Below are 144,179 nucleotides of genomic sequence, written 5' to 3'. Positions count from 1 at the left end.
AAGCAAAATTACCTTGCATACTCAATGTACTTAAGGTATCAAGAGTAAAAGTAAAGGTATGTATTCTGCAGGAAAAAAACCTTGTCAGGGTTTTTATGATGGTTTTACATTTATATTACTACTGCGTATGTTGCATTTTACTTCTGAATATTTTTAAGGTTGATACATTTAACTATATACTTTTGTGTAGTTTAATGTAAAACAATGCATCATATTGTAAAATAACATAATTTTGTAGTGTTGTTGTCCTGTGAGGGGAAAAGTAGGCTACTTCACATTTGTACGTGAATACTTAACGAAGTATGTAGTTCTACATTCCACCACTGGTTATTTTGAAAATTAAAGTAACCAAATGGGTAACGCTTCCTTTTACAGTACAGTACTTACAGTGTACTTACCTAGAAAGTACTGGCTAATATAAGGTAAGTACATGGGTTAGGGGTAGGTTCAGGGTTAGTACAGTTATTACCCAGTAATTATAATTACTATAATAAGTACATGGGTAACAGGACTGTAAAAGGAAGCGTTACCACAAAATGTAGGTCTATTGTCACAATATTAACAAATTGTTGCTAACTACAGCTGCGTCCCATATCAAAGTGCGCATCTGAAGCGCTCGGACTGGTCTAGCAATATGGAGGATTGTTCTGGTCGCCTAGCAACTGTGACTGACAGCTGCCGATGACGAGCGGGAGTAACATTTGCACTGAACTTTTTTATATTCAACTGGGTTTTATATTCAAACAGGGTTGATAACCTGTGTAAATATATTCACCATGGTCCATTTCTGTACATAATAAAAAAAATACACTAGCCTACAAAATCGCATCAAGGTAACCCAGACAGCACATAGTGTCGGCCCAAATCCAGCCCACATCTGGTAGGCTACGCGTTGAATCCACATGTATCAGATGTGGCCCGGATCTGGGCCGACACTATGTTGCTGTCTGGGAAGATATAAGTGCACATTTAACCTTATAGGCCTATATATTGTCTTTATAATATGCCTATATGTTTTCTTTTCTTTTCACATTTCATTACATTATTTACGTAAGTTAACACCCAGTACTTGAACAGTTTAAAGTGTAATCTGGCAATTTAGGACGCAGCAAACCAGCTCTGGCCATGGTCTTCTTGGCTAAGACGAAAGTACATAACCCAGCGGCGCTCGGGGTAAAACATCCTCACCATGTCCTCTCCAGTAAAATATAAAACAAAAAAATGGCAATAGCCAATTCTGGCTCCATAGCTGTTTAGGCTACTCAATTATAACATATGAATTATCAGGATGGCAGCTGTAGCCTACTCTCGCACCGTTGCTTGGCGCCACGAGCGGTAATCGGGAGCACCTGGTTGCACAATTAGGAAATCCTACGAAGGCTGTGGCCTTCGAAGGATGCAGCCTTCACATTGGGACACAGCTTGAGACTGCAGAAAATACAGGAAAAACACAAAGCAAAGCAACAATAATCTGGCAATGAAACAGAGAGAATGTTAACAAGAAGTAGCAGACAAAATCAGGATGAAGAGAAAACAGGTGTGGCTCGCGCTGATTGCGATGAGGATCAGCTGAGAGAGAGAGAGAGAGAGAGAGAGAGAGAGAGAGAGAGAGAGAGAGAGAGAGAGAGAGAGAGAGAGAGAGAGAGAGAGAGAGAGAGAGAGAGAGAGAGAGAGAGAGAGAGAGAGAGAGAGAGAGAGATCAATCAACCCTGCTTCATGACAGATTGCCCTGTTGTTTTTCTTTTTTGTCTTGGTCTCTCTTAATAGACAACTGTGCCTCAAAGAGGTTTAAGATTATCGTATTTAATATTATCATATTATTATTACCACTGGAGAGGATTTAAGGGCAGTAAAGCGACACAACTGACGCTGGTAGGTCACGTAACAGTAACAACATGGCGGATATAGTAGCCCAGACAACAACATGGTGTCGGCCCATATCCGGTCTGATCTGGGCCGATACTTTGTTGCTATCTGGGAGGCTATGTCCGAATTTCAACGGTCGCAAAGTAAGTTTAAATTCAGATGTAGTAGCTAATCAGACAGTATTCGTTCATCTACACGTAACATGTATGTGCATTTATTAAAAAATACATATTTCTATTTAGCTTTCTTTTTTTCCATTTCAGTTTGTTTTAGTAATTTTAATACTTATTTTTTTCTTTTCTATTTTTTTCTAGTTCTTTCTATTTTTTAATTTAAGTTTTTCATATAATATTTATGTTTTATTTCAGCTTTATTTCAATTAACAAAAAAACTTTTTGAAAATACTTTGTTTTTGTTAACAATAAAAACATGGGTTGATGTCATTTTCTTTTTTATTAAATCCTTCCTAATTTTTTTTTTTTGTCTTTTGGGCACTTGTGCTACAATTTAAAAAAGTGAAAAAGATCATTGATGTTCCAGTTTTATGTCACTTCCGTTGTTTGTCCTATAGGCTGGTGTAACAAAAGACATCAAGACAATACAGTATGTACAGTACTAATTGGCAAAAATGTTCTATATACACCCATTCAGTACCATATTGTGTTTTCTTCTTCTACATGACTGGTATATGTAAGCAATAAGGTACGAGAGGCTGTGCTGTATCGTGAATAAGTAACGGCAGGAGGGCGTTGTTAGGCACGACGCGAAGCGGAGTGCCTGCAACCCCTTCAGCCGTTACTTATTCACGATACAGCACTTGCCTCGAGTACCTTATTGCTTTTATAAAACGGTTGCCACACAATAAAAATATTAAAGCCGAAAAATATGTATCTATGCAACTTTCATGAAGTAAAATCACTAAAAGCCTGCCTTCCGCTGGAAAAAATAGTCCCGGAACGTGAACAGCAACAGAAGTTACATATATTATTTCGCCAATAGATGGCGGCAAAGACTGTCTTTATGAGTGAGTGAGTGAGTGAGTCTGTAGAGAAGGCTTTTGAAAGGACTCGATGTGATCACGGAGAAGACAGACGCAACTGACAGATGACTAACGTTATGCACGGAAAACCCCATGACTGTTAAAAGGACAAAATATGCAGCGGACATTCAAACGCATTTTTTTATTATGAATATAGGACTGACCTGAAGGAAAATGCTACGTCTACTGTAAATGCAGGTACACTCGCTTACTCGATCTCTCACAATGCTCTGCTCTAGCTTTAAATGAACAATATCAATGAGATGAAACATCTGTTTAAGTTGCTAAGAGTGGTTGCTAGGGGTGTTGTGTAGTGATACATAGAACCGTTGGGTGAAGCGGTCATAGCCGTGTTTTATCGTGAATAAAGCACAGCTATTGACCAATCAGAATCAAGGATTGGAACTAACCGTTTTATAATCTTTATTATAGAACCCTCCTTTCATTTTGTTTTGCCAGCTTTGTTTGCACTAGCAATCGCAATGATCTTTTGTTTGATTACCTGTTCAGAACAGCACAGCTCTAAATTGCCAACATTGAGTCGTGAGTGGTTGCTTTAGGTCAGGACCACAATATAATGAGAACACTTTGATTACGATTCAAGTTATCGGTCACTCCTCTATCTTGCCTCAAAAAAGCACCATCCCATTCAATTAAACAATACTCTGACCTTATCTTTCTCAAATCAATAACCATGATAAACAGTAGTGTCCAGTTTGACCAATCATAAAGGTCTCTGGGTGAACCAGATAGCAAAAGCACACAACTTGTTGAGACATATGAGGTCAGGAGTTGCTTTACTCACAATGGCTTCCATACATCAATGTCTGTGGGAATCGTGTAGTATTTTAGAGGTGGAGAAACAGCAACACATAACATAATAAAGAACAATTGACGTCTTGATGTCTAAATGATTGTGTGAGCAGGAATCAATATACAGTATTTATTCAGTGTTGTGTCAGGAAGACCTGATTGTATCCTAGATTAAAATAAAACATTTAAAAGTGGCAATTTTATGTTTAAATGTTTAATTTCTGTGTCACAAAATCAGAATTGCAAAAATAATGAGATTATAATATGTATATATGACAGTATTTCCTGTACAGAATACAGACAATTTCGGTAAATTCATTTTTGCTAGAATAATTTCAAGGGTCTGGCAAAAGTAAACAGCAGTTGATTCGTTTCATTCTGTTCTGGTAAGCTGCTTAATCACAAATTATTTCCTGCCTGCTTGTGATCATAATTATGTATTCAATTACCGTAAATTGACTTTATCCCAATGGTTTTTTGTGTAGCATCAGACAAGGCCGTTTAAATGTATTATTTCTGTCCCCGGGAATCTCTATTCACTGTTGAGGTGATTTGAATTAAAGGTAAAATAACATCCTTTGATGATAAAAATCATCTATTCATTCTCACATAGACTTGACTAAACATGGACAAGCTATTGCTTTTTTCATTGTATGTATTATAGATAAGATTTTTAAAAGATTTCAAAACCACAAAGCATTTCATTTTTCAAGTCAAAACAGTTATTTTTTTCTCCAATTGCTCTTCCTTGTGTCCCCTTTCTCTCCCATTATTTTTGTTTTGATATTTTCTAACAGTGATCATTTCTGAGAGATCGTTACCCAAACATTTGGAGGATCTGATGAAACTTCCATCCAGCTGCTCCGCTATGTTATTTACCAGCCTATATTTGTGTCAGTTTTGATGAAACAAAGCAGGGAGGAAGATGAGAATGTGAGTGTGTGGAGAAGGAAGAAAAAGCAAACACACAGAGGGGATTTGCTTTATGTGACATTTGGTGACTAAATCATCACAGACCAATGCTATCACACAAATGCCTCACTAAATTCCTTTTGGAACCTGCTTTGACTTATTTATAAAGATACAGAAGATTAATGAGAAAGGTGAAGCATATAAAATCTTTGCCACACCTTTTTGACATATTTATGGTGGACTAACTGGTCCAAGTAAATATTGTCATTAACAGTGTTGAGGGTAACGCATTACAAGTAACGTGAGATAAGTAATCAGATTACTTTTTTCAAGTAACTAGTAAAGTAATGCATTACTTTTTAAATTTACAACAAAATATCTGCGTTAACTTTCCAAACAAGTAACTCAACTTAATTTGTTTTCCCATTTATTGACTGACAGCTCTCCTGTCTGTCCCCAAGTGCAGAGCTGTTATGTGCGCAATACTGGTTATTGTACTTCTAGACTAAGTGCACATGCATTTACTCATCTCAACTGCACCAAAAACAGATTCACTATTCCTCAACATGATTAAAAACAGTGAACTGCAAACTCAAAATATTACGCAAACCTGCAATCATTAAATGTTAAATAATACAAATATACGTTATATATTTAATGTCTCTTTATTAAAGCTGCAGTCCGTAGCTTTTTTGGGGTTAAAAATGATCCAAAATACATATTTGAGAAAATACATAACCAGCCAGTGTTCAAAACTATCTGCTTGCCTTAGCTCGATTCAAAGCGGTAAGCTTGTAATTATGTTTTTAATTCCAGTGGTACTGGTGGATTTCAGCGGGAAATTCGAGCATGTCTTTGCGTCATTACGTCACATCTTTACACATAAAGAAGAAGTCTCGGCTAGTAGGCTATATTGAGTCATTACGTCACATCTGTACACAGAAAGAAGGAGTCTCGGCTAGTAGGCTATATTGTGTGTGAGGATGTTGGAGGTGGAGATTTATAGCCTTTTCTCACAGCGCTTGATATAATTAAACTGATCAATTTGATGGCGGATCCAGAAAGGTTCAAACGACAATCACCAGTGACAACAGATTCACCCGTTGTAAAATACAAAAGACTTCGTTCGGACTTCGGAGTCGCCACAGAAAAAAAGAGACTGCAACCGGACCCATGCGAAAACAAGGATAATATCGGAAGGGCATTACATCTAGTCACGCAATGCTGACGTTGTTAACATTAACAATTTGAGAACAAAGTATAATTTGCACGGTTTCGCGTGATTATGATAAGCGATTTTTAGATTTAAAGGAGCTGTATGTAAGATTGTGGCCAAAACTAGTACTGCAATCACTGTCAAATTACTGTAGAGTGGTGTATCCCCTCCCCCTCCTCCCTGACTCGAGGTTACCAGATAGGCTATAGGATCCAGCAGGAACGCGACGAGCTGCAGCTGTGGTAACTAGAGCAGAGCTGGCAACCTGGATGCCGCAACACTACTGACTTCGTGATTGGTAGATAGGTGGAGGGTGGAGCATCAGACCAAAACACAACATGGCAACATCAACATCAGTTGAGGGCTGCAACTGCACTTTTTAAATGACAATATCCTGGCCAGACTACTGCTGTCAGTGATATAAGTATTTGAAATGTACATGATTTCTTAATGTCTAGTGACATTTCAGGGTCATTTTATGATTAATTGAAATAAATTTCTTACATACAGCTCCTTTAATCAGCACAATTTACTGCAATGTCAGAACCAGAACAAAAGTGGATGTTACTTACTTGTTCAGATGACATTTTCCGGTGAAAATTCTTATGTTGGTCATACTTCCAAAAAGAATAATCTGTGATTCTGAATGCCAGTATCCACACCGGCGCGGTGACAGACAGCTGCACACTCTCCTCAAACATTGTGTTCATCCGCGCGGTGCCGAGTCGAACTACAACTCGTGTAAAGTTGATAATTCCGCGAATAACTGCAATTGCATATTTCAAACAGAGATGGCGACAAAGAGGAAAAACTGCGGACTGCAGCTTTAACCAGTGTCTTTACTGCTTACTTTCAATGGTCCAATTCAACCATAATAATAAGCAAAACTTTAGATTAACATCACATTTCTGTTTAATTTATTTGTTTTTATTGCTAAAGTAACAGGCTGCGTCCAAAATCGTATACTCTCTTAAGTAGGTACTAATTTTGAATAAGTAATTTCAGGATAATAAAGTATGTTCTATATAGTATGAGTGTGTATAGAATGAATGTAATCAGGACGTACTTCATTCGCCATGTTGTCATTATCATGTGACCTACAGCGTCAGTTACGTCGCGTCACTGCCACTCACAAATCCTCTTCCGTGGCCTCATGGGATAGTGTAAGACTGGAAAAACTGGAAGAGAGGACAACTCTCTGAGAAAACAAAGGAAATTAACATTTGAACTCTCTCTTGTGAAATTAGCATCACCATTTGAGACGCAAGTCTCACCTCAGTATCATCCTAATCTACATCTCTTTCCCTTGACCGCCCATACTCCCGTTCCTTCTCTCCCTTATGCTGAGGTCACCAAAATTCACCCACTAATCTATATGGTTTAAAGTGAACAATTATGATACAACACTATGGGCCCTATTTTAACGATCTGAAACGCAAGTGTCAAAGCGTAAAGCACAAGTAACTTTGTGGGCGGATCCCGGCGCTGTTGCTATTTTCCCGGCGGTATAAATGCCTCTTGCGCCTGGCGCAAATCTAAAAGGGGTTGGTCTGAAGTAGCTTCATTATTCATAGGTGTGGTTTGGGCGTAACGTGAAATAAACCAATCAGAGCGTCATCTCACATTCCCTTTAAGAGCAGGCGCGCTTGTTCTAAAGCGGATTCCTATTATAACGGCGGATTTGCCAGGCGCGCGCCAGGAGCGGTTCACAGCCGAGGAGAGCAACGTTTTCGTCAGGGCCGTAAAACACAGAGAAGTGACGTTGGGGATGGAGAAACCCACCCAAATTAACTTCTGTTAAACAGGCGTATGATAATTTGGGTAAATGTAAGCTACATGCTTTTATAATAAATTGTCTATCTATCTATCTATCTATCTATCTATCTATCTATCTATCTATCTATCTATCTATCTATCTATCTATCTATCTATCTATCTATCTATCTATCTATCTATCTATCTATCTATCGTAATAATGTATGATTTGCAAAAATGAAAACTGCTGCTTAGATGAGAGAATCAACGTGTATGCGCGTTGTGCACACGCTACATTGATTATGGCCAAGCATGCGCCCTTAAAATAGCATAATGAACAACGCGCAACGCGCCACTGACTTTAGACTAGTTTTTTTCTGGTCAGTGGCGCAATTGTTTTATAGAACAGCAAAATAGCATGAGGGAAAGTTTGCGCCGGAACACGCCTCCTCTTTGCGCTGAACCGCACCGGGGAGCGCAAGTGTATTTCTTAGTTAACCGACGTGCGTCTGTGGAGGGAAAAGTCCGCTTTGCGCGGGTGCAAAATAGGAATGATACATGCGTCAGTGTACAAAGTCATTTGCGCCGAGTGCAAGATAGGGCCCCTTATGTTTGGTATCATTTGAAATGTCTCAGTGCGACTGGTACAAAGGTCTCATCCCCACAGAAGTAAATCAAAAGGTAATAAGGTTTTTAAGAGTTTAAAGATAACTTGCTTACAGAGGAGGGTGTGTCTTCCAGGCTAATGGCATCCTGCTCTCAAAAGGTGTAAACTCTGAATGCAAATTCCCATTGATAGCAAATGTTCCCATGTGAAAGAAGTTTCTGTCTCGGTCTGAGTACTTAAAGAAATGCAACGAGAGGCTCAGAGCGATTTGTAGCTCAAATTATGTGATGCCGAGTGTGACACCAGTAAGACACCATGACATGACCAAACCAAAGCTACAGTCAGATAAGTATTGGTCGGTAGCAGTGGTCATGACCTCTGTCTGAAGAAAACATTACTTTAATTCAAGTGTATACGAACCCAGGGGGCATACAAAAATATATTTGATTGTGTAAGCGTGAATGCGACCTAAGGTATTAGCCAATTACCTCTGTTTAGTGACTCGAAATTGTCGAGTTTGTGATCGTGAGACCCGCGTTATAAACAGCCGGCGTGAGGACCTCAAAGCGTATGGAATTATTTTTGTGCCGATAAAAATGAACGTAACTTTTCAAGAAATCAATGAAAATATAAATTGAAACTGAATAAAATATGTTTGAAACTGAAAAAGAATGAATCGCAGGCAATTTTTTGACTTTGTTTTTAATACACTGCATGTTTTGCTAACTATTCCTCATATTTCTTTTACTGATCTAAACTTACAAATGCGCTTCAAGAGTTTTCATTTACACTTCTGAAGTTTTCATTTACGCTTCTGAAGTTTTCGTTTACCCTCCCTGAGTTTTCGTTCGCTGTTCTGACACAATTCTCTCGTGGGGGCGGGGCTATTTGCAGTGTGTTCTCATTGGCTACTGAGTTTTTGATTGACAGCTTCTTGACCTGGAAGTGAAGACGTCAGTGTTGCGTTTACTTGTGTGGATGTGAGCGTCTGTAAGCGCAGCTTTCTATTTCATTTAGGTGATATTAAGTTATGTTTGTTTTTGAATTTTATCTGTATTTACCTGCTGCTGCTACTACTTTGTCAACAGAAACTTTTAGGAGCGCAAGAGATCTCTTCAGTCTATTCAGGTGTAATTGTACATCAAAGTAGGCCTACTGTATATGCCTACTTAAAATATTGTGTCCAATGTTTTAGGAGAATATTTGTTTATTCCTGATGATTCTCTTGCATGTTAGGCTCTGATTAGGTTGTGCTATTACAATTTATAGAGAATAGCCTACTAGTATACGTGTGATATATTCAGCCATCAAGAAAGTTTCACTTCAACCAGGTAATCAAGGTTGGCAACCATGGCCATCAAATTTCTCATTGTTACCATATCCATTTACACTATCAAAATGTATGATCACTTAAATAAGAGGAATTTAAACTATGAAAATTACAATCGTGGCTTGCTGTCAGATGATACAGACCTCAAAGGGCATTTCATTACATATTTCACACAAAGAATATTTTTGTTGCCATTTTTTTAATCATGCTGATAATTTTATTTATTTCATTTAGTTAATATTATCTTCTAACATTTAAAATTGTGAATATATTTGAACAATCATCAACAGGTTCAATTATGACTTACAAAATCAGTTAAATGAATTTAAATAAAAAATCAAATAAATGTACATTCTTTATTGTCACTACAGCATACACAAGTATCAAAGTGAAAGTCTTGGATGCGATTATGTTGTGACAGGAAAGACCAGAAGCCACAAAACATTAACTGCATACTATACATGTAATGCACAGTATTCTCATAATATACATACAAAATGCATAATTACAAAGATTTTTAAGGAAATAATCCATCTCTGTGAGTCCATATAAGACAAGTGGATTGAAACCCATGTATGACAGTTGGTCGGAAGTGATTTTTAATAGTTAAAACAGTTTACATTATTAGTATTTTTCTTATCCTATTGTTTCACTTCAGAAGGCATTGATTCATCCACTGAGGTCGCATGGACATCACGGTCACTGTGTGTGGTTTTTAAAGCATCTTTAGGACTCGCAGAGATGGATTACTTTCCTTAAAATCTTAATCTGTAGAAAGAAAGTAAAATGCATCTGGGACAGCATGAGGGTGAGTAAAATAAGTGAGAATTTTATTTTTGGGTGAACTATCCCATTCATATGCTGTTGGTATGCTAATCCATGATCAGCATAGACTAATAAGAATAAACTGCAACCTCTTGTGTACTTGTAAACTGTGTTTGTTTTAATCTAGAGCTCCAAAGAAATTAAAATATTTGCTATTTTATAATATTAAAATAAAATACATCAGGTGTCTGAAGATCAGGATCCCAGTCATTCAAAGGTGATATGTCTGAACAAAGTAACATTATTGTCTGATGGAGACAGTTGATCTCTGGTATTATCACTCCATCCTCTATGTCAGCATCAGAATTTTGTTTATGGAAAAGTTGCTCAACTCCCTGGAAAATGAGAAAGGAAATGTATTATGATCTAACAATACAAACTGCTTTGAACTCCCACATGCAGTAACAAGTTGCAGACTTAAAATAATTATTTCAAACAAATTATATAAATGTTCTAAGGGATTTTACAGTACTAAATATTTACCTCCGAGTCATGCACCATTTATCATCTGTAATACTGTCGTGTAACCAGTAGATGGCTGTATAGCCCTATAAACATTTATCCATGGCTGTGTATTCCCTAGTTGCTGGATGTTTTCAGTCATTATTACTTGCATGTATTAGGTTTTGCATTTGGACACATATTAATTATTAAAGACTATTAAAAATTCAACATTTTTCTCCGAATTTTTTTTTGTTGTTGTTGCATTATTATTGCTCAAATATGGACACAGAAAAAGCATTTTGTTGCATTTTGCAGAATAAATATTGCGCAGGGTGATACTTCAAAATAATTGAGTGTTTACATATTATGAATAGAGACGTGAAATGTGGTCAAGTCCTGTCTCTCCTCTTTTAAAAACTCTGCATCGCAAATTAATCAGCAATTGGCTTTACATTGCCAAAGTTGAATCGGGCAGTGATTGACAGCGCTCTTGTACAGATACTGTACAGTACTCTAGCCCAATGTTGTTTGGGGTGGCAGGGGGGAAATATGATCTAATCGAAGACTGTAATGAAACCGTAACGTTAGATAAACAAGTAATTTAATGATTGGGCTAACTTACCAATTAAATCAAGACGACACTGCTGTATAATGTTATGGGCTCTCACTGAGCTCTAATATGCCTCTCCAAAAGCAAGTACTGTATTATAAATAGTATTAGTTTAGTATTAATTCATAAAAAAAAATAAAAAAAAATCGGACTTACCACGAGTAACTGTTAGGCTATCCAGTATTCTGATATCGACGATGACAAATTATATCATTCGTCTGTACTATTCCTTCTATAAGAAATCACCTCAACAATATAGTGTAGCAGTAAATAAATACAGATATAAACTTAATATCACCTAAATGAAATAGAAAGCTGCGCTTACAGACGCTCACATCCACACAAGTAAACGCAACACTGACGTCTTCACTTCCAGGTCAAGAAGCTGTCAATCAAAAACTCAGTAGCCAATGAGAACACACTGCTACTAGCCCCGCCCCCACGAGAGAATTGTGTCAGAACAGCGAACGAAAACTCAGGGAGCGTCAACGAAAACTTCAGAAGCGTAAATGAAAACTTCAGAAGCAAAGGAAAACTTCAGAAGTGTAAATGAAAACTCTTGAAGTGCATTTGTAAGTTAAGATCAGTAAAAGAAATATGAGGAATAGTTAGCAAAACATGCAGTGTATTAAAAACAAAGTAAAAAAATTGCCTGCGATTCATTCTTTTTCAGTTTCAAAGATATTTTATTCAGTTTCAATTTACATTTTCATTAATTTCTTGAAAAGTTACGTTCATTTTTATCGGCACAAAAATAATTCCATAAAAGCGACATAGTTTCCTAATCTGAACGGGTAAAATATAAAGTAAAGTGTTAAATAGAATAATCAAATGTATTACTAAAATATTATATAAATGACCAATAACCAATTGGCAATCTAACCTAAATTTGAGGTCGTGATAAAATGGAGTCAGATAAAAGTTTAATTGAAATTAAATTACTTTGCCACGCTGAAAAGACAGTAACACGCAGTAACCTTCACCTGCTTATCGGATACTGTCGTTGGACCGATTGGGCAGGCCTTATAATAGTAAAGTGTCCATCGTATGCACACTTCAGAATCCCGCCGGAAGTAGTAGGTTATCTGGGTACTGTTTGCATATACACTTTTATGAGTACTTTGAATTTGGACATACTTTATTTGTCACATACTGTTTTTCACCTATTTAGGGAAGTATGTGATTTCGGATGCAGCCAGAGTGATACCCTGCGTCTCAATGTCCATAGTATCCATCCTAAATATGCAAGATTGAAATGAGTGTGTCCCGAAGCATAGTGAAAAGAGTATGCCAGAAGTCCCCGGATGACCTACTATTTCTGGTGGATTTTCAAAGTGTGGATCTGTGCTCACTATAACAGCTAATATTGCCCACAACCCATTGCGCTTTTGAGGAGGATCCAGTTCCCGAATTTCAAACACGGGTAAAAAGTGTTAAGAAAACTACAAAACATGGCAGATGTCCGCGACCGACGGTTAAGATAAAGGGGTTTGAGTGACTAATAATCAACATTTAAGCTGATAAAAAAAATATTTATGTAATGTTATCCATATTATATTTCATCTGCAACAACAACGTGAACTTTTATAAAGATCCGTTTGGCCATTATCTTTTAAATGCATCATTATTCATTAATATGAGGAGAGTCTCCGCATGAAAGACCCGTGACTGGCAGATCAACATGCTACTGCATTTCTCTCCGATACAATTGGAAATTAAATTAAGGATTTTATCTTTGACAAGATGATTGACAGGTCAGTTTACGTGACAGGATGCGTGTAACTAAGTGACAGAGAACAAACGTTAAAAAAGCTATTTTATGACGTGATAGTATGTCCAATAGCTTCTTGTGCTGCATTTCCTTCATTCCTTTGCTTATTCATTTCACTTTTGGTGTGAAAGGGCCTTTACATTGGCCAAAAATATAACTTTTTTTTTGTTATTAAAAAACAAAAAAGCAAGCAAGCCCAGGTGAGAAAAAGTAACGCAAAAGTAAACACAAAAATAAACTACCTTAATTAGTTAATTTTAGTAAAGCACTATTGTAATGCATCTGGTCATTAATAACATTATATCTTTACTATGAGATGAGAGTTTGATTTTTACACTGCTGGTAGGGAATAGAAATATATTCTGAGAACTAATTTTCTAATATGCCTGAATGAGTCCTGATGAATTAAGAAAGACTGGTTTAAAATCCACACACCATCTGAGTTAATGTTTCAATTAGCTTATATTAATCTGATTGTCACATAACCATTCAGATAAAGTTATTACCAGAGCTGAGAAGAAGATAATCATAACTTGTCAGCTCTACTTCGTTAGCACCTCTCGCAATATATAAAACGGTCCTGCTGAACTGTCATCACTTTACTGCATTGTTAGTAACAGAAGACTTCTGGCGAATCCCCTACCAAGACCAACCTGTCATGTTGAAATAAAAGAGCGAGGCCACTCATGAGCTGTCAGAGGTGAGAAAATTGATATATATGTGGAATCTGAAAGCTTGTCTATCTGTGTGCATGTTAGCACACATGTGTCTGTATGTGTTTCGCGAGCATGAAGTCGTGCTGCAGGGGAGGTGAATTTAGTTACCCATAAATAATCTGAAGGGCAACATTTGTCCCGTAAGTGCTAATACAAAGGGACAGACAGATAGATCTTAACCAGGGGGCTTCAACCTCTTGGTTGATAGCAGGGGCGGACTGGCCATCTGTGTGATCTGGAGAATCACAGAACGGCCGGTACTCCAGGACGGCCGGCGGGCCGGCCCACCACCCGCCACACACGCAGTCACAGACATACCAAGTCTCCCGGAAGTTCCGGGAGTCTACCGCATATTAATAGCGGCTCCCTGATGCCCGCAAATTAGTTAAAATCTCCCGGAATCTAGAGCGAGCAAGAGCGCGCATGCATAGCGCGCGCACGGCAGAGAGAGGGAGCGAGCTAGAGACCTTGCGTGTGTGTGCTAGTGTGTGTGTGTGCCTCACGAAGCACATACAAGGACCCAACCAGTGCGGGCTGGCTTTTATCTTTACTACTCCCGAACCGAATTAATCAGAAATTAATTTGCAAGTTACTTGCTAGGGATGATGTTAGGAAGTGATATTCAGCTTGCTACATTTTTAATGATTACAGTAGTTAAAACAGCTAAACTTCAACATTTTAGCTGTAAAATGCAACATGCAGTAGCTAATATTAAGAAATATGTTGTGCTTTTACTTTTAAAAATGTTGGTAACGTTACAGTTAATGCTTACAAACTTTGAATATTTTTAATACAGAAGTTACATTTGTAATGGTGTAGGGCCTAGCCTATTTTCATTTAGATGTGGTATTATTATTTGTGCAGTAGCTAAGATTAATTACTGCATAAATTAATTAAGATTATTAAGTAAATTCATTTTAAGACAGCATGGAATAGATTGTATAATATGCTGTTAGCTATAATTTGGATGGTAGTATCATGAGCCACAATTGAAGTCATGTGACACTCATGCCAGGCGGCAGGCGTTATTGTTGTCGAGTTTCCGCGCGCCGATTTCTTTGGGCCGGGCGTAGTCAAAGTCCAGGGCCGTTTTTTAGTCCCAGTCCGTCCCTGGTTGATAGTACATTATTCAGTGACATATGGCAAGGCTTTGCCATTTAAGTAAGCCTGGCCTATGTGTTTAGTACCATATTAATGTGCTTGATATATATTTCAATGTAGTGTGTTATGATGCTGATCATTAAAATAATAGTTGTACACAGTGTTGTTTAATTTTTAGTAATATATATATTTTTTTCTCTCTCTTCAAACATTTAGCAGAAGTTTCAGCTAACTTTAAGGTTTTGTTTTATTTCTAAATGCGTTTTTTTTATTTATTTAACTTTTTAAATAATCACACTTTTAATTTCACACTTTTTTTTCTTTTCAGAAAAATAATTTTGAGTTCCAAAAAATAATTGGTGGACCCCAACAGTACCATCACGAACCCCCTGTTAAAGAACCCTGATCTAAACAGAAAGGTTATGATAAAAGAGAGTTTAATCAGTTTATGTTTAAAGGTTTGTGTGTTCTTTTGGAGACTATTTCAGTATTGTTGTTATTGTCATTTACAAATATGTATGTATTTGTGATAAATATATAATTTTTTTGGCAAAATGTATGAATGCATTGCAGATTTTAAAGGAATTGCTCATCCAATAATGCATGATATTCCCATTAAATGCCCCCAAAAGAAGCACAATATAGAGAGAACTTTCATTTTGGGGTGCACTGTTCCTTTAAGATGAGATTAATTGATGCCACTGTATCTTCTAGGCCAGCTCTTGGTTAATAAAATCATTCTATTAATCAGGGCTTGTGCCCTGTCTAAAACTGATCAGCGTCATCAGCATTCGGCCACTTTTCAGATGTGAGCTAATAAATGTGTGAAAAGTAACAGCATGGGTGCAAACAAAAGACATGGCAGTGTCAAATGGAATTATCACACACAATGATGGATTGACTGCCAATTATTTTCCTTGATTGAGCATTGGCCTTATCAGAACGACGGCAGAAGAACGGCCTCCATATTCATTAACAGACAAAGTTCAGCAGAACATGGGGGAGTTACAAAAATACATTGAACAAGGGTTGTTTTCTTGAGGGTGTATACCCAAATGATATTTTAACATGCTAATTTGCACACGTTTTTGCAAAAAGTTGATAATATTTCAAATCACTTTTAAAGACGAAATTCAGGCGCATTGCTAGATGTAAAGTGACATTTGAGGCTTTGACATTTAATGGTATATGATAATGCAAAGGTATAGAAGAGAAAAAGTTACTCTTGGGTCACAATTCATCAACAATGGCAGATGATTGCTAGATAATTAAATGTGCGCCCATTTCAGTTATCACAATACTGATGAAAACGTGAATTTGGGGTGTCCCTTTTTTATTTTTCTAAAGTCTCTATGAAATCAAAATTCTTATTTTTTTATGTAATATTGCAGTATATATTATAAATGATTTATCTGTGCACATCATTCATTTTTAAAACTCACGTGCCCTCATAATCTTTAATCAAAATAACTTCCCCTGTCACTCACATAATATTACAACGGCAAACCACAACCATCCAATCAATTCCCGACAAAATAAAGTCCCGTCCTACACTTTTTCTTGTTCGAAAAAACTGTTTTACTCGTATATGTTCCACAATAGGGAAGAAAAGACCCTCACAACTTCCATTTCATGTCGACTTTAAAGCCATTTTTTAAACTCACCGATAAATGGATTTATTTAGGCTCACTAGAAGACTTTTCCTAGAATCTCAGTTCATAGAGGGAATAATAGCAAACAGTTTACATGCTGTTTCCAATCAGGACCAAGCCAGCATGACAATTGGAATTTGGCTCTGCAACATTCAAAAGAAAAGTGTAATTAACCGTCTATGGTGTTCAGCCTTTCACTGAGGGTTGTTGTGCATTAGTGCTTTTTGCTAAATACATACATTTTAAATACATGGCTTTTTGCTAGCACAATGCCAAGACTCACAAAGCCTTTCTCACTGCTCCTCAGCGACTGATCTGACACTCTGTGAAAAAGCTCCCTTCACAAAAAAAGAAGAGGAAAAGCATCTTGGGAAGTGAAAAACACACAACAGGTGATCTTATTTCCATGGATGAACCTTGTTTTTAAACTGTATACATATAGAATGAGGCTGTTCATACACTTTCATTACTTTTTCATAAAGGACATTTTCTATTATGTATGAGCAAGACCTAAAATATTAGTCCAGTCAGACAGTACTTTATGAGGAGTATGCTCACAAATATGTGGCAGAAAATCCTTGTCAATACTCTGTTAATCTGATCATTTATTTGTGTTATTAATGATCATTTCTGTTAAAATGTAGCACCTTGTTTTCTCAGTTTCTCCAACGCTATCTCACGACCAAGACCGAGTTATTAAAAGGTGGCTAATTCGTACTAATTCATACGACCTCACTCGTACGAATTAGTACGATTTGTCTAAACCCACGTGATGGGTAGGTTTAGGGGCGGGGTCAGGGGTAGGTAATTCGTACGAATTTGGTAACTCGTAAAATATGTACGAATTAGCAAAAATCGTACGAATTTGTACGAGTGAGATCGTATGAATTAGTACGAATTAGCCACCTCGTAAAATTTGTACGAATTCACAATTCTATGGAAAACCTCCACTTCTTTCAGCCTTATGTGTCAGGTGTGGTGGAGGTGAAAGGAGCGAGGACTCAGGTGCAGAGATAATGGGTTCTTTAATGATAATAACAAAACAAAAATACAAACAAAACTACCCCGTAGGGGAAAACAAATGACTTGACTGACTTGAAACAAGGGGTAACACACCAGGTACATGCAACAACGAAACAGCACAGGACTGCAAACACAGGGAGAATAAATAGGGAGACCAAACAAAGGAGGTAAAGAGGGAGGACAGGTGGGGCAAACAAATCGATAATCAGGTAACAAGATGGGAGGGGCTAGACAATCAACAGGAGAGCACATGGCACAAGGAAACATACATGACAAGCCATGTGCTCACACCAAACGTGACTTGAACACAAGCACATGGCCAGTAAAACCAATCACCAGCCATGTGTTCACACAAAACATGACAACATGAAAGCACACAGCTAGTGTAAAACACAAGCTGTGTGCTACACAGCACAAGACACGAAAGCACATGAAACAAGGCACAGACAAGATAAGACAGGTGTGTCAGGGCTCTGTCACAAAACCAAGAAATAGACTAGACCGAAGTGACAGAACCCTGACACTACCCCTCCTCTAAAGGACGCCACCTGGCGTCCCTAAGGAGGAACACCAAAAAAAAAAAAAGACAGGAACATGACAACTCACCAACAGACAACAAGACGGGTAAATCAAAACACAGAGACAAAGTGGGGAGGAAGGGAGGGGAGCCAAGACAGAGCCAGCATGACAGTCCAGGAAGTCTCTATAAGTGACCAGGGAGGGACGGGAGGGTTGAGCCAGGGAGGCTCAGGCGGGTCTGAAGTCCCAGCAGAGGGCCATGGCGGGACAGACCAGGCAGGCTCCAGCGGATCAGGAGTCCCAGCAGAGGGCCATGGCGGGACAGACCAGGCAGGCTCCAGCGGATCAGGAATCCCAGCAGAGGGCCATGGCGGGACAGACCAGGCAGGCTCCAGCGGATCAGGAGTCCCATCAGAGGGCCATGGCGGGACAGACCAGGCAGGCTCCAGCGGATCAGGAGTCCCAGCAGAGAGCCAAGGCGTTGCCGGAGGGGCGCTCCAGGGGGACTCCGGCGGGTCTGGAGTCCTGGCAGAGGGCCAGGGCGGTGCCAGGGGGGCGGACCAGGCAGGCTCCGGCGGTTCAGGACTCCAGAATGAGGGCCAAGGTGGACCTGAATACTTGGCAGAAGGCCAGGGTGGGTCAGGCAGCAAAGACTGGGTTGGCAGGACAAGACATTTGGGTGACTCTGGGACGGCCTCCGGGCTAGAAACGGGCTCTGGGACAGCCTCCTGGAGCTTGGGCGGAACCAGCCTGACTGGCAGCATGGACGGAGCCGGCAAGGCAAGGCGCGGCGCCGGAAGGGCAAGGCGCATGGGCGGCGCCGGAAGGGCAAGGCGCTGGGGCGGCGCCGGAAGGGCAAGGCGCTGGGGCGGCGCCGGAAGGGCAAGGCGCTGGGGCGGCGCCGGAAGGGCAAGGCGCATGGGCGGCGCCGGAAGGGCAAGGCGCTGGGGCGGCGCCGGAAGGGCAAGGCGCTGGGGCGGCGCCGGAAGGGCAAGGCGCTGGGGCGGCGCCGGAAGGGCAAGGCGCATGGGCGGCGCCGGAAGGGCAAGGCGCATGGGGACGACCTCTGGGCTGACAGCAGGCTTTGGAACGACCTCCGGGCCCTGTGGTAAACAGGAAGCCTTCTTCCTTCTCTGTTTCCTTGAGCGAGGCGGCGATGCAGCCTCTTCGGCCAACACTGGGGGCGCTGCAGCCTCTTCGGCCAACACTGGGGGCTCGACAGTGAAAGTGGACGGCTCTGGGAGCACCAGACTTGTTAAGACAGAGGAAGCCTTCCTTCTCTTCCTCCGCTTACGTCTGCAAGGCAATGGTGTGGAGATTGCTGCCTCTGGGGGAAATGCAGCATTCACGGCCATCTCTGGGGGAAATGCAGCATTCACGGCCACCTCTGGGGGAAATGCAGCATTCACGGCCACCTCTGGGGGAAATGCAGCATTCACGGCCACCTCTGGGGGAAATGCAGCATTCACGGCCACCTCTGGGGGAAATGCAGCATTCACGGCCACCTCTGGGGGAAATGCAGCATTCACGGCCACCTCTGGGGGAAATGCAGCATTCACGGCCACCTCTGGGGGAAATGCAGCATTCACGGCCACCTCTGGGGGAAATGCAGCATTCACGGCCACCTCTGGGGGAAATGCAGCATCCACGGCCACCTCTGGGGGAAATGCAGCATCCACGGCCACCTCTGGGGGAAATGCAGCATTCACGGCCACCTCTGGGGGAAATGCAGCATTCACGGCCACCTCTGGGGGAAATGCAGCATTCACGGCCACCTCTGGGGGAAATGCAGCATTCACGGCCACCTCTGGGGGAAATGCAGCATTCACGGGCGCCTCAGGATAGGTGGCAGAAGAGGTGGACCCGTTCCTCCTCCTCCCTCTCTCCGAAGGGGTCATCGGAGGACTGGGGACCTGGCAGTTTGTGAGGTAAATGGGAGGTGGGCCAAGAGGCGGAAGACCACCATCTTCCCCACGGTTGTATACAAACCCCACAAACTGCCAGAAAGACAGTATCCCCAACATTTCCATCTCCCAGGCGCTGACAGGCTCCTTCAGGCTGCTGTTAAAAATGTCTTTAAGCGCAGTGTTGTTAAGGTCGAGCCCCTCCGCAGTGATGATGAACTGGTGGGCAAACTCTTTTACTGTGGAGCCCCCTTGGCGAAGAGAAAAGAGCTTGCCATAGCGTTCCATCGTCTGACGAGTGGAGGGGCAAGGGCTGGGAGATGGAAACAAGAAGATGCCCATTCTCTGCTGAGTCCTCTGATGGCTGTTTCGTTCTGTCAGGTGTGGTGGAGGTGAAAGGAGCGAGGACTCAGGTGCAGAGATAATGGGTTCTTTAATGATAATAACAAAACAAAAATACAAACAAAACTACCCCTTGGGGAAAACAAATGACTTGACTGACTTGACTTGACTGACTTGAAACAAGGGGTAACACACCAGGTACATGCAACAACGAAACAGCACAGGACTGCAAACACAGGGAGAATAAATAGGGAGACCAAACAAAGGAGGTAACGAGGGAGGACAGGTGGGGCAAATGAATCAATCAGGTAATGAGGGAGGACAGGTGGGGCAAACAAATCGATAATCAGGTAACAAGATGGGAGGGGCTAGACAATCAACAGGAGAGCACATGGCACAAGGAAACATACATGACAAGCCATGTGCTCACACCAAACGTGACTTGAACACAAGCACATGGCCAGTAAAACCAATCACCAGCCATGTGCTCACACAAAACGAGACATGAACACGCAGCTAATGAAAACACTCATAAGCCACGTGTTCACACAAAACATGACAACATGAAAGCACACAGCTAGTGTAAAACACAAGCTGTGTGCTACACAGCACAAGACACGAAAGCACATGAAACAAGGCACAGACAAGATAAGACAGGTGTGTCAGGGCTCTGTCACAAAACCAAGAAATAGACTAGACCGAAGTGACAGAACCCTGACATTATGAGGGTTTTTCAACACCAGTCCAATCCCCTTTTATGTTTTTTTTTTTTTTTTTTTTTTTTTTTACTGATTTATATTTAATATATAATTATTGACAGTTATTTTCTTTCCATTGTATTGTGACAAATAAATAAAAATGCATTAGCATTCTGGGAGACAGAGATAAAATGTCAAAAAAAATTCTTTGGCGACATCTGACTTTCAAATGTTTTACACTGTGACTCATCCAGCAATGTTATGATGATAATAAGGTAAACTTTATCTGAATAAACAGATTATGGTCTTTAAAAATAGACCGAATTTGCACTGCAGTTACTTAGGGAAATTAATAGAGCCTATAAATAAATACTAGCCTACTTGTTTTGCATCTTCCAGTTCTGAGTTCATAAAACATTTGTAGACTTAATTCCAAAAATCTGTTTAATTTTAATTCTTTAATAACTTAGCAGTATTTTTAACACATAATGACTGACATTATTGAACAATTATTTCTCACAAATAATACAGTAAGAAAATCTCACAAATACATTGAAATAATCTCAAGAAAACACTAAAATACATATTTGCAATGAACGCATTCAAGTTACTTAAAACTGACTAGTAATATTTCAACACATAGAACCGTGAATTCATTCATATTCAAGTATGGTCCCATGATGAAAATTGCGGAATAAATATTGTGGAATATTTTGTAATGTGGAAATGGAACATGCACATTGTAAGCACAACTGAGATTTTGTCATATGCGGGAGATGAACATCCCTGATTAAAATATAAACTCTTGATTCAAAAATGAACTGCTTAATCAAATTAACAATTTAAAGTATACTGAAGTAAATATACATTCTTGCTAATTCAATAAGGGTGTGATCAATCCCAGCTTGATTGAGTTGAGTTTTAGCTATTGATGTTTTTAATTAAAAGTTCTTGATTAAGAATCCATAACCTTGTTGTGGTCAACATGTATGTCTGAATTGTCATAATAGCATTATATAGATCAGCTAGGCTGGTAGAAGACATATCTGTGCATTAATCTATATATAATAACATGAAACTCTTTTCAATTCAAAAGCAGAGGAGGCCCTGTGGCTACATGTTGAGTCATTCATACAGACAGTGTTACAATAGTTTCCTGTTTTGAGTTGATGACTGTGATACATATATAAATTACTGCAAATAGTACTGTTTATAAGTTTACAGTCAATAAGTTTCGTACTAATTGCTTTTTTTAATGTTGAATTCCAAATTAATAAGAATCACATTACGGTAATCTCTGTAAGCAGAAAACGGCAAAGTAATGAATGTACAGTAAGTAGCAGACTACTGTAGCGCAGTAGTGTTATAGAATTACTGATTTTGTGGATTATTCTCATTCTTTACTGTTTTCTACATGTGTCCTTAAAGATATAATTAACCAATTTGGTCAAACTTTTCTTGATCCAATGTAAGAGCACTGTTTAATTTAATCTATGTGTTTAATTTACTCTCAGAGTGAAATCCCAATAAAGTAGATGGGAAAGGGTAGTGTGCCTGTTTAATCAATCTTTCTGTATTACATTTAGATCCTGCTTCTGTGGAACAGTCGCAATCGATTCCTGAGGAGGTAAGTTTGACGTGTCTTTTCACTCCACTTCATGATGCTGTAAATATGCTATTTACTGTTTTTTTTGTGCTGCTGTTTTATTATATTTATACTAGTGCTGGGCAAGTTAACGCGTTATTATCGCGTTAACGCATTTATTAATTAATGCCGACAATTTTTTTATCGCGCGTTAACGCAGTTTTTTTTTAATTATTATTTTGAAAGTCCGTTGCTCACTGGCTCTGAATACAAATAGGCCTACAGTCAAACCATGATCACAGGAGGGGTGGGATGTTGGTCAGCCAGCAAATAACCCACCCAAACAAGCAGTGGAGAGGCTTTGGCAGGTTCTCTCAGGTGAACAGAAAGGGAGACAGCGCTCCGCGAGTGAATGACAGGCGCTCTATGGATAGTAACCATGGCAACGGCTTCTGTGCGCAGCTGTAGCCTTTTTAACTTAAATTAAAATTATACATAACTTTACCTGATAGGCCTGCGTTTAGTTTAGCGGGGATGCTCTGAATTCCCTCCTGTTGATGTCCTGATAACTATTTAGATTCTGGAAACTCACAAACAGCGAGCCGAGGATCAGTCTCTCTTCCAATGATTTGTGCTGCGCGTCGTGTACAAAAAGTTAGACAATTCAACTTCGGCAACGCGCGGGCGCGTGCGTGAGGCGAGCATGACCGCAATAGTTTCACAGGAACGCAACCGCTTGTCGCTGCACCTGTGCTCGACCACTTCACCTCACTCTAGGCTGATTTATACTTCTGCGTCGGACCTACACCGGAGCCTCTCTACGCTATAGACTACGCGTTGGTTTTCATTTATATATCTGCGTCGTTGTCCGCGTTGACGCGCAATTACACATGCAGAGGGAGAGTGTGAAACCCGGGGAGCGGTTCTAGTAATCACTGCGCTTGCGGTACGCGTAGAATTGACGTTACATTTTTGGAGAGATGCACGTCAGGGTACGCGCGCTACACAGCTACGGCGTGAGTTCGACGCAGAAGTATAAATTGGGCTTTACCTCTGTTTAATGTAATCTTACGTGGGAAACCATGGCATGCCATGACCAAACCTAAGCTGCTATCAGAGAAGTAACGTTGGTCGACTTATATCTGTAGTGATCATGACCCTTTGACTACATAGACTGTTTCTGCTGCTCCCTGATACAAGATACCTGTTCAGAAAAAAAAAGAAAAAAGAAAACTGGACTCGTTTTAACTAGCTAGATAAAAGGTAATGCCCTGGCAGTGGCAAATAGCTTTGTTTAAATATTTGATTTGATTACGTTAATGTTTAAGTTGAGATTTACAAGAAATATTTTATTGCTACAGTGTAAAGGGAATACTGCTGGTATAAAGCACCTTATTTGTTTAAAGTTTTTGCAAACCACATGTTATTGCACTTTTGTAGCAGTACATTTAAATCAAAAGTGCGCAATAACTTAGAATTCATTATTCAATTTTACGCGTAACAATGCGATTAATCGCGATTAATCGCAAGAAAATCATGCGATTAATCGCGATTAAATTTTTTAATCGTTGCCCAGCACTAATTTATACACTGTAAAAAAAATATTTGTATGATTTGCTATCACAACTTTTTTCTTTTGTCAAATCAACTTAGATAATTAATGTGGTTCAGATAGCATAATATTTCAATGCTATCTCACGACCAATTCGTACGAATTCGTACGAGTGATTAAAAGTTGGCTAATTCCTACGAATTAGTACGACCTCACTCGTACGAATTCGTACGATTTGTCTTGTGATGGGTAGGTTTAGGGGCGGGGTCAGGGGTAGGTCATTCATACGAATTCATACGAATTTGGTAACTCATGAAATATGTACAAATTAGCAAAAATCTTATGAATTTGTACGAGTGAGGTCATATGAATTCGTACGAATTAGCCACCTCGTAAAATTCGTACGAATTGCCGTGAGATCAGGTTGAATATTTAGAGTTTCTGTAAACAAATTTTTAATTTTAATGAATAGGTAACTTACTTTTTTAAGTTAAACCAACAATAATTTTTACAGTGATGCTTAAAAGTCAAAGTTTCTAGCCTGAGTGAAAATTTTCCACATTTAATTGTACTCTATGGGCCCTATTTTAACTATCTTAGCGCATGGTCTAAAGTGCACGGCACAAGTGCACTTAGAGTGAAAAGTTATTAGCGCATGCTGTGTGGTTGATGTCCAGTGTTGCTAACTGAGCAGAAATACATAATCATGCTTCGATTGGTCCCCTAAAAGTTGTGTTGGGTTTTCTCCGAATCCACTTTTGCTAGTTTAACGACGGGAAAAATGGTCGGCGCGCCCAGCGCATGGTGGGTTGTCCCTATTCTCTTAATGAGTAATGGGTGTGTGTTGGGCGTAACGTGCAAAAAAACAATCAGAGTCTCATCTCCTATTCCCTTTAAAAGCCAGTTGCGCTCGCTCCATGGCAGATTCGCTATTTACATGGCGGAATTTGCAAGTGGAAAGACTGAGCGCTTTTTCCAAAAAGGAAACGGATCTGCTCGTGCGCGAGGTTAAAGCGCTCAAGCAGACCATCTACCGGGACAAGCCGGATTCCACCATATCTTTATGTAGACAATAATAATCTTTTACATTGTAATCCTTTTCATTTTAATATTTGGCATGTTTGTGTGCTGCTGCACGTCCCTGTGTGTGTAATAAGCAGACTGTACGTGCGTTGTGGACCCGCCTATAAGCTCATATTACTAATGCGCTCTTTAAAAAAAAAAAAATAATACTGCGCCTTTGACTTTAAACCAGGTTTCAGTTGCCTCAAAATAGCAACGCGCCAATAATGAGCCTGAACACACCTCGTTTTCAGACCAGCACGCCCATGGGAGCACAAATGGGCGCAAATGCATTTGCTATTTAAACAACGTGGCGCAGTACGTGAAAATGATAACTGCATCGGGCTGAAACTAGCAAAAAACACTTGTGTCATGCCTGGAGCTGCATTGCGCCGGGTGTATAAGGGGCTTTCGCACCAGGTAGTTCTATGAACTTAGTTCTAGGAATTTTAGCCACCAGGGTGGTTTCCCGAGAACTAATGGTCCCCTTAGGAACGCTTTCCTGGTTGCATTTAGCCTGACGTCGTCATACTCAGATTCTAGTCAGAATGTGAGTCTTATACTGCTCCATTGGGCTGTGATTATGGGGCGTGTTTCAACCGAACCAGGAAAGAAATGCCTCTGCACTCAATTGGATAGACCGAATCCCGTAGGAAGGACGGCAAAAACATAAATGACAAATGCCTTGATCGCCGTTCTCTGTTCCTCTTTTAAAATGAATGTGCTGTATCTTCTATAACAGACGCGATGGCTGAATCTACACATCTAAATTCTCCAGCGGCAGCCATTCTTTGTTGTAAACGTGACGTGGATGATTATGTTACTGTTGATCATCTGTCCATCATCGTATAAAGCCCACCCTGACAATTTGATTGGTCCGAACAGCTTTGGTTTGGACTTACTTGCTTCACAACGGATCAAGTCCAGACCAAACTTCCCATCCTCAAATGTTGTGGGCGGGGCTAAGTTCGGCTGGGATCCAGGCTAGGTTGCATTTGCACTGTAGGATATCTAAAGTGACTTAAGCCGCGTGTTGTTGTGACTTTTATTTTGACGGCGCGGCGATTCTGAGAAAGCCAGCCAGAGCCTGAGCAAACAAACAGTGCTCGCATTCTCTGTGTTCATTAGTTTACGTTTACGTAGTTTATGTTATTAGATAGAACTGTTATACATTGAAGTAGACAGCCGTGTGGTTGATGTCCAGTGTTGCTAGCTGAGCAGAAATACATAATCATGCTTCGCTTGGTCCCCTCAAAGTTGCGTTGGGTTTTCTCCTTAGCGTAAAGGTTAAGAGGTCCATCTATCACTGTTTTCCATGTTCGTAGAGTTAGTTTGTGAGGTAAATATATAGGCTGCAATCAGAGATGGGCAGTATTTTTACTACATGTATTTGAAATACGTATTTAATTACTTTTGAGTATTTTGTCATTTGTATTTTCCTTAACAAAAATAAATAAAAAATTATTTGTAATTAATTGAGGGACTATAATTTGTATTTAAATTACTTATAGGCTACTTATTTAAATATATCATTTTATTTAGCATAATATTAACTTTCATCACCAGGCTCAATCCATATAAAATACGAATAGGACTACCAAATTGCCTATCACAGTTTTTGGCTATGCAAGAAAATCACATGAGTGACACATCTTATTGACCCTGTTCACATTTCCGGGTTTCTCAGAAGTGGAAGGAATAGTTTGGTAAACTTCTATAGCAGTGAATGAGAGACTATATTAAATATATTTTGTGTGTTTACATTTGCTCAAATAGCAAAAGAAAAAGGCCACAACAGTGTTTTCAGAACTTTCAAAAAGAGTGAAAAAATAGAGAGAGATTAATAACAGCAGTCAGAAGAGAGAAAGAAGTCAACTTCACTGTTTTTGTAGCCTAATATACTGTAATAAAAATATAGTGTTATATGTACATAGCCTACTTTTTTTTTTTTAAATGTATATAAAAAACTTTGCAGGATTTACGATGCTGATTTTCGACCAATTAGATGACCGTTAAAACGCGTCATTATTCTGTGAAAAAGGCTTGCTCATTGTGAACAAGGTCAGACGCAATTAAGTAAAGAAGCTGCTTTTGTGCTCAGTCAAACTGCTTTAGGTAAAATATCTAGTACAATATACCATCAGATATTGTTCACTGAATGTCATTATAGGAAAGAAGATTGATGCAAATAGCTAGAACTTGTAAATTGACTTGCTAGCTAAAGAGTGACATGCTCTGTCTAGTGAAGCGTTGATCGTAGTTAAATTTGTAGGCGGGTGGGGCAGGTCAAGTAAAAAAAAAAACTTTCTGATTAATTGCGGGTGGGTTGCAGGCAGATGATATAAATCTTTAATGATGGTAAAATTAAAACAACTTGTAGGCCTACATATGAATGTGAGTGTGTTGCTGAAATCTGAGTGGTTGATGAACTGCCAGATAGCCTACAAACAAAATTGTCAAAATGCCCACCTTGGAGAATATTTAAGTAAACACAGTCGGTTGTTTCTTAAATCAATGTAAACGTTCCACTGTGTACGATATTCGGACTCTCGGAATTCGCAACCTAGTGGCTGGCGAAATTATCTTTTATTATGGCAGTATGCGGCAACATAGCCTACGTTAAAATCGCATCTTCTACACTAAACAACGATATTCTGATATTCTATACTCTTAAGCCTGGAACACTCCAAGCCGACGGTTGGCCGTCGGGCAGTTTTTGTGCGTCGGCCAACTAAGTCTCCTGTGTTTTTTAGTTTCCAACTAAGTTCCGCACGGTTACGTGCCGTCGGCTGAAATTGGTCCTCGTCGGCTTTGTTTCGGCCGATTCGACATGTTGAATCGGCGTTGGGCCGTCGGTGAAAGAGGGAACTCTGATTGGCTGTTCAGCTTAGTGAAAGAGTCAATGAACGAGAATAATAGCAAAACAGCGAGCAAGGAAGTCAAAACTCTACAGATAGAAGGCTGTTCTTATGTTACGTCATCTTACCTTAGTGTTCCTTGGCGAATATTTCAATATTTAGTCGAGCGGAGTGGAATAAAGAAAGTGTTTAGCAGGATTGATATGCACACACTGCTTTGTTTACGGTATGTGTATCTGCAGCGTCGGTTTCCCCTTTTTGAATGACGAATATAGAGAATATATCTGCAGAAATAGACAGTTGTCTCATTACACACAGGCGCAGAACGCGCATGCTAGCTGACAGTCGGCAGTAGTTCTCTCGGTGTGTTCAAGTGCAGCTTTTTACCCCGACGAGAGGCGACAACACAGTCGGCTTTCATCAGCGGTAGTTCATCGGCGTCGGCTTGGTGTGTTCCATTCTTTACTTGTATTAAACTCCACAGTTACTCTCGCACTTTAAATTATTGTAAATTTTGTTTGTATTTTCAAATTACAAATTACTTGTAATTACTTTTTATTAAAGACTTTTTTCACAGCAGTATTTTGTATTGTATTTAAATACATTTGATGAGTAAGTATTTTTTTGATAATTTTTGATGTATTTGTGCCCATCTCTGGCTGTAATCTGTTTGTTTACCATAGACACAGCGACCCCATAGACTTCAACGGAGAAAAGTGAAGTCAATTAGAAGCACTCACTTCCTGATGGCTGAGAGTACTGCGCAGCCTCAAACTGAGCTTGACGACGTAGATGTGATGTGAGCAACCTGTCTGACAGTTGTAAGTCTTCTAGTAGCTGTGCCAAGAGGAATCTGAATCATTCCCTTCCGAATCTTGCAGAGATGGAGAGCGTGAGTAGGAGCTGTCCATGAGCTAGCAGCAGGAGCAACTTTATGACTCTCTATGGGCTTCTCCCTTGACTTTATGCCTCCACGTCCCCCCGATTGCCCGCGAGCTTCTCCTCCTGTCTATATGGTAATTTCTTTACTGTGCGACAGAGAGTGGCGCGGTTATGACGCAATCGTTAGCCTATTTTTTACAAAAACTGCTTCTACGGGGCCATAGCGTAAGATACAAAGGTAATGGAGCCTTTTATACATTGTCGTGTTTCTTTATAAATAAACAATGGACAAATGGAGTCTTTAAACGCCTCAGATGTAAAGTTAGTCGCTTTCAAAGTGACGCTAAAATGAATGGGAGTCAATGGAATGCTAACAGCAGGTGATGGCTTGCTAATCAATGGCGGCCCCCAAGGAAGCTTCGGTTGCCGGCTGATGGATTACCCCCTTGGTGTTTACAGAGCTTTTTTAAAAATGGCGGGTGCCGGTGTTTCACATGCGTTCGCCCAATCAGTGTATATTAATGTCACTGGTTGTTCGTATTGTGCTGGTTTAAACCCTAGGCCTACTCTGAAGTAGGAGCTAAATTAGTTCCTCCAAATGGAGTTCCTATAGAACTAAAATCGTTCCTAGTTCCAGCGGTGCGAACCGGAGATCCGGGTACTTCCGCCAATAGTTTTGGAACTATGAAAAGGTTCCTCCGGTGTGAAAGCCCCTTATGATAGGGCCCTAAATGTAAAAGTAAAAAAAAAAGAGAAAAAAATAACTTTTGAAACAGACCTGTGGAGCCAGTGAACATTTTCTCATTAAAGTAACTTTGATGCCCAGTCTGAGCAAATCAAACTTTTTCATCTTTCTTTTATGTATTTACTTTGAAGGGATATAGGACACCGGATATATTACTTGAAATTGTTGAATGTTAAATTCAAATGTCACGATAATTTTCAGCAATATTAAAACGCATTGCTTTTGGTCAAAGATTCTGTGTTGAGGGGTCTCTTCACAAGGACAAATTATTGTAATTAGTCACTAATTTCATTTTCCATTAAAATGGATTTCATTGTTTTGAACAAAAATTAATTACAATTATTTATTATATATTTATATTATGATGACCTATGATAGATTTAAAGGTCTAAATGAAATTGTGAGCAGTAAAATGTGTGTGTGTAAGTGTCTATGTTTTGAGTAAAAATGCAAGTATTCAGTTTTAACAGGACTTTAGTAAAGTACACATTTTCCAAAATAATGCCTCAAGGACCACAAGATCACAAAAAGCACATTGAACTTTGTTTAGGGCACAAAATCATGTCACGACATTGATGCTTCATTTTTGCAGGTTTGGGACCTCATGAAAGGCTCGAAACATGACTGCCTGTTTCAGTTCAGTTTTCCGATGACAGTCGCTAAAGTTTATAGGTAATATTTCCACCTCACAACTTTATGATTATTCCACACCATTAGATGTGGAAACAAAGCACTCCAAACAGAAAAAAAATGATTTAAAGATAATATATTGCAATGCAGTGATTTAGAGGATAACATTTGCTGATGAATATAAGAATGATACACTGCATGCGTTATTCATATTAGTCTGCCATGATGATCTTGGCGTTCCTTTCCTTTGACTCATATATCGGAAGCTATAGGGAACGTGTCTCAGAAATTTATATTCATGTTGAATCCTAATCTGTTTATGCATATATTAATCTAATCACCACAGTTTACCCTTGAGCGTGTGACCTGTCTGATCTATCATAGACATTAACATTCACTGGAAAGAGCCATGTCATTGCTCCTAAATTGAATATATTGTGGATATTGTTGATTATTATTGTTATTGTGAATTACTGAGAAATAGAATGCGACCGTAGGCAATGTAAATGATTTAAGTGATATCTCTGTAATACGCTTTTCCGCCTGGTGAAATCAAAACTGCTTTTCCAAACATTCATTTACTGTATTAAGTGCACTTTCCATCGATGAAAGTTGAATTTTCATCATTTGACTGGATGAAAAAGGAAAAATGATTGAGCTGAAAAGCATTATACAATAATGGAAATTCTAGTCCAATCTTTTGTACAGAGCTGATATTTTATACAGGCAGAAATTGTGTTTAGCTTGAGGAGAAATAGAATTAGCCTTCAGTTATCAGCGGGATATCCATTCCTTTCTGTTTGCAATAAGAATAATGTTTCAAAAAATAAAGCAAATTTCATTCTGGGCCTCAAGCGACGTTGCAACCTTTGGGAAAAACATACATGCAATATTTACAACAGTAATCCTTCTGTATTTCCTGCTTCAACAAACGCCCATTTACCCAGCTGGGTCACCAAACTCTTCAGTTGAACCTATATGTGAGTCCCCAAGCCTTAAGAGAACAGCTGCTAAATGCAGACTCCTGGTTTTTGGCCATGCCCGTTGGCCACGGCACTTGCGTTCTTCCTGATGGAGGTCATGCGGATAGCAGAAGTGCTCTGAAGGTAGCTGGTGTTGCGCTCTTGGTATTTGCGCTGTCTGCACAGCAGCTGGTTGTTGAAATGCCTTCTGAAGCTCTCGCTCAGCAGGTACAGGGCAAATGGGTTCATGCAGGAGCTGGAGAAGCTCAACACTCGCGCCACAAGCGTGATGATGAGGTGTGACAGCGAGGAGTCGATCTGCCGATAGTTGAAGGAGCGGTACATGTAGAGAACGTGGTTGGGGAACCAGCACAGTGCGAAGAGGCCCACAAACACCAGAACGATCTTGGCTAGACGCTTCCTTGTTTCCGTCTCAAAAGAGGGAAGGAGAAAAGTTGACAGATAAGACCACTCAAATAAAGTATGAGGTGCATTTTAGATGAGGATAAGGTCAATAAAAATGCATGCAAGTTCAGTACTGCTTCCTCTAGCCTGATTCTGAACCCGGTAATTGTCGTTTTAGTTCTTGCAGACGGGTGTTTATGTTTCAGTTACACTATCGGTCAAAAGGTTGGAATAATTACGATTTTTTTATTGGTTTTGAAAGATGTCTCTTGTGCTCTGCATTTATTTGATAACAGTAAAAACAGTGATATTGTAAATATTATTACAATTTAAAAAGCTGAATTTTCAGCATCATTACTCCAGTCTTCAGTGTCACATGATCCTTCAGAAATCATTCTAAAATAAGCTGATTTGCTGCTCAAGAAACATTTATTATTACCAATATTGAGAAAAGTTGTCCTGCGCAATATGTCTGTGGAAACTGTGATGCATATCTTTGATGAATGGAAAGTTCAAAAGATTTTATTTTAAATATAAATCTTTTGTAATATTATAAATGTTTTTACTGTCACTTTTGATCAATTTAATGTGTCTTTTGCTACGTTAAAGTATTAATTAGTTTTCTTTTCTTAAAACAAATATTATTTCCCACACTTTTGAATGTAAGTGTTTCCGCAAAAATCTTGGCAATGTTTTTCAGAAACACTTTTTGTTATACTCTCTTCACATCTTGATTGCAATCAATAATAAAAGTGGTCTAGATATAAAAACAGGTACCTTCTTTGAAAATCTCAGAACAAAAAAAACGTTTGCCAAACGTGACAACGACAAAAAAATCATTGCATTCGATCCGAATTCACGGCACGTTGTAATTTCCGCAATTAAGAGTTGACTACCCGTGATGTTCTACTTGGAGCTGTTTACGTCCTTGAACTGCTGTTCTATGTCAACACTATCAATGGCTAAATGAATCTGCAGCAATCAGGTGGTACAAATAAGACATGTACTGTATGTTTGTTTACATTCATTATTATTGTAATGTTATGTGCTTTGAGACATGATGTAATTTAACGAAGACTCTGCTCTGGCTGTGTGCGTTCATGTGTTTTGGAGGAGGCGTGGCTTTGGAGACGCTGAAGGGAGGATGTGATCTCATGCTTTCAAAGCTAGCTTGCTATTGCCTCTCCAAAATTGCCCACTCTACCTTTTAGCAGCAAAACTGTTTTCAACATTGATAATAATAACAAATGTTTCTTGAGCAGCAAATCAGCATATTAGACTGATTTCTGAAGGATTATGTGACACTGAAGTAATGATGCTGAAAATTCAGCTTTGCCATCACAGGAATAAATGACATTTTTAAATATATTAAAATAGAAAACAGTTATTTTAAACTGTAATAATATTTTTACAATATTAATGTTATACTGTATTTTTTTTAATCAAATATAGAGACTTCTCTCTCGATAAAAAAAAAATATATATATATATATATCGTAATTATTCCAAAGGTTTGACTGGTAGTGTATGTTGGTTTTTGCTTTAAATTCATCTTATTCATTTAAAAGAATATATCTTCTTTTGTTTTCCACAGAATACGGAAAGTAAATACAGGTTTGTAACAATGTGAGTGTGAGTAAATAATGTCAGAACTATCCCTTTAAGTATGTTTTTTTTTTTTTTTATCGGTTGGCTCCTGAGATTCTGCAGTACTGATAATGCATAATTTACACGGTTCAATGAAGTACATACAGTGCAATACAAGAGATTATATCCCAATAAGCTATTCATGCCGTTCAGAGAAATGAATGATAAATGGATGAACAAGACTGGTGTTTTGTCTCATGAAATGCATGATTACTCATAACCAAAAGAGATAAAACCAACGGTAAACTTCATAGGATGATACACTGTACTATCAAGGGCAAGAGGGAGCAAAGAATGTTAGCTGCCTTGAAACAGCTGCTAAAAGAGAATATTAACGAGAATATCTGTCATCCTTAAGGACCCTTGGAACAATGCTCAACTGATGATTCATAGCCCATGCAGCGAAAGATAAAGTGCCCTGTCTCAAGAAACTGTCAAGGGAGCATTCTGTGAAGGGTGTCCCTCAGTTCAGCAGAGGCTCATTTTATATACGTTCTCTTAAAATGTTTATGGTTTGGCTCTTGGGGAAGAAATATTCTCTTAGATCATCATAAAACGGCCAATTCCATTTTGTTACTGCAAATCGACATTTAATTGCAAATAATGAGTAAGGGTTGTATTCATTCCGATTCAATTCCTGAATTTGAATTGAATTTGTATTAAGGCAGCATGCAGGGTTCAAATCTATTGAAAGTCATATAACTGTGATTTTTAACTACAGTATACTGTAAAAACATTTTTTTTTTAAGTTGTACATAAAACAAGAGAATACTTTCATTTTACTTCAAATTTTACCTGTCATTCAATGTGTTACTTGTCATTTCTTTGGAATTATTTATAGATGGATGGATGGATGGATGGATGGATGGATGGATGGATGGATGGATGGATGGATAGAGAATGGCATTTTGAATTTATTTTTCTTAATATTTAATAAATTAACTTTTGGCAAACCAGAAGGGTATAGAATAGATCATTTTGGATTATGTATCCAAAATACATTATCCATCTCCATACAAAATACTTTATCCACAAAATACGTCTCTAATAACTTATCTGACCATCTGTAAAGCACTTTGGTTCAACAAATGTTGTGTTTATGTTGTGCTCTATAAATAAATTGACTTGACTTGACTTGACTGTTACCTGTGCATTGTGCGCAACATTTCTTCTGTAGTTCAGTAAAAATTCGAATACTACTTCCTGTGGCGTGGCGAATTGATTTGAAATTCGCACTCATTCTTGAATTTTGACATTTGCACAGCCCAACCAATTAGCACATAAAGCACATTTTAGGTTAACCTTTTTCCAGTGTGCTTCCAATGACAAATCCGAAATATCTGTGCTCTTATCTCAACTGTGATATCTAAAACATGATTGATGGATTGAAGCAACAATCCGCAATGCCTGAAGAAGAACTTATTTTGACAAACACAGAAGACTGGCATTCAACCATGCATGTGAGCTTTACGCTCTTCCCCTGGAACCTCTTACCTGTCTTTTGGAGTGCTCACTAATCTCACCTGGCATATCGTGAGCACTCTTGACAAGTGTCTTCGCGATGTGGTAGTAGTAAACAGAGATAATGCTCAGAGGGATGAGGAAGTAGACGAGGAATATCATAATCGAATGAATCTTGGGATGCATCTCGTTGGAGAGTGGATACGGCACACAAGCGGTGAACGTCATGTTCTTGTCAGGCATGTGAACCACCTGTGAAAAGACTGCCTCGGGGATAGCCAGCAGCACTGAGACAACCCATATAGTGATGGCCTTCAAGCAGGTCCAGAACACTGCGCTGGAGGTCTGGATATCCATGGGATTCACAATAGCTTTGTGTCTAAAAGAAACATATGTGAAGAATTGTCAGCACACAGATTGCTGTGACTTTCATCCAGGTTGAGAATTGATTGAATTGAGAAATTGCCTTGTTTATCATCAATTTAACATAGCTTGAGGGAAAACACTGTGTTCTTATCTGTAGTCAGATTTGATTCTGTGCTAAGGTTTATGGTTATTCCTCTGCAGGATGTGTGCCTGTTTATACTAGATCTGCTGTTATTATTGAAACACGTTTTGAGAATAGGCATTTAACTGATACATCTCAATTTTCTATTCAGTTTCATTCCATGACTGTTCCATGTTATTGAAATTATTGATGTACAGTACAGAGATACATTTATCTTATTGGATAAGCTTATTATATGACAGTTTGATTCATGACATCAACACTTTACACACACTGAATTTACACACACACACACACACACACACACACACACACACACACACACACACACACACACACACACACACACACACACATATACTGTATATAATATGTATATAACAAAATATTAAAACATGGCAGTACTTTCAAAGGTTGCGACAAATGATCATTTTCAAGCCATAAAAAGATAGTTATATAAGAAGAAAATATCTGATATATACAGTATATATATCAGATATTTTATTCCCTACTTGAACCTAAAAAACCTTTACACTGGCATTTGGCAATACTAAGTCTAAAACTACATGATCAAACTTATAAATGATTCATCTAAGGTTTTTCTCCCAAAAGAAAAGCTGTCCTATACGAAATACGATATTTCCTGTGCACTTCTTTCCGATATTCTGCACCGGCTGCAAAGCCTACAGAACTGAATAAAGTAAACAAAAAACAATAGAGAAAATTCATGGAGGAAAATTGGTTGCTTTTGTTCCAAGGAAATTGTCAATTTTCTCCTATTGACAAACCAGTCGGGTTTGATATTCGACAGTGTCCTTTAGACATTCTGCTGCCATCATCTCTAAGGTAAATGGAAATCTCATATGACAGCATCCTCCCCCTAACTTCTCTCCTCCACCAGGTTCTATTGCCACGGGCATGCTTTTTCCTCTCTCAATGAACACAGACTGCCCTGCCTGAGGCATGGGTTAGCTGGGGAGCGCCACGATCACAGCTTGGTTTCTCCCTGAGTAAACAAGTCTGAGTTGAGCATATATGAACCGAATAACATGCAAATTAACTTATTTGAACAAATGATTTCATTTCACGCATGACTGTGAATCTTGACTAAGTGCTAATCAGATTGAGTCTTCAAAACAATCATTTTGTATGACGATGCAAATAGTCTCTTTTCTGTTGCTTTTCTGCTTCAGGCAGAAGCTTGTCATATATATAATTTTAGACATGATTCCTTTGGCCTGGAGATTGATTATCCCAAGTAACTGTACACTGACTACATTTTGCATCACGATTGTCATTTTGGGGAACGGAACTTTTAATGCAGCCTTCAAATCAATAGCAATAAATGAGCACTGCTTGGACCCCAGGGTTGTGGCATAATCACTGTGGCACAAATGAACTTTCAGGTGCTCTTAACAACAAACAGACTGAGCAACAAATCAGGCTAGGAAAGGTCATCACCTTTAGCTGAGGCCCCCAAGCACTGAGACAGAAGTGAAGGATATGGGCAGAGTGAAACAGAGCGGACATTTGTCATCTTCACCACAGATACTCGTCCACATTTGTAATGCTCTTTCACAGACTAATGCTCTAATGCAGCCAGAGCTTGTCAATTAATAAAACAGTAATATTATGTTGACAATCATCATTTAGGATTTGTAATCTACTAATGAGAACATCGAATTCTGAAGATACTCTTTTCAGTTGAAGTTTATAAAGGAATATTTGTTAATTCTGGTCACAATGTATGCAGGTTTTCTTGAATGGACAATCATTTTTTCTAAGCTTTATCCCAAATCTGCTCTTTTGGCTATAATGATGTCTCTTCACTGCGGTGTGAGTAAATCAGAATAATAATGTCATGGGTTATAGGCTGTACAGATGACTTCCAGCCTTCAAAACAATATTTATGTGTACAGAAAGTATGAAAACAAACTGCCTAATCAATCTTTCATTATCTGTCCAAATCTGTGCTCCGAGCACACCTAACCCCATCACGTGTCAGAGAAATGAACTGCATCTTTGTTGTTGAGAAATATATCTCTGTTGAGTCATGAATCAAATTTAATACAGAACCCCTTCAGGCAGTTTGCCAAATGGGACATGATATCTACAGCATCAAGATTAACTCCTCTGTAAATCAATGTATATTTGTATTCATTTTGCTCTCAGCTACAGGTGCTTAATGAGGAATTCTATACAACTTAATAAGCTAAGAGTATATATATATATATATATATACACAGTAGCCTATATAATGCATGTCAATATATACATTTGTTTACAAACACGAGGAATGAGCTATAAACAACGAAACACACACACACACGTTGTTTATTGCTAATTTCTCTTGTTTGTTTTAGTGGTTGTTTCAGACATTGTCCTCATTTTCACAGTGGCAGTGATTGCTGTTTATTCATGATTTTTTCCCCCCTTACCTGTCTGCGCTCAGTGCCGTGAGAGTGAACACGGAGACTCCGACCGAGGTGAGCTGGATCACCGGGATCATCTTACAAGCCACAATTCCAAAAATCCACTCTTCATAGAAATACCTAAACGCGTCCACTGGTACACAAGTGACCAAAAGCAAAAGATCTCCCACAGCCAAGCTGGAGATGAAAATGTTTGGTACACTTCGCATCGCGCTGGTAGTGATGAATATTTTCACAAGAGTGATGTTGCCCAGTAAACCAACTGTTATGATAAGTATATAGACCGATGGGATAACGCAGCGAATGATGAAATGCACCGTTTCCCCTCCATCGGATGTCCAGTCATCTGTGAAGTTCTCATAGGCTGAGGTATCCTCAGAGAAAGTGTGATCCATATTTCGGTTTAGTGGTTAGAAAGCAAACGAGTTAAAAATAATAAATGGATGTAAAAAGTTGCCCTGTTTTGGAAAAGAGAGAGAGAGAGAGAGAGAGAGAGGTGCTGTCCGCAAAACTTAGTGCTGAAATGAGCGATGTCTTCAGCCACGTCCCTAAAAGTTGACTGGCTTCTTTGAAAGGCAGGGACAAGTAAAGGGGGAGCCTATGGCAAACCATCTTAACATTTAATCCTTTAAACTAACTATTATGTATTGAGGCTATTAATACCTATTTTAGACTACTAATAAATCCAATAGTGACTGGTATTGTTCTCAATTTCTCATTTAGGCTACTTAATCTATAAGCTAATTCATTATTTGCCACTAATCATCACTATACAGTTCCTGTGTATATTCGAGTTGATTCTGGTAACTATTCCGGTTTTACTATTAATTATTGGATTCATTAGAAAACTACTGGAACGAAAATATAGCCTATTAATGGAAAACATGTTAAATCGGCTTGCCATAAGAACAGCATTGCAGAGAGCAGCACCAAACAGTTTTGTGCTATCTATCTATCTATCTATCTATCTATCTATCTATCTATCTATCTATCTATCTATCTATCTATCTATCTATCTATCTATCTATCTATCTGTCTGTCTGTCTGTCTATCTGTCTATCTGTCTATCTGTCTATTTGTCTATCTGTCTATCTGTCTATCTATCTATCTATCTATCTATCTATCTATCTATCTATCTATCTATCTATCTATCTATCTATCTATCTATCTATCTATCTGTCTATCTGTCTATCTGTCTATCTGTCTGTCTGTCTGTCTGTCTGTCTGTCTGCCATCTAAATGTGTTAATTCCCCATCTTCCACACTAAAATAAACCAAATAAATAAACTAAAACCCCCGAATCCCCATATATGAAAGAACGGTGTTGGACAGTCGCTCGTCAGTAGCGCAAACTGGAATTGTGCTTTCTGGACTCGTCAGGTGTAGCTTTTGTCCGCGCGCCCCCTTATCGGAGTTAGACTGGAGCTCTTTCATGCTCTTTCTATGACTCGCAGGGGGGATTTACCGAGGGAAGAATGGCAATAAATACGTAATAAGAAAACCAACTGGGTCTGGACAACTAGAGTAGAAAAACAGGTATTTGAAAGAGAGAGAGAGAGAGAGAGAGAAAGAGAGACAGAGATGGAAAAGTTCTCCACTCCTTTACAAAAATCTAAGACTTTATTTGCTTGTGTCCCCTGTCACTGGAGATTGAAACCAAGAATTACATAGCCTAAAAGAGATTTTTTTTAATTCTAACCTTCATGTTAGGTTTGCTTTCTCATCCTTATAGGGATAAAATAAACAGGCACAGCAAACATTTATGCATTAAGTTCTGATGACAAAGGTTCTTTGTCCAGACTCCAGACAGATCTTGAAATTAGATTTTCATTTGGCCTTGGCCTCAGAACCAATCTATCATGGTCTTGTATTCACTAGAGTCATGGAAGAACCCCAAAGAACCTTCCAGTGAACAGTTCTTAAAAGAACCATTTTTTTCTTAGCGAGAAGAACATTTCAATAATCTAAAGACCCTTTTTCCGATATAAAGAACCTTTTGTAGAATGTAAGGTTCCATAGATGTTAAAGGTTCTTCATGGAACTATTGATGCCAATAAAAACCTTTTTATTTTTAAGAGTGTTGTGGTCTGCGCAAACCTGTTCTTTTGCCGTAATGCTGGATAGAGAGGAAGCCTCATTTTACAGTTTTTCTCAGTCTCAGCTTACATTTCTCGAATCATCCTCGACATTTCTAAAAGTGCATTATAGCAAAACACCATGGATTTCCTGCAAAAGCCAGTCTCTTGCTCAAAATATTTAGTTCATCTCTCAAACGTAAATATCTGTGTAAATGAACATGTCAGTGCCATCAGAATGACAAGTCATTGTGTCATTGTGTACGGATAACACAGTCAAATTGCTTAGTCATGTTGTCAATATAACAGTGTCCTCGGAGGGATGTTCTGATGTAAACTATGGCTAAAGTTTTGATGACAATTATTGTAAATTGTAGGTTACACCTTAGTGTATGTGGGAGTTTGATTGCAAAAGACTGGACAAGATTCACATTTATGCTTTTACTGTTTGTACTGTTATTTGTTGACAGACCATGTCATTGCGATACAGAAAGGAAAAGACAGCACTGCATAGCACAACGAAAGACAAAAAACAAAAGTAGAAATGTGAACAGGACAGATTTAGAAAAAACGTCTAATGGAAATGTATAGAAATATGCTAGATTATGACAACTTGTTCAACCATTTTGCATGCAAAGACTTATGCTGAACTAATGCCTAAAAGTTGTGGGGGGTGAGACTGTTCAACAGAGACCCATTATAATACATTTTGATCAACATGACATAAGCAATTGATCATGTGAAACAGCAGAGAATTGTACATAATCATTTGCATGGATGTACCAAAGCATTTGCAACTTGTTCAAAGAAATGAGAAACTGCTTTTTTGATGTGCACAAGTGACACAATGATGTGAAGATTGAACAGGTAGTTTTGAAAATTTCAATTTTGATCTGAGAAATGTACCAGCGACTGAGAAAAACTGTAAAAGGCTTTTACAGGAGTGTTTTGACAACTCTTACTGGTTCTGCTCTGCTTAAAGATCAGCCAAGGGATAACTGAATAAGTTTCAGACTATGAATGAAAAAGCATTACAAGTCACTGCCCCACTGTCTCAAGTTCATCTTCTTGACTTGGTTCTCACCTTGACTCACACCCTGAGAACAAAATTTCTTACATCTAAAATGTGTGTTGTTTCAGCCTGATCTCATGAGTTGGTTATTTTAAATATGTGTGTGTGTGTGTGTGTGTGTGTGTGTGTGTGTGTGTGGCTTGATAATCCACACATCATGGGGACAAAATGTCCCCACAAAGATGGCAATATCGGGACATTTTTGGTCCCCATGAGGAAAACAGCTTATAAATCATATATAAATCAAGTGATGTATTTTGAAAATGTACAAATGCAGAAGGTTTTCTGTAGTTTAGGGGAACGGTTAGTGTAAGGGGATAGAATACACTGTTTGAACAGTATAAAAATCATTATGTCTATGGAAAGTGCCCATAAAACCTGTGTGTGTGTTTGTGTGTGTGTGTGTGTGTGTGTGTGTGTGTGTGTGTGTGTGTGTGTGTGTGTGTGTGTGTGTGTGTGTGTGTGTGTGTGTGTGTGTGTGTGTGTGTGTGTGTGTGTGTGTGTGTGTGTGTGTGTGTGTGTGTGTGTGTGTGTGTTTGCCACAACACAGATGTTTCCTGATGTAAATGTGGCCTCTGGTAATAGGGTAAATTAATATAATTCGCCACTCACTTGGGTTGCATGTGGTGATGTCATGTTGAGTTAGTGACATCTGCTGGCTTTAATGACGCTCTTGATGCAACAATGGTAATATAGAGACTAAATTAATTACAGAAGAATGTATTGAGCTATTTTCTGCAGTAAATTAACAGGTGGCCTTATACGGCTTTCCTTCACCATTATCTAAAATCAGCACTGAAACATATCTGTCATTTTTAATGAAAAACATCTTTATGCTAACTTTTTCAAGGATTAAAGATTCCTTTTAATGAGACTTTTTTTCAGAGATGGAAAATGACTTAATTCAGAAATTGCAAACTTTTTAGATTAGATATGTATTCAAGGTTTTTCTTAAATGAAATTTTATTTATTTATTTATTGAATGGGTTTGATGTGGAGAGAAAATAATAATATATGTAAAAAAAAAAAAAAAAAAAAAAAAAAAGACTTTTTATTCTCAGATATAATGCATAAAACGATGTAAATAGCAACATACCAATAATATAAACTTATTTAATGGAGTCCTCCTCCATCATGCCATTGAGCTAAATGAGCAAACAAACAATCAAACGGTCATATATGAAGCATCACTTTGATTGACAGCTTTGCTTGCGTGTGCACCACGTGCGCAATGACCGTATGACCACCAGACCCCACTCTTATTTCGGTAATTAGCATCTCTGTGGCCTTATTGATCTATTCTTTGCTGGCTTGCCTGTCTGTTTGCTCTTTGGTTTATGACTCGAAAAAGCTTGCCGTCAGAAAGGCGCCCCCAACATGCTGCTTTGCCAGCAGGTCCTTTTTTCCCTCGGGACGCAGTGACATGAGAGCAGGACCTCGGTTCTGATTAAGAAGGGGGATGAACAACACTCCGCCTGGATTACGGTTGGTGTGTGGACTTTTAATAGACGATTTAACACGTTTCTTACCGTGTGAACGTTTATCGTGCTATTTTATTGAAGAAACACTACTGGAAATTCTAGAGAAACTTTCAGTAGGCCTGTTAACTGTTATCAGAGATAGATAATGTAGTATAGATGTACGTTATAAAGGAAAACAGGTCTAATTTAAACAGCTATTTACATAAATATAAGTTAGAGTTGTCTGGAAACCCTTATAAGGATATCAAAATCCCAGGATATCACTACATAATCAGTTTTCAAATTGTTTTACAAAAGGCTCTATGGCAGTCATTGTTGGCTTGAATTCAATTGCCTGTTTAAATACTTCTCTGGAATTATGAACATATTTGTTAACCTGTTAATTGTTGTTTCCCATTGTTTTCCATTATGTGATTTGCCCAGTGATACAATTGCATTTTGTTGCAATTGTCATGTTTGCTATGCTCTATTGTGAGATGCAAGAGTTTTTGTTTTTCCGCTGACATGGTTGAATAGGGATTAGCCTATGAGCTGACCACATGTCCTGTGGCCTTTGTTATTTTCCTTGTTTTGTTTCTTTGGGTTTTTTTTTTTTTTGCACTGAGTGAGTAAATTGATGAAGGCATTGCAGATAAAAGAGTCTGCATTGACAAAGAGGTTTCTAAAGCGAAAGGTCATTTTGAGGTTCAGAATTGCTATCTGCCTCTGCCCGAGGCCAGAAGACTGGCAATGATGGTGACAAGCAACCATAGAATGATGCAGAGCTGTGAAGCCAAATTATGTCATTAATCTACATCAAAAACTTTTATGAAGGATGTGTAAGTATGCAGTCTAAAGTTTGACCTTGTATGCAAAATTAGAGATATTTTGTGTTTGAAAATGGTTTTAGTGAATGCATGTTAAGATCTCTGCATTGCATGTTTCAGCTCAGGCCTCCGACGGTGATAGGCCAGTTCCACACGCTGTTTTTCGGCTCAGTGCGTACGTTCTTCCTTGGAGTCCTTGGATTCGCAGTCTATGGCAATGAGGCCCTCCACTTCAGCTGTGATCCAGACAAAAGGGAATTAAACCTTTACTGTTACAACCAGTTCAGGCCTATAACACCACAGGTAAAAGTGCATGAAAGTATATGAATTTAATAATCTGGGATTGTAATTTAATTAAAATACATGAAATGACAGCCAAAAGTGAACATGGATGTATGGAAGTAATAAGAAAGAGAAATTCTAACAACTTTTGCTAATCAAGCCATGTACCTGTAAGATTTGGATCCGGGACGGTTCACACCGAGGACGATAACTATAATAACTATAAATTTCACTATATCGTTGGAATCACTTTAAGAACGAGCCTTTAAAGTGACAGACAAGCATGCGCTTTGAAAAAAACAGAACGTTATCACCTGCTGGTGTGGACGCTAATATAGTTATCTTTATAGTTATCGTTTTTGGTGTGAACTGGCCCTTAATCTGACATTTTCACTGCATGGAATAAATTAAGTTTACTACTCTATTCTACTATATCTTAAAAATGATTTTAAAAAGCAGATAATCAAAACCTGGATGTAAAACTGTATTTCAGTGAATAATATGAGAAGCTGATTGTGAAGATGTATTATTATGGCCTATAATCACGTTGAATTTTTTGGTGGAAACTTGAATAAAAAACATATTTGAGGGCAAATTGACAAGTTGAAAAACAAAAACAAGCTTAAAGTCATAATGAAATATATTTGTTAATGGAATATATTACATTATTTATTATAAATGATTTTTTCTGTGCACATAATGTTTTTTTTTTTTTATTCACGTGCCCTCGTAATCTTTGATCAAAATATCTTCCCCTCCTCTTGCAGCGACATCTTCTCTCTTCTCTGATGATGTGTTTACTGGCGTTAGGGCGGGACAACCTGTCACTCACATCACATCACAGCAATAGCAAACCATAACGATCCAACAATCCAATCAATTCTTGATGGAAAAAATTCCAGACCCCTTCCCCTCACCCGAACCCCCCCCCCCCCCCCCCCCCCTACATTTTTCTTGTCCGAGAAGCAGCTTCACTCAGATATACGTCACAATAGAAAAGACTTGTACTAAAAGACAGCAAAGTAACATAAAATGTTTTTTTCTTTCATCTTGTAGGTATTCTGGGCGTTGCAGCTAGTCTCTGTCTTGGTACCTGGAGCTGTGTTCCATCTTTATGCTGCCTGTAAAAATATAGATCAGGAGGAGATCCTTCAGCGACCGATGTCCACAGTCTTCTACATCATCTCTGTCCTGCTGAGAATAATTCTGGAAGTGTTAGCATTTTGGCTTCAGAGCCACCTCTTTGGGTTCCTGGTTGCTCCTATCTATATGTGTGATGCTAGTGCTCTTGCGAAGATCTTTAACATCTCAAAGTGTATGGTCCCTGAACACTTTGAGAAGACTATCTTCCTCAGTGCAATGTACACCTTTACAATCATCACCATACTCCTCTGTATTGCTGAGATTTTTGAGATTCGGTTCCGAAGAATTGGCTTTTTAAACCAGCCAGTGTCTTGAGAATTTAGAAAGTTTGCTTCAACAGTGTTAGTTTTATGTCTTCTATGGGTCTCTGAATGACAAACAAGACATAAACTCACATACCTCTAGACTTTCTGGTGGTAGACACAGAAAGACATGTGTGTTTTTTTTAACTAGACAATTTATTAATAATTAATGACAAGGGACTCATTGATATTTTTAGTTATAAAGCCAACTTATTTAAGCCTAAATAAGTCACCTCTCTTGCAGGAGAAACTTAAATATATATATTTTTTCAATTATTGACTTATATAAGCTAATCTAAACCCAAAGTATTTCGAGTATTTAAAGACAAGTATTTAGTAATTCTCTGCAATATTATTTAGATTTCTACATTATATTGAATTACTATTGCGAGTACTATTTTGACAAATATTCTTTGATTTAAATTTCAACAATGATTCATTCTTCTTAAAAGGGAATAAGGAAGAATAAGTACATGCAACATAGCATACATATTGAAAAACATTATTGATTGGTCAGTGGTACTGCGTACTTAGTCACGATTATGCACATGGATAGTATATCAATGATCCTATCTATATGGTGATAGGATCATTGATATAGCCTATATATCCTATCATGGTGTTGATTTCCATATAGTCCATTTCAGAATTATCTTGTGTGTTTGTAGTGTTGGTATCTACATTTTCATCAGGCATCCATCCAACTTTTTGTTATTATTCTCAGCTAAGTGTTTCATCTCAGGTACAACATGGCATACTGTGAACTCTTATTTTGTGTCAGCAGGTAATAGTTTATTATAAGAATATGATTTATTCATTACAGAAACATCTTACCGCAGGTTTGGCCTTCACATATTCTCGCAGTTGCCTTCCCACTGTTTCAACTTCATAGTTGTTGGAGTAATAGCTTTTGTATTATGTTTAGAGAATTGATCATACAGTTTTTTTTTTTGATTACCAGTGTCTATGGGATTTATGATATGATTATGCATGAAAATCTTCATATACAGTAGGTAACATAATTGGTGCATATATTATGACTGCCATAATGTATTATCAGTCTAGGGAAATATTTACTGTTAAGTAACTCGTAGTCAGATTAAACAGAACTGCTTGTGAATCCAAGGTACTCTTTCTGATACAATGCTTTCGTAATGTTTGTGAATATTCAATCAAGTAAAAATGTTTAAAATAGTTGTGTCACTCTTTTTGTGTACACCATACCATATCGGTGATATTTACACATACTAGAAGGGGAATACAATAAAAGCTGAATCTATTGAATAACAGGAACCAAAACTTTACGAGGGGCTCTTAAAGTATTTTATTTTACAGTAGCATTAAACTCTGCAGTAAACCTAGCCTATAGGTTCACCATACAACATTTGAACAAAATAACACTGTTGATTATTATAACTCGTTATTAATGTAAATATATAGCCCAAATATAAAACAAAGAACAAAAACAGTAAAGCAAACCATTTTGGACTTTTCTTTTGTGCAATAGCCTAATTAATTAAAACAAATAATACAATGTGACAAATAAATTACAAATGACACCTTCAAATATAGTATATGATTACTAAATAAAACTTTTACAGATTTCTCTGTATAGAAGTCAATATGTATTTACTCTTTTTTTTTTATGCCGAATGAAAATAATCGCAGATTCGTGTCGGTCAATTGCTCCTCCTCGCCTATGGAGGTCAGTAAAGGCGTGGTTGCGCGTTCACGTGAAGACGCGGAAGCAGCTCCTTCGCGAGCGCTTGTCATCTTTGTTTTTAGCCATTTTTCGGCTCTTGTAGAAGTTTGTAACAACGACTTCTCTTCAGGATGGCTCTCCCAACGCAGCTGAAAGCGATCCAGCACCATTTAAGAACAGCACAGGAACACGAGAAAAGAGAACCGGTGGTCGCTTACTACTGTAAGTGTAACGTTAAGCCTGTAAAAATATCGCTTTGTTTTGTTAGCCCTCCCTCCCGTCTCATTGGTTTATTAAACTTGTCATTTTTCAGATTATCCTAGGAAATTCGTATATATTGAGTATATATATACTCAATATAAATATATATATATATATATATATATATATATATATATTTACATGCAGTAGTTCGACATGTATTTAAATATGTCTGTTGTGGAAGTTAGCTTCAGTTTCTTTGCTAAGTTAACATCTGCTGATGTTTATTTTAAATTGCCCAATATGTTAGTGTAGAATATTTATAAGTTTGAAATGTCTTGCGTTTATGCAAAGATCGTTTCCCAGCTGGATAGTTGTAGTTATCCACAAACGCAGCAAGTTTAGCTACAAAGGTAGCAGCCAGGATCGGCTAACTGGTTTGTTTTGAAAGGTTTGAAAGGTTTGGCTGAAACTTCACTGCATCACTAGCTGCTAGTAAGTTACATCACAGAGACTTTCATGTTCTAGATTTAATTTAAAGCTGTTCTGAGATGTGTAACGTTAGTTGAGAGGTAATCATTCATTAAGCAGTTTGTTTCTTTATGGCAAGTCAAAGTAAGTGGTCAGATATGTGCTGAATCATGTAAGGGATACTGACAGTTGCTGCCATTCTCGCCACGCAATGCTGGAAAAACAAGTTCCTTGTGCGTCCATATTGAGGTGTGTTGGGATGAAATGTGATCTGGCTAGGAAAAAATGTCCACAACCCCGTATACAGTATATTTCTGAATGTATTTTGCTCAGAAGTTATAAATGTTGTCATTATCTTGACACAGTCTTTTCAGTCTGCGTTGGGAGGGTATCAGTGTTATAAAGACTTATTTTCCCCAGGGCTTTTGAAGGACTTTGGCACAGCAGAGATGAATCATCATCTAGGTGTAGGTGTGTCAGACTTTGCATGCACATCTATTTTTAGCAATACTGTAATTGTTTTGTACAGACTTTAGTGTGACAGACTGAGATGAATTATGACTCTTTTACGTCACAGGAAGGTGACCAGCCCGGATGATCAGGGTCCACCAGGGACCATCTGCAGGCCTTGAGCCTCTAGATCAGGGGTGTCAAACTCAGTTCCTGGAGGGCCACAGCCCTGCAGAGTTTAGTCCAACCAGCTCCAACACACATACCTGTAGTTTTTAAATAAGCCTGAAGGGCTTGATTAGCTGGATCAGGTGTGTTTAATTAGAGTTGAAGCTAAACTCTGCAGCGCTGTGGCCCTCCAGGAACTGAGTTTGACACCCCTGCTCTAGATGGTCCCCATTTTCCCATTATCCCGTAAGTCTGGGCTCACGTCATGTGATTCATGAGTCAGGACACATGCATATTTTGTAGCCATATGCTTCTAGTGATGTCATAAAACTCTGCAGTGTTTTTTTTTTTGTTTTTTTTTTCTGAATATTTTTTTTATATCAAATTATTATTATTATCTATTAAATCCCTCAAATCTTTTAGAAACACCTTTTCCCGTCTGTATTACGCTTCTTGGTCAATGAATGAATATGTATATATATATATATATATATATATATATGAGTTAGAATTTCGGCGTCGGATTGCATGTATTGGGCATAATTTTAAACATTTGCGCAGATTTTGTGCTCACACCCAAACTGCGCGCACATAAAGTCGCCTCTCAGCACTAAATTTAGTATTTATTTGTTTGCTGCTGCTTATTGCTCTTAAACACAAACTGTCAAATACACACAAAATAAGTGTAAAAAAAAATACTTTATTCAACAATTTCTTCTCTTCTGTGTCAGATCTCCTACAACGCTATTCGCGCAGTAAACGCAGTACAGTGCTTCTGGGATCTACGTCAGAATGCCGGCTCACCATTGGCCAGCTCCTGCATCAGTATCGCACGCATGTGTCGTGGTGCTCACGTGAACCGCGTCGGCCAATAATTAGCCAGCATTCTGGGGTAGAACCTGGAAGCGCTGTACTGTTTACTAAGCGAATAGCATAGGATATCTGACACAGAAGAGAACAAATTGTTGAATAAAGTCATTATTTTTGTTTGTTTTTTACCTGTAAAGACTGTATGTGTAAAAGGGGCTAGTGCATCCCTTGCCTCCCCTGAGGAAACACCCCTGAATATATTTATTCAAAACACTAATTAAAATCATTCATGTGGTTTCACAAAGTGTACAACAAAAAGGCAATGGAATGTAAAATCTTTAAATGCCAAGAATGAGTTCAATAAACTATTGTGTACTAGGGGTGTAAATCGGATGTTTCTTCATGATACAATCTGACATCAATTCTCTTAGCCAGCGATACGATATTTGCCGATATCCCAACATGCCGCGATACAATTATGATTTGATTTAGGTGCCTTCGATGTCAAGATATTATGTGCCTATTTTACACTACCAGTTACATTTTTAAATTGAAATCGAAATATAACACTCTTTGAAAATTGAAAATCCTGTATCATCCACACCAAAAATACACTCAAGTTTTAAGTAATGCAGAAAAATAAATAACAAAAATACATTCAAGTCACAAATGAGATTATCAATCATCTGATGACAGCTCTTCATTTGGCTTGTGCAATGAAATTAACTAATCAAAGTGCATTGGAAAGATGAACTGAAGTAGTTCTGTTGGATGTTTAGCAAATCATTGTGATATGATGGTAGCTGATATTATTGAAAGACATTGCCGTTGCAGTTGAAAGGAACCAGATTGTATTTCAACAGAATGTGAAGTTCTGGGGAATACTGAAGAACTTCAATAATACTTTTATAATTGAACAGCTATTAGTTAGTGTGCATGTTTTGTATGCTTCCTAAAAAATGAATAAACTAAAAATAATTAGTGCTCAAGGGACATTGTAACATTTTTGAAGGTTTGATAATACCTGCTTGTTATGGCTGCTTAACATCATTCAAGCCGTTTAGTCTGCATGCTCACAGAATCAGGGGCCGGTTGCACCAGCTGTGCGTAAGTTACAACTTAGCCAAGTTTTGACGTAAATAGGCACTAAGTTACAACTTATGCACTACTAAATATTTTTACGTTGCACCATTAAACTTAGTTTAAACGTAACTCTACGTTCCAACTAAATATTTATGGCAGCCTCCGTTTAGGAGTAACGGTTGGAATAAAATATCAGATAGATGAACTGCATCAATAAGCTCTTCTTTTACCTGACAGACTTACATTTTTTAGACATATATGATAATGCTTACATTTTAAGAGAGAGAACATTATGTGAAAAAATTACTTTGTTAGCGGCTCTTTAACACGAACCCGTCCTAAACAATGCCGCTGTGTGCATCGGTCCATGTTGTGCATGTCAAATATCAGTCATAATCAATAAATGGAATCGTAAAAAATATTTATTTATTGATCTTTATTAATTTCATTTCAAATACAGTTTCTGAATGTTATTTATATATAAAAACACTTATATTATTCATGATCAAGTATCGTATTAAATGGAAACTTATTTTTACCGTTAGTAACGTGAGGCAAAAGAAGTTAGAATGAAGGATAAACTGAAATTCACGGCATTTCAAACTTCTGCTCACGTATTTGAAGGCTGCTATTGGTTCATCGAGGCTAAACGTCATATTATGCGACTACGCATTACTTTACGGAGAGTTTACGACCTACTAGCTACGTTCTACCTTACGAACAAATGGTGCAACGGAATAAAGTACAGAGTTAGTTACAAACTAGCTAGTAGTTATAAGCCTCTACTGTGGACTTTACGTTACAATTTAAGAAATAACTTACGAACGGCTGGTGCAACCCTACCCAGATGTCTTAGAAGCCTGATGGTTTGTGGAGTGTGGTGTGAGGTAGATTTAGCATTACATTAATTTCAACTTCTGTTTGCAAAGCCTGCGCCAAAATTGCGACTGATTTACCAAAGAATCCACAGTGAAATGTACCGCATACTAGTGCTGGGCGGTATGACCAAAAATCCATATCACGGTATTTTTCAAAATTATACCGTTTCACAGTATATTACGGTATTTTATTTTTTTCATTCATGAATGAGTGTTAACCACATTTTCTACTGATTGAGAGAGGAAATACTGCAGTAGATTGACTTAGAATGCCCTATTTTAGTGTCATGAGTGAATATTGTAAAAAAATCCACACTAGTATTAAAGGTGCAATGTGTAATAATTTTGATTATCTATTAACAGAAATGCAATATGACATCCATAACTATGTTTTCAGTGGTGTATAAAGAACTTACTTAATAAACCGTAATGTTTTTATTACCTTCGAGTGAGACATTTATATCTACACAGCCACGGGCACCGCCTTCTATGAAGGTCGGCATATTGTGACGTCATGTTTCTACCGTAGCCGACAGCGAACAAACAGCGCTACAGAGCGCGTTTCATCAGAGAAGCAGCAGAAAGCTAGAAGCCATAGACACCGTGAGTAGTGAGTTTTCCCTTGTCAGTGGTGTAAAATATGTAGTTGGATTGTTTCATGTAACTTAGTTCTTCTCCCTCGCTGTGTTATGGCTTTGCTATGTGGGGGATAAATGTGCTGGTTACGATTGTGAGACAGCTGATTAGTGCTCTTGTCATTGACCGTAAAACAGTAATGTTACAGGAATCACCAACCCGTCGATCGCGGTCGACAAGTCGATCTTGGAAGCATTTTAAGTCGATCGCGAAGAGTTTTCAAAATCAGAGAAAAAAAGCCTATTGTGTGTAGTAAATGGTGTCATGGGGATGCGGAGGCGCGTGCGCTGTTACAATCATGTCATTTTTGCCGCGCTCACCTTTGGGCTCAAACTTTTACTACCCTGTTAGAAAAAATATATATTTGCATAGTTTCATGTGGTTCTTCCCCCTCGCTGTATTATGGGTTTGCTATGTGGGGAGAAATGTGCTGGTTACGTTTGTGAGACAATCAGCTGATTACTATTATATTATATATTAAGAGCCTTGATCCTCACCTGACTATGGCTTTGTATACTTTATCCATGATGTGGTTTATAATGGACTGTGGTACAGAAACAGTGACAATGTTACACACTCTTGGCTTACTCTGGCTATTCTCTGCTGTCTCAGATGACGATATGTTTGTCCCGTTTTAGCCACCGTAGTTTCTTCGAAAGGGAGGGGTGAGCAGTGGGCTGAGCCCTTAGTGCAAACTCGCAACCGAACCGCTAGATGCCGCTAAAAATCACACACTGCACCTTTAACACAGGTTTGCACAAAATGATGAGCAAAGAGGTGCCATCAGGAGGCGATGGAGGCGCGTCAGAAACAGTGGTTTCCCCAGTAACGGCTGTACACAAAGCAGCGCAGCGCTCATAAACAATGCTTTATCAGGAAAGATAAAATGAAAATAACAAAAATACATTGATAATCGGTTTAATAATCCTCCTGGCGCCGGTGTTGTGCCGAATTTCGGCTCCCTGCCAAATTATTACCCCCCTCGTTGAAATCAGTACCTGATTGCCTAATCCTAACCCCACCCCTAATCCTAACCCCTCGCCCACAACTAATCCTAAACCTACCATACTAGGGGGGTATTAATTTGGCGGGGGTCAGAATTCGGCACCACACCGGGTCTGAGTGAGTCATTTACTCTCTTATCGTTCTTTGATTAACATAATGACACTTCAAGACCAGCCGCTGCTGACAGAGACGCAATCTGACACTCGTCCCATTTTCTCACAAATCTCTACGTTCATTTAAGACTTTATTTAAATCATTTAAGATTGATCTTATGAGGACACTCGACAAATCCGACATTTTGGCATAATTTGTGTGTTACGGTTTGTTCAAGCCCAAAAGAGAACTCGATACTACTGACGCGTCTTTTCTATTTGTGTGTGTGTGTGTAATAGGCTAGTCTCAGCCTCAGACGTCACGCCCACGGAACGTTGGCTAAACGTCTGATGCATATGGTACACTTAACTGGAAACACTTCAGGAATGTCGAAGTCGTCATCTGATTGGTTGAATTTTATCGGATTTCCGGGGGGCGCGAGTGTCGCGTTTATTTTCGGTCCGCCGGGAAACAAAGCGCAGACGTGTGATTGCGGAAGAAAAACTGTTGTGTTTACATTAGTGACAATGAGCATTTATCAAGATCAGTTAAACGTAGGATTCTCAAAAGTATGCGAGGTTCACGGCATAGACTCTTGGAGTTTTCTTCTCCTTCTTTGATTTTCTATGCTGACTGACTTGTTGCACGCTGTTGTTGTGGGGAGATTTCCACGCCCCGAAACGTGATGCTGAACGAAACGAACTGTAATTGGTTGTTTGACATGTCGGTCAAACGGCCTTATGGGCGGGCCTTGGCCAAAGAAAGCTGCTATGAATTCCAGACCTTCAGCCGTCAGTCTGAAGGTCTGGCTACGCGAGACTAGTAATAGGCAGGACTTACAGCGTGGTCTCTTTAGTCTTAAAAGCATTCACATTAAAAAGAGCGTGATCATACAACGGTAGTCAACGGGTAACAGAAAAAAACGGATACTGCATAATTGCGTTAAATACATTTTTTTTTTTCTTGCGGTGCCGCGGTAGGCAAGTGATGAAACCGGTGTTGCGACTGAACACCTTGTAACACCGGTAACACCGACTACCGTAGCAAGCCTACTATCTATTACGTCATAAATAGGCACATGCCAGGACAGGGTATCCGCGGGGTCTTGAAAAGTATTAAAAGGTGATAAATCAATTTTGGGAAAATTAAGACCCTTAAAAAGTATTAAAAAGTCTTATCACGGCTTTATAAAGTCTTAAATTTTGAAAGTATTTTTTCTAGGGATGACTTTTATCACCGAAACAATATCACCAGACTTTTATCACCAAAAAAGACTTTTATCGCCGAAATGTTGTGATGACGCAAACAGAAAGCGCGACCTGCACGTGCTTGTCTGAAGCAACATGTCTGCGGTGTGGACGTATTTCAGTATATCTGAACCCGCGAGGAGACGGAAGCCTTGTTTATACTTTCGCCTGCCTCCGCAGCAGTGTTGCCAGATTGGGCGGGTTCCCGCCAAATTGGGCGGTTTTGAATTTGATTGCGCGGGTAAAAAAGGGTTTGGGCGGGTGGTCAAAATTTGGGCTGGTTTGGGATCATTTCGGCGGTTTTCAAACATCTACATTTTAAAGTCTAATTGGTTAAAAAAACGAAACTAAAGTGCATGAAGTCCATAAAATCAGTCATCATGACATTACTGTACACACACGCTCATGCAGGGTCAGCTGGCGTTAGTGTTGACATCACCGACGAGCACGCACTTTTAGCCAATCAGCGATCCGCAGGCAGACGCGATTGAGCGCGAGAAGTTGTAGCTGTATATTCAAGTGATCGCTAAGGCAAAGTGACATAGCCTACTATACAAAAGAGTGTACAGTAGTGAGCAACTCTAAAAAACGCACACGTGGAAGGAGATCACTCTATGGTGAATATAACTCTTGAGAGGAGAGCACAGTTGAATGACTTGAATTGAAATCAAATATGGGACGATTCCTGTCCATGTCATATGTGCACACTAGCCTAACCAAACATCTGCAACTTTACACCATCCAGACTGCACTCTACTTGTCCCTGACAGCTGCTGAAAAAGGTTTGAATCAACGATGAATCCGTTTTGACTGCTAAATTCTGCGTTATGTTCTGCAATGTGTACTTCCGAGGGTTAAAGTCATCGGTTCATTTCTTGATTGCCGTTTTGACAGTGTCCACCTGGACATTTTAGTCATATTGGCTAATTCTCCTTAATTATTGCCCTGTTTTGATCTGTTTTGCTGGAAAATTTATTTATTTTTTATTTAATTTTATCATCGTTATTTTGTTTTAAGGAGATACAAATTGTGCTTATCAACCTTAAATGACATGGTAATGAAATTATATCACATTATTTTGGCAGTAAAATTTTGGGCGGTTTTTTCTTGTAGTGGGCGGGTTTTGGTGAGCTTTTGGGCTGGAAATCACCGTCCCAATCTGGCAACACTGCTCCGCAGCGCGAGTCTCCACAGACAGCGCGCGCACCTCTCCAAACGGTCGAGGCGTTTATACCTGACGCGCTCGCCGTTGTACTATTCTTTGAAACGACAGGGGACGACTAAAGTAACTGTCCTCTAACCATCAGGAATCGGTGAGAAGAAGAAAGATAAACACGTGACAATGTTTATTTTTCAGTACCACCACCAATACAAAAATAATCATGTAAAACCCAGTAAACCCTGAGATTATTACTTGTGACATTACAAAAAAATATGTATAGGAATATGTTCTAAATTAACGCTCTCTTAAATATTTTCTAATTTCACTAAACATATTTCATTAAGTTTCGTGTACATTTGTATTAAACATGGACCTTTGTTCATTAAAATGGCTTTTTATGCTAGTGTATGCTCATTTTTTAAATTTAATTAACTAATTTAGACGTGCAAACTGGGTGCTGGTGTGATGAGAAGTTCGTGCTCGGCTTTGTTTTTATGAGAGAACATTTCATTTTAAAACCTTTCTGCAGGCCAGCAGATTATTATTTAATGTACACATGAGTGGGGTCAAGTTAAACATTTTAGTTTGAATTTTATTTTATACAGTGCATTGTGCTAAATAAATATTTGCATAATTTGTAATTGATTTATTCTTTGAAAATGTTAATTTATGCAATTGCAATGCCTTAATTTTAGTAAAGTTTGTACACAGTCATAACCATAAATGCAACGGTACTTATAATTGGCATAATTTCTTTCGGTGTTTCGGTTTTCGTTTTTTCGGCCTTGGGTTCCTCTTTTTCGGTTTTCGGTTTCGGCCAAGAATTTTCATTTCGGTGCATCCCTAATTTTTTCTGAATTAGCTGTCCAACAGTTTGAGTCCCTAAAACATCGTAAAAGTGTGTGAATTTAGTCTTTTTTTTTTTTTTTTTAAACAAAGAACTGAGGCACATGTCAGCATGATTGTTGTTGAGGGTGGAGCAAAGTTTTGTTTTGTTTTTTAATAAACTTTGCTTTGATTTACTATCCCAGCCTATTTGATTTTTTTTTTTTTATCAGAGTGGTCTATAGTCTTTATCACGAACTAAAACTGTTAAGTTAAAAGTATCACTGATGTAAATGGTTACAGCTTGAAGTGGCGGTGAGGTATTAAAAAATATTGAGAAGGTCTTGAAAAAGTCTTGAAAAGGTATTAAAATTAACTTCAAGATTCCTGCATATACCCTGCAGGACGAGTCGTTCGCTGGGCTTGGTAACACAATAAAAGCTGTTTTTGGACCAACAAGGAAGTTTTCAGTTCTGAAACTTACAGGATATTCTTATAGTATGATGACATGGAAAATTTGATTTCTTAGTTCATGATGACCCCTTTAAATGATATCAATCAAATATTAATGACAACCATTTTTTGAATTTTAACTAATGATCTGTTAAACTTTGTTGTATAATGTTTGTTAATGTTAGACAGATTGTACATCTTCAGTATTTTATGTCTGGGGCACAAACAACCTTCCTCATTTATTTTTATTGGCATCCTACTCGGGGAAAGTCTTTGCTCATGAATAGTAGGGTTATTTGATTTTCACAGGAGTATCTCGAAAGGATTGTTATTTGTGTGGCAATTAGCCTGAGAGTTAAGTATTCATGCACATTTAATAGGTTGGCTGGATGCTCCTGAAGGGTACCAAATGTTTGAATGACTCAGATAGTAATGCATCTTTTTTCACATGAGAACAGTCATTTTCTATCAAATACCTTAAAATGGCTACTGACATTATCCCAGTTTGCCCATTGAACACAATCATGATTTTTTTTGTCTTGCTTTTTTATTGTCATCATGGCAACCATTTCAGGTAGACTGCGCTTTTAGAGTCTAACCTCATCAATGGAAGACCTCCCACTGCTTCTGCAATTTTCCATTTCTGAGTAGTGAGATATTATGTCCTTTCTTTGCTGAGTCTAAATGTCAAGCTTGTTATTTGTTTCATGACCTGAGCAATCCATGAGGGTAAAGGGGCAACTTAAAGAAACTGTTAGACGTAAATCCCTCTTTTTTTGTAGGGCTGTTTCTGAACTCTGAAGGAGAAAGGCAGTCCAAAACTCTCACAAAAGCTGAAGAGAATGCTGTAGAGATGGTTTGTCACAATTTTTGGACTTTAGTTTCTATGTCACTGAAAATAGTGATTGTTGACAAATGAATCTGATTCTTTTCTGAATGTTCACTACGGTTCAACAGTTTGGTCACACTTTAGATTAGGGTCCAGTTCTCACTATTAACTATTAACTATGAATTTTGCCTCGATTAACTCCTCTAATTACTGCTTATTAATAGGTAGTTGTTACTATTCAACCCGATCACACTAAATGCGTCTCTATAGCACGCAGTGTGTTTATCGTGTAATTTATACGCGAAAATGAGTTTTTACGTGCATAGGATACGCATGGGTTGGTTAGGATAGGTTTAGTAGTGGTGTGGGGTGCGTGTGTATTATACGTTTGGGTAGAATTAGTGGTGTGGGGTGCGTGTGTATTACACGCAAATGAACTGCGTATCAAATGCACGCGAAAACTGCGTATCATATGCACGTATAAATTGCACGATAATACACAATGCGTGCTATAAAAGACGCATTTACGTGAGAACAGGCTGTACTAAGTATTAGGTATGGTTAGGGATGTAGAATGTGGTCATGCAGAATAAGAAATGAATATGTGCTTTATAAGTACTAATAAATAGCCAATATCCTAGTAATAGGCCTATGCATGCTAATAAGCAATAATAGGGAGAATTGAACCCTAAACTATAGTCTTACCATAAGTAAGACATGAATAATGTTGCTGAAGATTTCTATTTCAAATAAATGCTGTTCTTTTAAACTTTCTATTAGTCAAACAATCCTGATGAAATGTATCACATTTTACATTAACATATTAAGCAACAGCTGTTTTTAACATTGATAATAATAAGGAATTTTTCTTGAGCAGCAAATCAGCATATTAGACTGATTTCTGATGGATCATGTGACACTGAAGACTGGAGTAATGATGGTGAAAATTCAACTTCACCATCACAAGAATAAATTACATTTTAAAATATGAATTAGTATACAGCTATTTTTAAATTGTAAATATTTCTGTAATATTATTAATATTACTGTGTTTTTGATCAAATGATGAGGCTTCAGAGCATAAAGCCTGGAACACACCAAGCCGACGGTCGACCGTCGGGCAGTTTTTGTGCGTCGGCCGACTGAGTTTCCTCGGTGTGTTACGCACGGTTCCGTGCCGTCGGCTGAAATTGGTCCTCGTCGCCTTTGTTTCGGCCGATTCGACATGTTGAATCGGCGTCGGGCCGTCGGTGAAAGAGGGAACTCTGATTGGCTGTTCAGCTTAGTGAAAGAGTCATGCACGAGAATAATAGCAAAACACAGCAAGCAAAGAAGTCAAAACTCTACAGATAGAAGGCTGTTCTTATGTTACGTCATCTTACCTGGGTGTTCCTTGGCGAATATTTCAATATTAACACGAGCGGAGTGGAATAAAGAAAGTGTTTAGCAGGATTGATATTTAAAACGGTAAGCACGCACTGCTTTGTTTACGGTATGTGTATCTGCAGCGTCGGTTTCCCCTTTTTGAATGACGAATATAGAGAATATATCTGCAGAAATAGACAGTTGTCTCATTACACGCAGGCGCAGAACGCGCATTCTAGCTGACAGTCGGCAGTAGTTCTCTCGGTGTGTTCAAGTGCAGCTTTTTACCCCGACGAGAGGCGACAACACAGTCGGCTTTCATCGGCGCTAGTTCGTCGGCGTCGGCTTGGTGTGTTCCAGGCTTAAGAGACTTTTCAAAAACAAACTTAACTTAAACTTTTGAATGGTAGTGTATGAGAAATTATAGGAAAGTGTGCCAGATCTAGCCTATCTTTTAAAAAATCTCATAGGTACAATCCATGGGGACGATCAGATCTGTGAACTAGGCTCACTTGTTATGTTATGTAAAGTTATGGCTTTGACTTTGAGCAACTAGTGTAGCATGTTGCTCTGGGTATGAAGTACCCGCCAAACATCACATGACTATATGCACAGTTTAGCAATGTCAACACCCACTCACAACACATTTTCTTTTTTAAATCACACACCTTTTGGAAGATTGAGCCTTTTCATCATTTCAATGAATATATTTTCAATTCATATTTTTTAGGCTGTGTATTTATTCTGAACAGATCAGTTACTTTGTGTGTAATTGTGTTGTTTTTACCAGTTCATAGTGTAAAACACTGTTGACTATTAAGTACGTTTTTTAAAACACTGTCACTGTCAGTGTATTTTTAAAATATATTATACGCTGTTTCCGTTTGTGATTGGCTAACACATTGTTTTGGAACATTCAGTGAGGTTTCTGAAAGTTGTTTAAAAATCTGATTGTATTGTACTTATACATAGAGATTTTCCTATTAAATCTAAATAAGAATTTATTTAAGAGAGGGTGAATTCATTGTGCCACTGGAGGTCAGCATTGACATTTAAGTGAGCGAATCAGGACTTGAATTGTTTCTGTTGTTGGCTTACTGTATCCTTTTACTTGAGACTTTATCTGTTGTTTGCTTATACTCAGAGTTTTAAAATTGCAGATGATCCATGGTCTCTTTAATATCTATATGATGATGATCTAGCAGTCTCGGTTATCTTATTTTTCTTCATTATCCTAAACGTTTAAATATTCTTGGCTTGGAAGTTAAGCTCGCTTTGTGAATCACAATTAGTGATTTCTTTTCTTCTACGGTTTTTCTGGATTATAAGGATTGATGTTTTCTATGAAGACGTCATAATGTGCAACAGACATGTACGTGGTGCCAGATTAATGTGTGGCAGTCTTCAGTTGTGTGTGTTTTTTTTTAAGCAGAATGCTCTTCTGATGCGGTTCTGCTCTGGCTTCGGTCTCTTTGACAGAGCTCCAGTTCTCTGATTGGCACCATGCTGTAAACCTATGGAAAAGGCCCTCTTTGACATTGTTTTCCTTCCTTCTTGCTGGACCTTATCCAGTCTTCAGACTGAGCAGTAGCTACATAATAACATCCTTGTAGTAGGGAAAGCAGAGTGCGCGGGCTGACATTCCTGAATATACAATTCCGTTCTTACTGCAGATGTCAGTGAAATACTCGGGCATGTCCTCAACTGAAGAGTCACGCTGTCTTTCGTCTCTCAAACGTCAAGCTTGCGTTGATGCTTACTCTGCCATAATGAGCATCTGAGATATTGTTCATGCTTTGCTGTGCAGTGGTCATTTAGTGGGTGCAATCTGGTGTTTAGCCCAGGCACAAGTACTCTAAAAATCATATGAGAAGAAAAACGGAGTCTTTCTATATGAATTTACATTGAGGCCACTTAATGTCTTCTGAATTAAAGGGATGGTTCACCCAAAAATTTTAATTCTGTCATAAATTACCCTCACCCTCATGTCGTTTCAAATTCAACACTGACACTTCAGAAAGTTAGAACTTATCCATATTAATTGAGCGGTTTTTACACATTTTACACAATCACTTTATATGATGAACAGATTGAATTTAGGATTTTATTTGCGTATAAACATTCATCAACTTACACATCAGTTGTGATAAACAGAAGCTGAAGCATGTTCGCTTGACATGCGAGATCCAATGAGGTTCATTCTCGTGTTATGCAGTAGAATTGTTCCGATACTAGTATCGGAAATGCCGCCGATACCAATACAAATTCTGGTATCGGCGAGTACTTCTACCCATGTACTGATCCGATACCCTTTTCTTAAACAATAACTAGTTATGCACGCTAGCTTTGCTTAAAGGGTTAGTTCAGCCAAAAATGAAAATTAAGTCATTAATTACTCACCCCCATGCTGTACCAACCCCGTAAGACCTTCGTTCATCTTCGGAACACAAATGAAGATATTTTTTAATAAAACTGAGAGGTGGATCACTGCTACATAGGCTGCCTAAGGGAATGACACTTGACGGCCCAGAAAGTCATTAAAGAACATGTTTAAATATTTCATGTGCCTACAGTGGCTCCACTATAAGTTTATCAAGCGACGAGAATACTTTTTGTGCGAAAAAATAACGACTTTATTCGACTATTCCCATTGCTTCCTTGTGGGCCTGAGACGAGAGTTCAAGAGATTTCCAGGATGCATGCGCGAGAACTGACGATCTTCTTCTACTACACAGCGCGCATCTTACAAGCAGAGGAAGACGCGCACTGTAGATAGTAGTAGAAGAAGAACGTCAGTTCTCGCGCATGCATCCTGGAAATCTCTTGAACTCTCGCCTCAGGCCCACAAGGAAGCAACCCTTTAATGCTGCAAATCGGAGATCAATTCTTCGCTGCTCTAAACAGTGGTTGGTTGTGGCAACACAGGAAGTCGTGCTGTTGCCACAAGCAACCACTGTTTAGAGCAGCGAAGAAGAAAGCGCGCGCTAGCAGTATCTCCGCTGTTTGGCAGTATTTAAGACTGGACCAACCAGCCAGTAAAACGGCGACATGTCTCATATGCCATACTGCAATTTCGAGGGGTGGCACAAGATTAGCAGCTTCAACACTTAATAAAGCATTTGAAGACGCGTCACACGATGGCAAGGGCAGAGAAGGATGAGCCGCGCCAGAATCAACAATCTCTGGAAGCTTCATTCAAATGAAGAGAAAAGTTTTCAAAAGACAGCCAACGAGCGATAAATATAACCCACAAAATTATCGAGTTTATTTTGCTGGATGACCAGCCGCTGTCAAAACTGAAATGCCGTGTATTTAACAAAATTGTTTCTTGACTTTAAGCTATAAAGAGGTTATTTTCTTATATTATTCATATATAAATTATTAGATTCCTAGATTTATTTGTTGCACTTTTTTGTACAGTTATATTGTAAATCTAAAATACCTTTTTCAGTTTAAAGTGTTAGATGTGTGGCTGCATTTTAAGTTCTTTTTCACTTAAGAAAAATAAATAATATATTGCTGTGAGTGTGACATGTATGTCAGATAATAAAAATACTCTAGTTCACTGTATGTATTTTTCATGTTTTATTAAGGGATAAGTCTAAAGCACACCATAAAATAATTCTATCAATTCATACAGGGCTAGTATGAATTGCAGCTGTATAGATACACACCTAGATATCGGATCAGTACTCTGTATCGACCGATACCCTGAGTCCAGGTATCGGGAAGGGAAAAGGGTATCGGAACATCTCTATTATGCAGCACATTTGAACTTCCCCAAGAGGTTTGTTCTCACGTGTCAAGCAGGTTCGGTTGAGCTTCTGTTAGCTGATCAATGTTTATATTTAAATAAAAGCCTAAATTCAATCTGGTTATCATATAAAGCGATCGTGTCTCTTCAGAAAATTTGGACTAAACTGCCGATGCATATGGTTTCGTTTTACGATCTCTTTGATCGTTTTGAATAGTCAAAGTGGTAGTTGTATAGACTGTCAATGGCGGGACAGAAAGCTCTCAGATTTCATTAAATAAAATATCTTCATTTGTGTTCCGAGAATGAAAATAATTTGTATTTTTGGGTGAACTTTCCCTTTAAGTCTAAACGACTTACATAGTTATTTGATGCTTTGCAACCACTTTCAATAAAAACACTATTCTTACATTTATTCACACTCTTTATTTCACTTGCTTTCATTAAAACAGATGAAACAAATAATGCAAATAGTAGATAGTTTATATATATATATATATATTTTCTTGACTTACAAATGTGAATGGCCTCAGTGTTGCATTGTTTCAGATGAGGAAAATTGGATGTTGAGCAGTATGGGCGTAATACAGTTACAAAGGAGGACTTTGTGACTGTATGCTATGATCTATTCTGATAGACATCAGATCTCTGCAAATTGGGCCTCATGGAAGAGGAAATGTTGGCTACTGTTCTTAAAGAAACAAAGACAGGAAGTACTTGACAAAAATAAATCAAATACTGTATGAGCCTTTCCTTCAAGCAGTCATCGATCTTCTAAAAACCCGTTTAGTTTGCTTATTCAGGGTTATCTAACTGATAACATTTGAATTGTAATTTCATAATATCCCGTCTTCTCCCAAATCCCCTTCAAAAATATGCCAATCCCAAATGGCATTTTTGAGGACAAAGTGGAATGAAGAAGCCTTGCATAATTAGTTTGATTCTAAATGTCATGGTTACAGAAACCAGACATTGTATTTTCTGTCTTTCTTTCTAGAGGTCGTAACTTAAAAGTTAAGTTGTCAACTTAAAAATAGTTTTCTCTTGGTTGGTTTTTTCCACAAAATCCATTCCTAAACACAAGGGTATTTACTGCTGCATAATTAACGAATGAGCAAATTTACTTTTACTTAAATCAGAGACTCACTCAAGCTGAAATGGCACTGATGAGACATGCTGTTAGTTTCTTATGAGAAATTTAGTTGAGATAATGAGAAAGTAACAAAAATAAACTAACAATGTATGCTCTCTAAGGTATTTTTAGTTAATGATACTAACAAGGGTGAAATATTATGTATCTCAAGATGCTTAGCTTATAAATCAATGACCTTACCCTAAATGTTTTATAGTTTTACTTTACTTGGTTATTTGGATGTACTTGGTGATATGGCTGATAAATTGAGAGATTTGTGCTGGTATTTCATGCGTCTCCCGTGGTCTTTCCATGCTCAGCACAAGTCTATTGGTTTTTCTTGTATTTGTCTTAAATGTTGCTTTCTCTCTTCATCTTTCTCTCTGTTTATTGAACCAAACTTATTTAAACCTACTATGCTTGCTAACTTAACTATGCTTATTTTATTTAAGGTACCCTACACAACTTATTAGATGCTAATAGGCCTCTTGTTTGAAGCTGAATTGAAACAAATTTTTGGCATTTTTAAACCATTTAAAATTATTTCTTTTTCAGGTAGGGTATGCAATGCAATGCATTCTGTATAGTATTTTTGTTTCTCAAGAAAAACAGCAGCATGCAGGCACCTTTATCTGACATTGCCCTGGCCTGAGCACTAAGCTTAAGGTATATTTGCTTTTCCTTGTTTCCTTCAGGAAGTTGTAATTGTTAGTTCACTGTGTTTTACTGGCTAATGTGTTTAAAATGAGATAGCCTAGCACACAAAGTGTCATTCAAAGTCCCGTCTCGGCTTGACAAATGTCACTTAAACAAAGCATGTAGAATTGGTTATTTTGTTTAGATATTTTTGTATTGCTAAAAACACAGTAATATAGAGAAAATGTTTCCAACCTTTTCCACAGTGTTTACATTAGACGAGAAGTCTAAATAAGTATTTCACTGAATTTGATTCACTTTATAGTTTCCTTACACTGTTAAAAAATTCCTTTTTACACTGTAAAATTTAGGGGAGGAAAAACTGGCAGCTGTGGTTGCCAGAAATTTACAGTAAAAAACATTGTCAATGTTTCCAGTTACAGGATGTATATTTTACTTAAGTTATAATGTCTAATAATATACCTATTTTAACTACCAAAATCTGCCCGTTTACCTTAAAATGTATCGATAACCACCAGAAGTTGGCACATTAGAAAGCCACATGATAAATTAGTTAATCGTAAGCAGCCTGTTTGTAAAACATGGTCAATACTGTATAGACGATGCACAGGGTCATACACTCAAAGACAAATTACCATCATGGTAACACACATGACACTAAAATAATGCAATAAACATTAACTAAATAACATAAAATGCAACACAAAACACATTAATGTGCATATTAAATCAAAGTTATTTATATTAAAAAAATTTAAGCATATGTGCTGTGTAACGGAGGGACTTTTGGTGAAGTCCTTAAACTATGAATTACCATATAATTTACGATAAAAAAAACAGTTAATTATATTCTCAAAAACCATGTCTTTTATAGTAAAATCACATATAATGTGATGTTAAATCATTTACAGTTTTTCACCGTATATATGGTAAGGACCGTAATGTAACTGTTAAGCAATTAACATGTTTTTACTGTAGCGTTTTTACAGTATTTATTTTTTACAGTGTATCTTTCCATGTAATTATCCAGGTTTTTACATGTTTTTTTTTTTTTTACTGTTTTTCTGAATTGCTAAAACACATTTTATCACTCATTATCACTCACTTTCTCAAAACCACATTCAGAGAACCTCTGACTCTTCTGATAAAATCAAACAATTGCCTCAAAACCATTTTATCTGCTCAAAATCAAACACTGCTCTCAGATCATACACGCATCACTCAATAAACACTACAGATCATTCATTACACTACAGAGAAAAATGGAGAACACAGAATCCAAAGCATGCAGTTACAGGAAAAAAGTATATTGTAACAAAATAAACAAATTTAGAAATTACGTAAAAAGTATAGTAATGACAACTTACAGTAGTAAGGTGAATAAATACTGTATGCACTGCAAGTGTAGTATTGTACTGAAAGAATATTGTGTTGTATTGAATGTCTGTATATTCAGCTCTTGCATACTGTGAAAATACAGTGACCCAACTGCTAAAGCCAAAAATGTTACAGTAAAAAACTCTAAATGAAAAGCATGTTACAGTCACTCAGAAGAGTTGTGCACTGCAGAATCACGGTCAGTGAGAGAGATTGGACGTGTTCTGCTTCAGCTTCACGTCTTCATGTTTGAGGACTTTGTCCACATCTCAGACAATGTCGTCTCTGCAGGCGAAGGGAAAACCCTAAAGCAGATCCAGCCTTGACAACACTATACACACCTGCTCTTCCTCATCCTCTTTCTCCTTGTTCACCTCCTCTTACACACACTCTTCATACATGATACAAGACTCTGAACTGACTTGTATTATGTACAGTTGGTTTGATCACATCATTAGAAATAAGTGTGAACAATTTTGAGTCGTTGTGTGTAAACGATGACGAGTGTTGCAGTTGTGTTTAACTTTTGCCTGCCTGTGTTTAGTGTTGTGAAACACAAGTGCATCACAGTGTGAAATGTGTTTTAGTGAGTGAGAATGTGTTTAGAGTTTTGCAAAAAGAGTGCATGAGATTTGGAAACAGCGTTTTATCTACCTGAACTTGTTTAATGTTTTATAGAAAGAGTGATGTATTCGACAAGTTGTTTCAGGCTATTGAGAATTTGTTTCAGTGAATGGGGTTTAGTGTTTTAGCAATTCAGAAAAACTGTAATTAAATATTATTATATTTGTACAACATTTATGTATACGTGTTTTCCCCTCATTATTATATTGATCTTTTATCTTTATTTCAATAAAAAAATAATAATAATTTCTTACATTTATATAGCGCTTTTTCTGGGCGCTATATAAATGTAAGATATCTCCTCAACCACCACCAATGTGCAGCATCCACCTGGATGATGCGACGGCAGCCATATTGCGCCAGAACGCCCACCACACACCAGCTTATTGGTGGAGAGGAGACAGAGTGATGAAGCCAATCAGTATATGGGGATGATTAGGAGGCTATAATGGACAGAGGCCAAGGGGCAAATTTGGCCAGGATGCCGGGGTTACACCCCTACTCTTTTTCGAAGGACATCCTGGGATTTTTAATGACCAGTCAAGACCTCGGTTTAACGTCTCATCCGAAGGACGGTGCTCTTTTGACAGTATAGTGTCCCTGTCAGTGTCACTACACTGGGGCGTTAGGACCCACACAGACCACAGGGTGAGCACCCCCTGCTGCCCTCACTAACACCTCTTCCAGCAGCAACCTGGTTTTCTCAGGAGGTCTCCCATCCAGGTACTAACCAGGCTCAGCCCTGCTTAGCTTCAGTGGGCAACCAGTCTTGGGCTACAGGGTGATATGGCTGCTGGCCATATATATATATATATATATACACACACACCATTTTCAGAACAAAGTGGAAACAGTTCAATGAGTAGTGACTAGTGACATTTAATTTTGTTACATTAAGAGGTCCACACAGATGTATCTTAATATTTAGTGCAAGAATATTTTGGCTCATGTTTGGCCGCGAGGGGATCGTTTCATCCCTCTTCATCACATAAATGCGATAGCAAGGTGTGGAATACTTTGTAAGCCCTCATCTTTTTAATTTCCTTTGGGACAGCATAGGTTCACCTAGGTGAGATTTTAAATTGGTAAAAGTATGGGTGGGGCCAGATATTATCTTCATTAGGGGAGCATATCCCTAACGCTCGGAGCTTACTGCCTTTTTTCCAAGTGTCCCTCTTAACAATCCCTCTTAACTTAATGACTTTGAACTTGTGCAATAGCAATTGATTGTTGTCTTCTTCCAGGCACTCCATAATTGAAGACCTGCGATCCTTCATGAATTCTAATGAACAAACTCTGTGCTCTTTCTGTTTCATGCTTCCCCTCTGTTGAATAGATTGTAGATCACACTTGATCAAGAACTGCAATTTCATTAATTAAAATAGACCCTCAGGATAATGCTCCTTATTCATGTGTGACATGAAGGTAATTCACTTAACTTTGCATTTAAGTGTAGCTTTTATGCTCTCACAGCTGCAACATCTGCATCTTTGGAGTTGTAGCTCTTCTATTTAAAGTCCCACTTCGATCATATTTTGAGCTATTTTTAAACATTCCCAATGGTCTTTAAATTATGATTATGCCATTTTTAGCCAAAATCACAAAACCTGTGCCGTTTTCTGGGACTTCGCTTCAGCAGAGCGGCAGTAGCTCATTAGCAATTCGCCTCTGCGTTGTGGGCGGAGCCGTTGGCACGGAGACGACCCTGCCCCTGCCCGTTGCTGAGAGCTCTGTCTCTCCCGCTAGCTTACACCCCCAATACCGGTGGGGCAACAGTATTATATACACGTTAATTAGTATTATCCGAAGTTAATCAAAGTTATCACCGATCACCGATCATTATTTCACTCCAAGACGTCGCGTGTGGAGACGCCCAGTGGAGTTACTACGTCACAACTCCAGTCTATTTTAGCCGGCATTTTAGCGTCTGCTACTGATTCACAGCCATTTGAATGAGAAAAATAAACTCAAAGTTGTATTTCTGAGTATTTTTACAAGATATGTCCTCTAAAGGACACATACAGTGTGCATCAAAGGTTCATGGGACTTTTTCACCCTTTCTAACTCAGTAGGACCATGTGCCACTATTGTATATTATACTAAAAGAGCAAGAGCCAGTAAAAATTCCATTGTACTCATTACATATGGCCTGTAAAATACAGTACATTGAAAACTTTTGCCAGATGTGTGGGCTTGACCATGTTTTGTAACCACAACTACTGACAACTGGACTCCAGTGGTCCAAAGACACATAACAGCAAAGGATGCAGTTTGCTGGCAAGAAAGGGGAATTTGATAGCATAAAATGTTTAAAAATTCAGAAATGTTACAACATCCTTTTACATTAAAATGTATTTGTTTTTATTTAGTTATAGTGTCTGTTTTTACTTATTTTACATCTTCGAAAAAACACATCAGTAATATATTTTTTCCCTTACAGTATAGACAAACATTTGAAAACTTCTACTCATTTTTTCCCCCCACATTTTACATCAGAGTGAAAATAAAAAAGTTAATGTAAACAACTGTCTAGCTTTTTTTAGTAGAGCACCTCTTTGCATTGATAACAGTTTTGCACACTCTTGGCATTCTCTCAACCAACTTCATGAGCTAGTCTGGAATGCTCTTCCAGTCTTGGACCATGGTGAAGGAATTCTGATATACTGAACACATGTTGCTGCCTTAGTTTTTTATTTTTTACTTTAGTCATGGTCCAACGAAAAAATATTTTATTTAATTCTAAAATTCTAGTCATTTATAGCATAAGCTTTAAGGTCATGAGAAACACATATTCAGTAAGGTGTGTCTAGACATACCAGTCGGTAAAACATTTTTTTTTATGGTACCAGCATTTCTGCAGAACAGGTAGTATCGAGTATATTATGCATTCAACTGCTGAAATTTGGGTACTGTGACAACCCCAGTACTCCATACTAAATGTCATGCTAACATGACATCAGTTCAGCGGTTAAACATTCAATAAATAAATAAAATGCTCTTCTCGTTTTTAATGTGTTCCAGGTCGACTTTACGCCATGCAGACAGGAATGAAACTAGATAGCAAAACTCCAGAGTGCCGGAAGTTTCTTGTGAAACTAATGGATCAGTTGGAAACGGTAAGTTAAGTCCTAAAGATTTTTATACTTTGACTGGTTTTGAGTTCTTTTGTTTGTGTGGCATTAGCAAAACATTTTTAGTGACCTTTTGTACTAAGGCCACTATATTCTCATCAGTTCAAAAGGCTGAATTTATAGGTCTCCTCAAAAGGGGAGCAGGAAGCTGTTGAAAAAAAACATTTTCTTTTATGCCTAGGCACTGTTATAGACATTTCAGGAACCAATTAGACAAGCGCGGAGACCCTGCAGTCTCCAGTGCTCGCTTTTACTATCGCCTCAGTTCATTAAATGTCACAGAAACAGGAAACAACAACCTGTGGAGACCCAGATCCTGGTGGGCACATCCGGTCAAAAGGTCTGAAGCATGAAGTGTACTTCATCTTTTACACCATACAATGAAAAGATGATGCTCTGCTCTTTAATTATGGTCGGAAACACCTATCTGTCATTTAGGGGATTATGTGTATGAAATGTACTTCACAAAGAGTATTAGTGTATGTATCTATTAAACTTCGAACTTTTTTCTTATCTATTTATAGATTATGCATAAGTTGTGAGCTGAAGCAACCTCATTCTTTTTGTCTGTAGAGATATAATTTTGCAGTGCTTTTATAAAATTACACTGGTTTACGACCCTAACTTTTACCAGTGGTTTCTCAACCCAGTAAATGGTTCACAGGTCTGTTCTGGGTAAAAAATCTAAATGCATATAATAAAATCTAACTAAATATATTATTGTGCATAGTTGGATAGCAAGATGAGTAGGCTTAGAGGTAAAAAAGTAAGTGAAATCTTTGTTTATGCAACATCCAGTCAAATTCATCTGTCAACTAGTAGAAGCTACTGCTAGACAAATTAGATGACAACATGAACAGGTTGTAATATGCCCTCACCCTTGAAAAGCGGGGAACAAAGGTAAAAGAAAACATGACCCAGACTACAATAAATATGGGTAAATTTGTAACGGAGGTAAACATGATTTGTGCTGACCAATGTGTTTGTTTTATAGATTTATAGCTTTTCGCGACTTGTACAGAGAAGCAGAATGCGTGTGATAAGGTTCCCTTCACCTATATTTTGCTCTCGTTCTAAATATCAGCAAGTCTCTTGGCCAAAAAACACAGAACCTTCTCCGTTTTTCTTAACAGAACAAGCTTCCTTTTAGTAACTGTTAAAATGACTCCAGTGTTCCTTTTTTTCCAAGGGGATTTTGAGTGAACCCCATGGAATCGGTGTGCATAGACAAGATCTAGTTTCAAGGCTTTGATTTAGTGTGCAGAAAAGCATCCAATCTCTCTGTACTGTTTTTGCACGCTTCCTTCCGACTTATGTTTTTATATTCTTCTACGATACAGTACAAGTGATGTACTGTGCCTTCACTGTGCTTTTTCACGGAATAGGTAAAAATTTCATTAAAATGTGAACAGTGAGTCCATTCAGGCGCCCAGGTTCCACCTGTTGAAATGTAACCAGTCGTATTTGCTTTACTGATTTTACAAGGAAACCTGACGCTCTCTAGCAGACTGTAACATCACAGAGAGGAAGGCAGAGCCTGACTGGCTGAAACTTTGGCGTTTGGGTGCTGGCCATTCCAAACCTCTAAGTAAAAGACCGGGTCGCAGGCGTCTGTGTTGCATGGTTTGCTGAGATCAGGATTAAGGCAGAAAATGTGCTGAAACCAGCAATTCCATTTGATTTTGCAATGAAGTTTAATTTTTAATGCAGGACCACCTCAAACATTTATTCTATTTATGTAATCATAGTGTACAATTTATTTGAAATGAAGCTACAGCACATTTATTGTCAATGAACCAACATAGAGAAGGATGATGCCCATGAAGTCTTGTTGAAAACTCAGGCCAGGAAAACAAATGGATATTTTTGGATTTTGTGCTGTCGCAGTATTATTAGAAGTGAGGATAATCATGAGGCTACATTAGTCCATGCAATGTCATCATTGTCTGTTGCATTTTAACAGTTTTTGTGAATCATGAGGCTACAAACTCATTCGCCTGCTGTCGCTGATCATCATAATAATAGCTGGGTGAATGAGTCCACTAATTGCGCGTGGGCAACTCTCCAGAGGGACCCTCTTTTGCAACAAAATATTAATTACACTAGGCTTCTGGAGTGGAATCAAAGTGGCTGATGCTTCTCAGGAATGATTGAGTCATGCTATGGAAACCAGGGCTTTAGAGAGTAATCATCTAGAATCTGCCATAAATGGTGCAGTAAACACTCTTTACAGTACTGCCCATGCTAAAACATGCTAATATGACCACATTTGCATGGCACTTTAGGTTGTATCAGTGCTGCACATGGAAAACTAACTTCTGAGTGGCTCTTTTTGTTTCAGATGAAGAAGGAGCTCAGCGACAACGAATCCATCTCGCAGGAAATAGTTGGCAATGCCCATGTTGAGAATTACGCTATAAAAATGTTCCTCTATGCAGACAGTGAAGATCGATCAGGACATTTCCACAAGTAAGTCAAGGTCCAGGTTGGATTAGTTGGCATTTTACATCCCCAGAATATTTAGACAGAATTTTTTCCCTGTTTAAATGCACATACCTTAATTACAGTTTCCTTTCACCGAACCGTGACACAAAATAATCCCACTGTCACTATTGCACATACAGGGAGTGAGTAGCAGGCTAAAATTAGCAACAAAGCTGGCTCTGTACAGGGTGGTTGCCTGGGAGTGAGACGGCATGGATTAGCCAGGTGTTGCGTTACAGGTCACAGCAGTATAATGAAGCTGTTGTGGACAGTGACGTCATAGGCAGTGCGGTGCTGGTAAAGGGTCCAAGAGCTGAATACCTGGCAGTGACTCAGGCCTCAGGTCATATGGACTGGCACTGCCCAAGGTATTTTAAGTGATTGTTAGTTTTGTTGTGGCTAGATAAACCTGAGTTCACTTCTGGACAGTAACAAAGTATTTTTATAGTTTATTTTCAAAGTATAGAAGCGACGGCGGTGTCTGATTTGTGAACGAGCTGATTCTTTTCCACCACCAAACGATTCATTCGGGAATTGGAATGATCCGATTGGAGCTGTTCTTGAGTCAACAACTCACTGATTCAAATGATCTGGTCTGAGCGAGTCTCCAGTTAACAATTCACTGAATTCACTAGTCCCGACTCAAAATGAGCCAAGAATGGGAGATCATTTCATTCATGCCGAATTGTAGGATTGATTATTGTAAATGAGAATCATAATGCAAATTAATGTCCATGCGTCTTCCCTGCTGCTGTACCAGTTAAACTTATATAAAACTAGTACCGGTATGTTTGCATTGCGTTCTTCTTAAAATGTTATGCATTTATCCCAATGTGACGTCTGTTTAAAAAAAAAATTCTGTTAAAACGAATTTTGTTTTTCATAATTTTTAAATATATTTAGTTTTTTCCCCCATTTGTTTGCACACATGAAGTAGCCTATTAGTAACCTAAATTGATATTATAATATATTTATGTTTTGATAGTGTTAGTGTATGACAAGTTTTGGTCTTAAAATAAAACATTAATTATCTTACTTGCAGATCATCTGTATCTGCATCCACTAATATTCCAAACTGTCTTGCAGTAGGATTATAGCAGTAGGATTATATAAAACATGCAATATAAAATTAATATAAAAGTATATAAAATTACAAAAAAAAAAGTTTTACTTTAAATACTCAAGTACATTAAAAATCAAGTCCTTTTACTTAAGTAAAGTTGAAAAAGGAGTACTTAATACTTTTACTGGAGTAATATTTTAATAGAGTATCTGTACTTTTACTCAAAGTACATGATGTGTACTTTGTCCACCACTTCCTAGAAGTAATAAAATCTCAGAGAAGTAGACTTCAGGAAGGATGTTGTTGTGGACGTAAGAACCTCTATGTGGATTGCTAACAAAGTCTTATGTTGATGCAACATTCCCTCTAAGGTCTCAAAATACATTCTGAAATGGATCAACTTTGGCATTTCGTGCCACATTTGCCCTCACGTTCTTTTCCCTCTTCCTGCTGATGAGGTTTAGAGTGGAGATCAGTCTTACCATAGGAAGCTGTCAGACCTGCATGCACTCCCTGTCCAGAGGCCACTCTTCAGGATGTATTCACATACTCAGGGTTTGTTCAAACAGTGCAAAAGGTGAATCATTGTGTACTTTAAGGTATTACTAATAAAAGGTACTGCAGTGCACGACATTTATCCTCATTCTGGAAAAACAATGCTGGTATTTTCAGCAAGTTCCTTTAAGTTTTCTTGAACATGAATGTACAATCCTAACCCTAAAGGTTTTATTCTAAAGAGGGAATGAGGTTTTTCTCAGAGAGAACAACGTGTCATGCGCGAGGCGCTGCAAAAGATGCAAGATGCGAGCACAATGGTTATACACGTCCGTCAAGCTCATTTACATAGAAAAACAATGGAAAAGTAGCGCATTGGAATAGAAAAACACGTTCAAACACCTAACTAAACCTGTCTTTGATAATTATCATTTGAGCAAGAAAGCTACTTTGGGGTCTGTGGCAAAAAGCAATGCTGATGACGTCAATGCATGGTTGGTACCATGTGTGAACAAATAAATCCACATTTGGAAAGAAAAAACGAATGTGTCAGGATTACAAGTAGTTAACTGTCTCTTTAGTTTTTAGGGGGGGGTTTTTTTGTTCAAAGGTTCTGGATTTCTCAAAAAAATAACTGTTCTGGATTGATATTTTGATATGACTAATGTGTTTTTTAAATGCATCCCTTTGCTTAAATGCATCCCTTAAGTCTGAATATATCTTAATCAAATTAATAGAGATTGTTATTGACCTAAATGCATTATTGCTGTGTAGCTGGTAACTTTTAAACATTTATCTCAGAAGTCAATTTTAAACAAATTATTTGTTGGCCAATTGATAATTCTAGAGTATTGTTTGCTGTAAATTCAGCTTTTCCATCACAGAAATTAATTGCATTTTAAAACATATTAAAATAGAAAATCGTTATTTTAAAATGTAAAAATTGATCAATTTACAGAACCTTACCGACGACAAACTTTTGAACGATAGTTGTGTTATAAGCAGATGTTCTTTGTTTCACACGTCTGTTTTATGAGACAGGCTTAATTTTAGTGTAAAGAAGTACTAACTAAATGACTGCGTTGCTGTGTAGTTTAACAGTTTAATTTTTGTTTTGGTCACAGGAATATGATCAAGTCCTTCTACACCTCAAGTCTTCTGTTTGATGTGTTGAGTGTCTTTGGCGAATTATCAGAAGAGGTGAGTCACTGAGTCTTTTCGTCCCCTACATTGTCAACCGAGTAGGTCTATATTTTGACGGCAAGGCTAATAAGACAACGTTTTGTGTTGAAGGGACATAAATATGGGCCTGAGATGTGTTTCTTGACACAGTCCCCCTGTTTCTGATGGCACAGACACAAGCTCGCCTAATTTAGTGGAACCTGAAAACGTCTAATGGAATCAAATACGTCATTAGAGCCATGTTCTCGTGTTCAAATCTGAAAACTGCTATGAAAACGTGGAAATTAATGGGAAACTGTAAAAGTGAGCCCAAGGACTGACAACGCCTCACCAGTCTCAATGTACACAGAGGTTTTGAGAGGCCAGTTCTTGGCAAATTTGTGCCCGGAAAGTGTTGCTAATCCACCAGTTGAATCTGTGTATTTCCAGTGTGCCTATTAGACCATCCCTACTGGTCGCCATGGCCGCAGATGTCTCTCTTATACAGAGGGGAAGTGACCTGTGTCCGAAGATGGACAATGTTTCATTGAATGTTCTTCGCTCCCTAAGGGCCAGACATTTTCCTACTGTAGAGAGCTCATTGGACTGACTGTTTCAACAATGAGCTCTCAGAATCGCCCTCCATTACTGTGCTGTTTCTCTCTGACAATGCCACAAGGAGTTGTGCCATATTAAATTACATGAGGAAAGAGAACTTTTTAGTGCTAGACTTAACAGGACTCAGTACTAATGTATGTAAAAGTAGAAGTTGAGATGTGAAAGGGCTTCAAGAGTCTGCAAAACCCTTTTAATGGATGTGAGTTGGTGGTGTAATTACAGGTTTCAGCACACTTCAGAGCGATGAATATATATATATATATATATAATTACTGTACAAATGTAATAATTACAGCTCTTACATAAATAATATGCTAAATGCATTGCATTAGTTTTTCTCATTACAAAAAAATGTCCCTCGTGTAAAGTTAATAAAATAGCTGTTATTAAGGCTAGGTAAAAATTATAGATTTCTATCGATTTTAAGCGACTAATCAAAATCCCAAGAATCCCAAAACCTTGCTGTTATCAGTTGATGAATGAACAGAACGTTGTAGAGCACAACCCATCAAATAAATCACAATAGGCTTTGTTACTTTTTTGATATGAAACAAAGTCTCAGATTTCAAATTCTGTCCATTTTATTATGAAATTCAAACAATACATACCATTTGGTCGCTCTTTAATGTGATGCGACAGATACATTACTATTGATAATTATAAGCCAAAATGTTTTTTGAGCGCCAAATCAGCATATTAGAATGATTTCTGAAAGATCATGTGACACTGAAGTGAAGACTGGAGTAATTATGCTGATTTGTCATCAGAGGAATGAATTACATTTTTAAATTTGTTAAAGGAACACTCCGACTTTTTGGGACTTTAGCCTATTCACCTTATCCCCCAGAGTTAGATAAGTCCATACATACCTTTTTCATCTCCGTGCGTGCTATAAGTCTGTTTGACGCACCCACCGCTAGCCTAGCTTAGCACAAAGACTGGATGTAAATGGTTGCAGCTAGCATACTAATCCAAATAAGTGACAAAATAACGCAAACATTTTCCTATTTACATGTTGTGATTTGTATAGTCACAGAGTGTACAAAAAACAAAGTCACATGAGACACAGACATATTTTAACCGTATAAATACTGGGAACTATATTCTCTGAAGGCGAAGCACTGCTACTTGGGCGGAGTGATAACCGCAGCACCTGAGACGCGCTCTCTGCTCCTCACCACGGCTCGTCTCAGGTGCTGCGGTTATCACTCCGCCCAAGTAGCAGTGCTTCGCCTTCAGAGAATATAGTTCCCAGTATTTATACGGTTAAAATATGTCTGTGTCTCATGTGACTTTGTTTTTTGTACACTCTGTGACTATACAAATCACAACATGTAAATAGGAAAATGTTTCCGTTATTTTGTCACTTATTTGGATTAGTATGCTAGCTGCAACCATTTACATCCAGTCTTTGTGCTAAGCTAGGCTAGCGGTGGGTGCGTCAAACAGACTTATAGCACGCACGGAGATGAAAAAGGTATGTATGGACTTATCTAACTCTGGGGGATAAGGTGAATAGGCTAAAGTCCCAAAAAGTCGGAGTGTTCCTTTAAAATAGAAAACAGTTATTTTAAATTGTAATATTTCGCAGTATTACGGGTTTTACTACTGTATTTTTGAGCAAATAAAGAGCATAGGAGACTTCTTTCAAAAAACATGTTTCCGAACTTTTGACAGGTACTTTACGTGATATACATTTACTTTGTTCTAAGAAAAGGGGCCCCTTTACTTATAATTCAGTAATATTATTGACTGCACTGACACTATTGGATGAGAACAAAACTGCTTTATTGCTGATTTTACTTTGTTTAATTTTATTTTTTTTGTAAAATGAACTGAATCAACACTGAACTGACTTCAGCTGAATAATGACACTAATGTCTTTTTTAGAGCTGCTTTACAGCAGAATTGAATTCTATTTGCATTACTGATTCTGTTGTTTTTCTTATCACAGTAAAGTTGCTTTGAAACAATCTGTATTGTATAAAGAACTATATAAATAAAAGTGACTTGACTTTACAAGAGTGTCATTATATTTGGGGTACTTGACATCAAAAAGTTTGAAAACCGCTGATTGTAATAAATATTGGTGTCTTTTAACATATTGCGTAAGCCATTCAAGGAATTTTACCTTTGCAGCCCTTAACTGACATCAGATCCCTTTTAATGCACAGCTTCTCATGTCTTATTGCTTTATTTGACAACAATGCAGAACATGCCAGTAATTAAACTCACATTCATGAGTGAATTTACCGTAATCATGGTCATGAGTGAATCATTCATCAGTCAAGTGATATCCATGTCATATCCAGCCAAAATCCTAACAAATCAGATCTGCTCCCTTTTTGCCTATTGTTTTGCAGAGAAAGTTCATTAATTGAGCATTTCTTATCTTAATGATTCACTGATTGACTCTCCCCTTTTCCACTACTTTCCAGAACGTCCAACACAGGAAGTATGCAAAGTGGAAGGCAGCCTACATCCACAACTGCCTAAAGAATGGCGAGACTCCGCAACCTGGTCCTATTGGAATGGAGGGGGAAGCATATGGTAGGTGCTGATATTATATCTGCTCCCCCAGAATGATCCTGTGACTCCCATTAACAAAATACACACCAGCCGGGGGGCTTTCCTTCAGGATTACTGAGGGGCTTTCTCCATGCGAGTCTGTTGTTTCTGAGTCAGTAAATGTTAGCACATTGTGTGCCTTATCAAAGTTGTGAAGAACACAGGAGATGACTGGCTCGCCCAGTGACCCTCCTCCTGCGAGTCAGCACAGGCTGCTATTTATGTAGTGATTATTTTAACAATCAGGAGATCAGGGTTGCCACCCCTTTTAATAGTGTGAAAATTATTCACTGTTGAGTAGCCTAACTATTTTACAGTCAAGGATAGTCATTAGGAAGGAAAGGGCTGAAGCATCACATCAAGTAGAGTTACACAGAGTGAATTCAGACCGAGTCAGAGTTTAAATTTGTCTTTAAAAATGTAATACAGTACTTGTAAACAAAACGTTGTTTTACAGACAAATTGATTTAAGATTTAAAATAAGGGATTAGTTAAGCCAGCCAAACAGATTACAGCTTGCCAGAGAGAGAAAGTACTTTCAATTTTGTTATGGTTAGTAAATAGGTGCAGTCTCTGGTGTTGTCTGAAGTTTAATCACCTTCTTAACTGAAGTAGTTTGATGTCAGAAGTACCTAAATGGGTTTGTAGGAGGACTGGAAAAAGAATGACTAACAGTAATAGGAAGTTGCACTGTGGTGGCTGCAATTAATGTCTCAAACTTTGTATTTCTCTTTTTCTGACAGAATAGAATGAATGTATTACCGTTCAGCATAATTGTGCTTCTCGTGCAGTGTATGTAGTTTTGGATTGCCTGTAGCCAGTGTTTGACATTACATTCAACAAAAAAAAGGATGTTAGAGTAATGTAATCGATTCACAGAACACAAATAGATTGCTTAATGTTTAATAAGTTGCTGCTTATGTTCCACTATAAAAAATTGGAATGGTTAATTCATTAATTTTGTATTGAGTTACACAAGCAAAAGGTTTGGATTTGGACATTTGGAAAGGAAAAGGTCATTTAATCCTCCTAAAGAAAGTGTTTAAACACAATAGCAATACCAAACCCATTTCCTCTTGAAACTTTATTTAAATAAATGATCACCAGACGTAGAAAACCATGGCCGTGCCAATAGCATATAGCAGGGTTATTCAACTTCATCAAGAAGTGGGCCAAATGAAACATTCATCGACATCGGGGCAGGCCCGAGCTAGAATATTTTGTGAATGAAATCAGCAGAGCACAGTTATGTTATTATATATTTGTTTATTTAAAAAATAAAAGATGATTTTTAGTAAAAAAAAAAATTGGTAAAAAAAAACAAAAACATTTTGTATTATTCATGAGAAAGATTTCTACCTAGGAGGAAATTCAGAAAAAAAGCAGTAAACTTGTTTACATCATTTTTTCATAAAGATAATAAATCAGACTATTGATACTAGTGCTGTGCGTCGATTCTAGTGCTTTTTCACATTGTGCTTTTTCTGTTTTGCTATGGTTTCATTGCATAATAAACACACAGGTTGAGAATGAATTAATGTGAGCAAGTAATTTTTCATTTTTCAGTTTGGATGATTCGATGACTGTAAGACTTCACTGGTTTTAAAACTGAATTATTGACAGATGACACACGCTCTCCACAGCGCATGCAGTGACACATTTTCCCATCAAGGAAAGAAGTTTCGGAGAAATAGAGTGAAACAAAAAACTAGCAATCTCAAAAGAGACACTGAACTTTTTAAGCAGGTCGAATTCAAGTTCAATAGGCCAGGAATATAGCATATTTATGAAGTAGAATATGCAAATTTAAGTATTATGAGTCCAGACATTTGTGAACACCTTTTGCAGTTAGCCTAAATGTTGAACCTCTTAGTTTAATATTATCACCAACTATATTGTTGCGGGATCATGGTAAAAGCGTATCTTGTGATGATGTGAACGTTTGACTGCATGATAATGTATTTAAGAAGGTTGTTGAAAATAATTTTTCTCCTTCATGTGCAGGTCAAAGTAGTGCTTGGCGGTGGGGTTTAGTTAGATCACTTTTCTCTCCACATCTGCTGGGCGTGCTGCTTTTGACCTGACCTGCTCATGTCAGAGATGAAGTCATCTGTAGACTGAGCCGTTGGGACGTACGCATGCACCGTATGTTTCTGTAGTATGTGACATACTCTTATAATGTCTGTATCGGAACAGTTTTTTATTCTGCTTGTTTTTAACTGTTGTTAAACCTCATGTAACACATGTTTTCTTCATGTTATAAATAATGATATTTAAATTTTATTTCTTTAGCTTTACACCTAGCAGCTGGGCCCCTCTTGTTAAGTAGTGACCTCATGTTTGGTTATTCCCACTGATGTGCAGCATTGCCAAGACAAAAATGTTACATGATAGCATGCTTTTTGCCTTGCGGAGTTTAAGCACCTTATCACAGTATTTGTCTCGTTCCATGTGTCCGTCAAATTGCCTTTTCCAAGGAGGTCCTCTATAAAACCTATTATAAAAATATGCCGAGATGTTTATGTGCTGTGTAACGAACACCAGAACTTGTTTGAGGTCAGACCTGCATTGGGTCAGCTGATAAACTGTTCGTTTTCTGTTGTTCTCACCAGTTAATCATGTTCTTCATGTGCATGTGGGATCCCAGAATGACAACTAACACATTCAGGGCATCTTATCCACCTTATTTTCCATAGCAGAAGTGAACTGTTTTCTGTGAATGTGCAAGAATTCCAATTCATATTGCTTCGATAGGTAAATAACTAGAAGAATTAGTGCAGGAAGCGGTAAAACTATTTGTGCTACAAACCAGTGTGTTTATGATTATGATAATAAATTAAAATAATATAACAAATAACAGTTTGCAATATCAAGCAGTATAACAGACTGTTTTTCTATAGCTAAAATATCAGGAAGCGGATGACACCGGAAGCCTTGCGCATTCAAGTTACAGTTAGGCTGCAGTCGCTCTAACATAAAAAATATGGTGCATTTCAACATATCATGAAAGCAGCCAGAAATTTGCTATTATAGAGGAATTTTTTATTTATTTCCACTTGCAAAGAAAATTGCTAAAAAAAAAATCCGATTACATGCGGTAAGTGTTTTAATATTTTATGTTAACATTTAATTTGTTCAGTTTTACTGTTAAAGGGAGAATGTGAGTTCAAAACCAGATTTGGTAACACTTAAAGCCTTTATGTATAATGCATTATAAAGGTATTCATAATGTGTGTTATAATGCATTATATCTTATCATAAATAATTTTAACTAAAGTTAAAATGCATTATAGTATTTTGCAGAATCCTTGTTGCATTTGAAATTGGTGGTTTGTCATTTTTTTAATGCATTATACTTTTTAAAGGTGTAACTATGAATAGATAAGTATTATAATGGTTGCAATTATTCATGAGACTCTACAATTACAAATACTTTTATAATGCATTATGCATAAAAGCTAAATTGTAAAAAAAAAAAAAAAAAAAGGAGGAGGGCCGAGTAAAAATTAATTTTTGTGGTTATCAAAATTATGCCACTACAGCTGCTTGAACTTAACTTGTGTTTGAATGTGGAATATTCCTTTAAGAGCCATACTAGTGGTATTGTCTTCTGGCCGAGTTTGGCTTTCCAACTTACGGGAATATATGCACGGCAAGCACGCCCCGGGGCATGGGAAAAGGGCTTATTTGAAGGAAAGAAAACTGATCTGTAACAACTTACTCAATTAGTATACTATTCCTAAGACTCATCTACAGTGTTTACACCAGTAGCTGTTCGTTTCCTGGAGTAGGCTTTGCACCCGTGCCATGACTCCATGGAAAGTAAAGGTCTCTTTACTGCAGCCCAGTTGAGAAATTAAGGTCAAACAGAAATGGGCTCCAATGTCAGGACAAGTACAGCTTGGAAAAAATTAGACGTTTAAAAAGTCAGTGAACAACATCCTGTAGACATGCTGAAATCATTGTCTAAATGTCTCTTTTGTAGTTTTCAGGTAGTTATCTGTGGATTGCTCTATTTAAATTGTTTTGCATTACATAGATTATGTTGGACTAAATTGAGACAAATGCAACAGGCATGACCATATGTATACTTGTACTGTATGATTATGTATAACATTTTAACTTTATGTAGCATGACTGATTGCAAAACGTGATTTGGACATGCCGCAAATTTAATTATTCCTTATAATGAACCCCTTTTTGAACGAAATCACCCATAACAGTTCTGATTGCTGCTAGTTTTTATTATGACAGCATCTCCTCCCATTGCAATGTTGCATGCATGTTACAATTCTACAAATGACTTTTCTCTCATGTTAAAACAATTCCATCTGTTCACAATTTATCCATTCCCTCCTTGTCACTAATTAGCACAGAATACATTTTTCTTTTAAGTGTAATGTAGGTCACAATTTTTGGCCAGCTGCAGTAGAGTTCAGTTGAGCACACCCTTTGAAATATTTCATAATTCGGCTATCAGCGCAGATCAATAATAAATAAAGAGGCATATTGGCAGAGAGAGCTTCTCTTAAGCCTCATGTTGACTTTTACGAATCCGTAGTGTGCTAGAGCCAATGTTAGTTCCCCCTCCATCACCCTCCTGCTTAAAAACAAAGGCCTTTCAGAGTTTGCAGTCTTTTCATTAGTGAGACCTTTAATAGAGTTTTGAAATTAAGTTTAACAGATCGATCTTTTTAATGCACTGGGTAGTGAAAGGTAGGTTCTATAGCACATCGATCCAGCAACAACTACTCACAAAATACATCTGCTTATTTACTGTATCATTTTTGTCATTGGTTATGGTCTTTCTTTTTCTTTTTAAACAGCCTTTTCTTTCCGTGCTGATTTGTTAGACTGCAATTGACCTTTAGTCCAGGCCCATAGGGCTCAACGATCTGTTTAGAGAAGTGCAGGTGCTTAGTTGAATTATATGTGGATTACTCACATAGACCAAATGAACATTAATTTCTATGTTCTGTGCAGTTTAGTTCTACATGGCATTTATTCCCCCCATTGCTCTTTGGAAAAGCATGATATATATTCAGGTGTTCAGAATACTCTCCAGAGCCACAGCTTGTTTATGCATAGCTCGGCTCTTCATCCACCCCTTTTGTGTGGATTATTGCTCTTAAGAACAGAAGGGATGGCTTTTTGTGCTGCTATCATTCTGTAATCACAACCTCTCTTTTCACTATAGCAGTACAAAGCTATCTTGAGTATAGACTTTCATGGTCATAGTCTGCCAGCTTATGGCCTTATTCACAATTCTTCATCCGCCTGCAGCATCGCTCAGAGAACACAACTTTTCTCCAAGATTGACCAGGAATCCCCCTAATCTGTGGCTAATGAAGCGCCACTGCACAGAAACCATATGAAGGCCATATTTTCATAAGAGCATAATGTTTATTTGACTTGCCCCACCCTTATTATTTCTCTGCCGATTATGAAAATAAACCCCCTGACACATGTCTGGGGAAAGGAAAGTCGTCAAAACAGCATGTTTAAATCAACCAAATTTGGACATGTGTTTTTCATATGCTTTATTTACTTGTTCCTAGTGATGAAATGTTAAATTGAAGTTTTACCTTGTTATTAAATGTTGCTGATGCAGGCAAATATATATGGCGCTAACCTCTAAACTGTGTTTTACTGTAATATAATATTTTTGCAAAATTGAATCTGCCCAGGGGCTTTTAGAAACATTATGATTCTGGGATTGATGTTACATTTCAAATGGAAGAACGCTGCCACAGTTAATTGAAATATCTTGCTTCTTTTCTTGTTCTATTTATTTATATTCATCACTCATTTTGGGGTGTCTTAGGGTTCAGCTCGCAGTTGATTGAAATTGGTTCCGTGTCATGACTGCTCTCATCAACTTATTCCAGGGTTTTGATGGGAAAAAGCGTGTAACTCAAATCAGATCACATTAAAAGGTCACTTGTGTAATAGATTAAGCTGATAAAATTCCACAGGTCCAAATTTCACATTTTTATGTAGTGTTTGTTTCACTGTTCTGCCAAGCATCTCCTTACTTACAGGAAATTGTGTTGGTACTTTCAGATTGAAGCCACTTCATCAAAGGCTTGACTGGCAATGAGAGTCATTTGTTCCATGATTTGTATTCATGATAAAATTATGCAAGAAAATGCTTTGAACACAGGCATCTTTTCAGCACTGAATGGGATAATGTGAGACAACAGAAAATCCTGATTAGTACTGGCAGCAGACTGTTCAGAGCTCCATTAGTTGTGGAAAAATGACTCTAGGAAGGCATTAGTTTTATCAGTACTCCCAGAACAATGGCTTTTTTTTTTTTAAGTCAAACTTTCTGGGCACTTTCACAACAAGCTTAATTTTGACAGTGCAATGCATGAACATATCTGCTTGTTTATTCTCCTTACTTTAGATGATGAGTTTGGTGCCGAGGGTGGTGGTCCTTCACAAGCCCCTTACGATCCACCCCAATCCCAGCCTTCTTTCCACGGCCATCCGTCAAACCAACCCCCAGCATCCAATTTCAGTAATATTCAGATACCTCCTGGGTCTCACGCCCCAGCCAATACACCTGCAGATATCCCCCATCCAGAAGGTAAGCTAGCTGAGCTTTAGTGGAATTATTACTTTACAACCATCTGCCAATTTCCAATATACATACTGTTCAAAAGTTTGGGGTAGCCATTTAAAAAAAAAAAAAAAAAAACTACTTTTATTCAGAATGGATGCATTCAATTGATCAAAAGTGACAGTAAAAACATTTTTCTTCCAAATGAATTAAACTTTCTATTCATCCAAAATTTCTGGGAATTTTTTCTTGCCACAAAAACGGTTTGTTTCTTGAGCACCAAGTTAACATATCAGAATTATTTCTGAAGGATCATGTGACACTTAAGACGAGTAATGATGCTTAATATTATCACAGGAATAAATTATTTTAAAAAATATATAAAAATAGAACATCGTTTCTAAATTGTAATTATATTTCACAATATGACTGTTTTTACTGTATTTTTGATTAAATAAATGCAGCCTTGGTAAGTGCAAGAGAATTCTAAAAAAAAAAAAAAAATCTTATCAACCCCAGACTTTTAAACTATTTCAAGGGCTGTTACTTGTTTATGGATAGCCATGCATTTGATAACTAACTTTAAAATATTTTAAAGTATTTGCTCTATTTGTGTGAGCAAAGCAGCAAATGTCGTCAGAATGAATCACTCTAACACCGACTGTCATTCAATAACTCTAATCCCTTGACTCAAACATACAGGTTAATTAGTATTTCTCAGAGTGCTGGGACACAGCTGTAGTGTATTTGTATTTATATTTCCCATTCTGGTTTCCTGTTTTCCTTTTGAAGAGCAAAAAGGTAAGCTGAGGGTCCCCATGAAGGGCATGTTTCCCCTTGGTAACTGCTGTCCTATGTGATTAGTACCTCGGCTTCCAGACACGGAAATGACTAATCTGCAACATGGCACCCCACATGCAGCCACTTAATTTGATCATACGTTGCATGTACTCATTTCCTTGCTCGTGTGTTTGACTCCATGTCAGCTCTCGAACTCTTTAGATGAAACCAAATTAAACATGGTTTCATATAAAATGTAGCTTTTGTTCTTTTTTTCCCTAAGGAAAGATTATGCTCAGCCATAGCTACTAGCTAAGCCTATCTAACTCTGAATCAATTACAGTGGTAGACTAGTTAATTCGTCCATTACAGTGTTTCAACATTCTATCAGCCATGATTGCAAATGCAAAAGTGCATTTATGTTTATGATTAAATTGACTTTTTCCTTTCTTTTGGAGCAGCACAGCCCATCAAACCAGTGCCTGTTCCACGAGCCATGCCAGTGGTCGATCCTTCGCTTCTAAACATTACCCAGGAAGGTAAGCTTTTTGTGTGAAGACAACAACTCTTTACTGAAATCCAATCTCATCGAACCCGGCAAATAATCGTGACAGAAAGAATAGGAGCTCATTTCACCAACATGATTGATCTCATTTTCTGCTCAAATGGCCAGAGGAAAAAGCACACATTGCAGTGGCTTTTCTAAATAAATTAATGCTTTGTGGAAAGCAGATTCACGGTTTTGGCTTTCCAAAACGGGACGACCGCAGACGAAGCTCAAGATGACATTCCCTCACTACCATTCACTGTGTCACTGGAATGCACCTTTAATAAGAATTAATGCTGATTGTGTCCAAAGCTAGTGTTGCTATTCAGTAGTGTTGCTAATTAAATCATTTGGCTAAGGAGTGAGGTCATTTCTGACTGCCCTTTAGTGTTGCAATTGTCAGAAATAGAGCAGATCGAAAGATTTGCAGTGCAAGACACAATTTGTCCTATTACAAATTTGAGAAGACAAAAGTTGCTTTTCTAGCCCAAACCAGTCATGTATACATTGACAACAGAGTATCATTTGATATTGTTTTGGATAATTGAAGTCTGTCTGCTATCATAACAGGTGCCCAGATGGGGACAAATAAGGAAGGCAATACATAAATATTGGTCATCATTAATATTGCATAGAATCACGTGCCAAAAAAAAAAAAGTCTACAACCTCAATATGAAAAGTTTGCAATGTCATACTGCAAATTGCTTTTCTCATCCTCTCTTAACCGTCAGGGTCTTTCCGGGACAACAGATTGGCCATGACATTGTCTAATTGGTTTGAAGTGAGTGCCTCATAAGACACTAATTGGGCATGTGAAACATGGCTCTGAATGTGAGGTGTTGTTTTAGGGGTCGTCCTCCAAGGGTTGGAGATGGCCCTTGAATCCAGGGATTAAGGCGCCGATATACTTCAAGCAAAATCGAAGAATGAACTGATGTGATTTCATTCCAAACAAAATCAGGCCGTAACTATGTTCGTTTTGGGAGTTCGAAACAACTCTGTCAGTGAAACTGCGGATTAAAGTAATAATCCACTTTTCTTATCTGGAGTGTAAGCATGTCCCTTTTAAACTCATTTAATTCAGTTAGTTGCCAAGGCAATTTTTTTATTTTATTTTATTTCAATGACTGAATATTTTAGTTACCAATAACAACACCAAATATGATTTGGTTGTTGGCTTAACATTGGTTAAGTTAATAAGAAAAGTAACATAGGATAATATGATACTATATAAATAAACTATATACGCTGGATACAGATACAGACAGAGTTCTCTTGCGTCTCATGGAGTCTTTACACAGACGAGCGCTTCAATCTATCACTTAACGCTGTTGCGGATACTCTATTCGTTTTGGTGAAATCACAAAACAAAATGCACACAAACGTGTCCCTGGTCTTGATAAACAATCACTGATGAACATATTCGGTTTTGATGAGAGAAAAAAACATACGAGGGCGGATTAGAACCCAGAACGTTTCTACTACTAGACCATTAAGGTACATAAACAAATTTTGCCGATCTATGTATTTATTTACGTGAAAAATCTCAGCACTAACAATATATTCTATTATAGTAGATGTAAGGATTAACATTAAACATGAGGTCTATGTTGATAAATTAAATCCAATGTACTATTGAAATTTATTTATTTTCTTTTTTTCTGCAATTGTTATTGTACATATTTCTGATATAGCATTGTATTAGCGACCCCTCTCCCTACACACAGCTGTCCCACCCACTTTATAAAACAAAGTTACGCCACTGATGGTAGTGTAAAATATGTTATCCTTCTGAAACCTTATGCTTTGTTATAATAATAATAATAATTCATTATTTATATAGCGCTTTTCCAGGCACTCAAAGCGCTTCACATGGATGGTTATGCTTTTATAAATCAATTACAAGTAATTAATTTAATGAATTTAAATTCCTTTTCTAAACCCATGCTCATCCAATCCCTATTTTTCAGAGTAGTTACTGGTGATCAATACTTGCAGGGTAGTGATTAAGAAGACCAGAAACAAGCTTATCCACTGACATGCCCCCGAGACTACCTGCACCAAACAATAACAAACCTATTACCAATTACAACAAATCCCAAGATGAATCATGTCACTGCAATGTAACTTGGAAATTCATCTTGGTTAACAAGCAAATCCTTACGTCACTGGACCTGTACTTAAGCAGTCACGTCTAAAGTCCTAATCAAGCTAGTCTTCAAACCTGCTTCACCAACCAAATAGTAACTTTCTAATAAAAGTCCTCAAATGTTCAAGTCATTCTAATACAATCTTTGATTATGCATTCTGCATTCTTTTCGTTTGATCAGCATATAAGTAGATTAATATTTGTAAATGTATCACATAAGAATGAACAAGTGTGTGTCCCATTGCAACTTCTGTCCCACATTCCACCCCTTCTACAGCCAAAGTCGACCAAGGTCATAACATTACCAGTATTTTAACTTGTTGAAATGTTCTTGAAGTCGAGCATCTCAGTTGAGACGGCTCTGTGGTTATAGTCTTCCCAGTCTGTGTGTACTTTAGTAATCGAGGTGCAAGCAATGCTTTTGAATGAGACAAAAATGTATTGTGGTTAAATATTAATACTGGAGAGGAGACAGGATCTAGAGATCTTTTTTAGGTTCCCAGAACTGCTGTACCTTAAACTGTTTTGAAAGCTCTCAAGTGTTTTGGTGGTCTTCTCTGTCCAGTTCATTATTTTGTTCCCACATTATGGATTCAGCTCAAACTGTCACTCAGAGTGTCATTCTGAGAGCCAGCATAGTTTACATTGTGGTAAAGGCATTTGTGCACCATGACTATAATATTTCAAATGCCTGAAGTTAAGTATTCATAAACTAGCCCAACCTCAACTCACCCTATAATTTAATGTGCTGTTGGGCACTGGAGAGACATGCATGTGTGAAATGGGTGCTTTGCTTTTCCAGAATTTTCCCCTGGGAATCGTACTTATACTCTGGTAATAGTATCTGTATCTTTCTCATATTATATTTTATATCATTTATATATTCACTATTATTTTATAGCTAATGTACACTACCATTCAAACTTTTGGGGTCATACATCATTTTCATATGCTCACCAAGGATGCATTTATTTGATCAAAAATACAGTAAAAACGGTAATATTGTGAAATATTACTACAATTTAAAATAAAATTTATTCCTGTGATGATGACAGCTTCATTACTCCAGTCTTCAGTGTCACAAGATTCTTCAGAAATCATTCTAATATGCTGATTTTTATTATTGTTGAAAACAGTTGTGATGCTTCATATGAAGCAGTGATGCATTATTATATATATTTTCAGGCTTCTTTGATGAATAGAAAGTTCAAACGAACCACATTTATTTGAAATATAAATATTTTGCACAATTATAAATGCATTAACTCTTGTCACTTGATACATTTAATGCATCCTTAGAGAACACAACTAATAATTTCTTTTGCTCTTTACAGGAGACTTGCGGCTCACACCAGAAGACTTTACGCTGGCTCAGAAATACTGTAAATATGCAGGCAGTGCACTGCAATATGAGGATGTGGACACTGCCGTCCAGAATCTGCAGAAGGCCCTGAAGCTTCTAACCACTGGCAAATAATGAAACCATTGTGCTGTCCCCCTTAAAACCACTTTATCAGAGATCTGGCCCAGATGAACTGAAAAAGGGCCATTTCCCCAGCCCCATCTGTATCAAAAAGAGACGCTCCACACAGGACACCCCCACATCACTCAATACAACATCTGTTTCAGTCATATTGGATGTCAATAGCTTTTCATTACTAGACCACTGAGACAAAGATGCGACACAAAAAAAAATCAGGTGCATGTGAAAGACCCTTTCAAATTCTGAGGAGTTAATACATATTCATGGTTTGAAGTTTTCTGGCTTCGCAACAATTTGGTTAGATATGCATGGACATGACAGCATGTCTCAAGATATCTATTAAACCAGAACTCTCATCTTTACCTCAGGCTCTCTGAAACATGAGCATTAGAGTGGCTTTGCACTTAACTACTTTTACTACTTTCTGTTCACTCCTATGTATATGCTTAAGGTGGAAGGATTCTGCAGTCATTTACTTAAGTTTTCTGCCGTTAGTGAAGCGTTATTATGATCAACAATAAATCTGTTTTTTGACTCTTATTTGACTTTTTTTTTGTCATTTGCAGTGTATTTTTTCCTTTGTATAATAATCCTTAATGAAAAATCTTTATTTTGCTTTTTGGTGCGTGAGTATTTAAATGTAGTCATTATATGCTGCTTAATAAGGTGTATGCATTACATTATGTAAATAATAAGCATTACGCACATGCAGTTAGAAAATGAATGAGGATTATAATAGTGTTAACTGGCTTCTGCAGACAGTCTTAAATCAGTCAATTAAAAGGCCAAATCAATTGGACCCATTTGTGCAGTTTATTTGTCTAGATTAAATTAGAAAGACTGGTATTTTCTCCTTCACTGTCATTAATGCTTGGTACTTTGTTCATATTTGAATTATTCCAGATGCATGCCAGTAGCAGTAAGTATTCCTGCAGATTAAAATATGAGTGTGATATTGCATTTCAAAGGCTCTGAGTTTAGTTACATGGGTAATTTTGTTATTTATTAGGCACAACCCATTTAGCCATATGCATGAATGAACTTGGTCAGTTCAGTGTGCATATGCCGGAAGCAATTAATTACAATAGATAGTTCCTGTTGTTTTCTGCCCAACTTGCGATTCTTGCGGTTGAATTAGCGGTGCCACTGTTTTCCTCTCTCTCCACTGTTTAGCCTGAAGTGTAATAGAAAGGGCATTGACTGAGCTATCACTGCATGCATCTGCATTTGCCTGAATCCTTTCCTGCCTCATTGCGGATGCAAATGAACATCACCTGGGATTTTCCATCCTTACATGTCTTACTCCTTTGTACTCAGGTTTAATTGGCTCAAGTGAATTTACAAAGTAATATATTGCTTCTGATAAAATCCATCTAGGAGTGCATATCCATTGACATAGAGAGGAGGGTTAAACCATAATGGCTTTGTCTTTTAACCTTTTAAAATTAGCCTTAAATTCTTCAGATTTCGTGACTTTGTAATCTCTCTTTAGTGTTTTAAAGTGTATTTAAGGGTATTGACATTGACGCACACAGATAAAGTTTATTACTTGATCGCTATCAGTGCTGTGGGAATCGAGAAACCGGTTCATCTTTTTTTCTCCCTATAGCGTTATGAAAATTGACCATGTTTTGCATTGGCTATTGAGCTAAATAAGTAATTAATGAACAGCAAAGCATTTGGAAGGATTATACAAATCCTACTTTGTGGCTCTTTAGTTGTTTTAAGTTCAAAATCTTCAGCCAATTTCCTGTGTTATGGTGATAAAACGTCATTGTGGCTGTAAATCTCAATACTAAACAAAACATAAATGTAGCTAGCCTATAATAAATGTCCATGTTATTGTCTATGGGTTCTCACACCCACAATAGATCAAAACCTAACAGTCCCCACAGAGACACTATCTGATTCAAAGAAAGAGGCAGGCTCTTCATCCAAATAAACTATGGCAATATTTGTAGTATTATATCATTCATACATCAGCTCACAGGCTTGTAGTAAACAGGAATTGGTTACATCTACATAACCTGAAATTTCTGTAGAGCATGATATTTGACCTGAACGCTAAAATGTAAGTATCTGAGGTACATGCAAATACAGTTATCCGACTTGTAGGAACTATCTAACTGGAAGATCTTCTCTGACGTTGAAAACAAAGTAGATAGCATGGGTTACTGAGGACAAAATCATTTTTACAGTTGTTTTATAAAGTCTTCAAAGTAATAAGTAATAATTTGTTAATGAAAATATAAGCTTGAAATTAGTAATAGTCATTTAAGCACACATTAAAAAGAAAAAGAAAGAAAATTGTTTTAATGTGTTTATTACTGTTATTTGCAGATATAAATTAGCCTATATTTATACATATCGTACAAGTGTTGAATATAATTATTTACTAATTGTATATCATGTCAAATTTCTTACATAATTTTAGTTTGGTTGAGTTTAAAATTTCTTACATAATTTTAGTTTGGTTAAATTTAAAATTATGCAAAATAACATACAAAAATATACATATATCTGTATGTATATATATATATATATATATATATATATATATATATATATATATTTGTGTGTGTGTGTGTGTGTGTGTGAGTGTGAGTGAGAGAGAGTGTGTGTATATATATAGCATTTCTATAGAATGCATATATAGTATAGAATGTGTGCATGTGTTGGCTATATATTCTATATATACTATGCGTATATTGTGTGTGTGTACTCTATCGACATATAAATAAATGCGTTTTTTTTTTACATGCAAATTTGTAAAAATGTGTGTGTGTAAATAAACATAATTATGTGTTACTTTTAATTAGACATTGTTATTAGCTGCCAATTTCATATTTAATCCCAATGAGTACCTTACCAAGAACTAAAACAACGTATTCACATTTTATTTATTTATTATTTTGCGGGGTCTCCTCGGGATTTCTCTTACTGTAGGGTGGGGCTCTGTTGAGAACTGCCTCCAGCGGTTGGACAAGAACAGTTTAGTCTAGTAAACTCTTGTTGACGCTTTAACCAGCATCTGTCTGCTCGGAGAACAGGTTAATCTATCCAAAATAGATATTGCACTTGGTTTAAGAATATCTCCGATTATGAAATGTTTTTGCTAAGCATTGGCGTGGCGCGTGAAAGTTGATGGTGGGCTGCCTCTCAAAGTTCTCTTAAAGTTGTTCAAACAGGAGAAGAGATATAATGGTTCTTCAACGGGACGAGCTTCAATGAAATAATGTAAGTAACTTTTTTTAACTTCCAATTTGTTTCTTTGTGAAATGGGATATACGGACTATATCTACTAATATTTGGGTTTTCACTGTTTAACGTTCGCTGGCAATAATTCTGTGATTAGGCGGTTTTTCTGATAATAGAATTCGACCAAAGGAGATTGGCATCATTTGAAAAGTTCAAAATATCGTCTTAAATTAATCGTAATAATAATACAATTAGAAACAGTGATCCGTGAGACAGCATGTTTTACCTAAATCTTTATTTTGGACAACGTTGATTGTCAACTCATAAATGGAAAGCGCACATAATCTTGTTTGTTTGTTGGTATAATAGGTGTATTGTGCATATTTTTGTTGCACTTTAGGCTACTGTTTTGACCAGTGAAGTGAAATATCCATGTCCCAAAAGAATGGGTGTCGCATTACAATGTTGGTGGGCAGATGAATGGCTTATTGGACTTTTAGATGACCGCAAAAAAAAAATTGTAAACACTGAATAAATAGTATTTAAAATGTTTACGTCTAAAATAGCTTCCACTCATAGTCTGCGTCTTTCTACGTTACCTGCCTACACATACAGCGTTTTTGGGCAGTTAGACATTTGATGCTGTTAGTGTAAGTCACAACCATGAAGTATATAATGTGGAATCTCTTATGTCATTAGATGAGATGAGCTCATGTCAGAGAAAAATGTGAGGATGACAAATAGCCTATTCAATTTACTGTAGTGTTGACAGCTGTGGCGTTTCTGAAGTTAATAATCTGTTGATGTCCTGCTGTATTTTCAGTTACTTCTAAAGGTTTCTCTTTGTAATTCATTAGGGGTTGTTATTAATGCATTTTTTGTACAGTTTTATATTTAGGAATTCCCAAAGATTTAAAGTCTATATTAATGTATATATTATTATTCCTATTATTATGCATTATGCTTTTTCTGAAGTCTTAGACTTATGAATACCAGAAGGCACTGTTTCTGGTTTCCAACTAATTTTTTTGCCATGATGAATCAAGTTCTTTATGCTGTTTGCAGGGTCCCCTGAGTCGCTGACCCCATTCATGTGTATTTACATACGCTTAGGGGAGCGTTCTGAACATTATTCATATGTTCTATAATGTCATGTATTACATGAATTTTATATAATGGTCTAAATAAATGGCCTCATTCTGATCACTGTGGCGACAAATGCTCCAACTTACAGAGATGCTGTGAGGCTGTTTATTTAGGGCTGAAAAATATGTAGTAACATTCTGATTTGTAACAATGATTTATTTCAGGGTGTTGACTTACATTCCTCTTAGATAAGATTCTCTTCTCATTTAAAGGGATCGTGTCCCTTTAAATGATATTATTCCACCATTGTGGCCTGCTAATGACTGCAATTGATGGCATGTTGTGGTTGTTTAATAAAATATGAATTCAGGGCCCTATCTATTGTTCTGCTGGCTGATTCTGCCTTCGCTAAACTGCACTGTGGGCTGGAAATAGAGATCTCCATTATCTTTCGACAATGGTTGTTGAAATGAAACAAGATCTCGGGACCTCACACAGGATCTTGTAACTTCACACACTTCTAGTCTTGGCAACAAAAGCTTACAGACTGAGGTGTTATTAACCATAGTATCAAATGAAGCATTGCGATAATCTCATTATAATACTCTGTCCCAGATGGAGGGAATTTTCCATGCATTTGTTATAATGAAGACATTTATCACTGTAATCCTAATGTAGATGAACAATGCCCAATCAAACATATAATGTCTTCATCAGAATAACTTATGAGGTCTCTAGTGGTTTTCATCTCCCACTGGAACCTTCATTTTCCACGAACTTCGGATAATGACTCGTTAGAACTTGCCTTCTTGGAAGCAGATTTCAGACCAGGGGTTGTTTATTAATGTCCAATTTCAAAATTTGAATGTGTTTTGTAGTGAAATCACAGATATGTGCAGTTGCTTCATCTGAGATTGATTTTATGGATTAGTGTTGCATGCTTTGTATATTTTCTAACTAGGGTTTTACAGCTTGATGCAGAAGGAGAACCGTTTTAAGTACTTTTTATTCTTTAGTTCTATAGAAAACCATACAATTTCTGATGCTTCAAAGAACTCGGAAACCGAAATTCTGAGATATTTTTCATAGATGTAACATCGAGAATGTTTTTTAACCACATCCAACTCAAGAACCCAAAGCAAAAAAAAAATTTGTATTGATCTATGTTACAAAGAACCATTGAAGAACCTTTATTTTTAAGTATGTTGTTTATCAGCTTCTCTTTTCAGTAAAGCCTTGGATTGCTGTTTTTGCAGCTAGCCAACTGTGATACAAATTTCTCAGAAGTACTATTTTCGAGCTTTAAAGAGAGCAGGGACACCTGGGCAATGCTCAGTACAGTCCATTATTGTGGATCTGAAGCACCAACATAGTGAGTGATGCATTCTGAACAGCAGATTTTAATGTGATGTATATAGGCTCTATCGTATGTCAGTATCCTTCCCTCTCTTTGAACCTGCAAGGACATTGGAGTTTGTGTATTTTAGGGTTAAACACTGTTTGATAATTCAGTCACCCTCATGTTGTTTCAAAAATATTTTGAAAGATGTCCATGAAAGTCACTGGAGGTCCATGTTTTTTTGGACCCCACTGACTTTTGTGTTCCACACAGTTGTGAGTAAATAATGACAGAATTGACATTTTTGGGTGAAGTCCTTAAAACTGTTCCAAGTTATGCTTTGTAAATAGTGGTGTACCTCTTTGTAAACCTCACCGTCCGTGATCTTTTTCAGCAAACGTCTTATGGCTAACGTGGGAGAGTGATTAGTCATTATGTAACGGGGCAGCTTTTGGATGGCTGCGGTCACTGTTCTGACAAGAATCTTTTTTTTTTCCATGCCACAAATACATAATTTAAACCTTCAAAGTTCTCCCAAATTATAGACGCATGAATAAAGATATTGTACTCCTGTGTGTGAGAGAAAGTGAGAAGTTTATGCATGAAGTTTATGCTAGTTGCCGTGTATGAAGTGTTTTGAGTCAGTGACTAAGAAAACCAGAAAGCAACAACAGTTCATGGTGCTATTTGCATTTTTTGTGCAAATAAATTCGAATGCGTTTTTTTTTAAACATCCATTGCGTCAAAAGTTTATCCCGGCCTTAACTGCAGTCCATTTAATGAAACCTCTAATGCAATTGTGGTTTTCGTGTATTTACACTATACTAAAATTACATATAAGTAATAAATTAAATTGTGGTTTTGTTTCAAAATGTATTTTGCTTAATCTGATTGGCAGGATTTCGTTCATCAGCGGTCGGTGGTGGAGATGGAAGTTCCAGAATCCTCTCGCAGTTTTCCTGCTGCTGAACTGCTTTTTGACCTCAGGTAAAGGAGCTCTGCAGATATACTGTAAATGTTAAATGTTAAAATGCAAATGGTGTGTTATCTGGAAATGTAAGCCGTAGTTTTATTCTGAACTGATTTGATATGTTGTGTATTGCTCATCATGCTAATCAACATTGCTTCCATCTCATTAATTCACCTTTTTCTCTCTCTTTAATGCTTCATTTCAAGTTGCTTCCTGGCTAATTTCAGTGATTCTCTTTTCATTTTCTATATGTACATGTTTAAAATTTTCTCTTAGCTTCGGACTTTGTCACATTTCTTGCTCTTTACCTTTATCATGCTTTTGAAAATCACCTTTAACATGCTTTTATTGTCCTTTTCCTTGCATTTTGTAGGCTTAGAAATCACAACTGTTATACATGAAAATATTTCAGTCATAAAAAGAAACGTACATTTAAAAAAAAAAAAAAAAGAAAGAAAGAAAAAGCCATAATCAGTTTATAGTTGAATAATGATCCTACATATAATCCTAAATGTATACATAAACATGAGCTCTGTCAGTGGTCTCAGTGTGCATTGGATGGTAAACTGTGTACCGTGCCTGCTTGCAAGCCATTACGCGCAACATTTGAAGCTGACATAATCTCTGTTACGACAGATACTGTTACTGAGATGGAGTTGTTATTATTATTCATGTTATTAATGATTTCAGCACCAAAGAAAACATGGATTTGCTCTTAACTGGCTGCTCAAATCCTTAATCGGTCTGCTGTTGCTGAATTTAAGTTCCTTGTGAGCTACATATGAAAAGCATGTGTCTTTTTAATATTAGTCGCATACCGCAGCTCGCCTGATTTGTTCGTACTGTTATATTGGTCCAACTAGGAACATTTATGGTCGTTGGATGCCTGTCAGAAATGGTTTAGAGCAAAGATCAGATTTAATGCTGGGAATCAGCATCAGGGAAATTTCTAAAGTGCTTTAATAGTTCAAAAAAACGGACAACCGAGAGCTAATGCTCTTTCTAAACAATGAAATTCAATTTATTTAAGCCAAGGCATAACAGAATAATGTTGTGCGTAGACGGCCAAGAGTAATTTTTAGCATCATATTAGGATGGTACGCCTCTCATAGGCATTCTAGACCTCATTTAAATCACGCCTAAATCAAATGTCGCTCGAACTCGGAAAATTCTTGATGAAATAACTTGTTGATTAGATCTGATTTGTCACATTCTGTCAACAACACGCACAGACTCTAGTTTCCAGACAGGGAATCTTAACTGTCCTAGTGCAAGAGCTTGTTATTAAAACCAGATGTGATTATGGGCTGTGGAGGGAACAACCCCTTTGTGCATACGTTTACAATATGCTGTTGTTGTTTTTCATACTGAAACCGCAAATGTACACTCAACATGTCACATGTTTGTTCTACGAAACCCTTATTTTTCTGCCATGCTTCATAAGCCAAGTTGCCATGGGTGTGTTTATAGAATTTAATCTCTCTGGATCTTTGTAGAACAGCCGCTCCGTGTTGATCAAGAGCAGCGCGCTTAAGTGATGGACTCAATTAAGGAATAGTTCCCGCAAAAACGAAAATGATCTTATTTATTCCGTCATCTCATTCCAAACCTTGATTGATTTTTTTCTTCCTTCCATGAAACACAAAATTAGATGCTGGGAAGAATGACCAAGCTTTTTTTTTCATACAAAGTCATTATTTTATTTTATTTATTTACTTTTATTTATATATTTTTTCCCTGTCATGTATAAGAATTCAACTGGTATAATGCAGGCATCTGGGATGACAGAGAGGTGAGTAAATGATGACAGGATTTTCATTTTTGGGTGAGCTGTTAATTGACTCTTGGCAGATAAATGCGGCACACCTGAGGTACAAAGTCAGCAGGTAAACTGCCAGGCGAGTGAGAGAAATGAGACCCAGGATTAAAGCTTTCACAAAATGTGACGCTGCTGAAAGGGCTATTTTAATCTCCCGGGTCTTTTTTAGCCTGAGATCCGTGACGTGTATCTGACATTCCATCTTTTGGCATCTTTACTAAGCGGCCTTCTTCTAAAAGGACATTTTGCGATCAAAGCTCTTCTTTTCTCCTGTATAATCAGGCATTCTTTCATTGACCTTCACTTCTTCAGCAGTCACTTCACAACACTGCTAAAATCCCATCATATCAGCAGCTTGTTTGTTTGTTTGTTTAGTTAGTTAGTTACCGTAGTTAGTTTTGTCCTGTCATGAATAATATTACAACTGTATTTCCAAAGTGTTGATGATGAAAAATACCCAAAATTAGGACATAAATAGCTTACACTTTGCTGTTGTAACACATTATTACTTTCCTTAAGTGTTGTTGTTATTATTTGTCTCTGCATTGTTATTATTTCTGTGTATCACTATAGTGCAAGTGATTTTAAAGATTTTTAAGCATGACTTTTATAAAAAATTTAAAGTCACCATGAAACAGAAGTTGTGACCGACTTTACTTCAGTATTGTGACGTACTTTCCGATTGAAACGGAATATTGAAAATAATGTTCATAAATTGCATTGTGCCATCTGAGGTTAAATTAATATATTTGAATATATGTGTGATACAAGGCTGTAACCCTGTCCTGAACATTGAGGGGACCCATTATTATAAAGCATAAATAGAATAGTGAAGGAAATCATAATTTTGATTTTAATTTTGACATAATTTTAGCCTGATATGTTGAAAACGTAAAACATTTTTTATATAGTCACACTCAGTTAGGAATTACTTGAATCACGTGAATGCATATTTTCAATTTAAAACTGCCGTATTTGTGTTAAAAAGTTGAGTAGTTTGCATCACTGGATGTTACTGTCTGTTGTTTAACATTTCTATCTTAAAACAGTTGATATATTAATTGTTTTGCTATTTACATCTTACCTCACTCTTTCAACGTCAAACTGACACTTCGTGCTGGAATTCACGCTCTGCTTCTGTGAACTGTAAACTCTGCATTCTTTGATTTGATTGGCCATCTCAATCATTTTGACTTTTACGAGCGCTGTTAGACCACTGATAAGACCAACAATCTAACTTTTAAACCTTTTGGTCGTGTGGAATGAAGTGCTGCAGTTTAGTGCAAGAATTTCAAATATTCGGGGGGAACAATTTGGCTATTTCTAATTATGGAGGGGGACCTCAATGTCTACTGTGTTTACGGCCCTGGTGTGATATAATTCAAAGAAAACAGGGTTGACAAATTTTAATTTGACATTACAAGTTACATTATAAGTTACATTCATTTCATTGAAATGTTTAAAGGTGTTTGATTTTTCTGTCCGAAATTTTCAAATGCGTTTTTTTTTTCGTATTCGTCATTCGCTGGCTCTGAATTGTCAAAACACCTCTCAAAATGCTTGCTACGGATGCGGAAAACGCAGAAATCGAACCAGATTAAAAAAAAATTATGACAGGTGAATGTTTCGGAGGCAGTGTGTAAACGTGATTGACACAACGTGAGGTCGAATTTATTTTGTAACGTGTGAAAATTTTGGATTTTCGGACTAAGAAAAAATCTATAATATTCACTATAGTGAAAGTTGTTATCAGGTATTCATTTTTAAGACATTTTTATGTATATGAAAGAGACAAATTGTAACCGTTTTGTAGAATTACCCCACTAGTAAGTAAATGACCTTTGAGTGGAGTGATCCATGTCTTGTTTTGTACAGTTTGTGCAAATAGGATCATTAAAAAAAGCAGGTGACGTGTTTGGTCCCTCTGACGCAGTATTGAGATGAACCCGTCCTGGGTGGGAACCAGGATCTGAGCAGCACACGATGCTTTGCCAGGTTAGACCCGTGGCTTCTGTAGCACAGTTGGTCGTGCCTCTTTTTACTGTGGCCCACTCCGACAGCTTTGCACACATCTATAAAACAGCAGGATATTCCAGTAGCGTGATTACGTCCAATAGTGATTTCAGCCTCTTTCTGCAAAACACTCACAGCCCACTTGTCAAAAGCTGATCCCATTCCTTGCTTGTTCAAACCCTTGGCATGATGGTGGAAAGAATGATCTTTTTTCCCCTCACCTCTTTCTTTGTTTTTGCTGGACAACCGTAAGACATTTTCCACCATTTTCTGTCCCAGGTGTGTCGATGGGGTCTTGTTTGTGGCAGGTTTTGTAGTGACCCAGTTCAGACTGGTTTGACATTCTGATTTGTGTGGTGTATTTGATCCCCCAGAAGGGACCAGAAGAATGCAAATGTGTAGAAACCTTAGCTTACACTTCAATAAAATGGGTCTGCTATACATTTACGAAGTGTTGTTTGCATGTACAATGTCTTCTGGCTTTTCACGAGAAATGAAATAAAAAATTAGGCAGTTATAAAATTCATTAGAATCTATTAAGTTTAATTGTTTTATGGTTTACAACTACCAACGATACAGCCAAAGATGATTTTGCCTTGGAGCCTTAACACGTAATGTGTTATACTTTATTAAATTCAGAGTAACTCTTCAAATGTCGTTTTTATTACATATTTTGACTAATTTAGTTTCATTTAAATTTCGCTTGAATGCTGGCACAGGGCTATGGGAAGCGAGCACTAGTCTTTCCTAGTGTTTTTTTTTTTTTCCATTAAGAAGTTATCCGTTAATGCTGTTCAATTACAAAATTCAACCCGAGGCACATAGTAACACTTTTGCAAGAATTGTGTGTTCAATTTAATTGTGTATAGCCCTATTCGCACTGGATTAGTATTACCTAGTGACCTCTAGTCATTTGTAATAATTGCGGAGGTTGTCTGTGATCTTAATCCCGTGTGAATCGGCCCTGTCTGTAATTTGGAAAGTTAAATTTTCCCCACAAATGTCCTACCATATTTCGCTGAACAACGAGGTCCTGTGATAATATATTAGTTCATAATTCATACAGCTAGACCTATAACGACAAGACATTTCCAAGTAATAGCCCATTGACATCATATCCGGGAGATAAGTCAGTAAATTCGAGTAAAATCACAGGCTTCGCTTATCCCGTGCGAATGTGCCACACGAAATTCAGATGTGGGGGGGGTGTAATTTCTTAATCACACGAGGTCCCTAGATAATACTAATCCAGTGCGAATAGGGCTTATGTCAGTAATTTGTATACAGATGGCTTTTTAGAGTTCAGTAATGTTTAACTTTCTGCAGTGTATAGCTCCTTAAAGTCATAAGAATATTTAAAAGGATTTAAAATAAGACCAATAAGGGTTAACATAAGCTAAAACAACAAAATTAAGATAATTCACCCCTCAACAACTGCTTTGATTCCTTTGAAGAACCAGGGATCCCAATGCCTTGAAAAACCTGGATATGAGGTAGAAAACTATGAATATATATATATCTTTTTCTACATTTTGCCAAGCTCTAATATATATATATATATATACACAGCATATATATAATTTTTATCCAGCAAATCACACAAACAACTAGAAGAGCCATGCCACAGAGTTAACAAATGTCATAATTAGCTAAAATAGTGATAATGTGCATCTTTTGAGTCTGTCAATGCTTTTAGATGTCTGACCACTTCTGACAGAATAAGAGAAGAGAAAAGTGTGTGGTTTTTTTGGCATCTTGACAGTTTGGATTGAATTGTAAGTGGTCTGAAGTGGTCTATTTCAACTGTCCACTCTGGTGAGCTCAAGGCATGTAACGACTCAGGTCTCTGAAGAGAGCTCAATCTGTGGTTTAAGTCGTGTCCCCTGTAACAGAAGATCATTTTCCCTTTCTAGGGTGGATGCCCTTTATCATGCTATTAGAGAGCAGTTCTCATGATTAAATACTCTAACTTTATTGTTCCCCACCTGGAATCTGTGTAAACCATCAAGTCTCAAAAAGTTTCTCCAGAGGATTGATTACTATACCTGTTAGTTTAAAGCCAAATTCTATGAATACTCAAAATAAAATTTGTTGGGGCTATGCCTGAATGTTTTTTTTAATGCAAAGAGTTGTAAAATTTCATGCATGGAAATTCAATTTTTGAATTCACACACGTTGTAAATCATTTAAATTAGTTTGTCGTTTGAATGTTTGAATTGCTTAACCCTCGGTAATGTTTGTTTACGTACATCAAACTTGTCCTTAGGGAGCCACTGCATCTTGAGAAGCTAGCTTAATCGCTCAGCTTTGCTCAATTTGCCAAAAAGTGTTGCGGTTTTGCTTATGTGCTGTTCGGGGCAGCATGAACAGAGGCCATTGTCTCTGAGTCAAGTCTTTTTCCCAGTGTGTTGAAGTCTTTATGTCCGAGAGTCGGCTTGAGGGATCTGAATGGGTTATTTTACCCAAAAAGTTACTTACCCCCATGTCATTCCAAACCTGTAAGACTTTCATTCATCTTTGAAACACAAATGAAAATATTGTTAATTACATTTTGACAGTCCCTGCAACTACCACTTTGTTGCGTCAAAAAGTTCATAAATAGATCATAAAACTAATTAATATAAATTGAGAGGTTAAGTCAAATTTGTTTTTAAAGAGACTGGATTGCTTTAATTAAGGCTTTTATTCACATATAAACATTCATCAGCGAACATAAACAGAAGCTCAACCGTACTTGCTGGATGCGCGAGAACAAACCTCTTGCGGAAACTCAAACATGCTGCGTCACACAAGAATGAACCTCAGTGGTTCTTGCGAAAGCTCAAACGTGCTGCGTAACACGAGAATAAACCTCAGTGGTTCTTGCAAAAGCTCAAACGTGCTGCGTAACACAAGAACAAACCTCATTGGTTCTTGCGAAAGCTCAAACGTGCTGCGTAACACGAGAATAAACCTCATTGGTTCTTGCGAAAGCTCAAACGTGCTGCGTAACACGAGAATAAACCTCATTGGTTCTTGCGAAAGCTCAAACGTGCTGCGTAACACGAGAATAAACCTCATTGGTTCTTGCGAAAGCTCAAACGTGCTGCGTAACACGAGAATAAACCTCATTGGTTCTTGCGAAAGCTCAAACGTGCTGCGTAACACGAGAATAAACCTCAGTGGTTCTTGCAAAAGCTCAAACGTGCTGCGAAACACAAGAACAAACCTCATTGGTTCTTGCGAAAGCTCAAACGTGCTGCGTAACACGAGAATAAACCTCATTGGTTCTTGCGAAAGCTCAAACGTGCTGCGTAACACGAGAATAAACCTCATTGGTTCTTGCGAAAGCTCAAACGTGCTGCGTAACACGAGAATAAACCTCATTGGTTCTTGCGAAAGCTCAAACGTGCTGCGTAACACGAGAATAAACCTCATTGGTTCTTGCGAAAGCTCAAACGTGCTGCGTAACACGAGAATAAACCTCAGTGGTTCTTGCAAAAGCTCAAACGTGCTGCGAAACACGAGAATAAACCTCAGTGGTTCTTGCGAAAGCTCAAACATGCTGCGTAACACGAGAATAAACCTCATTGGTTCTTGCGAAAGCTCAAACGTGCTGCGTAACACGAGAATAAACCTCAGTGGTTCTTGCGAAAGCTCAAACGTGCTGCGTAACACGAGAATAAACCTCATTGGTTCTTGCGAAAGCTCAAACGTGCTGCGTAACACGAGAATAAACCTCATTGGTTCTTGCGAAAGCTCAAACGTGCTGCGTAACACGAGAATAAACCTCAGTGGTTCTTGCAAAAGCTCAAACGTGCTGCGAAACACAAGAACAAACCTCATTGGTTCTTGCGAAAGCTCAAACGTGCTGCGTAACACAAGAATAAACCTCATTGGTTCTTGCGAAAGCTCAAGCGTGCTGCGTAACACGAGTATAAACCTCATTGGTTCTTGCGAAAGCTCAAACGTGCTGCGTAACACGAGAATAAACCTCAGTGGTTCTTGCAAAAGCTCAAACGTGCTGCGTAACACGAGAATAAACCTCAGTGGTTCTTGCGAAAGCTCAAACGTGCTGCGTAACACGAGAATAAACCTCATGGGTTCTTGCGAAAGCTCAAACGTGCTGCGTAACACGAGTATAAACCTCATTGGTTCTTGCGAAAGCTCAAACGTGCTGCGTAACACGAGAATAAACCTCATTGGTTCTTGCGAAAGCTCAAACGTGCTGCGTAACACGAGAATAAACCTCATTGGTTCTTGCGAAAGCTCAAACGTGCTGCGTAACACGAGAATAAACCTCAGTGGTTCTTGCAAAAGCTCAAACGTGCTGCGAAACACAAGAACAAACCTCATTGGTTCTTGCGAAAGCTCAAACGTGCTGCGTAACACGAGAACAAACCTCATTGGTTCTTGCGAAAGCTCAAACGTGCTGCGTAACACGAGAATAAACCTCATTGGTTCTTGCAAAAGCTCAAACGTGCTGCGAAACACAAGAACAAACCTCATTGGTTCTTGCGAAAGCTCAAACGTGCTGCGTAACACGAGAATAAACCTCATTGGTTCTTGCGAAAGCTCAAACGTGCTGCGTAACACGAGAATAAACCTCATTGGTTCTTGCGAAAGCTCAAACGTGTTGCGTAACACGAGAACAAACCTCATTGGTTCTTGCGAAAGCTCAAACGTGCTGCGTAACACGAGAATAAACCTCATTGGTTCTTGCGAAAGCTCAAACGTGCTGCGAAACACAAGAATAAACCTCATTGGTTCTTGCGAAAGCTCAAACGTGCTGCGTAACACGAGAATAAACCTCAGTGGTTCTTGCAAAAGCTCAAACGTGCTGCGAAACACAAGAACAAACCTCATTGGTTCTTGCGAAAGCTCAAACGTGCTGCGTAACACGAGAACAAACCTCATTGGTTCTTGCGAAAGCTCAAACGTGCTGCGTAACACGAGAACAAACCTCATTGGTTCTTGCGAAAGCTCAAACGTGCTGCGTAACACGAGAATAAACCTCAGTGGTTCTTGCAAAAGCTCAAACGTGCTGCGTAACACGAGAACAAACCTCATTGGTTCTTGCGAAAGCTCAAACGTGCTGCGTAACACGAGAACAAACCTCATTGGTTCTTGCAAAAGCTCAAACGTGCTGCGTAACACGAGAACAAACCTCATTGGTTCTTGCGAAAGCTCAAACGTGTTGCGTAACACGAGAATAAACCTCATTGGTTCTTGCAAAAGCTCAAACGTGCTGCGAAACACAAGAACAAACCTCATTGGTTCTTGCGAAAGCTCAAACGTGCTGCGTAACACGAGAATAAACCTCAGTGGTTCTTGCAAAAGCTCAAACGTGCTGCGTAACACGAGAATAAACCTCATTGGTTCTTGCGAAAGCTCAAACGTGCTGCGTAACACGAGAATAAACCTCATTGGTTCTTGCGAAAGCTCAAACGTGCTGCGTAACACGAGAATAAACCTCATTGGTTCTTGCGAAAGCTCAAACGTGCTGCGTAACACGAGAATAAACCTCATTGGTTCTCGCACGTCAAGCGAACATGCTTGAGCTCCCATTTACCCTAACTCAAGGGTCACCAAACTTTTTTCTCCGGGGGCCACATTATCGTTCCTGACTGTGATGGGGGGGGCCGGGGCCGGGGCCGGGGCCGGGGCAGCTATATAACATAGAATTGTATGACCCAGACAAAAATGACGCAGATTATATTCTTTGAAAACCTCCACACTTTCTTTACAAATAATACAAACTGCACGGTCCTTACACTGAACAAAAAAATAATCGTTGGTCCACTGTTCTTTGAAAACTCTGCACCCTCTATCAACTTTTCGTTTAACGCTAGACATTTTTCTGTCCTGAACACTGACAGTTCCCTGCGCGTGCGTTGACTGTCACAGCTTGATCTCGAGCATGTCGGGTGACGAATTCGACAAATATAGTTCATTTTATAACTACATTTTTTTTTTACTGAAAAAAATCAACAAAAAAACAGATGCAGACATGTTATTATTTTCCAAAAAGCAATAAAAAAAAATAGGCCATGACGACTTTTGGGGATTGCCTCATTGGGCCGGTTCAAGTAGTCGGGGGCAGAGGGGCTGGGGGGCCAGTCAAAGGGGGGTAGCGGGCCTGAGTCGGCCCGTGGGCCTTAGTTTGGTGACCCCTGCCCTAACTGATGTGTGAGTTGATTGTTTAAATGTGAATTAAAGCCTAAATTAAATCTGTTCATCATATAAAGTAATCGTGTCTTCAGAAAATTTTGACTTAACTACTTCTAATTTATATGTATTTGTTTTTGAAGCGTCAAAGTGGTAGTTGTTCATGACTGTCAATGGAGGGAAAGAAACTTCTCAGATTTCAATCAAATATCTTCATTTGTGTTTCAAAGATGAACAAAAGTCTTACGGATTTGGAACAAGGGTGGGTAAATGATGACAGAATTTTAAATATTTGGGTGAACGGTTTGGAGGGTTTGGTTGGAGACGTCATCGTTATTATGTCTATCAAATGGTTAAATCGCAGTTCAGGAGTCTAGGTTATCTTTATGGGATAATGACTTCGGATTCCTAAAGTAATTCACTCTATCTCGACCAGCCCTGATATCTTTTCTGATAAATTTCCCTCTCATTTTGTCCCTGTCGATGCACTAACCTGGTGGCTGTCTAAACGCATCTTCCTGTCATCTGATTTCACTCCTGTCCTTGGCCCTTTGCTAATACCTCTGTCCTTCGGCCATGCAACGTAAAGTGACATGTGACCTGTTTGCTTACAGTAGCACAGAGCTGCCAGACTAGCGTCAGCTGCAATGTGGTGCTCACCGACTCCCAGGGCTCTTTTACCTCCCCCTGCTACCCCAATGACTACCCACCCAGTCAGGCCTGCAAGTGGACCATACAGGCCCCGACCGGCTTTATAGTGCAGATCACCTTCCTAGATTTCGAGCTTGAGGAAGCACAAGGCTGCATCTATGACCGCATCAACATCAACACTGGCACGAGTGATACCAAATTTTGCGGCTTAACGCCCAATGGACTAACTCTCAACTCCAGTGGCAATGTGATGGAGGTTTCCTTTAACTCAGACTTTAGTGTCCAAAAGAAAGGCTTCCATATCAGTTACAAGCAAGGTATGTTTATTACATGGCGAGCTCTGCACAGCATGGTTATTTATCTATTGTTGTATTATATTTATTTAATTAATGTTTATAATTAATGATACATTTTAAGGAATAATTTAAATTATTCATAAATAATAATTTCATAAAATAAAATACTTTTTTGTCTAATAATTTGTATTAATTTATGCTTTGTATCCTGTTATGGTTTATGGTATGCTATTAATTATGTTTTGCTATGGTTTTGTGGCTTTAAAAAAAATTTCAGATAATCGTTCCAGACGAGCGTGACAGCTGGAGCACAATGTTTTAATGTTGTGAATAAGCATCGGACTTCATAAACAGCAGCTTTATCAAGATTACATTGCTAAACTCTGCCGCTCTGTTTCATATCACAGCTGCTCCAGCATATTGCTTTGCCTTTCACTCTATCGGTATCATCTCATTGTGTTTTTTTGACCACAGTCACAAACATTTAATCATATTAAGTTATTTATATTCCGCACTTCTCTCATTCTCTCAGTCTGAGTTTTCAGCCTGCAAATTGTTTTCTTAATCAGTATTTATGTCTTGTTTTTCAGGGGGGAAAATAGATTTAATTTATTCATTTGATTGTGTAAGATAGTAAGGCTTGTTTTCAGATAATATACATTTTAAATACTTAATGTACGTCATGCATGTTGGCATAGTTTTTTTCTTCTTCATAAACATATGGAAACCTGTTTTCACCTCAGAGTAAATAGTAAAAAGTGTACACAACCAGTCCAACTTTGGGGTTAGTAAGATTTTTTTTATGTTTTTGAAATAAATTATCTTATGCTCACAAAGGCTGCATTTATTTGATAAAAAAATGCAGTAAAACAGTAACATTTTGAAATATTGCAATTTAAAATATCTGCTTTCTATTTTAATATATTTTGAAATTTAATTTATTCATGTGATAGAACATTCTAAAAGAACAGCAGTTATTTGAAATAAAGTTTAAAAAAAAATGTTAACATGATTTTCTGCGGATTTTTCTGAAAGAGTTTGTGAAGTCACACATATGTTTCAGCACAGGAAGTTCATCAATTCAGTTGAGGGTGATAAATCTTTTTGTGGCAGAAACAAATAAAATTGATATCTATTCACTTTTTTCGAGGTGTATCTCGTTATCCAGTAACAAGGGTGCCTACATAAATTGACATGTAGGAATTTGTTCACTTGTTGCAATCAAACAGCACAAACTCCTCCAAAAGAAATAACAACCAGCAATAAATAACATAAGTAATGAAGTCAGACATGTGGGAATGGACCCATTAAAACCCACTAGCTTTTACAGGTATATAGACTGTATTTTCCAGTTTCTTAATGAAACACTTTTGAGATCAATCTCATTAACGTTTAGTGTTTGGCTAACCTGTAGCTTTTTCTGTCATCCTTAGATAGAAATAGACATCTGGTTATGTCAGAAAGCATCACAAATATTAGAGTGCAGGGACCTAATAGTACAACAAGAGACGTATTTTTCCATTCCGAATTGGTTATGGTTTTTATTGAGCCGGCCAACAGACACAAACTTCGGCCAATTTAAATGAAATGTGTCAGCAAATAGGACTTAAAAGAGGAGTTTTAACATGGCCAAAAGAATATGACTTCCCAGTTTGAAAGAAGTTTAATATGCTTGTCTTAGAATGATTTCTTAATATAGTGTTCCTGACAACCTTGGATGATTTCAGACATTAATGTTTCTCTTCTTTTCTCATGTGATGAAACGTACAATAAAACAGTTACTCTGTATTAGTTGATTCACATTTGACTCACATTTAGACTCTTGTCCCGTTTAGCCGGTTTGGAGACCATAAAGAGGTTGGAATGAATGGTTTTCTATCCCACATTAACTAAGTATGTGCATTTGTGTCATGTTTTAATATCTAATGGTTTTTCACTCTTGCAGTGGCAGTGTCACTGAGGAACCAGAAGGTCACAATGCCAAAGACCAGCAAGAATACAGTGAGAGTGTCCAATTCAGTCTCCATTCCTGTTCTCACTGCCTTCACTGTGTGCTTTGAGATCGCCCGCACTGCCCAGAAGAGCACAGAGACCATCTTTACCTTGTCTGATGCTCATGGGACATCCATTTTGGCATTTGAAAAAACAACCAGAGGCATGGAGCTTTTCATAGTCGGTTCCCACTGTTCTGTAAACGACAAAATCACTAGCTCAGACATCACATCCAGCATGAAGCCCATCTGCCTCACCTGGACCAGGTCCTCTGGCTTTGTGGCAGTGTACTTTGAAGGTCAATATCTAGACAACATCTGCTCGGCCTCCCTGGTTTACACCCTGCAGGGTGGGGGAATCCTCCAGCTTGCAGGAAAAGGGTCAAGCTCGGTCGATGTGGATGATCAGAATTTGGATGGCTTTGTTTACAATTTCCGATTGTGGGATTATGCCATGCCCTACTCCGAGCTGTCTGCCCTCACCTGTGATGTTGTAGGTAATGTCATTGATTGGGATCATTGGTTCTGGACTATCCCGGGCTCTTACACACAGACTGACAGCACACTCAGCTGCAGTAAGTATACTGTTTTAGCTATATTATGTGGATGCTGGTTTATGATTGATTATTTGTGAAATGTAAGGCGTTTATATGTGACATTGACTGAGCGCATCAGACTGATTTATTTGTCTGATGAATTTGACGATCTCATATTTACGGAGCCCCTAAAGGGACGTGGTGGTGGAAATTTTTTTAGGATGGGAGTTTTTTTTTTTTTTTAATCTTTTGCGTTCCCTCGCAAAACTTTTGCGTTCCCCCGAGAAACTTTGCGTTCCCTCGCAAAGATATTTGCGTTCCCACGCAAAATGTTTGCGTTCCCTCGCAAAGTTATTTGCGTTCCCTCGCAAAGATATTTGCGTTCCCACGCAAAACCTGTTGTGAGCTCGGACAGACACTTCCTGTTTAATGTCCCGCTGGCAGTGTTTCAGAGCTCCGTACGTTAATGGAGCGTTTCATAGTGTTTGAACTTGGACTCAAATATAAAGAAATGCGGTCCGTGCTTAACTCAAGGAGTTCAGTGAAGTTGGCAATATATTCAAATAGGCTATTCGAACTTCCCGGATCAATATTCTTGAGCTAAACGTTGTTAAAACACAAACGACACCTATTTACAATCACAGTTAACCATAGACAACGAGCTACAACCCAATTCCCCTCAAAACGAGCTTTATAGGCTAAATGGATCTTTATGTGCAGGCGGCTGAGAGACAAGTCAAGGGACCATCTGCAAAGTGCAATATAACCCAAAAAACGACTACAGCATCAACTCATATTCAAAAATACAAAAATAGTCATTAACTTCAATGTTACAAACTGTAGTGCCACCCAATTCAGCTTACACATCAATGGTGACCCACTGGTCATACTACACTGCTTTTGCACATTTTATATTATGAAAAATATTCAATAACTTCACTGTAACACACCAAATTTAGTTCACACATCACTGCTCTAATATTTGTTATAGAGCACTTAATTGCATTTATGCATTTGGAAGACGCTTTTATCCAAATATACACATTTACATTCTTATCAGTTCTTGCTTTTCCCTGGGAATCGAACCCATGACCTTGGCATTGCAAGCACCAACGCTCTACTGTTTGAGCTACAGGAAAGCTAGTATGGGAAGTAATAGCACATAAAAAATAAGTAGGCCTATTATTTACACAAATTATATTGGTACTGTGCACAGCTAACATAATAGTCACAACCATAGCTTTTGCATTATATTTGCTTACTGAATTTCGATGGCATTACACTGTATAACTGTGAAGTTACTGATTTTATTTCATAATAAAAAATCATAACAATTATGCATTTTTTTATCAAACTACGTGTAGTATAATAACCAGCAGGAGAGCGGTGATCTGTGAACTGAATTTGGTGACAGTAGCTACAGTGTGTCATAGTGAAGCTATAGAATATGTTTAATAATATAAAATGTGCAGAAGGGTTTGGGGATTTGCACTTTGCAGACGGCCCCTTATTTGGACTTGTCTCAATCGGCTGTTGTTTAGAGATAAATTTATATTATAAAGCTCGTTTTGAGGAGAATTGGGTTGTAGCTCGTTGTCTATGGTTAACTGTGATTGTAAATATGTGTCGTTTGTGTTTTAACAACGTTTAGCTCAAGAATATTGATCCGGGAAGTTCGAATAGCATGTGAATATATTGCCAACTTCACTGAACTCCTTGAGTTAAGCACTGACCGCATTTCTTTATATTTGAGTCCAAGTTCAAACACTATGAAACGCTCCATTAACCTACGGAGCTCTGAAACACTGCCAGCGGGACATTAAACAGGAAGTGTCTGTCCGAGCTCACAACAGGTTTTGCGTGGGAACGCAAATATCTTTGCGAGGGAACGCAAAAGTTTTGCGAGGGAACGCAAAACATTTGAAAAAAAAAAAATTCTCCCATCCTAAATTTTTTCCACCACCACGTCCCTTTAGGGGCTCCGTACATATTAGATTAAAACTTTGTAGTATTTTCTTATTAAATTCACTGTATCCTAAAACAATCAAACATCCGAAAAACAGAGAAGTAAAAGTGCCTAATACAAAAAAATCAGGGGTAGAAAGCATTTGAAAAAAACATAAGCAAATACAGATACATTAGAAAGAAAAGGAAAATGTATTTATTTATTTGTTAGAGATGTTTTACACTAACAGAGAAGGCTTTGTCTGTCCTGTGATCACAACGAACATGTAAATGCACCCAAGATTCATTTAAACCACATTCATTAGTGGTCAAAGAATGATTTTGATGACGTTCGAAAAAGTTGTGCACGGAAATGTTGTTTTGTTATGTGCACATAACCACGGAAATAATATCTAAGTGCTATTCTTCATCTTGCATGGATAAGTTTCTGCTGTATTGGCATGCAAGTTGTAAATGCAATTCAGCCAAAGGATTTGGATACATATATGGATGGATGTTAATGCCAGGTTTGAAGGGGCCTTTCCCAGTGCATTTTCTGATCAAAAAAATTCGGAACGAATCTTGAGAACCAAATTTCATAACCGCTCCCGAAGACAGCACTTTTACAGTCATTCAAATGCCCTCTAACTCCCGATGTAGAGGAATGAGCTTTGGGTGGAATAGCAAAGGCAGGCATGATTCACATGCATAACAAGCTTCACCAGGGTCTGCTTTCATCCACTTAGCTTGGTTCCTGAAACTCTAGATACTCAGCACAGCTTGGGTCAGCAGCCCATGGGAAAAAAAGTGTCGCTTTAAACCTTGCGCCTCAGATCAAAAGCATTAACTCACTAACTTTCTGTTCTCTAAGATAGATAAAGCCAAATACATTTGGTCTATGTTAGTCTTGGAAGTGCCAGATAACCTGTTGAATCGCCTATATATTAGAAGTCGCTTTTAGAGGCATTTCCTTGTCAGGAGGAGATAACATCACAGAGTGCACAGATTCAGTGTTTCAGATAACAGATCAAATGCAAATCATTAGCAACACATTGCATTTTTATCTTAACGGTGAGCTTCAAAGTCCACATGTGAAAATGCTTGTTTTATTTGATTAATTTTTTTAACCAGCACTACAATTTGAGTGAAAATGTGTGTTGAAAAATAAGCATGAATGTCTTCTTTTAGATTTTTCCCTCTTTTGCTCTGTGTAAAAACCTGATGATCATGCTATCCAGCATGATTTGAGAGTGGTCTTAAATGATCATCTTTCATCAGAAATTTGCTTCTTTTTTTCTTTTCTTTTTTTCAACTATGGTGCACAATCTTAAATATTTGTCGTTAAATTCCTTTGTTTGATTTTTTTTTTTTTTTTTTATTGTATGGTTTACGATTTAAACTGAATTTTAAATCCAAGATTTTCAATGTGGACTTCCACTGTATACCTGTGTACACTGTGATTTCATGTTTTCAAAGGTGTTAACATCACTCCCTTTCAAAGAAATGTATTCCTTTTGCTAGATATTGTATGCTACTTAGTACTGAAATATCAGTGCTATATCACTTGAATTGAATGAAATGCTTATGCTAACTGTAGTTTGGAAAAGCAACTAATTTCTCATCTTCTTTTGCAGTCTGTTACCCAAATTGCATTCACTTAACAGCTTCAACTAGTGGTGAGTGTACTGCTAACATGCCTAATATGTGTGTAATTGCTTGCTTTTAGCTGTGAAGTTCAACGCTTCAGTGTTTTCCTGTATCTGAAGATGTTTTTTTTGGTGTACCGTCATTCCAAACTGTTATGACTTTCTGTGGCTACTTGCTTTTGAAGAACACAAAAGGTGGATTGTGAATAAGACTCTGGAAGTTCTCTTCAATAGATGTGAACTGAACTGAGACTGAAGCCTCAAGCTTCATAAAGGATGGAAAAGCACCATAAGAAGTAGCATAGATGCAGTCCATATGATTTCAATTCACAGTTCAAGTCTTCTAACATCAGCGCATCAGTCAGTATGTTAGCTTTGTGTGATGAATAGTCCAATTTGTTTAAAGTTATATTTTTGGATATATATATTTATCAGATAGGAGTGTAGATGAGTCAGGATGGAAGCAATGGGGAGGGGTGAGAGGAAACAACAGCAAAAGCACCTCGAGCTGAGACTTGAACGCGGATCGCTTGAAGCACAGCTGCACCATATGTCGGAGCGCTGTTGCTCCGATGGATAGTCCATATTTAAGTTGTTATTTACTGATAATCATCTCGTTTAGTGAGCTGTTAACTATTTTGACTGGATCATTAAGTAAGTAAGTAGGTTGAACTTGAGAACCGTATCTGTCTATTCCCTGAGTCAATTTGCCCTGTTTTGTGAACTGGATCGCCAGATTCATTGAGAAGATCTGAATGAATGAGTCCTTCACACACACAAAAATATCCCTATGCTATTTTAAAGGTGCCTCTGTCATTTTGCTGTTTGACAGTCCTTTTTGAGTATTTTTGAAAGAGTGGCCAGATTTTTTTTTATATACACTCACCGGCCACTTTATTAGGTACACCTGTCCAACTGCTCGTTAACACTTAATTTCTAAGCAGCCAATCACATGGCGGCAACTCAGTGCATTTAGGCATGTAGACATGGTCAAGACAATCTCCTGCAGTTCAAACCGAGCATCAGTATGGGGAAGAAAGGTGATTTGAGTGACTTTGAACGTGGCATGATTGTTGGTGCCAGAAGGGCTGGTCTGAGTATTTCAGAAACTGCTAATCTACTGGGATTTTCACGCACAACCATCTCTAGGGTTTACAGAGAATGGTCCGAAAAAGAAAAAACATCCAGTGAGCGGCAGTTCTGTGGGCGGAAATGCCTTGTTGATGCCAGAGGTCAGAGGAGAATGGCCAGACTGGTTCGAGCTGATAGAAGGGCAACAGTGACTGAAATAACCATTCGTTACAACCGAGGTATGCAGCAAAGCATTTGTGAAGCCACAACACGCACAACCTTGAGGCGGATGGGCTACAACAGCAGAAGACTCCACCGGGTACCACTCATCTCCACTACAAATAGGAAAAAGAGGCTACAATTTGCAAGAGCTCACCAAAATTGAACAGTTGAAGACTGGAAAAATGTTGCCTGGTCTGATGAGTCTCGATTTCTGTTGAGACATTCAGATGTTAGAGTCAGAATTTGGCGTAAACAGAATGAGAACATGGAACCATCATGCCTTGTTACCACTGTGCAGGCTGGTGGTGGTGGTGTAATGGTGTGGGGGATGTTTTCCTGGCACACTTTAGGCCCCTTAGTGCCAATTGGGCATCGTTTAAATTCCACGGCCTACCTGAGCATTGTTTCTGACCATGTCCATCCCTTTATGGCCACCATGTACCCATCCTCTGATGGCTACTTCCACCATGTCACAAAGCTCTAATCATTTCAAATTGGTTTCTTGAACATGACAATGAGTTCACTGTACTAAAATGGCCTCCACAGTCACCAGATCTCAACCCAATAGAGCATCTTTGGGATGTGGTGGAACGGGAGATTCGCATCATGGATGTGCAGCCGACAAATCTGCGGCAACTGTGTGATGCCATCATGTCAATATGGACCAAACTCCCTGAGGAATGCTTCCAGCACCTTGTTGAATCTATGCCACGAAGAATTGAGGCAGTTCTGAAGGCAAAAGGGGGTCCAACCCGTTACTAGCATGGGGTACCTAATAAAGTGGCCGGTGAGTGTATATAAATTCACCTTTTTGGTTTTAGTTCTGCATTAAAGAAAGTCATACATGTTTGGATTGATTTTTGGTTCAATAAATAATCACAGAATGCTCTTTTTTTAATGAACGTTCTTCGTTCTTTTGTTCAATTCCTTCATTTAAAAATTTTGCCATTTCAAAGGTAGACCTGTTCTAGCATTCTTGGCCTTGACAGGAGCAGTATAAGACCCCTCTGCAAACTGCAGACAGTTAGACGCTGGAGCCTATGACACATAACTATTTCCTTTGCTCAGTTACAACCAGCTGTGCTTGTGATGTTGGCATGAAGTCAAGAGGCCCGTGAAGTTAAGCCTGCAGCAAAACTAATGCTGTCACTAATAAGCATGCTTTAAAGACGCTACCCTCCCCTCCCCTCTCTTTCCATTGGGTACTCATGTGTTTCCCTCTCATCCTTTGACAAGACCAGTGGGGGATGGCGATCCCACCTTGCATGGAAACGCAGGACAGCTCAGTTTTTTTCCCTCACCCTGCGTTTTAATGCAGAACTTCAAGATGATCAGAGACTCAGTGCTATAATGCTAGACAGCCGCCGCAATGTGACGTCTCTGTTAATATATTTAAGAGCTCTTACATTTATCCTGCTACTACATTCCTACGATGTGCTATGGATTAGTTTCACCTGATTTGATTCAAATTTGATTCAGTTTGACACCTGAATCAAATCTTTTTGGAGTTTTTCACAAATGACTTGTCCTCAGAGCTGTAGTCAGATTTATATTGTATTTGAAAATGTCAGAATAATTAGCTTTTGTTGGAACCGATAGCGTTTTGCTTTACATATCAAAACTCAAAGCCATCAAGCCACTGAAAATGTGTAAAAATATGAAAACCTTCAAAATCTTGATCTGCACAAAATAGTTTATAGACAGAACTTTTGGTCAGTGCTGTATGCTCACACATGCTCTGATGAGAATTGCATTGACTAAAGTTTAACCAATAGATTTGATTTGCGATTTGAATTTTTCCTTTTGCAGATTGCTTAGCTTTTAAATTGTTCAAGATGTTGTGTCATGCATTCTTCAATCATGTTGTTTTGACACAGTCAGAAATTAAAAATTGGAAAGATCTGAAAAGCAAAACAAGATGGAATTTGGTATTTTCCACATCCTTAATTGGTTTGTGTTGAGAAAAGGTGGCATTCCTGGGCCTCGATCAAACCAGCCGGTAGAACATTTCTGTCATCAACTGTGACGAATTATTAAATTCCACGTTTGAGTTGCTGATGTTCAAGTTTCAGCGTGGACATTTTGAGGTCACATTCCATTGTCAAAGCCCAGAGGATGGCTGGGAAACGTATGACACTTTTTCAGTCCAATTCTTGTCCTAAGTTAGATTTGAATTTCTATTTATGGATGTAAAAGAGAATTAATATTTTTGACAGTGTTTAGAGCTTAAGTCAGCTTTATATTGTATTTGTTGAACAACAATAATCTGGGGCTACTGACATTTATTTGCATAATATTTAATCCCATGTAGTAAAAAAAAATGCAAGTCTGCCCACTTGATTCATTTTATATATTTTTTTGTGTTTGTAGATTTAATATATATTGTTTATATTTTATACATATTTTTATAAATTTTGTTTTAGTTTCACTTTAGTATTTATTTATTTTTTCTAACATGTCATATTTATAAAATGTCAAATTTTATAAATGACATATTTATAAAATGTCAAATGTTAATTTTCAAATCATTCATAGGTACTGCCATAGCAACTCTTTCCCCGGGAACCTCAGGTTGTGCCTCCCCTGGACTTGGCTGCCCAGGTAGGAAGAAATATCCTTATTATAACTTTTAATGCTGAACACATTCCTCAAAACATGTATTTTTTTCCTGGATTATTAGTTTACCCATTATAAACCATTCTCATCAAAGACTACATTTTTTGTCGCATCTGTACGACTTTGCTAATTAAAGAATATTCCTTTGTCTCATCGATTTCATTTATTATTTTTTAAACGAAGGTATTAAAAAAAACTTTTCCTGGAAAATTAAATATAATACTTCATTTGCAAGTCTTAGACCTTTAGTTTTGGGTAAGCATGCCAAACAAAAACAGCTTACCTTCTGCTCATAAGACACCCCTAACCTGAACTGGTGGCCAATAAACATCCATCATCAGCAGGGAGCCATGAGAATCCTCCGGCTAAATGTCCTCAGTTATGTCCATTAAAGGTCATTGTCCCATTTTAACCATTTTGCTTCTTTCCCAAAGGTCTACTGACATTTCTTTGCATAATATTTATTCCCATGTAGTAAAAAAAAAAAAAAAAGAAGCACATTCTTGCCTAGAGATTGGACAGTCTTCTTTTAATAAAGTTAGTCTTCTAGGTTTAGAAATGTCTTGTTAACCTTTTCTTCTCATCATTGAACTATACTTCATCATAGTTTTTTTTTTCCATTTATGATATGCCTGCAGAATATCATGGAGCTAAAACATCTATGCTGAGAAATCTATATTTGTTTATCAGTGTATATAAAGTGAGAAGTTTCTGCGCATATCTCTAAAGTTGGATAGGGTTTTTTGGGGGTTAGGGAACCACAGGGTATTGCCTCCTTGAAATTCCATGATGATTAATTATACTTTACTGGTTGTCGTATCTGAGGGGGAAAGACGCATGGGTATGGGTGACCTATGTATTTCTAAGGACACATGAGGTAGTATTTAATCTCCTGGGTGTTTGTAGAAAATTACTAGTAACAGACATAGGAGCTAGCAGGAGAACATCTCCCTTTTCAGCACATTGTGAGGATTTGATAAAGGCAATGAAACTTTCAAGCTCTCATAATTCATTGTGCTAGTTTTCACTGGGTATGCTGAACTTAGCAAGGGCAAATAAAAAACAAACATACGTTGCCCAATTTTTCTTGACAATAAATATATATATATATATATAAAATGTCAGATTTTTCATTTCTGGTTTATCCCTTTTTTACATTTTCATCTCACGCTATGCTTGTGATTCACATTGTGGTTAATTTGCTCCACAAGTTGTTCTTGCTTTTTTGGTTTCATTCTAACCGCCATTTAATGCCAGTGTGCCCTTCTTCCATCCCTGCCACCAGCAACATTAACTGTTACCACCGCATCCATTGCCACCACTAACATGATTCCTACTAATGCAACAACCCACGGTAAGCATTCACCTCTGCCTTCTCATCATTTTATGCCTGTGTTCCTTTTGTTTCATGAGAGTAATGTCTTTTGCCTAATTCAGAACAGGTGGTCAACTAATTTGGAGAATATCCTTATTAGCTGCGATAGTAATGTTCCATTTAGAAATAGAGGAGGTTTTATTAATGCCAGTGGCTGTGTTCCAGATTTAATGACTTTTAAAAAATTTAAAAAGTAGAATTGAAATAGTGCCAACGAGAATGGTTGCTTTATATGGCACATAATGTCCCTAGTTTTTTTTTTTTTTTTATGTAATCCTGCAGGATTGTTTTAAAGTAAATCTGTCTGGTTGAAATGCTAATATCTGTCACATCGTTGTAATTTACAAGTGATTTAAAAGATTGTAAGCAGTATTAATTCCTTTTTAAATGTACTTTTTTCTCTTTTCATCTTCTTATTATTTTGTTCTGACATCAAATAATGTAGTAACAATGCAATTGATTGTCTTAATTTAAATAGATGCTTAATGGGCCAGTTTACTTTACTGTATATAACTATTTAACCCAACAATGGGTTTCATCATTTATTCATCCTTTGAGGAAGTGTTTAAATGATGACAGAAATTGTATGTCAAATGTGATCTGTCAAATAATTCACTGCATATTCCAAGTCAAATATAAAGTATATCTACATTTAATTTTTTTTTTTTTTTTTTTTTTATGTTATGAAGCGAATGACCCAATAGATTTACAAGTTTTTGAACTTTACATATGGATGCATGTCAGTAGAGCTAATTATCTCTCTATTTTCATCATCAGCTCTTACTACTACTCTTTCATACACAACTACTTCTAGCATGCCTCTAACCACAACTTCTGGTAAGCAAATATTTAGGTTTCATACTGTTTTATATTCTGTTTAATGAGGTATGATAAATGCCCTCACTAATACATGCGCCGGGCTCTGCCTCTTTATACCAAAACTAGTTCTACTCACACCTACTACTAGTGCTAAAAGAACAACTACAACTACTGGTAAGCTAACAGTTACAGAATAACCGATTTCTTTTCATTTTCATTCACCTTTTTAGCCATTAATATACATATATGCTGTTTCATATTTCCGCACTAACCAAACTTTTAACATTGTCATGTCTATGTGTGCCATCATTAGCACCAACTACATCACCTTTAATCCAATCTAACCCGCCACCCATCAACCCTGGTAAGATATCACTTCTGCACAAGATATTTGATAAAATACCAATTTTATTAGCCCAAATGTTTAACATGAATCTGCTTTTAGATCCATTTTATTGTATTTGGCAGTATGTTTCTAATTATTCCAGTTTTAACTTTATTTAATATACTGTAAGACTAGAAAAAGAAAAAAGGATAGTTCACAAAATATATTTTTTTTGTTATCACTTACCCACCCCCATGTTGTTACAAACCTTTATGAGTTTCTTTCTTCTATTGAACACACAAAAAAAATATATTAAAGAATGTTGGTAATCAAACAGTTGATGGTAGCCATTAACTTCCATAGTAGAAAAAAATATATACCATGGAAGTCAATGACTACCCTCAACTGTCTGGTTACCAACATTTTTTTAAATATCTTCTTTTGTGTTCAACAGAAGAAAGAAACTCATACAGGTGTGGAACAACAAAATAATACTTTTTGGTGAAAAAAGTATGCTGTTTCCCTTGCTGTTTCCATTTTTATAGTTTTTTCAATTGGATAAAATATTGGCACAAGTTTTTGCAAATACCTTTAACTGACCAACAAATAAATTAAAAATAAACAAAAATGACCAATCAACAGAAAAAAAATGCATGGCAGTATAAGGACCCTTGTCTCATGTCCTCATGCCCGTAGCTTTTTGTTCATTTACCTAAACCATTCATTAGTCACTTAATCCATTCCTTCATCTGCAGCTGCTGCTACTAACTCACCTCTGTCCAACAGAAAAACCAATGGTAAGCCAAACCTGTTATCTGACATCATACATGGTTTGCTTGTGCTTACCAGTCACTGCTAAACTTTCATTTGTATGGGCAGAATGGGAGCGGCTAGCTTATCTAAATAGAAACGTGAATTAAAAGATTGGTATATTGCTCTGAAAATTTTTGGGTGCAGATTAAAGGCTTCATCCCTCGTATTTGTATATATAGTTATCTAATATTACCTTAAAAAGATAATTGGACGAATAAACACCTTTCTAACTCCATTTTGTCAATTGTCTGCTGTGTTTAGCTTAGCTTAAATTTGTTTTTTAGACTTGACTTCTACTTCCTGCTTTTTTTTTCAGGTCATAGCAGTCTTTTAACACTTATCTTCCCTCTTCTGTTTCATTGCATATTCTTAAATTCCCTAAATGTGTTCAGCTAAAACCTTTCCTGGCAGCTATTACAGTTCTCTACTGTTCTCTTGCTCTTTAGCAAAGCTTCATTTCAAAATAAACTACTATTCTTTTACTTTCTGAATAGCATCCTGTGTACATTTAATATAATCTTTTTTTATATTTTTTTAGTATTTGTAAGTCATTTAAAACTAATTAATGGCTTATGTATGATGCTAATACTATCTTTCTATCATTCCCTCTGTATTGCCTTCCTGACAGTTTTCCTGAAATCCTTGACCTGTGTTTCTGCTGTATAATTTAATTTTTGCTTTCTTTAAAGTCCTCATTTAGGTATTAACGCCTGGATTATGTTTGCGCTTTATTTGTTTCAAACAGTCCTTGTGCTAACTTCTATATTTAGAATGGGATTTTTTTCAGGATGTTTTCCAGCATATTGTTTTGTTCTGTTATATGGTGCACTGTATATCTGCAAAGATAAATAATAGCTTGCTCTGACCTCTTCATTTTTACCAAATCCTGGATCCTCTGCTAAATAATTGGAGCAGAGAAAGAGAGGGCTGCATTTTTGTGGTCACTACTGCGGTTTACTCCTCGCGCTGAGACTCCGTCCACTAGCTCTCCCCCTGCTAGGCCTCTTGTTGCTCCTGCTCCCCGTGGCCCCAAAACATCACTCGGCTTCATCTCCACACCCCTCATCTGGCCCGTGAGGAAGAAAGTTGAGGCTGCCGTCACTCGGCCACACAAACATCCCGTCATCCATCTGACCAAGCCGCCTGCCCAACCGACAATAAGCATGATGAATGAATATCACTGGCTGAAAACATCCACAATGGGCTCTGTTGCCAAGAAAACAGACTCTACAAGCTTGGGGCCAGCCTATTCCCAGGTGAAGCCTCCATGGAAACCAGATTCTCACAATCAGAGTGAAGACTTTGAGTCTTTCCAGGTGGCGTCACTCAGTAATCGTAAGAATAAGCCGCTAGCTCCTCAACTGGTCCTGAGCGATAGTGACAAGAACAGCACAGAGATACTTGATTACCCATCTGGTTTTGGCGCAGAAGCGATTTTTTATGACATTGACTTGGATGATGATGTCTTCAGCCTGTTTGACTTTGATTCCACCTACTCCTTGGATGAAAGCTTGGCCACTGCCATCCCACATAACATGTCTTTCTTAGAAGTAGAAAGTGTGCCTACTGTCAACACCACGACTTTTGGACCTGTGAGACAGGCTATTAGCAAACATGAACATTTACACAGTCAGTCAGACCTTAGTTTACCCTTGGCTATGTCAGAGTTGGCAGAGGTCTCAGAGCAGCTTGAGACAGACAGAAAATGGACACTTATCCCTTCTCCCGGCATGAGTCCGAGAGGAACAGGTGTGCAAATGTTCCAGCCTGAGCTCAAGAGTCTCTCTGGCCAAACAGCAGCATGGCCAGAGCGGTCGCCCACACACCTTGTGGATATAAAGCTAACAAGCACTGTGCCCTGGGGCCTCTCTGAGGCAACTGCCACTAAGGACACCTTTAAAGATGTGCAACAGAAAAAGTCCACCATCATGCCCACAGCGGTTACATGTGACCAGATAGAAACATTAGCAGAGGGTTATGTTAGGACAAGCTTGACAGAACATGAGTATAGTCTTACCGATACCACTCCTTCCTTTTCTTCATCAACCTCCCAACAGAGCTCTTTCGACTATCTCCCTGATCAAACTATTTTACTCATTGAGCCTTTGGCAGCGAGCCCTCTCGCTCCGCAAGGCAGCTATCCCCTCACAACAGAGACACTTGTTATCTCCTCTCTCTCTCCCTCTTTTAGTGTCGAGCCGGTGACTGGACTGCTTATGGATTCAACCCGCAGTGCTGCCACTCTTATTGAGCCTCTGAGTTCATTGTCTTCTGCAGGGGTTCAAAGTGACTCTTTAATGATAGAGGCCATCAGACCGAGTCTGTTGTCTTCTTCGCCGTACACTGATGTTTTCCCATCTCTGACACCTGGCTCAGCCCAAAGTCTCTCAATCTCTGATGCCAAAAACAATACTGACCTGCTTTTACCCTCAATGAACAATCAGTTTATCCTCTCTGAAAACCCACAAGCTGTTGACTCCAGCCAATTCCCAACTTTGTATCCGGGCATCACAAGCGGCATTTCTACGTCAGAAGTGGGCAGCCGGTCCAAATTAGATTCACCTCTGGTGCTGGAGCCGTCGCATGTAAACAGATTGCCAGAGACCTTTTTCAGAGGCTTAAGCAGGCAAGATGATGTTAATCCTTCAGAGACTGATCTGAGGGACTTGTCGCATATGCCTCATATTTCTGTCAGCGCTAGTTCAGAATTACCATACGGTTCTGTGGTGGCCCTGACAGATGAATGGAAAGGTTCTCAGTCTTCACCCCTTAATTCAGACTCTCAAATGAAAGTGGAAAAGATAGATGTATCGCCCACATTCAATTTTCCCTTCCAAAATATTTTAGATTCTGGCTCCGAACAGGGCATGGTCACTTCAGCATGGTCGGGCTATTCCGGGGAGAGTTCCCAAATTTCATCAACTGAAATATTTCCCTCCCTTTTGTTCAATTTGATAAGTAAGATTGGACCAGATGAGGCCTCACCTTATGAAACCAAATTCAGATATCAGTCAGAGACAATGGACATTTCTAACTTCATACAGCCTGCTGATGTCCTTCCTTCTCAGTCTGAAGGAAAGTTGTATCAGGATGGATTAGTTATTTCTGGTGCATATAGCCGAATAAGCAGTCCAACCCACACATATGTTGAAGCCACCACTACCACATGGTCTATCAATACAACTTATTCTCTAAATATGTCAGAGGTCTCTAAGTCATTTAACCAAAACAGCTCACATGACTCTATTGGTTCACATAGTAACTCCGCAAACACGACCACTAAGCAGATTATGAGCCATTCAAACACTGTTTTAGTCTATGAATTGTTTAGAACGGATATACACACATTTGAATCATTGTCAGTGAACTTGCCACACACTCCTCCTCCTTTGCAAATGACTATGACCAATGCAGATCTGTCATCTCGTACCCGACCAAACCCTGCTTTTCATCAATTCTCCACCTTTACAAGCAGCATGCCATCTGAACTTGAATCAAGTGCCTCCATTCCAGTCCTTCAACCCTCCAAATCAATGGACATCTCAAGCAGCTACAGTCAAGACCTGCTGGACACTAAACATGTCCACTCCTCAAATACAAAGCAGCCATTTTGGGCCAAGAATGAATCAGCAAACCCCTCCAGCCACAACCACAATGTGCTCGTTGTTCAGCCCGCCACCACAGATAGCGAGACGCATCCGTCTCCAGCTATTGACGACCAGTCTTTTGTCCCTACAAATGGCACAGTCGACACCCCGACCAAAGGAGTCAGCGCAGGTTTTGGCTCTATGCACACTGGTGCCACCAATGGGACTACTACAGAACTGGCCGCATGTCCATGTAAAGCTCCCTTTCATATTACATGTCTGTGTGGACTTTCAGCCGGGAACAGTATGTTTTCCAACAACAATCTAGAACTTAGAAAGAAAGATAGCTTCTTTTATTGCTGAATCCTGACTTTCTGAGCAAGTGATCGTAGAATGATGGGTTGTTCAATTGAGGGGGAAAAATCACTCTGTCTTCTCGGTGTGCAAATTTTCATTTTTGATTCCATGTGATTTACTAGAAGTAGTAAGATATTAACCATAGCCAGTTCTGACAATCATTGAGTTTCAGTGCTCTTCGTGTACTGGCTGTTACTCACTTACTCAAATTGAGTGCATAGGTCTCTTGTAATTATCCACATTTTTATCATTCTTCCTTCTTAGGAGACTACCTTATTTAATTATTTTTTACATTGAACAGTTCAGCTTTACTTTCAAGAAGAATTTGCACTCTGATGATTTTATGAGAGAAGTGTGCTATCTTAGCAAACTCTCTCACATTTCCAATTAATGGAAATCATTTTTTATTATTATTTTATTATATATGGAGTCTCCTAAGAAAGTCTTGGCATGGTGTAGTTATGCATTATAAAGTAGTCCAGCACTAACAACTCAAGATACATGAGAGCCATCTTGTGATAGAAGTGCAGCATAGCAGTAGATCTCAAAATACATGGCTTGATGATCCAAGATATTTTTTACTGCAAAATCATCTATACTGATTTTTTTTTTTTAAGACACTTTGGATTGATTTGATTTAAAAAGTGGTCTTGAGACCACATTTGTTCAAAATTTCTCATTGCTCATTTCCAAGATTTTTTATCTACTGCTATGCAACACAGAAAAAAGGTGAATGAATAAATGATGTTTTGATTGATGATAAATAACTTATTCTCCTTTTACAGAGGAAATTTTCTACAAAATGTCCCTTGTGGTTATCGATGAACAACCGAACACCCCCAGGGATGTTAAGATGATTCTATCTCAATGGGTATATATATTTGTTTTGTTTCACTTTTTAATGCATTTTAAGTATCTATTAATGGACATACTTGGTTTGCTGATTGCTTGCACCATTATAACATGTTTTCCTCTTCTGCATTAGCTCTCAATTATCTCTCTTTCTAAACATGTTGCTGTTTTCTAATTCATTTCTGTGATTTTTACAGCTTAATCAAACATTTCAGAACTGGATCTATAGAGTTTATGTTAATAGTGTCAGGTAGGGTTCTTTTTTTACTTGAAAATTAACATCTTTTTCTTGTATCTAACGATGACTGTTAGCAATCTTACTCTCCTCCCCTTTTCAGTCTCCAACCTGACACTGTTCTCTCAAAGGCCACAACGATACGGTAAAACATTTCAGCGTTCATATCTATTTTTTATCTCTTTTTTACTAATGTAATGGTGACCATGTTTCAAAATCTTTTGTTTTTAGTTTTTTTTATGTCTAAAAATGTTTTATGATGTTGCATTCTACTTAGACAAACCTACATGGCCCTGCTGGTGTATAAGAATACAACTGATGCAAGTCTGACAGAGGCAGAGATTGAGAACAGGCTGAGAAGTGCCCTTGCGATTGGAAATGGCTTGATATTGGACAGTATGATCGTGAATTTAATGGGTATGGCATGCTCCTTAGTGTTCAGTAATTCAGTAGCCCTGCAGGTTATGATTAAGCATTTGCATATTGCTAAAAAAAAACATTATCATTAAGATAAAATATGTCTCCTAAAATATGTCTGATGGTATTCATGTCAGCATGGCATTCATTCACTTATGAGTAAAACCTTTTAATGAGAAAAAAGTACTGAGTGCACCTTTAAGGAAGCACATAGGCTGGAAAAGTTTCAGAAGATTCAATTAATTTTTATTTGTATAGCGCTTTTCACAATACATATCGTTTCAAAGCGGCTTTGCAGAAAATGCATGTATCTACATTACAATTTAGAGTGATCTGTTACCAGAGGTGACTCTGTCCAAGTAATGTATTACAGAAATGTAAATCATGTACTTTAGCTAACTGCATGTATACAAATCATGCAGTTAGTGAACAATGTATTAATCTAAGGCTCATTGAAGTAATGAATACATGTTGTTAACAAAATGATATAGAACATTTAGCATAGGTGCATGTTGATTCAGAGTTTGCTTCGTCTGAAGTGCTCGCAGGAGTTGGAGTCCTCTCGAGTCATCTGTGATGTGATGTGGCTCCTCTTTAAAGAAAGGTTTGTAATTGAATCCTTTTAATCCTGTACCTGTTTGGTTGCTTTGCCTCAGAAAACTGCCAGCCAGAGGAGTTTCCATTCCACTACAGATGGCCAGAGAGCAGACCCACAGTCACCCAGTATATCCCCTGCTTCCCTTACAAAGAGCAAAATGCATCCAGGACTTGGTGAGTAGACACTTACAGTATACCTTCTGATCTCAATGCAAATAAGAATAACCTACCAATTAATGCGCAGTTACAGCCAGTAATCATGTTTTAGCAGGTTTGTTAGAAAAGTCAATTCAATATTTTGCATTTGTTTTTTCTGCTCTTTAGCATGATTAGCCAGTATAATTATACATCATTTTGGGGCCTCCCTGACCGTGGAAACTGCACTAATATAACAAGCATTTTTGTTTCACAAGGTAGGTTCTGATCCATACTGCACACAGTACTCTGGAATCAAAACTAGCTTTAATAACTCTTACTGTCAATTCAACAGAGAATGCAATGGAAGTGGCCGTGCAGCTCGCTGACATCACCAATAATGAGCTCTCTATAGAGGAGGTGACACAGATTGTCTCCAAGTTGAAAGAGCTTGTGAACATAGCCAAAATCAATGCCACCCTGGCCAGCACTGTGGTCACTATCATCTCCAACGTCATGGTCAGCTCAGATGCCGCTCAAAAGGACAACTCAGAGACGTATGTGCTCTTACCTACACTGTAAAAAAAGTTTGTTGCACTTAAAAATGCAACAATTTGCATGAATTTTTGGAGTTGAACACATTTAATTAAATATCTTCACAAAACATTAAATTTCCAGTTGTCATGACTTAAAATCCGGCATCATTGTAACAACTGCCTATTTAGATTAAGTAAGTCTAAGATTTCTTTCTTTGTATAAACTTCTATGCAAACAAGTCCCTACGGTTAATGGTTTTATGGTTTTAGATGGTTGCAATATTACATTCTTCGTTTGCATGTTTGCATGTCTACATGTCATTTGAGAGCAAAGCACTTGTCTTAATTCAAATGACTTGCTTTTATTTCTTGGTGTGACTTAAAACATCAGTGTATATTGTAATAGAAAATTGGCACAGATAAAGTTTAAGATGTTAGGGCTTCTTTAATTATTTCTCAGCATTATTTACTGGATCTAAGATTATATTTGTTACACAATATTTTCTCTCAGATAAAATAGTGCATCTTCAGTCCAGAAGTTTTTAATCTTATCATCTGTTTCTCTTCTTATTATATCGTCATGTGTCTTGGTTCAGAGCTCTCAAAGCAGTGGATGAACTAGTGCAGAAGATTGAGTTTGATGGACAATCACTGACCATCACATCCAAATATCTGGCAGTAGGAGTTTCTGCCCTCAACACCAGCAATTTTAATGGGACCACTTTCAGTGCGTTTATACCAACAAACACAACAGACCCTCAGGTAAATATTATGGCACATCTCTGCTTCAGGTGTTACATGTCATTAGATGTGACATTTGACAAGTCTTTACTGTATGTGAGTGTTTCTGCTTGATGGGGGTCTATATCTGGTAGTGCGTGTATATTTGAATATGTACTGCACGTAAAATCTGCTTAAGACTTCCTAAAGTGGGCTGCCCAAACATTTGAGCTGTACTTTTTGCTGCCCAAATATTTTAGCAGTAAAGTTTTAAAGTAATCTTTAGCTGTTAAAGCAGTGTAATGAGAGGTGACATTTATGGACCATGCCCAGAGGTTGCACCCATTGATTAAGAGCCAATGATTCCTGGAAAGTTGTGGGAGGAAAAAGCAACATTGTAGAGTTTGAGAGTGACTCAGAAAATGACACATTTTCTCTCCTTTCAGTGCATGAGTGTCAGAATGTATATTTTTGCAAGTATTTAAGTGGGTTTTGTTTATTTTTAGCATGCTCGCAGCTTTAAATCGTTGCTTTTTTGTGCCATTTTGTACAGTATGTATATAGTTGAGGTTCAATGAAACTGTTTAAGGGATTTTAAAGAATTAAATCTACAAATTAGCCAAACGAAAGTTTATATTATCGCCGGAAGGCCCCATACTACATATTAATATACAACCAGATGCCTGTTCAGTCTATTTTTTACTTGAGATCCTGTAATTAATGAATTACTTTTTTATTCTGGCAGATGGTGCAGTAACCTCTTCAAATGCAATTATAGCTCTTAAGAATACTATTTTGGTTAATACTATTAATACTATTATACTATATAACACAACCTGGAGATTTCACCTTTGGTTCAGTAACACAAGACATCTGGGTGTCTATGTTACTCATGAGAAGATCCCCGTTGTTGTCCATTTGTAAATGTCCATTTATTAAACATTATGACTAATATTATTATGCAGACATGCGATGAGTACGTTTTTCTCCACAGATCGATTTTGAGTCAGAGGCCCAGAATGCTTTGGCTGTGGTCACTCTACCTGCAACACTGCTGCACAACCTGAGTAATTCACAAATGGAGAGAGTGTCCAGAATAAACTTTATGTTCTTCACCAGGACAGGGCTCTTTCAGGTGAGCATGAACCAAATTAGCTTCTTTCTTTTTTTTTCTATCGTTGTACTGTACATTTTTCTGTGAAAAAGTGTCTATAGCCCATTCACATATTTAAGTAAGGCTTTATTTAAATGGCTGAAGAACAATGTAATATTGACCATTCTTATTGATATTTCTGTCACTAGCACTTTGGATCATTAATGGTACGGTAATGAATATCTGGACATTTTCTCTGTGCTGAGTAAACTAACTCTAAATTGCGTAACATACACTACCTTTAAAATTAGTTTGGGGTTTTATTCAGCAAGGACGCATTAAATTGATCAAAAGTGACAGTAAAGTCTATTTTAGATAAATGCTGTTCTTTTGAACTTTCTGTTCATCAAAGCATCCTGAAAAAATGAGCACTGAAGAATGGAGTAATAGCTCCTGCAAATTCAGCTTTGCCATCACAGGAATAAATTGCATTTTAAAATACAGTTATTTTATTTTGCAATAATATTACTGTTTTACTGTATTTGTGATCAAAAAATGCAGCCTTGGTGAGCATAAGAGACTTATTTAAAAAGCTTACCATCCCAAACCTTTTAAACGGTATGTCATTAATTTGATTAACATGTACTGTATATCTAATGAAATCTGAATCTGAATGCAACATTTATCACTTACTAATAGCTAACAAAAGTGATATACTCTGTCCATACTTACAAAACTGATATATTTATATTGACAAAAATTGAGGTGTAATTCGCCCTAAAACTAAGATGAACATATTTGTCCTGCCATTCTGTTTCATTTCTTTTCAGGATCAGCAAAGTAATGGCAAGTCCTTGAACAGCTATGTGGTGGCTAGCAGTGTTGGCAACTTCACAATCAGAAACCTGCAGGATCCCGTCAAGATCGAGATTGCACATTTGGAGTACCAGGTACTCAGGGTTTTTTTTTCTTTTCTTTTCTTTTGTCAGTAGGGGGTGTCTAACATCAAAGTTTATTGTATTGTTTATTGGCATGTTTGCAGAAACTCGGATTTTGTAGATTTTTCTATGAGTAATTACAGTAACTATTAGTTTTATTAGTTTAACCTTCCTGTCAATTACATTTCAAAGCAGTCATTTTCTTCCAAAAAAATTATTTGTCCAAGCTAACTAGAACAATTGTGTCTAACACTCTAAATGTGTCTGTCTGTCCTCCAGAGAGAACCAAAGCCTCTTTGTGTGTTTTGGGATTTCAACCTTCAAAGTGAGGGTAAAATAATTTATAAACAGTCCCATAGGAAGCTGTACATGTAGACTTACAGTAAATGTATAATATCCATTTGTCTCCATTAGATCACACAGGGGGCTGGAATAGTGAAGGCTGTGAGGTCAGTCCGGAGTCCAACAGCAACAGGACCGTCTGCTTGTGTAATCACCTCACACACTTTGGCATTCTAATGGTGAGATTTGTGGGATTGGCAGCAAAATGACCCAACAGAGTGGTTTCTTGTATTAAGCCAATTTGACAGACTGAAACAACGTTGATGTGTCTTATGTGTCATCCAGAGTGGCTAACCACACCTGAAACAGACAGGGCCAAATACTTGGCAAATAGCTAATCCGGGATCTTCACTGTAGTTTGACTCTATACGCATGTAATATTAAAGATGTACTTTATTATGCTGGTATACCATATATGGCAGTCGTGTGAATGAAGCATTATGCAAACATTATCAATGACATTGTAGAAATTCTTTATTCACAGCTAGTCATGATTTATGTATTTCATGATCAAAAGTTACGCTTTTTTGTACTATTAAAGGAATAGTTCACCCAAAAATGTAATTGGTCCCATAGTTTACTCACCCTCAAGCCATCCTAGGTGTTTATGACTTTCTTCTTTCAGTCGAACACAAAGTTATATTAAGTCATATCATGGCTCTTCCCAGCTTTGTAATGGCATTGAATAGTGTCAGTGTTTTTAAAGCTCCAAAAAGCAATGGGCCTTCTGAAGTGAAGCGATGGGTTTTTATATGAAAAATATCCATATTTATAACTTTATAAACTATTATCACTGGCTTCCGGCAACGGCCATACACGGGTTCAGGAGAGAGTCGAGTTCCTCTTCTCTCATATCGAAATCATCCAACATTTTTCTTTAAAACTACACATTTTAGACTTCTAATTCATGACCAGCGTTTTTTTGCTCCATCCTCTATGCTTCCGCATTCGTCAATTCTTACCTAAGCTTACGCTATGCCTACGTCATACGTCGGGAACTATTCCTTTAATTTCCTCATGTAAAACGTGCATTCCTTATATCTATGGATGTTTTTTTTTTTTCATAATTCAGCATAATTAAACACTAATGAGACGCATACATCTCTGATGAGTGTCATTATTGATTAACTTTGCCTCACTTTTGTCTTTTAGGACATCTCTGGAGCTGCTGCGCAGATAGATGAGAAGAACAACAGGGTTCTTACCTTTATTACCTACATCGGCTGTGGCATCTCAGCCATTTTTTCAGCAGCAACAGTGCTCACATACATCGCTTTTGAGTGAGCAGCGTTTGACTTTTAAACAGCGTGTTTTTAACGACTCATCTATGTGAACACATAACGGCTATTCAAATTCTGATGTTTTCTCAAAGAATGTCTTCATCAGCTCTGCACAATATCCAGGATTGTGTTTTACCCAGTTTAGGCTACTCTCTCCTCTTCAAGAAAATGTAGCATAAAATTAGACTGCTTGTTGCTAGTATTTACAGTAATTATTATTATTATTTTTAAAAATATATAAAAAAAAATATTTTGTTCAGTAAGGAAGAAATTGATCAAAAGTGACAGTAAAGACTTCTACATTGTTACAAAAAAATTATATCTCAAATAAATGCTATCAAATAAAAGGTATCACTCTTTCCAAAAAATGTAAAAAAAAAATTAAGCAACTCAACTGTTTTCAACATTATAGATAATAAGAAGTGTTTCTAAAGCACCAAATCAGCATTTTAGAAGAATTTCGAAAGAATGACACTGGAGTAATGATGCTGAAAATTAAGCTTTGCCATTACAGGAATAAATTACATTTATATAAGTGTATATATATATAATATACATTATATATTATATTTAATATAATTTAAAAAGATGACAGTTATTTTAAATCGCAATACTATTTCAGAATATTGTTCCTTTTACTGTATTTTTGATCAATTAAATGTATAGCCTTGGTGTGCATAAGAGACTTTAACAAATCTTTAGACCCCAAACTTTGAAACGGTAGTGTATATGGCTGAAGGTGCAACGGAATTGCAAAGACTCATTGTTTTCTTTGAATTACATCTGTAGGAAGCTGCGGCGAGACTATCCTTCCAAGATCCTGATGAATCTCAGCACGTCACTGCTCTTCCTCAACATGGTGTTTCTCCTGGATGGCTGGTTGGCTTCATACGACATTGAGGGATTGTGTGTGGCAGTGGCTGTTTTCCTGCACTTTTTTCTTCTCACTTCCTTCACCTGGATGGGCTTAGAGTCCATCCACATGTACATTGCCCTGGTCAAGGTCTTCAACACCTACATACGGCGATACATTCTCAAGTTTTGCATTGTGGGATGGGGTAAGTTCTACACCAAGAATGAATTCTTTCCATCATAAACTTTTTGCTAGTTGTTTGCCAATGTTCAATATAACATGAGATCACTGTGAAGGAGCGTTGAACATATTAAGCACATAAGCAGTGAGAAGATCTGACTGTGTTTTCAGGTGTCCCTGCAGCAATTGTTGGAATTGTGTTGGCTGTGAGCAAAAATTCTTATGGAAAAAACTATTATGGAAAAGGAGAGAATGGACAGGGCGCATCAGAATTGTAAGTTTGGCCCAACAACTTCAAACTGGCCATTTTTTTATGTCATATATGTGAAAGTTGAATGCAACAGATCTGTGTAGTTCACATTATTGATAAAGAATGACTTTCTGTTGGAATGGTCTTTTACTTTCTTTTTCTTTTGGTTTTCCCGGTCTTTCTTTCTGTAGCTGTTGGATTCATAATCCAGTGGTATTCTACGTGACGTGCGTGGGCTACTTTTCCATGATCTTCCTGATGAATGTTGCCATGTTCATCGTGGTCATGATCCAGATCTGCGGGCGTAATGGCAAGCGCAGCAACCGAACACTCCGAGAGGAGATCTTACGTAACATGCGAAGTGTGGTCAGCCTGACGTTCTTGCTGGGCATGACCTGGGGCTTTGCTTTCTTCGCCTGGGGTCCGGTCAGCCTGGCCTTCATGTACCTCTTCTCCATTTTCAACTCCCTACAAGGTTGGTTTATACTTACACCATTTTCATTATCCTGTATGTTTAAAGACCCCATGGAATCACTTGATGCTGGGCATATCTTTCATGTGTTGACATGTTTCCTATTTATACATACCCATTTTTAAGTATAAATATTATACATATAAATTTTTTTTTTTTTTTTTTTTTTTTTTTACTGAGAGCATTCATTTTCTCAGCTGAAATAGACGCCTGACAAGATTGACTGAACCCTAAACACGTTTTGTCACAAAAGCCGGTATTGTCCACTGTTCTGTTTTACAGCAGAAACCGACAAGCACCCTTGTCGTTTGTGAACACAACCCGATAACTCCGTTTTAGCGAATCAGCGTGCAGTATTCAGGTCAGGTGACAAGGCTGTTAGTCACTTTGAAAAGACACGCTAGCTGAGAGGACTTTTGTCAAAGCTGATTAAAAGTGATCGAGGATGGATAATTTCAACCAACTTGAACCGTGATATCTTCTTTGGGGCGTAAAAGGAAAATAAAAGCTGAAACTTTTTCACAGAACCTTGCTAAAGCAGTTGTTAGTGATGAGGGAACCTGTATTGCGTGTAATCACAACAACAAAGTTTGTCAGGCGTCTATGTCAGCTGAGGAGGTTAACGTTACAAAGATTAACCGAGTGTTTTATTATGTATCATAGCAATTACTTGGTTTTGTTTAACTCTGAAACATAAAATGTGAAGTTATCTGCTTTTGCCACAAAAAAAAAAAAAACGATTGTTGGAGTTTTGCTTTTGCTACTTTATAATAATAACTTTTAATATATAAAACACATACTTTCAATTAACTTTTCAACTAACAAAATTTTGTAAGTTACCTGTATTTTTTGAGTTATTATTACTTTATTTAAAACAACCCAGCTGCAGTTTGATTGATATTACTTGGGATGCACAATAAAAAAAATCGTGATTTATGAAAATGAACAAGAACGGAGTTATCCGTTTTTGCAAATTAACTCTTCTGTTGTAAACGTTCCAATTGGGAGAGGGTGTGCAATTTTCAAAGAGTTTAATTCAACGTTCATGTTATATATTTTGGTTGCATGCATTTGTGAGTTGATAAAAACGTAACTGGTTGTGTAAACTTGGCACATAATATCTAAATATCGATAAATCAATCGATATAGCCCTGAATCGAATCGTAATCGTATCGTAGAATTTTTTTAGGTATCGGCAACTATCGTATCGCTGACTGAGAGAATCGATATCGTATGGTATCGTGATGAACTGTCCAATTTACACCCCTATTTTATAACCTCTTAAAACATTTAGAACCCCAAACCTCTTTTTGATTTTAATGGGCTAGTTTATTTATAAAATAGACATATTTTTGTTTATTTGACATTTCTATACTTTTAAAATTGTGGTTGTAGTATATAGACACCTTTAAAATATTTGTTTTAAAATATTTACAGTATATCTAAAAAAAAATATTTGTGGTTTTGTATATTATTTACTTTTTATATTAAAATGGAAAAGCTAATATTTACAATTACCCCAAATTTAGCTCTTAATGTTCTATTATTGACATTAAAAAAGTTATTCTAACCGAATATACTCTGCCGAAACCCGGGATCTTTAGATCTTCAGTCTAACGCTCTCCCAACTGAGCTATTTCGGCCTGATGAATACGTTTAGTAGAAATCTGTAGTTCTTTATGTGGTCCGCTAGGGGTCGCTTTTGGTATTAAGTGTGGAATAGCTTGAAAATAGTTTACGGTTTGTAAAGATTACGAGGCATTGTTTATTTTATTTATTTATTTCCAACAGGATTATTCATATTTGTGTTCCACTGTGCCCTGAAAGAAAATGTACAGAAGCAATGGAGGAGATATTTGTGCTGTGGAAAGTTCCGCTTGGCAGATAATTCAGGTAAATTATTTAGTTTCTTTCTTTCTTTCTTTCTTTATTTAAACAGGAAAAGATTAAGAGCAATCGGGCCTGACTCAGCATAAAACTGATTTTCAGCAGGTTCCTGTTCTGCAGAACATGAATACCTCAAACACAACAGAACTCCAAGACCATACAATAACAAACACACAACAAGCACACAAACCACGACAGTAAACAAGCATCAGCAGGAGGCCATAAAGACATCTCAGTGGTCACAGATATACCTGTCCATCAGATGGCGAGCACAAGTTTGTTTAAATAGTCTTATTGATGTTATAGATCTGATGTGCTGTGGAGTCTCATTCCAGGCTCTAGTGAGCAAATTAAAGAAAGATCTCTGTCCATAGCAGTTCCTAAAAGCCGGTATAGGGAGAAGTCCATTTGCAACAGATCTCGTAGTGCATACGAGCCTTGAACTGAGTTTAGGAGCCAGCGCAGTCAATCCCGCAGTAGTATGACCATTTAAGATCTGATAAAAAAGGTTCAAACCATGGCTCATTCTATAGTTCTGAAATGTCAAGGCATTACTCAAAGATAGTGCAACACAGTGGTGAGTCCAGCCTGGAAGCCTGTTGTGGATCTTATAGGCTCTATTGTAGAGTCTCGCTACAGGTTCAAGGATCTCATTTGTTGTGAGTGACCAAACAGGTAAACAATACGACAGAGTGGACAATATAATGGCATGAAGATATGTTTTAGAAACAGAATGCAGTAGATATGGTCTAATTTTACTATAAACAAATAACTTTTGGTGTAACTTTCTGATTAAAATTTGGACATGGTCACGATAAGTAAGATGTGAGTCAAGAGAGACTCCCAAATACTTATACGTGGATACAATTGAAAGTTTTTGATTCGAAAAGGTAATGAAATTTGATATAGACAATTGTTTCCTAGATGAATAGAAATACATACATTCTGTTTTCTTAGTATTCAGTGTTAAATGGTTATCCTGGAGCCAGTCATGTAAATGCTGTAGGTCTAAATTAAGTTTGTAATTAATTGTATCAATATCTGAGCCAGACAAAAAAATGACAGTGTCATCAGCATATAATAAAGTATTAGAAACATCAAACACATTAGGAAGATCATTGATGTACATAAGGAAAAGTAAAGGACCTAAGATGCTGCCCTGTGGAACTCCCATAGAACACACTCGTGACTGTGATGTTACTGAGCCGATTCTTACAGTCTGAGATCTGTCACTTAAATATGATTTAAACATATCTATTGCAGAGGAGGACAAATGAAAAGAAAAAAGTTTATTTAACAAAATTTGATGATTGACTGTATCGAAGGCTTTTCGAAAGTCTATGTATATGACTCCAGTAACCTGACCTTTATTTAAAGACGCCCGTATCTGCTCAGTAAAAAGTAGCAAAGCCGACATAGTCGACCGCAGTGGTCGAAAACCATGCTGACAATCACTGAGCAGGTTATTGTATTCAAGGTGATTAATTAATTGATTATATAATGTTTTTTCAAGTAACTTAGAAACAGTTGGAAGAATTGCAATTGGGCGGTAATTCGAGATATTAGTTGGATCCTCAGACTTAAGAATCGGGGTGATCTGGGCTGTTTTCCACATGGCAGAAAAAACTGATTGCCTAATACACAGATTAACTAAATGATGGAGGAGCGGAATAAGTGTACTAGCGTGAGTTTTAAGAAAAATCATATTTTAATTATTTGCATCACAAGCATGAGAAGCATTCAAAGAACCCAAAATGTTAGTTATATCGCTTTGTGCAATTTCAGAAATGGGCACAAAGCGATCAATGGGCACATAGTAAAGTAAACTTACTATGATCTTTTTTTAATTATTATTTTTTTCTCACGGAAGTTTTGTCAGCTGCTATATGTCATAATCCTATACCGAGGGAGATTCATATATTTAATAAAAATACGTGGGGAAAAATCATAAAGCTAGGCCTATTGATTATCTGTTTGAATGCTGGAAGTTGTGTACCGGTAACTTACCTCTCCTGTTGGATTCTTCTTGGCACATTGCAATTGTGCTAAGACTTTTTTCTTTTTTCACATGCATTATTGGCTTGCCCAGTGATTCTTATACTTTTTTCCCTAGGCGTTTTGGATATTGCCTGTTCTGTGACTACATCTTTAAGCCTCGCTCACACTACAGGAGTTTTAAAATCCTAACCGATTTTGAAATCTGGTTGCAGCTCACACTTAAGGAGAATCTTTGCAGATTTTCTTACCTCAAATCTTAAACATGCTCACACTACAAGATTTGAAAATCGTGGCGCATCACACACTACACAATAGGTATTAAGATTCGTGCCAGAGAAAGCGCCTCACGTGATCTCACGCAACAGATCGGAAGCGGAAAGGTGGATGTAAACAAAATATCTGTCCTTCATATCAAGTCATATTCGTGAAAAGGTTGCCGTGTGACTAAGGAAAGCGAAATCTTTAAAAAAAAAAATCATCCTTTTAATAAGGATATTTCTAATGAATGGCGTCAGCTCTGTTCAATACAATGAATCAATGCCATAGATCTCTATAAGGTAACGCATCAGCAGCGTTGCTCAATGCCCATTGCTGCTCAGCTGAGCATTGTAAAGTGGAGCTCAAAGTTAAAATTAAAATAATTAACAGCTTGTTTCATTTAACCTATCTTTGAATGAATATAACTTTATAATGAATATAAATATTTTATAATGAAAATATTTTTGTGTAGGCCTAGGCCTAATTCTGTGAATTACACTGTGCAAACCAAAGTAATAGCCTACAGTAGCTACTACCCACCGGATGAAGAAAGGGCTCTCAGTCTCCACACTCCACAGAACATAAAATATTCATATTATTTTATTTTTCGTGTTGGTATTTGAGGAAAAAACAATGTTACGGACATGACCGCTCTAAGCGACTTTAAAATATGCTTTAAAACTTTCACAAAGACATCAAAACAGAAAGCACAAAACCTTTCTTTAAATCGAATTTCGTTTTGTATTAATTGTATCTTAATTTTAAACAATGTTTCATCAACCAATTGCCTGGATTTTTATAAATAAGAAGTAAATATAGCAGACGATAGATAATCACGAAACGGAAACGAAATCATTATTATTTCAGATGCCTTTATTATGCATTTAGTATTTTATTATTATTTATTATACTGTATTATGCTTATTTATTTAGCAATAAATGGATAAATGGAGATAATGCGCGCATCGCGCTGTTGAGTCACTCAAAATTACCTCAATGGAAATTCCTTCACCATGACAGCCCTACTTATTGGCTATTGTGACAGTACTGACGTAATCACAATCTTGCTCATCCCGATAAATATCAAACATGTTTGATATGATCGGGGCGAGCCCGAATTATGTAAGAGCAGATCGGGAGGTGCAAGATTCGATCTGTGAATGCCTCACATTACCAGATAATCTGTGCCGAACATCGGAACCGATCGAGGTCCTCGACAAGATTTTTTCTCCGATTCTCGGGAGGGGAAAATCGGGCATAAATCGGCCTAAAACTCCTGTAGTGTGAGCCAGGCTTAAGAATGTGTGTTTCTCTAAAGCCCAGCTTTTGGGACTTTCTTTCGCAGAACTATTATTATTAAAATTTAGGACCAGAGAGAACTTATCTGGGCCCGTATTCCTAAAGAATCTAAGAATCCTTTTAGAAAACTCTTAATTTAGCTTAAAAACTTTTACGTAGGAGTCTTAGCTTAAGAGTGATTCGGGACCGATCTGAGAGCAACTCTGAGTAAGGAAAAGACAAAAACTCTCATCTTAGTGAGGAGGCGGGGCTGACCCCGTTGCTATGTATGACACAATCTTTTGAAGACTGTGATTGGTTGGTTGTCCAAGAAGGAGAAAAAAAAGAGCCATTTTAAGTATAGAGTTTACTCACAAACGCACACACACACACACGCACATTATTTTTATGTATATAAATCCTTTTTTTTACCTTGCTGTTAATTTGATTGGCTTAGAATGATAAAAATTGTTCCACTCTTTCCAATTACACTGATTGCTGTCTATTTAAGTGGTGGTTTGAATGTTTGTTTTGAAAACATGGATTAAAAAACAAGAAAGACGAGAAAGCCTGACTGGTCAGAAGAACCGTGTTTACTGTTAGCCGAGTTAGTGGATGAACACTAGGCCGTCCTTAAAGGAAAATTCGGGCAGGGTGTCACAGCATGGAGCGAGAAGCGGACGTGGGAGCTTATAGCGCACATTATTAACGGTTCATTCCCCTGCTTGTGCGCACCAGGGAAGCCTGCTATATTCATAAATACAGTTTTTTGAGCCTGCAAGGTGGGAATGTCCAGTGGAAACTAAATGAACTGCGACACAATAAGAGGTTCTGAAAGTGCTGTAATGTTTGTGTGATCACTGCTTACAGAAGGTTGTCACAGACCCAAATCACTATTGCTTTATTGCATTTTCCCATTTGCCAAATATCTTAATGTAGTGATCATTTCTGGCGTTATGGCATTCCTGCGCTGTGTCGGAGATATTAGCGTGTCTCTAATAAGATCAGTCACAAACATGATCACTGCACAATCTCATCTATAGCGTCTTATTAACTCACTGTCGTCATCTATTGTCTGCATCACATTTCTTCTCCCTCTTCATCGTTCTGTCATTTTCTCCTCTGCTAAAGAAACTCTTAAGCCTCTTAAAAGTCCTCATCCATACTCCTAACAATTTTGACCTTAAGACCTCTTTTAAGGGTTAAGATGCTTTCTGAATTACTTTTTTCTTTACTAGGATTTTTTCTTTAATTTTAAGAGTAAACGCCCACATTTCTAAGAATTTTCTTAGAATTTTGTCACTAGGAGCTACTTTTTACATTAAGATTCTTTAGGAATACGGGCCCAGGACTTTACTTCCAGTTAAATCTGATCAAATAAGATGTGAAGTTAAACAGTGCTGTTTTTCAAATGCCAGTCCCACGCCAGTCCTGTATTTATAATGATGGATTTGCCAGATTTAACTTGTGTTTTCTTTTGCTGTGTCTTTATGCATAGAATGCACCTGTGTGACGAAAGTTAACTGGTGGTTATAGATAACATTAAACCATATTTTGCAGACTGGAGCAAGACTGCCACTAATAATACCAAGAAAGTGAGTTCTGATAACCTGGGAAAGTCCCTCTCCTCCAGTTCCTTTGGCTCCACTACAGCCAACTGGACGTCTAAAGCCAAAGCCACACTAAACCCCTTTGCCAGGCACAGTAATGCAGGTGAGCATAAAAATCATGATGTGGATTGATTGCTTATGTCACAGTTGGTGTTGCAGTAAGATGGAATAAAACTGGTATTTAATTTTAAAGAAAGGGCTTAAACATGTTTTGTTGGCATGCTCTCAGTAATATATTGCCAAGATGTAAAATGGTTGACTATTTGCCCTTCATGCCTTGTGTTATTTTGTGCTTTGCTCTACTGTGTTGCTTTTTGTGTGACTGTAGCCTGGACTCAGTGGTGTGTCTGTATTTATGTTTGTGGTATAGATAGTACCCTGCAATAATGCCATGGAGAGACTTCCTGAGGTAAAACCACACAAGCCAGTTTGAGTTCACACTGCTTTTCTCTATTCATGTGATCAGCTTCCCCTGTTGGGATAGACTGAATTCAATCCAGCGGCCCTAGACATAATTCCTAGTCTAACTCACTCCTAACACATAAATGCTTTTGGCCCTCCAAAACAGTCCTTCATATGACATTACATTTTTAAAAACGTTAGGCATCTGCTGTGATGTTTTATGATGGAATAGTTGCCTGTTGGATTGAATCCAAGTTGTGGAGTGACATTCAAGAACTTGAAAGCACACTGCTGCTGGTTGTCATTGTCATTAGTATAGCTTATAAAGTTACTAGCACAGTGATGCAATACAAGGAAACACCTCAATGCTGAAAAAATTATTATAAAGCAGTTATAGACTTGACTCCCACCCAAATTTTCAGTAGACATTGACAAGCTTTAGTGTCTTTTAGGAGTTCTGAATGTCATTTGCACTCTGTTTGACACTAATTTTTCTCACGGTTGCCTGTTTTGATTTGTCTCCATTGTTTTGTTCTTTTTCTTTTCGTTTGGCAGTGTTAATGTCCCCACAGGAGAAAATACCCAGCTTGCACTGCTGAAACTAAAATATATAAAACCATACACAGTAAAACTTCATGCCCACAGCAGGATCACTCTACACGCTGGTCATGCAGAGGTTTAAAAAAAATACACTTGTCCTGGACAAGCGGACAAGCGTTAATGACGAGCCCTGGGATAGATAATATGCACTTGCTGTATAGCACTAATAATGCACTTAACATCAGAAATTTAAACACTATACGATTTATACTTTGTGTACTTAGTACTGTCCATTACTTTGGCACAAGTAATTGTACTGTTATGCACAGTAGAGTTTGTCATTGTAAAATATTGAGACATTTAGGATTTAGGAGGTATAGACTTGCTATATTTGCATACATGCGAAGATGAAAAGAATTCTGTTATGACACTGAAATTGCATCATTTATCTAAGAATACATTCTTCACAAGCTCACTCTGTGTAATTATGTATTTTAAGTTATTGTAATGTACACTGTATAGATTTTTCCTTAACAATATTTATAATTGACTATTTAACTGCCTATTTAATTAAAGGTACACCATGTAACTTTTGGCCATCTAGCGGTTAAAAACAAAACTGTTTCGGTTGTGCTTTGGCTCTGCGTGACTGTGCGGATGAATATGGTTATCCTACTGCTCATAAAACATTCACTACTAGGCTTAAGAGATCCAACCAGTTTGGATGGCAAGGTGACAGTTGACTAGCTGAAGACGTTACTGTAGCTATTCCCATTAATAGACACAGAACTACCTTGAAAATAAATTCCAGCACAACGCTACAACAACCATAATGAAATGACCCTTCACAATAGATAATGTAATACAATAAACTCTGTGAGAGAGCTACATATGGCAATTTATCTGTTTAAGAAAATACCGTACTCGCCTGTTGAGTAATAAAAACGCCATCTCCGCGTCGCTTTTACAACATTTCAAATCTCTCAGTTCTCTGAAAAGCCAAGCCAATGTTGATTCTTGTTTTATTACAAGCTCTGTCGCGTTCTCTTTTTGACTCTCCTCTGTTCCGCGCTTGTTTAAAACGGGTGATTTTCCGGAGGTTGGAGGTTTAGCTGTTCCATGTCAACCTCTCTTGCTCGTTGTGACAACTAACCTATGCCATTCCCACAGTAGACAGAGCAACTTTTCTCTAATTACGGATTTGACAAGACAAGCACAGGCGAGTGACACATATATCCAGTTTCCTGTGAAAACCATCTCAAAAGGTCTAAAATATAAACACATATAATACGCTTACCATATCAGGGTAAGACAAAAACACGTTTTAGAAGGATAGATGATATATTGACTCATTATTTAAATTGTATTCATTTTGAACAAAAAAGTTACATAGTGTACCTTTAAAATGTCTAATTTTCCCAATTTGCTGTTTTATTTTTGCACCTTATAGCGAAGTAAAAATCTCATCAGGCGGAGGAAGGACTAGTTCTAGTTGCAAAGAACAATTACAACACAAATTGTGACTGTTAATTTAAATACAGATTTATTTGACTGATTTTTTTGTTGTTGCTGTTGTTTTGTTCATTTGTTAAATTTCGCTATGTGAATTGTGAAATAATCTTTGCTATTATATTGTATATTAGAATTAGCTATCTAAATGACCTCATCATCATCAAATAATGACTTTTCTAGCATAGTACATGAGCATAATATGTTCTGGTTGAAATGCCAAAACTGTGCTCCAATTTTGGTTATTCTGCATTTAGTTCTGTAGGTCAATACCTTTCTGTAGCCCCGAATCCCCTCATAATAGGACAGAGGCTAAGGAATCATTGCAAAGAAAAGCTTAAGCAATATAGTTCTGGCAGAAGTGTTATTGAAGGGGACTGAAGGTGCATGTGTGCATTGGAATGTTTTTGCCCAAGAATGCACAAAGGCATGGAACATCAACAGAATGGCATGGACAATTAATAACTCACCATTAGCTGAATGAATTGGAATGGAAACTAATATGATCCATCTGTCAAAGTATTGACAACACTCAGTTCGGCTTTCTTTTGATGCAGCGAACATGTACGAAAATAGTTTGCATTGGGTGCCAGTTGTAATCTTCATATTGTATGCGAGTGTATGGATACTTTGGCATCAATACTGGATTGCTCACTACTTTCAGAAGTATATTCACACAGTCCTTCAGTCAACCATTGTGGCATATTTGCAGGTAAAAGTTTCTCCAATCAGAGCAGTCCCAAATGCAGCCCTTCCGACGGAGAGGCTTCCTCGTCCATCCTCCCCGTGCACCAGGTCTTGGACAAGGTAAAGGGCTACTGCTCCGTACGCTCGGACAACTTCTACAAAAACATTATCATGTCAGACAGCTTTAGCAACAGCACTAAATTCTAGGGGGAGGAGGCTGAGATGGAGCCCTCCTGTGTCCCAGACTTACCTTGTGTGGAAAGGCAGGATCATGTTTATACGCTACAGTGCTTATTGAGTTAACCCTCCCCAACTGGAGTAGAGAAACACATAACCCTGTAGAGAGGGCAAGCTATGAAAGTGTGGATTTTACATACTGTGATATTCAGCTTATACTGACTATGTGATCTGTAAATAATCATAATATATTTTACTGTTTGTGCTTTTTCTAATTTCTGTTTTGCATACTTTTTTTTTTTTGCACATTACTTTTTTTTTTTTTCAAGTATTTTGTATATAAATCCATAAATGCTTGCTGCGGCATAAAAATGGGACCATTTCACGACCAAAGACTTAAAAAAAACATGAGGAGTAGCTAGTTCCTCTGTTCGGGACTGAAAGAACACGCATGGTTGGAGCTTGAATTTTAATGCTTGTGAATTTTGCCTTTGTTTATGCAGATAAAGTACATTTTCGCTGTAAATTAGTGAACCTTTAATACCTTTATTTTGTCATTATTTAAATGATCTCTCTTTACATGATCTACTACTGATTAACATGTCATAGAAAATGTTGTTTTTTACAGTGTGAACAATAGTTTCAGTGCATACAGTTACATAAAACTACTCTAATAGAAGGGCAGAACACCATGATCAGTCTTCTGCTATTTGACAACGGAATGGAAAACAACAGCTATACACCAAATCTAACATGTTCGGATCTTCCTATTGCTGTAGTTTAATGGCACTGTTGTTTCGACTTGGTATTTATTTTAAACGCTTTTAAGAGATTTCTATGCTTCAGTGAAGAAAATGTCAGCAGCAGGAAACATTTACCAAGGGCTGTTCAGTTTGCTCTGTTCATCAGTGTAGATCATCATTAGTATAGTGGCTATGGATGCTTTATGAAAATGTGACATCTTGCATATTAAATGCACTTAAACCAGATCTTGTCTGTCTTATTTGCTTGAACAGTGACATAATTGTCTGCTTATGGTGAAAAGTAACTGTAATAGCACGTTTGTTCATTGTTTTAATACCGTTCTCATAACACAACAAAACATTTTTTTT

At 37.7% G+C, this 144,179-nt stretch overlaps 4 protein-coding genes, 1 long non-coding RNA gene and 1 pseudogene across 16 annotated transcripts; 3 read left to right on the top strand and 3 right to left on the bottom strand.

The window, feature by feature from the left end:
* Positions 1–10,346: 10,346 nt before the first annotated feature.
* LOC130103231 (uncharacterized) lies at positions 10,347–11,497 on the bottom strand. Its single transcript, XR_008809331.1, has 2 exons — positions 11,430–11,497; positions 10,347–10,698 (listed from the first exon to the last, which is right to left on the bottom strand). It is a non-coding gene; the product is annotated as an uncharacterized LOC130103231 (long non-coding RNA).
* Positions 11,498–30,575: 19,078 nt separating this feature from the next.
* nmbr (neuromedin B receptor) lies at positions 30,576–38,352 on the bottom strand. Its single transcript, XM_056269506.1, has 3 exons — positions 37,879–38,352; positions 34,966–35,311; positions 30,576–31,851 (listed from the first exon to the last, which is right to left on the bottom strand). The coding sequence occupies exons 1-3, from the start codon at positions 38,265–38,267 to the stop codon at positions 31,468–31,470; spliced, it is 1,119 nt and encodes a 372-aa protein (XP_056125481.1). The 5' UTR covers positions 38,268–38,352; the 3' UTR covers positions 30,576–31,467.
* Positions 38,353–42,344: 3,992 nt separating this feature from the next.
* Positions 42,345–45,095, top strand: gje1a (gap junction protein epsilon 1a). 2 transcript variants are annotated; one of them, XM_056269339.1, is made up of 3 exons: positions 42,345–42,508; positions 43,427–43,609; positions 44,645–45,094. In XM_056269339.1, the coding sequence occupies exons 1-3, from the start codon at positions 42,479–42,481 to the stop codon at positions 45,044–45,046; spliced, it is 615 nt and encodes a 204-aa protein (XP_056125314.1). In that variant the 5' UTR covers positions 42,345–42,478; the 3' UTR covers positions 45,047–45,094. The 2 variants fall into 2 exon arrangements, with proteins under 2 accessions (XP_056125314.1, XP_056125313.1); XM_056269338.1 differs by lacking the exon at positions 42,345–42,508 and adding an exon at positions 43,176–43,318 and having other exon boundaries at positions 44,645–45,095.
* Positions 45,096–46,760: 1,665 nt separating this feature from the next.
* On the top strand, positions 46,761–89,545 carry vta1 (vesicle (multivesicular body) trafficking 1). The gene is made up of 8 exons (XM_056269200.1): positions 46,761–46,957; positions 68,977–69,071; positions 71,428–71,555; positions 74,253–74,328; positions 77,346–77,457; positions 83,885–84,067; positions 85,282–85,359; positions 88,852–89,545. The coding sequence occupies exons 1-8, from the start codon at positions 46,867–46,869 to the stop codon at positions 88,992–88,994; spliced, it is 906 nt and encodes a 301-aa protein (XP_056125175.1). The 5' UTR covers positions 46,761–46,866; the 3' UTR covers positions 88,995–89,545.
* Positions 66,637–66,753, bottom strand: LOC130103309 (5S ribosomal RNA; annotated as a pseudogene).
* A 2,403-nt stretch (positions 89,546–91,948) lies between the features above and the next one.
* adgrg6 (adhesion G protein-coupled receptor G6) lies at positions 91,949–143,386 on the top strand. Of its 11 annotated transcripts, XM_056269153.1 has the most exons (31): positions 91,949–92,237; positions 95,522–95,610; positions 106,187–106,540; positions 108,465–109,085; positions 112,625–112,666; positions 116,465–116,530; positions 117,831–117,899; positions 118,698–118,757; positions 118,866–118,913; positions 119,053–119,103; positions 119,820–119,861; positions 124,607–124,692; positions 124,871–124,923; positions 125,012–125,053; positions 125,186–125,325; positions 125,982–126,096; positions 126,247–126,335; positions 126,413–126,614; positions 127,190–127,355; positions 128,308–128,448; positions 128,616–128,633; positions 129,237–129,356; positions 129,624–129,675; positions 129,759–129,865; positions 130,839–130,966; positions 131,756–132,024; positions 132,171–132,273; positions 132,441–132,724; positions 134,513–134,614; positions 139,703–139,855; positions 142,916–143,386. In XM_056269153.1, coding segments are annotated over exons 1-31 (3,996 nt in total). In that variant the 5' UTR covers positions 91,949–92,235; the 3' UTR covers positions 143,098–143,386. The 11 variants fall into 11 exon arrangements, with proteins under 11 accessions (XP_056125128.1, XP_056125130.1, XP_056125129.1 ...); XM_056269155.1 differs by lacking the exons at positions 118,698–118,757; positions 118,866–118,913; positions 119,053–119,103 and having other exon boundaries at positions 91,950–92,237; positions 95,522–95,596; positions 106,173–106,540; XM_056269154.1 differs by lacking the exons at positions 118,866–118,913; positions 119,053–119,103; positions 119,820–119,861 and having other exon boundaries at positions 91,950–92,237; positions 95,522–95,596; positions 106,173–106,540.
* Positions 143,387–144,179: the final 793 nt, after the last annotated feature.

The sequence above is a fragment of the Rhinichthys klamathensis genome, unplaced genomic scaffold (genome assembly GCF_029890125.1).
Source record: "Rhinichthys klamathensis goyatoka isolate OS25496 unplaced genomic scaffold, OSU_Roscu_1.1 h1tg000281l_1, whole genome shotgun sequence".
NCBI lineage: Eukaryota > Metazoa > Chordata > Actinopteri > Cypriniformes > Leuciscidae > Rhinichthys > Rhinichthys klamathensis.
This window is presented reverse-complemented; position numbering and strand designations above follow the sequence as displayed.

Coding starts and splice junctions, on each gene's coding strand:
- nmbr (XM_056269506.1), bottom strand. CDS start 38,267: ATGGATCACACTTTCTCTGAGGATACCTCAGCCTATGAGAACTTCACA. Junction 35,312..37,878: donor ACGGCACTGAGCGCAGACAG/GTAAGGGGGGAA, acceptor TGTTTCTTTTAG/ACACAAAGCTATTGTGAATC. Junction 31,852..34,965: donor GTGAGCACTCCAAAAGACAG/GTAAGAGGTTCC, acceptor CCCTCTTTTGAG/ACGGAAACAAGGAAGCGTCT.
- vta1 (XM_056269200.1), top strand. CDS start 46,867: ATGGCTCTCCCAACGCAGCTGAAAGCGATCCAGCACCATTTAAGAACA. Junction 84,068..85,281: donor AGATATCCCCCATCCAGAAG/GTAAGCTAGCTG, acceptor CTTTTGGAGCAG/CACAGCCCATCAAACCAGTG. Junction 85,360..88,851: donor TCTAAACATTACCCAGGAAG/GTAAGCTTTTTG, acceptor TGCTCTTTACAG/GAGACTTGCGGCTCACACCA.
- gje1a (XM_056269338.1), top strand. CDS start 43,280: ATGTCATTAATCTACATCAAAAACTTTTATGAAGGATGT. Junction 43,319..43,426: donor AAAACTTTTATGAAGGATGT/GTAAGTATGCAG, acceptor TGCATGTTTCAG/CTCAGGCCTCCGACGGTGAT. Junction 43,610..44,644: donor TCAGGCCTATAACACCACAG/GTAAAAGTGCAT, acceptor TTCATCTTGTAG/GTATTCTGGGCGTTGCAGCT.
- adgrg6 (XM_056269153.1), top strand. Junction 106,541..108,464: donor CCATATCAGTTACAAGCAAG/GTATGTTTATTA, acceptor TCACTCTTGCAG/TGGCAGTGTCACTGAGGAAC. Junction 124,924..125,011: donor GTTTATGTTAATAGTGTCAG/GTAGGGTTCTTT, acceptor TCCCCTTTTCAG/TCTCCAACCTGACACTGTTC.